The sequence below is a fragment of the Canis lupus genome, chromosome 26 (assembly GCF_011100685.1).
Source record: "Canis lupus familiaris isolate Mischka breed German Shepherd chromosome 26, alternate assembly UU_Cfam_GSD_1.0, whole genome shotgun sequence".
Lineage (NCBI taxonomy): Eukaryota > Metazoa > Chordata > Mammalia > Carnivora > Canidae > Canis > Canis lupus.
In genome coordinates this window covers 11783061-11924892 of record NC_049247.1, presented here as the reverse complement: position 1 = coordinate 11924892, position 141832 = coordinate 11783061, and the positions used below count along the sequence as shown (strand labels likewise).

The following is a 141832-nucleotide window of genomic DNA, read 5'->3' as shown; positions in this document are numbered from 1 at the left end:
CAAGGGTCAGACAGCCCCACCGTGCACACCAGGAAACCAAGGCACACACAGTTTATCAGAGAAGGAACACACCGTGTCAGCTGCTCCCTGAAACCACCTCTCACTTGAGATGGTCCATACCAGTTGGAGTCGAATCTGAGAAGCAGAACTGCTCTGAGGTGGGGGGTAAGGGGTTTGTTGATGAATAAGCATTAGAAAAGGCTGGGAAACAGAAGATCCAGGAAGAATTCAGAAGGTTCTAGAAGGAATACCAATCAGACAATCTGAGAAACCACACACATCAAGCTGCCACAATGGGGCTGTCCAAAGGAAGCTGGAGGGGTGGCGTGGGGTGGAGATTATGGAAGGGAGAGAGCTCAGTGGGAAGCTTTGCTTCTGTGGGGCTGTAGTTTCTGAGAGTCCAGCTCCAAAATCCGCAGGGGAGAGACTGGGAAGCAGAGCTAAAAGCATAACAGAAGGAAGTGCTGATACCTCTGTGCGTGTCACTGCGTCTAACCAAGATGACTCTCCAAGAAAACAGGCTATGCTTCATTCTGTTCTTCTGATATGACCCGAATCCTGCCTTTAACCAATTATAATCTGGACCCAAACACTAAGGGGACTCTTGGAAACATAGCTCCACCTTACCCAGGTTGGTCCTCTCTAACCAATGCATCATCCAAATGTGAATCTGTCGATTCTGTAGGGAAAATGCACCCGGGAACCCCCGTGTGATGCTAAGCTTATGAAGAAGACATAAAACACCATTGTGTCTCTGGTCTGCAACCTTGCAGGAAAGGCAAGACACAGACACAGGAACCATTAAGAGACCTCCCCTAGATGCAGCACAACTGAGTGCATGCAGCCCTGCATGCAATATGAAGTGGAGGGACTTCCGATCTCTCCTAACTTTTATGATCTTTGACAAAGACAGAATAAAGTGAAAGTTGGTAGTTGGCGGACACAGGCCTTCCTACATGGGATAGACTGGGTTGCTTGCTCATTGTACCTCCCTTGACCACATCCACACGTTTGCCAAGTGACTTTGCAAGACTCCCCACTGGGGAAGAGGGAGTAGATTTCTCTGACCGGCAGGTATTAGTCTTGTCACGTGACTTGCTTCGGACATTGAAACGCTGCTAGTGGATGTAATATGGGTAGAAGCATAAATGCTTAACTTAAAAAAAAAGATTTATTTGCTTATTTTAGAGAGAGTGAGAGAGTGCAAGCAGGAGGAGGGTAGAGGGAGGGAGAGAATCCCAAGCAGAATCCACGTTGAGCATGGAGCCTGACATGGGGCTCAGTCCCACAGTCCTGAGATCACAACCCCAGCAGAAATCAAGAGTTGGATACTCAACAACTGAGTCACCCAGGCCCCCCATAAATACTTAGCTTTATGGGTCTTCCACTCACCACGTTAGGGACATGTTTTGAGTAATCACTGGTCTCTGAAGGATGAGAGAGATAATAAATCAAGCCTGAGCCCAACTTACAGCTTTCAGTGGACCCTACCCAGTTGAAACCAATTTGGATCACCAGAACTGTAGTCAACTCACAGATCCTTGAGCAAGAAATAAATGCTTTGTTTAAGCCATTGAGTCTTGGGAGGATTTGTTATGCAGCATTCTTATAATAGTAGCTCACAGAAAGCCTGCCACATAACTCAGAGATTAACTTGGAAAAACTTGAGATCTACCACAATGTCATGATCTCCATGTAAGGGAATTCAGACACGGAATGTGATGGCTCAGTGTAGCACCTATAAATAGACGTGTGTGGATAACTACCATCCATTTGTTATGAGGGTGATTGTGTGAGTTATAGGTAGGGGACTGGATCTTTAAAACAAATCACCCTGGGAGTCCTGGGTGGCTCAGTTGGTCAAGTGTCTGACTCTTAGTTTCAACTCAGGTCCTGATCTCAGCGTCATGAGATCGAGCCCCATGTCATGCTCGGTGCTCAGCAGAGAGTTTACTTGAGATTCTCTCTCTCTCTGTATCCCTCTCTCTCTGCCCCTCCTGCTCATGCTCTCTGTCTCTCTAAAATAAATAAACAAAACAAGTCACCCTGCTGTATAGAAGCCCCTTCTATGCAGGATGTACATATAAATGCCCCCTTCCCTCAAGATGTGATAACTCCTGGCCCAAAGCTTCTTCATGACTTTTGTTGTTAATTGAGTTATGTTTATCATCAAAAACTTGCAAATAAAATGAAACAATGAAAACAATTTAAACAATTTGACTGTACCACCCAGAGACAGCCTCTGTAATATGTAATATGTAATATGTAAGCATATTAGCTTACAGCTAAGTTCATGTGGTACAGTATATCCTATTTTATAACCCACCCGTCATCTTCTTGCACACTGAATATGTATATTCACTCGCTGTGATGGTTTTCTAAAATATTAAATGTCGTGACATAATCTAGTGGATTTTTTGTTGCCGAATGCCTGGGTTATTCCCAATTCCTTCTATCACAAATAACACTGCAATGAACATCTTGTACCTAAGTGTCACTTAACAGAGTTCTGACTGTTTCTTTAGGATGTTTCTGAGCCATGTTTTAAATATTCCCTGCTGGAGTGCCTGGCTGGCTCAGTCCATAGAGCAAGCAATTCTTGATCTTGGGGTCATGAGTTCAAGCCTCACATTGGGTGTGGAGAGTACTTAAAAACAAAATCTTTATATAAGTAAACAAATTTCCCTCCAGAGAGGTGGAGCAATTTGTATTCCTGTCCTTAATCTTTAGGAATTACTACCCAGGTTTTACAAAATTGAAGAATCTCAGAGTTGGTCCATATTTTCAGTAGCAGTAAAATCCATCCAAACCTAAAATCCATGGTTTGTTGATTCAAGAGCTATTTATTGAGTGCACGCTATGTGTCAGGTACTGTGGACATGGGTGTGAACAGAGCATGTAGGAATCTTCCTTCGGGGTGTGTAGAACCCACGAGAAAGCCAGCATTGACAGAGTGCCTCCCCTCGAGGCTGACTTGGACTCCGCTCACCAAAATCACAGAGCAGCCACTCTGTTCTCCCAAGAAGACCCACTTTCCTGTACTCGCAAAACTCTTGTTCTCCTCCCAGAAACCCCAGAAGAAAGGGAGTCAAGGAGATAGGTAAACTCTCAAGTGAAAAGGAACAGTCACCCCAACTCCCCACCCCTAGAGTGAAAGGGAAAGCCCTCAATAAAGTAGGAAAACCCTCCATAAAGATAAACATGGAGGTTTGCACCCCGCCCGCCCCGCAGAAGTCTCCTGGTGATGGAACTTCATGAGCCACAATGCGCTGCGCAGAGTCGGGGATGATGTCACCTGAACACTGGGATGTATTTATGGCTTCGTGCCCGCAGCTACCTTTCACTTCTTCTCTTTGGCTGCATACATCAAGAGGCCATCACAGTGCAGCCGGCGAGTGCTGGCTGAGTGGTTTACGGTCGTGCCTGAGCTGGGAGGTGTGTTTGCAGGCCTGCTTGGCAGATCCCTAGGTGTGAGCTTCTAAGATGCTGGGCCCTGGATCCCCAAACCAGGATCTCAAGGAGCCTGCTTTTGTCTCTTTCAGGATGTTTGCTTTCCCTTTGCTTCCAGCCGCTGTCCTCCACGTCAGCACAGCAACCTCCCCTCCTCCTGACACATCTTTTCTTTCTTGAGTAGTAGCCAAAGAAAGAAGCAAACCTCTTCATTGCCCCCCCTCCCCGGACCAAATTCAAAAGCTCCTCAGCTCACACGTCAACTATACTGACCTTTTGACTTTTGATTTGGAGGGAACTGAAGGTAAAGGAGGCATGAGTCTCTGGCAACTGAATTTGACCTCTTAGACAGTTTGGGGGCAGAGGGGAGGGGTCCTTGGGAGATGGCAGGGAGATGGCCGGGAGGGGCACAGCAGGGGGAGATCTCAGGGAGGAGTATGTCCTTTGGGAAGACTTGGTGCCTCCCACCCCAAGCTGCGGGAGGTCCCTCCCCCTCTGTGCTTACCTCTCTGTCAGAGCATCTGTCACACCGCAAAATGTCACACCATGAGGTGCTTGATGATGGGGACCTATGGGCCTGGCACGTAACAGCTACTCAGTAAATGTTTTTCAAAGAAGTGAATGCATGAATAAATGAGCACAGAGTTCTCTCTCTTAGCGTTGGAGTTACTTGAGCTTCTATTTAGTTTGGCTGTTTTGCCCATTCATTCATTCAACTAGGTTACAGTGTGGAGCATTCATTCAGTTACTCATTCAATAAAAATTCATTGAGTACCCACCATGCACCAGCCACTGGCTTTTGCTCCAGTGCCAAAATAGGAACAGCAGTTCACAATTTCATGATGTGAAAGTCAGGGGAAAAATGAACAATTTCCATTTTGCCATGAATACGTATACCGTGGGCGGAGAGAACCACGCTCAGTAGGATCGTGGGGAGAGGGGCTCTTGCTTCAGATGTTGAGGGGTTGCAGAGGGTTCTCCAGAAGAGAAGAAAAGATTGGGGCTTCTTGTAGTCTTGCTTTTGAGGAAATACTTCGAATCACCTGCCCGGCTCAATTGTCAACACACAGAACTCCTTGGCCACCAAAGAGATCACGTGGGACTCCTCATGATCATGTTTCTCAACTGGAATTGGTGCCATATGACAACCCAAAGGTTGGCAAGGATATAGAGCACTGGGACCACCTGGCCACTGTTTATGGCAGGATAAGATGGTATAATTGTGTTGGACAGCAAGTGAGCCATAGTCGGCTCCAAGATGCACAGACCTTTCAACCCAGCACCCCAACACCTGCTATGGTCTCCAGAGAAACTCTTGCGCACATGCACAGAAAGCCACGCACAAGGATAGTCACCGTGGCATCGTTCATGATATGAAAAACCTATAAACTACCAAGGTGTCCACCCACGGGAAAAATGAATGAATAAACTTAGGTGGCTTCTGTCAATGGGACGGTAACCCGCTAGAAATACACAGGTCAATGTGCATCAATCTCAAAAACGCGATGTTGTGCAAAATTTGCACAATGGTATGAATGGCATGACACTATTCATATCAACTTTTAAAGTGTGTGAAGCAATACCAGATGCTACATGACGTCATATATTGTGTAAGGATATATACATACATTAATGGTAAAAGCATAAAGACCTGCCCGTGAGTGATCACCTTCAAAATCAGGAAGCTGGTTCCCAGTGAGGAGGGTGGGGGCAGGATGCAGTGCAGGAGGATTACTTAGGAGACACAGTAACCTGCAAGTTTTTATTTCCTAAGCGGGGTGTGGAGGATATAGGTGTTGATAATGTTATTCTCTAGTCTTTTGTGTGCCTGAGATATTTCCAGAGGCAAATAAAAAATGCTACAGTCCCTTCCCACAACACACACACACACACACACACACACACACACACACACACGATGCCCTTTGCTTCTCATGAAACCCTGTGGCAGGAAGCACTCTGTTCCTCTCTCAGCCTTTCCAATTCCCTCAGCAATTTTGGATCTGAGGCAAGAGGTTCCCCACATTTAGGCGAAATAACACGGCTGACGTTAAGTCCTCCTTATCTTTGTGTGGATCATCTCAGAATCATCACAGTGGCACTCTCAGGTGGCCGAGATTACAGTTCTCATTTTACAGATGCAGCAACTGAGGCTTTGAGGGCGGGCAGCCTGCAGAAGTCACTCAGTTGTGGAGCCGGGGGCGGAGGGGGGCTTGAAGTCATGACTCAGAGCTTCCCTGCCAGGGAGGCACAGAGTGTAGGGGCCAACAGGGTCGCCTCCGGAGCTGTACTCCAGGGTTGAACTCCCAGCTCTATGGGCGTATACGAGATCCCCTCTCTGTGCCTCAGTTTATTCATCTGTAAAATGGGGCTACTTAGAGTAACTTGCTCATGAGGTTGTCATGAGGATTCAGACTTTCTAAGGAACTCAGAATGGTGCCTGGCACACAGTAAGTGCTACAAATGTGCCCATGACTCCTGTCTCTAATTATGTCTGAACACGAGACTTCTCAGACCTCTGGAAGGCAGACCCAGGCGACCTGCACTCCGAGCTATGATCAGGGCTGGGTGGTGGTCGAGGGGCTGGCTGCCCCGCTTTAGGGGATGAGGAGACACATTTCAAAGGGGCACAAATTTGGCCAGCACATGAGAAAGGCTTGGTGATGGATTGGTGGACCTGCACTCCCCCACCTCCTTTTGCTTTTCTGGGTTTCCCTCACCATCACTCACTGGCTCTATAAACAGATTTCCTGGTAATCGGTTCCCTTCCCTTTGATGTCTCCCCATCCATTCTCCGCCTAACTCTCGTCTGCTCCCCTTCCTCTCTGAAGAGGACCCTGCGATGACAACAGTCTCCAACCGGACTGGGTGGAGACACAGTGCAGAACGTGCTCTAGAAGGACGGTTCCTTTCAACCTAACACGGCTTTCTTGAACACCTACTGGGTGCTTTTGAAGAACTTTGCTGGAGAGGGAAGGCCAGGAGGGATAGAAGGAAAAAGTCTGCCCAGCTGAACTGGAAATTAGGTTTCGTCAGCGTGTATGTGGGAAGCTCTGTCGTCTTTCGGAGCCTGCTGTCCTTACCCGCACAATGGGAGTGATAGTAACGCTGACCCCACAGGCCTGTGGGAGAGCAAGTGACACTCTATATGCAAAGTAAAAAGCAGGTGCTCAGCTAATGGCAGTTTCGTGCTTCTGTTTTTGTTACTGGTGTGATGGAGCAAAAGGGACTTGAATGAAGTCCAGCTTCTTGTCTGGAAGATTCGGGGGATGTAGCGGCCATCTGTAGAGATGAAGAGCCTGGGAGAAATCCAGATTTGAAGAGAAGAAAACCAGTTCCGGTTTGAGGGAGCTGAGTGTGGACCACATGGAGATAGCCAGGAAGCATCTGGCAAGACAGGTCTGGAGTCTTGGGGCTCAGATCGTGGTACGGTCATAATTCCTGGGACCTCAACTCCCACCTTTTACAGTGACATGCGAACCTACTCAGGAGCTTGCAACCCTTGGGATTCACGGGGGGTGGTGGGGCAGCCTTCTCCCTAGCCTCCTACAACTGCATACACACAAATACACACACATCTCTGAGCCGGGTTCCAGGGCTATGTCGCTCAAAGGAAAGAAACTGGTTCAGTCAAGGCATTTGGGTGGCTCAGTGGTTGAGCGTCTGCCTTTGGCTCAGGTTGTGATCCTGGGGTCCTGGATCGAGTCCCCCATCAGGCTCCCCACAGGGAGCCTGCTTCTCCCTCTGCTTGTGTCTCTGCCTCTCTCTGTGTCTCTCAGGAATAAATAAATGAAATTAAAAAAAAGAAAAGATGGGCAGCCCGGGTGGCTCAGGGGTTTAATGCCGTGTTCAGCCCAGGGCCTGATCCTGGGGACCTGGGATCGAGTCCCACATCAGGCTCCCTGCATGGAGCCTGCTTCTCCCTCTGCCTGTGTCTCTGCCTCTTTCTCTCTCTCCTCTCTGCTGAGTTGCTCATAAATAAATAAAATCTTTAAAAAAAAAAAAAAAAAGAAAAGAAACTGATTCAGAAAATGGTCCACTGTAATCCCCTCCTCACCGGGAAACAAAATCCAGTCCCATCCCCAGAGTAGAGAAGGAGCAGAGCTGGTGTTTCACAGAGAGTTTATTTTGAAGATCTTACTGAGCTGTGTATCTCACCCAGTGACACATGGCCAGCAGAGTAGGTGCATCTACACAGCGGTCAGGAAGTGTGAACTTCAGAAGAGGGGAGTGGTCTCTGCGTGAGGGCTAGTCCCTTAGCCCCCAGGGGTCGCCTCCACCCCTAAGAAGGGTGTGGCTGGAAGAGGGAGTGGACCAGGCCCCTCTCACCCAAGCCTACGGATGCAACCACACATCCGGATTTGTACATGCTGCCTCCACCGCCTCCACCGGCTAAAAGCCACCAGGAAGCTCAGAGCACAGAGTTTAGAGACACACCACCTAATGTCCATCTGCCTTCTGATTGCACGTGAAGCACCGTGCCTGCGTGGGGACCAGGGAGCAGAGCAACTGAAATAGTTGATCCGTCATCGTGGAGCATGGCTGGCCCGCTTTCTCTTTAATGCTCAACAGCACCCTCCAAAACATTTTTCTTCTCTTTCATTTCCTAGGACGACTTTATTAATTTCATAAAACTCTTGAGGGGTCATTAGAAAAATAATCTCTCTGGATGGAAAAAAATCAAAAGGAGACCCATTAGCAAAATGTTATCAGTCTAAGGATCTAAGAAACTACAAGTTGACACCCCCCCCCCCCGCCCTGCTTCTCCTTCCATTTGGGGACACAACTTTCTCACCCCTTCTCCGTGCACCGCACATAGGAAAGCTTAAGTGAATAAATACAGAAGGTCTATATATATATATATATTGCTGCGGGTTCCCCAGTTGTGAGCAGGGAGAGACCGTTACCCATAACATGTGTACTTGGAAAATTCGCAAATGAGCATTGGTACTTTGATGCACTGTTTCAGAATTTATGGAGCGTCTGCTCCACACCAGGCAACATGGGTATTCACTGGTGTGCAAAAGAGCAAGCAGGGCTGACGGGGACCGCATTCCCTGCCGGTGTCCACTCACTTACGAGCGCCCTGCCTGTGAAGTGTGCACGTCGGTTTTTTATCTCAATTGATTCCTTGCCCCGGGTCGGCTGGTAGCTGCGGAGCCGCTGCACGTGGTGCGCCGGTGTGCCCAAGCCCCCGGCCTTTGTGGGACTCCTTGCTCTTTTCTCCCCCTCCCCGCCCCACTCTTTGGAGATTTTATTTATTATCTGTGGGGAAGCGTATTGTTTGGAGATTCTGGTTTTTATTTCTCTGCTGGCTTTGACAGACACTCAGGGAAGGGGGTGGGCGGAGAAAGCATTTGGTTTTGTTTCATGATATGCCGGGGAGGCTCTGTGAAATTCTCCGGGGCCTTCGGGCCTGGACGTCGGGGCATGGGGAATGGCTGGGCCGAGTTGTGGTGGGAGCCGGGAGGACAAATCCCAGGAAGGGGGTTCGGGAGGGCAGTCCTCTGAGCGGAGCTGATGACTGGCAAGCAAGCGGGGTGAGCTCAGGCCGAGTCCCCGGGCGCCGCTCTGCAGCCCTGCCTCTGAGCCAGAGGCCGCCTGCCTGCCTTCGGTTCTGGCCGGACATGCCACCCATTTCCTCCGGACACTACTTCATCTTTCTGAGCCTCAGCTTCATCATCTGCAAAATGGGTGTGGCGCAACCAGCCGCGGTGGGGATTATCTCAAAGCCGCAACGTTGTGTCCCCATGGCAAGGACTGTCCTGGTTGCCTGTGGCTTGCCAGCCCCAGGGATCCCCTTGGTAACTCCCCTGTGAGGGAGGCACTTCATCTCTTCTCATGGATTAGCCGACTTTTATTAAACTACACTCTGACTCCTTGGCGGGAATCAAGTTCTTGTTATCATGAACCCAATATGTCCCAAATCGAAACCATTTCTCGGGACGCCTAGGTGGCTCGTGGTGGAGCGTCTGCCTTCAGCTCAGGTTGTGACCCCAGGGTCCAGAATCGAGTCCTGCATCAGGCTCCCTGCAGGGAGCCTGCTTCTCCCTCTGCCTGTGTCTCTGCCTCTCTCTCTCTGTGTCTCTCATGAATAAATAAATAACATCTTTAAAACAAACAAACAAACAAACAAACAAACAAACAAACAAACAAACACATTTCTCTTCTTCCTTGCTAGGCCCAAACCAGCGTCCTCAGAGTTTTCTAAAGGGTTTTGGAAATGCATCATGGATTCTAGCAGTCTCCAACCTCACTTGCACTTGAGAACCCACTGGGGAGTTTTTAAAAAACCCCAAAGACTCGCTGCCCAATCCAAAGGTATTGGCTGGGCTGACTTGCTATGGAGATCAAACAGTTCTATCTGGGAAAAGCTCCCCCCGGCCATGACTCATGGGCACAGCCAGGGTTGAGGACCAATGAGGTTCCCAGCTGCCCAGGGGAGGAACATACTCCTGACCTTGAGTTCCTCCCCGCCCTTGGGAGCCTCACTGAACTCACTCCCCAGACCTCTTCACTGTGGCCCCATCCTCCTCAACCTTGGCCCTAGAGTACGTGCTCACCACTTTTCACTTGGATTTCTGCATAAGCTTCTCTACTGCTTCAGGGCTTTCGGTGTATCCTTTCGTCAGCCTTCAATCCATCCACCACCCTAAACCCCCAAACATTCCTTCCAGAGCACAGGCCTGGTCACAGCACTTAATCCCCCCAGTGGTTTCCCATTAACCATGTGATCAAGCCAAACTGCCCAGCCTTCATTTAGAACCTCACCCTCAACCTCCTCTCCTGCCTGAACACCCACTGTTTGCACATGCTCTGCTTTCTAATGCTCTCTCTGTGCTCACCTAACTGGTAAACTCCTGCACATCCCCCAGAGCCCAAGCCCCCACCTGCCTCCCAGGCAATATGGATTGTTTCCTGGGCATTTGATGGCCTAAAGTGATACATGCTGTAAAGGTCTGTACAGTATGGTTTTTATTTATTTATCCATCCTCCCCATTTGCCTTGGGAATTCCTCAAATTCAAGGACTGGGTCTTATTCATTTGCATGCTTATCCATCACCCCTCAGAAGTATTTGTTGAGCAGTACAAGCTGTATCACTACCAGGTTTTACTCTGTGGCAGATTCTATTTTCCAAAGACTGCCACAACAATTTCTTCCTTCCTCTATCTTCTCTGGGGTGACCGTGCACTCACTGTCAGGAGACTGGTTTCCCTTCTCTTAAATTTAAGCAGGCTTGTGACTACTTCTGCCAATGAGACATGTGGGCAGAGATGATGCTCTGGGCCTTCCAAGGCTGGGATATAAAAGTTGATGCTGCCTCAACTCTGTGTCTGGGACACTTTTGCTTGGATCCCTGAGGCCACTATGTTGGGAGGAAGTCAGGCTACATGAGGAGGCCACGTGTAGGTGCTCTCTTGACAGCTACATCCAGCCTCCAAGTGGTCCCAATCCTGGCCCAGACATATGAGTAAAGAAGCTTCCAGAAGATCAAAACCTTAGCCATTGAGTCACCTCAAGCCATTTGAATCTTTCCAGCTCAGACTACAGTGTGGAGCAGCCATGAACCATCTTGATTCTATCCAATCTTAATGCTAGACTCTTGTAATCTGTGAACATAGTGAAAGAGTTGCTATTTAAAGCTATGAAATCTTGGGATGGTTTGTTTTGCACCAATAGTACCTGAAGGACTCTTTTTTTTTTTTTCCCTTTGTAAAATACACAGCCCTGCATCTAACCCCTATCATCCCCTTTCTTCCCATCCTCTCTCATTGTGATGTACCTGCACTGGCCTTAGTTTCATGTAATAATGGCCAACAATCTCCTAAAAAAGATGCTCAACATTGACAGTCATCGGGGAAATGCTATATGCACACTGAAACAGCTAAAAGTGAAGAGGATGATGATACCAAGTATTGACAAGGATGTGGAAAAACTGGAGTGCTCATATATTGCTGGTGGATATATGGAATGGTAGAGGCACCTTGCAAAGCAGCTTGGCAGCTTCTTATAAAGTTATACAGAGAGTTAGCATATGAGCCAGCAATTATACTCCTAAGTATTCAACCGAGAGAAATGAAAACATATGTCCACACAAAGACATGTGCAAAAATGTTTGTAGGAGTTGTATTCACAATAGCCAAAAACTGGAAACAGCTCATGTGTCCATCAACTGTGAGAGGGACACACACTGCAGTATATCTATGACATGGAATACTACTCAGCAATCAAAAGGAGCAGAGACCTATGGTACTTGCACAAAGCGGATGAATCTCAAGAGCACCACAAACTATCTCAAGACTGCATACTATACAATTCCACTCATATGACATTCTGGATAAAGCACAACCACAGGGCAGAAATGTCACCAGTGGTTGCCAGGCGGTGGGGTGGCGGGGGTGTTGGGGTGGCGGGCAGGGGGCGGAGGCCAGGACCAGAGAAGACTGCCTGTAATTAAGATCCAAAGGAACTCTTGGGTGTGAGGGAATGTTCCACACCTTGATTCTGGCAGTAGCTACACAGCTGTGCACATTTGTCAGAACTCATGGAGCTGGCGATTATCAAGGGTGAATCTCAATGCATGTAAATTATAACTCCATAAAACTGTCTTTTTTTTAAAAAAAATCGCTTCTCTGGAGAGGAGCTGTCTGGTCACGTTTTATGCAACAGACATCCTCATCCACTATAATTCTCTCTCACATGATTTTATTTTCTGCACAGTACTTAACAGTTTCTAAAATTATAGGTATATAAAACATAGGTATAGGTATATAGTGTTAGGCTATATTATATACTAATTATATATCTGTAAAAAGGGTACTCTACCAATTAAAGACACATAAAATAACATAGTACTATATAATATACTAACTATATATATAAAGCATACTCTACCAATAGGGAACTACACTAGATATATATAAGCAGCATGCAACTTAATGTTTCTAAAATTATATATAAATGCATATGTAAATATTATACATATATTCAATGTTTCTAAAATATGTATTTATATATTATTACATTAATAATAATTAATATTAATATTAAATATATTATATATATTTTGTATAAATTTTAAAATTTAGAAATATTAAGTACTGTGCAGAAAATCAAATTATGTGAGAGAATTGTATTGGTGGGGGAAGGATGTATATGTGTATATATTTTTTTGTGTAAAATATATAACTATACATAACTTTTTTTTAAGATTTATTTATTTATTCATAAGAGACACAGAGAGAGAGAGAGAGAGAGAGGCAGAGACACAGACAGCGAGAAGCAGGCCCCAGGGAGCCCAATGTGGGACTCGATCCAGGGACTCCAGGATCAGGCCCTGGGCCAAAGGCAGGGCTAAACCACTGAGCCACCCGGGGATCCCTATACATAACATTTTAGAAATCATTATATACTATGTATGGTACAGAAAACTATATATATTAATATATGTATTATCTATCTATATATATATAAAAAATGTATTATTTCTTTATTTGCTTTCTATCCATCCCTTCCTCTAGAATGGCTACCTTCCCAAGATGGAGAGATTATACCCATTACGTTCACTGTTTTCTCCCTAGCTCTAGCACACTGAGTGCACATGATAGTTGCTCAAAATAAATATTTCTTGAATTAATCAACAGAAAAACAAAGGAGCCCGGGGGAAGAGATGCTGTAAGAAAACCCACTTTTGAATCATGAACTGAATTACTTCTGGCCTCAGCCACTTCTCAGCCAGAGCTCCCACTCCTTCAGAACAACCCGCAGCCCTTGCAGAAAGACCACATCGGGCCAATGGGGATTCTGGAGCAGCCTGGGGTCAGGGGACAAGAAGAGAGCTTTCCTGGGATGGCTCTGGTGGGAGAAGAAAGATCCCCCCCACCCCAGTGTGGCCACCCCCCTACCCACCCCTCCCCTGTGTGGCTGCGACATGTGTTCTGATCAGGTAATAAAAACTTGGTCAGGCGGCCTGCACTCTTTGGGTTTCATTTCATTTTATTTTATTATTAAAAACTAAACATGTGGAACACAGATAATTTGGTTCTGCATGAGGCTTCCTTTGGCTCCTGCATCTGAGGAATTTAACGAGGGGAGAAAACAGAGGGAAATATATACATAGCTATTTGGTATATTTGGGAAGGTTGAAAGCAAAGTTTCACTTCAAAGGATTATTAGGGTAACCTCTCTGAGCAAGTTATAATCAGTAATGCTGCCCGGATCGTCATATTGTGGGCTTTTTAAAGGATTCGGAGGCGGGTAGGGGACTGTAAGATTTTTGTTTTTGTTTTTTTTAATTACTTTTAAAAGGAAGAGTAGAGTGACGGGTAGAGCCAAACTTTTAAATATCCTTCTTGGAATGGTCAGAATTGAGTTTCAAACCTTAATGTGCTCCAAGGGACCATAACACAGGCTGGAAAATAATTATTTTTCGAATTCCAGAGCTCCTCTGCCCCCTCCCGGCACGGTCCCGGACTCAGTGGGTCCCCACACGGGGCACACTGTCCCATTGCACTGTTCTCGGCCCCTGTCTCTGTCCCCATTATGAAGGGGGCAGGTCCCCCATGGTAAACTCCTGGGGATCCTTCCAGGACCACTGCTCGCTGGCTGGTTTAAAGAGTTCAGCCCTCAGGAGTCAGAAAGAGTGGGACAAACTGTGGTTCAAGTTCAGCCGGGGTCCTCGGGTGTAGATGAGGCAGCGGTAGGAGCCCGGGCTCCGGGGGTTCATTTGTGTCCGCGTCTTTCACATGGTGTGATCTTGAGAGAGTCCGCCAACTTTTTTTAAAAGATTTTATTTATTTATTTGAGAGAGAGTGAGAGATCACAGAGGCAGAGGAAGAGTGAGAGGGAGAAGCAAACTCGCCACTGAGCAGAGAGCCCGATGCGGGGCTCGATCCCAGGACCCCAGGATCATGCCCTGAGTCAAAGGCAGATGCTTCACCGATAGAGCTACCCAGGTGCCCCTCTGCCAACATTTTTTGGGGGAGGTCACAGTTTATTCATTTTCACTATAGAAGAATATCCCTTTTTTGGTGAATTTATCACAATGTAAAAAGCTGTTCCGCGCTTGATGGCTATTTGGATTTTCCAGCAGCAGGGCTGTTAGCGACTGTATCACAATGGAGGTTCTCATACATTTTGGGGTCGTGGACGTCTGGGGTGATCTGATGATGCTGAGCCCCTTACTCAGGTACACACACGCATACACAGAAGAAGAGACAGACACAGACACACACAGATACCGAGAGGCAGAAGTACACACCTACACAGCATCGCATTCGATGTGCAGACGAGTATTGCACCGACTGCGTATGATGTGCATGCTATTCGCCTGTGAGAGCGCGCAGGGACCACCTCAAGCACCCCACCTGCACCCCGATCTGGGTAGGCAGGCAGAGGCCTTCTCAGCAGGACTGCGCAAGCCCTCCAAAGGAGAAAACCAGAGAAGGGAAGGCAAGTTTCCCTCCAATTCTGCTCCTGAATGCTTTTGGTTTTTCCTCCTTGGTGCTGGGAAGGTTCCAGCCCCGGAGAGGCTGGAGGTCAGTTTCCCCGACATAGCCCCAAGTCCCACGGCGCTCCTGCAAAGTCGGCTCCGCTCTGTGTGGATGTCTGTGTTTGCTCCGAGGGCGAGAGCGAGGCCGGAGCCAAAAACAACCCATAATTCTGCACACAGCAGATTGAGTTTCTTGCAGAATTTGCTCCCAGAGGAAACACCAGTGATGGCAGGAGCTGAGTGTGGCTGGGGCTCAGAGATCGGATAAGCTGTGTGTGTCCGAAAGTACCCACGGCAGGGCTTGCAGACCGTGAGGGGTCTGGGGACACTCACAGTGGGGTCCAGCTATGCCAGGGCCACGCTATGCTTGGCCCTAAACAAAGTGTCTCTGTGCTTGAGCGGGCTGTGTTCTGCCTCTTTTCTGACTATGCGCCTCTCCTAGGGGCAGGGGGTTTGCAGGACAGAGGCCACATCCTTCCATCGCTGGCTCTTAGCTCTGCAGGGTACCCAGAAACTGAGGCTTCTGCCCAAATAGGCCTCAGCCTGCAGCCAGACCCTGCTTGCTTCTAGTCCCTGAACCCATCATCACTGGAGGGCAAATCTCCCCACCCTTGTGCTCACCCCTTGGCCTCAGGGATGGCCAGCAGGTGGTTGTTTGCCAGAGGGGATGTGGACAGGGCTTGGGCCTGCAGGCTGGGATGTCCTGTATCACCGGATTCTGGGACAGAACTCTAAGAAACTAAGAGTTCTCGAGTCCACTTTGGCCTTTTAGGTTATTAGAGAGGTATGCTCATCGACTTATTGGATGATAGGACACATTTCATTGAGCACTTTGCCAGTTTGATTTACAACTCTGAAGGTCTCAGATGTACTATGGGGACCTCAATTTGTACCCTTGTGCTGGGGTTCTACAATGTTAGGGGAGGGGCCGCCAAGTGGGTTCTTTTTTCTCTCACCTGGGAGTTTCAGCTCAGAAACAGAGCTGGATATTTGGGGTTAAGAGGTAGAAGGCAAACACACATCCTACAGAGCAGCCCCCAGGGAACAAGTGGCCTTCCTGTTCCCACCCTATGGAACTTGCTTCCTGTAACCCTCCTAGGGAGAACTAACCCTCCCATCTCCAAAGACCTGGAAGGGACAGGGAAGGTGTCTGCCCAAGAGGCCCAATTCTAGCTCCAGCTTGGCCATTCTCTTAGGTCCGGGGCCCGAGAAGCAGAGCCTGAGACAAGGATTCATGGACATGTGTTTACTGAGGTGTGCTCTCTGGAGAAACTTACACAGGAAGGAGTGAAGCAGGATAGAGAGAGGAGGGGCTGAGAAAAGCTGCAAAGGTGGGTCTCAGGCAAAGATTTGTTTTGGTCTCCTCTACTAGAAGGCTCTGATATGTATAACATATCACAGAGTTGTCCTGCTTGGGGCAAGGACCACCTTGTCTCTATATTAGTTATTTGGAGGGGCTGCAAGCAAGGAGGTGGCTAAACCTCCTGGGGAGATAGCTCTTGGCCAAAAATAACTCACTGGAGAGAGGGGTATCTGGGCAAGGTGAGGGATCAACTTGCTGCTGTATGGGGATTATGGGGGATGGGTGCACCAGTCCAGGGAAGGGGACCTGGTGGGGGGCACCAAAAGAGCATCCATCCCAATTGTGAACCCTCAGAGGGCCCTGGGGCAAGAAGTCTGTTAGAGTCCTCACCCCCTTGGCATCTCCCTAGATTAGGTCAGAACCTCTGTTAGAGCTTCTCATCAGTTTCCCCTATTTCATTTGCAACCTTTCCAGCTTATAACTGTGTGCTTTAGTGTGGTTCATTTAACTTCTGTACTCATCCTACCCCCTCCCTTGATAATAAGTCCGAAAGAGCAGGAACCACTGCTAGGAAGTGCCTAGTAATGAGCAAGGAGGAGTTCATAGATATTTGTTGAGTGAATGAGTTTTCTCTTGTGAAAAATGGAGGTGGCGCTCATAGGAGCACTTCTTCCCAAGGAGCACCTCTGAGAAGCTTTACCCTTTCTCCACTGGACCTCGGCATCTCATTCTGGAAGAGTATGAGTGTCTAGGGACACTTCTTCCGGAAGTTATTCTGCTTTTAGGGGCTACCAGTCTGGTTTGGAGGCTGTAGGGGTACTGGCAAAGCTCTGCAATCTAATAGACGGGTAAGCAGATCTCAGCTTTGTCTTTGAGCTGATAACCTTGTATAAGTTCCTGACTTCCTTCAACCTCAGTTTCTTCATCTAAGTGGAGATAATAATACCTTGCAGGGCAGGGAGCCTGGGTGGCTCAGTCAGTTGAGCACCAGACTCTTAGTTTTGGCTCACGTCATGATCTCAGGGTCCTGAGATGGAGCCCCATGTCAAGCTCCACAATCAGCAGGGAGTCTGCTTGAGGATTTCTCTCTCTTCATTTGCCTCTGGCTCTCTCTCTTGAGAATAAATAAATCTTTTTAAAAATATCTTGTAGGGCCAATGTGTGGATTGATATAATTTTAAACCTAGTAAGGGCTCATTAAATAGTACCTCTGATTAGTTTTGTGTTAAGAATCTGAGCTCAGAAAGGAATGGCGTGGGAAAACCAGGAAAGTTGAGAATGTACCAGAACCCAAGCCTGGACTCCTGCGGCCTGCCCAGAAAGCCAAAGTCAGGGTAGAGGAGTCTGTCGATGGCTCCAAGCCTGGCCTCCTCTCCACTGGGAATGTGCACAGAGAACAACATTTCCAACAGGAGTACAGAGTAACAATCCAGTGACTTCAGGCACAGACTTGCCCTCTGTGTGATGCACGTGGCAAGGGTGACCTTGGAGAGGGTGGCCAATCTCTTGGCATCAATCCATCATTCTTCCATAGCACTTTCTTGGCAGGTGTGCAGGTGTCCCACGTGTTTAGCAGTTTCTTTTCAGGTCGGAGCAGCCACACAGCTGCCAGAGAGCCACCAAGAGTGCCCAAAGCCCTCATGTACTCAGATCCCGGGAGCCCAGAAACCACTGAGTCTTGGTCAGCTCTCCCAGGTCCCAACTGGGCTCATTGGGGCGTCCTTGTATGAGGCAAGGACCCAGGAGCTGGATGGGCTGGCACCATATGGCAGCTCAGGGCCCCCCAGGATCACGCGGGGGCTGTGGGTGGTGCTGGGCTCACTAGCTATGCTTCTGCATTCCTCTGTGTGTCTCTCATTGTACCCCCCCCTTCATTAGCTTCTGGTTCACTATGGACTGTGTCTTTGTTTCCATGCACCTCTTTCTCTCTCTGGCTCTTTCCTTGCTGTTGGTCTCTCTTTGTTTATCCGTCCACATCTCTCCCTTGCACCCTCCAGCAGTCCTAAGCTGATAAACGTCTCAATGCCTGCCCGTGCAGCTGCCCCTCAGAGTCCTCTTCGCCTACCTTCCTTAGGAGCCCCCTGTCTCTGCACCCCGCTGGGGGACTGAAGGTTTTGGGGCCTAGAAGGAAAAGGCTAGGAGTCGCGGGAGCGCCAGGAGGTGGCCTCGCCCGGAAACAAGGGCTCGGGAAGACTTTCCAAGGCGCCTGGGAGTTCAGGCTCCGAGTGTGGGCTACACCCGAGCCCCCAGCTAGAAGCCGCGCTGGCCAGCTCCGGCTTTCTCCAGAACACCGCTGTGCGTTTTGTTCTGTTTTGTTTTTTAATTCCAAATAATACTTTTTAACAATTAGGTCGAGATCATTCCAGGCAAACAGAACCGGTCCAAAATTTCAGCTGGGGAGCTTGCAATTCCAATGCAAATGCCCCTGCAGAAAGGTTGCAAAAGCTTCCTCCCCGCCAATTGCGAATTGCGCAAAACCGGTTCCACCCGCCCTGCCCCCAAAGGAGAGCACACGTCGCACGCCCCTAGAAAGCACTGTCTGCAGGGAGAGGGTCCGCCGCGCTCATCAGATTTTCAAAGAGCTTCCAGGAGCCCACCGCCACCGCCGAAGGGTGAAAAGGTTAAGGAGCCTTCCAGAGGTGGCCCGCGCCGCGCGGGGGCTGCAGAGCAAACCTCCGCCTGCCCACCCCTCTTATTTCTAACTCTCCTCCCTCCGCTCCTCACCCCACCCCCTTTTTCCTTTTGCAACTTTTCTTTGACATTTCAAAGCCCCCTCTCCTGGTTTCGATTTGAAGCTCCCGGATAAAATCGATCAATTTCAAAAAAGAGAGAGAGAGAGAGAGAGAGAGAGAGAGAGATGGATTCCGGGTTAGGAATTCCAGGCTGTCCCCCTTGGGCGAGGGCGGAGCCGGAGCCAGAGACGGTGGAAGCATAAAAACTTTGCTTCGGCACCTCATTTCCCTGCGGCTCCCCATCCCCGAATGGTGTCCATCCCCCATGCACACCCCCCCCCCCAAATCAAAGCGATCAAAGAAGAAGGATGCAAGGGGTGGGCGAGCCGGCAGCGCGCACCCGGAGCGCGCGCCGAAGTGGGGGGTTGCGGGGGGACGAGCCCCGCCGGCCCGGCCGCAGGAAGCCCCCCAGATCTGTTTACTACCTGCCTCCGCGACCTCAAGTATTTGAGGAAGCCAGTCCGGCGACTTTGAAAGGCTGCGAGTGGCCAGAGTCGTAAACTGGAAGGCAGGAAGCGACTCTTGGAGCTGAGAGCTCAGGCCTGTTTTATTGATTAAGGAGAGGAGCCTACGCGGAGTCTGCAACCAAGATGGAAAGTTGGACTGTCCCACCCAGTCCTCCCCTCGCTCGCCTTCGGTCCAGGCAGCCTGGTGCCGTCACCCCGGCTCACCTCTGCGGGGAAGGGGGCACCGCGGGCAGGGAAGGTGGAAATTCGGGGCGGGGCAGGGTGGGGGTGACGCTCAGGGGCTGGGGGCCGGCGTTCATCTCACTCCCTTTGCTCTACTCTGCGGGCGGCAGGTGAGACAGGATCCCTGGCTGCAGATCCTTCCTCGGTTTTGAATGCTGACATTGGATTCGCAGTGGACTTCTTTTTGCTTTAATTTTGATCTTTTTAAAAAAAAATATATATATATATCTCATTAAAATAGTTTTTTGATGACTGTGGGTTTTTTTGTTTTTTTTTTTTTTTTTTTTGGCCCCACCTTTTCTGTGTTACCTGAAGCCTGCTTGGCTCTAGTCCTCCCCGCAACCTCCTCACCCCCGTCCCAAGCCCCCACCCCGCCTGGCTGGCAGGGCAGCTGGAAGGATCTGGAAGGCCAGCTGAGTCTTTGTTAGGGACACATGAGGGGTTAGGGCACTGCAGAGAGGCTGAGGCCCTTGGGGGTTGAAGGCCAGCGCCGGGAGGGGACATGAGAATTTCAGGGTGCAGAGCTTCTGTGGGGGGCCACTGTCCCCACCCAGTCACATGGAGGCAAGAGAGAAAGCTCATTTCCCTCCCTTTCAGATGTGGTAAGGTTCCCTGTGACATCTCTGGCTGTGAGTGAGAGCCAGGAGCCTCAACTACCCTACGACCACTAACGTTGACGACGACGACGACAAGGGGTCAGAGGCCTGGATTTTGTTGCTGGGAGCCCAGATCCAACTTCCTGTGTGGCCTGAGCTGGGTTGTGCTGTGCCCAGACTGTGGCCTCCTTGGGGGAATTTTTTTTTTTCTTTAATGGAAAAGACCAGCCAGATACATCCAGAACATGTTAAATAAAACAGTTTTCCAAAATGCTTCTTGGCACATGAGTACGTCTTTTTTTTTTTAAATCCCCAGAAAGCCTCTATTTTATTAAAAGGCTTATAATAATGGCTAGGATTTATGGAGTGCTCACCCCAGGTCAGACACTTTGCCAGCACTTTCAAAGCATTATCTCTTTTAATCCTCACAAGAGGATAGGGAGATAGGAACAATCTTTTTTTCTCCGTTTCATAAATGAAGAAATTGAGGATCAGAAAGGGGAAGTAATTTGTCTAGGGTCACACAGCAAGCCGAATAGTGGACTCCAGGGACCAGGTGAGTTTGCTTCCAAAGGCCTACTTCTGAAGCACTGCACGTTTGAGAAAATTTAGCTGCATCTGCATTTAAGGACATTTGAGGACAAAGGGAATCTGAATAGGTTCAGAGAGGTGCAGCCGTGGGCTCAAAGTCACACAGCCAAGGGAGGCTGCAGGAGCTGTCTCTGGATCTGCAGCTCTGGGCCATCTGTCTGCAGATTGGCCTTCAAAGCAGATTCTTCCCTGCCCTGCCCATGTCCCCCAGAATTAACTAAACCATGATCCAAAAACAGCTGCTTTTTAGCCAGTAACAACCCAGGCATGTACTCTGTGTACCAGAGCCGTTTCAATAAGCCACAGATCCTCAGGCTGACAGAGAAGGCTCTGGAAGTCCAGAGCCAGGGATGGGGGACAAAACAGACAAAAAAACATAAAAGGAGAAACTAGGAAAAATGTCCTGATTCTGCCTAAAATTCCAGGAAAAGAGGGACACAGTGATTAAAGGAATGGTTATAAGCAGAGTTCCACAGCAAGGAAACTCTGCCTGTTGGTGGCTCATTAGCAGCCATTCATATCTCTAGAGTATTTGTTGTTGAAGGGGAAGCAGCTGGCAAATTAAAAACACTTCCTGAGTGAAGCAACTCTGTGTCCCACAGAAGCTGGGACACATCTCATTTCGTGGGATGCCTCCAATGCAGAAGCCAGTGTGACTATAGACATTCAGCTTTTCCTAGAAACTGTGAAGGGAAGGCATTTTGGGGAAGGCCTGAGATCTGGGGGCTCTAATATTTGGTTCAAAGCACGAGATCATCTGAGATCAGATGGGCAGCTGGAAACGGATGCCCTATACAAATCTGAAACATTTTTCCCTGTTGCTAACGAGTGTAAAGACTTTGAGTCATAGCGTGTTCCCTCTTAAGCGCTTTAAACACATCTTCTTGTCTTCACTGGGTCCCTATCTGTGATAGATTGGTAGAGTCTTTCACCTGTGGAGGAACTGCAGCACAGCAGGATTAAGGTATTCCTTGGAGGTCACACAGCTAGTCAGTGGGAAAGCTCAGCTTCAAACCAAGTGTTTGTTGTACCCCAGACACCATGTTCTTAACCCAACCCAGGAACCTTTTGGCCGGGGACAAAGCTGACAGAGCACACCAAACACCTTGCCAGGCCATCCTGAGAGCCTTGGAGGTGAGAAACATCAAAGAAAGATGGACAGAGTTTTTGGAGCTGGCTCAGGTAGTTCTCTCCGCCCCCTTTTCTGGCCAGGAGGCAACAGAGGAGGCAGGTTCAGGAGCTGAACGTTGCTGTCCAGGACAATCTGGGTTGCTCTGAAGCCTGGCAGGTTAAGGGGATAAATGCTGACAGGTTGAGATCGACTCAGACACTGTCCCCCAAATCAGATGCCACATGAGATTTCTCAGTGACTAATAACATGGCCAGAAGAGGCATTATCATCCAGCAGGTTTGAGCCAGAACCTAACAGAGCAGCCACCATTTGCTGAGATCTGTGAGCCATGTCCCTCAAAGTGGGACACCTTGACAGGCTGAATCAAATTTTCTCTTCCCAGTTCACAGGGAAGAATTATCAGGCAACTCTGTACAGTTGTGCAGGTCCTGCACTGCACAAAGGGGATGCCATTCACAGCCCAGCCTTTCCGCATCTGTATTTATTACAGAAGGTTTCCAGCAGATGGCAGTGAAGTGTCTGGTTTTAATGAAATCAGTATATTACGACAAATTTCCAACAGGGAAGAAGTGAGGTGACTTGAGGAAGGTGTGCCTTTTTCTAATTTTGTAAAGGCACTGTATGAGCTAGAGTGGCGCTGGCTATGATTATCCCTCCCATTCACAGATGGGCACATCGAGGCTCAGAGAAGTGGGTGGAGTCCTTGGCTCAGGGCCACGAGCTGGCTGGAGGGAAAGTCGACTTTGAAACCCAGGGCCAAAAAGAAATAAATAAATAAAATAAAAATAATAAAAAAAAAAAAAAAAAAAAGAAAAGAAACCCAGGGCCAATTGTAGTCTGGGTTTCCACCTACTGCGTTAAGGAGGCTGGTAAATCAGTGACCCAACAAGATGGGGAATTAGTTCCTGCCATGGTCAATTGGTCATATTCTGGAAAGGAATAGAGGCCTGGTCAAAGGGTAAACTACTTTGTGTCTATATGCCTGATACCAGATGCAGCACTAACTTCCAGCATAAGAGACCTCCCAAATTTTCGTGTAGAAAACTCGCTTGGGTGCTAGTTTGGGCTAAATTTCATGCCAACCATATTCTGCTTGTGCTGGGATTTGCTCGCATCTTGCATCACTGTGTCAGACTTGCAGGCCTGCCTTTCAGATGGGAAAATCTTTTCATCCCGCAGGGACACAGCTCATCTTCGTCACATAGCATCGTGATTAAGAGAATGGGCTCTGGGCAGCCCGGTGGCTCAGTGGTTTAGCGCCACCTTTGGCCCAGGTTGTGATCCTGGAGACCTGCGATCGAGTCCCACGTCGTCGGGCTCCCTGCATGGAGCCTGCTTCTCTCTCTGCCTCTCTCTCTCTTTCTTTCTCTCTCTCTCTCTCTCTCTCTCTCTCTCTCGCTCTATGTCTCTCATGAATAAATACAATCTTAAAAAAAAAAAGAGAGAGAGAGAATGAGCTCTGCAGTCACCCAGATGGGGGTTGGGCCTAACTTCTCCTGCATAAAGCTGTTGTACCTTGAGTGAATGCTTTACACCCTTGGAGCCTCCGTTTCCGCATCCGTGAAATGGGAGTACTAACAGTCCTTCACAGGGAAAGCAGGATAACGCAAGTGAGGTGCTCAGCACAATGTCCCACATGTAAATGTTGGCTGGCATTACTCTGAATCATGCCCACATTCTTCACTATCATCTGTGTGTTGCACGGACCCATCTCAGACCAGTCCCTATAGCCCCGCATACAAGTTTGCACCTTTGGGGCATTTTAACACTCTTTCCAAGTCACTGGGGCTTCCTGGAAGGGCCTCTTGTTTGGGGATATGCTGTCATTCCTTTTTTGTTTTGTTTCGTTTTGTTTTTCAGCTCTATTTCTCTTCCATCTACAGCTGGAGGTGGAGGAATTATTGTGGGGGGGGGCACCAAGATGCTTTGTGCAGCTGTGGTTGCCTTGAATTCCTTATGGGGAAAGAAAATGAGGGGGCAGTGGAGGGAAGAAAGAGGGAAGGTGGAAGAGAGAGATGGTCAATCCAGAAACTTCCCTGAACGTCTAGATTTATTTTGCAAAAGAGGACTTTAATAATCCAAGCCCGGCAACCTCAGCTGAGAAAGTCGAGTGCCACCTCATTCAGCACCTCAGTGACATTTGGAATTTAGAAGCCTGTCCTTTCCAGCCTGATGATGTCACCAGATCCAGACGATGGAATTTCCACATACCCCCCACCCCCAGCCCCCCACCCAAATAACATTATGAAGGACGCTGGGGAACTCACAATTTTTAACATTTATTATATAATTGTTATGATTATTACCACTCTAATTTATTTCCCTACTTAAAAATGTTCTGGCAACTGTAATTCATTTTAGGCCAATCCTCACAAACCAGGAGACCCTGGGTTATTTACAGAGAGAGAGAGAGAGCATTTGGCCAGGTGCGCGAGTCTCAGATTTCCTCGAAATTGCTGCACAGCCTCACTCAATAGAGAAATAAGCAAAGAACAGTGTGTGTATTATATCAATATTATGATAATGTGCACGGAACGCAGATCATAAGTGATTAATTCATTCGTTTTCCAAGTTTATCCCCGGGGCTTTCCATCCCAGCTACCCCGTGAATGAACGCACGCACACGCATAATCCCATCTTCCTAGGGCTCCGTGGAAAAACACTTCGATGCAAACAAGGGTCGAGAAATTGGGTAGAGACAGCGGAAAAAGCAGCTTGTGCACTGTAGACTCAGTCTTGTCTCTCACCTGCATGGGGGGCAGGGTGAGAAAGAGGAGAGATGCAGGAGGCATGGAGCCAATAAAAATGGCCAAATCCATTATGTAGTATTTCACTGGTATTTTACTATGACGCACATGAAAAGCTCTTATGGGGGGGGGGTTGCATCTGAAGTTAAATGGAGTATTTGGTCTGAAAAGCCTCTGAATAGACAAAGAAGTCGGACTCCGTCATGGACAGTTAAAATACCAGTAGGTGTGTATTTTTGTATGAATCGAGCGATTGAATGCTTCATGTTCAGTAAATGTGCTGCCCTGTTATAATGATGATAATGTTAAGGCGAGTGCACTGAGCATCCTCTGGGGGAGGATGTGGTTGGGTCTGGAGACTTCTGGTTGTCCTAGCTGGTTGGGGTGGAGGGACGCTACTGGTGTCTAGGGGGTGGGGAAGACCAGGGAGGCTGCTAAGCATCCTACAAGGCACCGGACAGCTCCCCACAGCAAGGAATTATCCAGCCAGGATGTCACTAGTGCCAAGGTGGGGAAACAGTTTCTTACGGGCTTTGCAGGCCTCAACTCATGTAATATTGGCAACAATTCTTCAGGCTAATGTATTATTGTGTACTCTGTTTAGGGATGGGGAAATGAGGTTTTTGGAGATTCAAAGGACTGTGCAAGGTCACCCAAGGACTTGGTAGAGCTGGGATGCGAACTCAGATCTCTGGGATGTGGAGCGTCCTTACCTCCGGCCATGGGACAGACCACCTCTCTGCAGACGGCCCTCACCACACCGAAGCACAGTGTGTTTACACATGTAGTATCTGCACCGAGCAAATTCTGGAAGGCTGTACACCAATCTATCAGTGCTTATCTCCAGGGTCAGACGAGAGGACGGGAGACCTGATTTTTTGCTTTATTCAGCCATGGTGTGTCTGTATCAATCCTATGATCAGAACAAAACCATGACTTTTAAAGATAATATGCATGAAGTCTGTGTAGCAATGTGGGAAAGAATTTAGGGTTTGGTAAATAAAAGAAACAGAATAACAAAGTGCATCTCCTGTGGCCTCTCTTGGCTTGGCGGGAACGCGAGCTGCCGGTGTAAGGCTGTCCACCTGGTGGAGGAGATGCTGGAGCTGGCACTGCCTCTCTGATGTGAGCAGGGAAGGAGTGCTTTTCCTCTCGGGTCCACACTATCTGTTAAATTGTTTTACTGTATTCTCATATGGAGTTTTTATTTTTTTTTTACACAAAATATGCTTACAATAATATTATAAAATGCCCGTGTCTTCATTTTAACACATTTAATTTCTTTTAATATAAAAGAATGTATACATTTCTGATGGGTCTTTGTAGCTTTTTATAGATTCTCAAAGAGCTGCAATGACCTCCCAAATAATTGTTGCAACCAGCATATATTCAGCACTTACTTTGTTCCATGAATTACGCTGAACGTTCATAGACATTATCTCACCTACCGTCTCAACAACAGGATGAGGGCCATACCATTTCTATCCTGTTTGACAGATAAGAGACAGAGCCTCAGAGAGGTTAAGTTATTTCTCGAAAGACCCATAGCAACAGTTAGAATTCGAACCCAGATCCTTCTGATTCTTAGAGCTTTAATCATGCACCTCATAAAAAGAGTTATAAGAAGCATGGGATTCAGTTATTCTTTAGAGCTCTTCCAATTGTGATATTATTCTTTTCAATAGGGTTTTAGGAACACATGGAATCGAACATGCTGTACCACACAAGTACTCTCGCACTGATGAGGTAGGGACCATCAGTGTGTGCTCATCAGAAAAAGATGCAAATCTTATCTCTTTCCTGCTGGAAACTGGCCAGGGAAACAATCTCAGGGAATCTCTAAGGTGCTCGCCTGGGAGTGGCGGGGGTAAGAGAGGAAGGCAGCTTCCATCAGGTTAGAATAAGGTGAAGAAAGAACTCAAAGAGTCAACAGCAGAGACAAGCAGTTGGAATGGTTATGGATATTTTAAAGCTGCTCTAAAAACACTAACGAAACACAAGGCAGGCTCAAAGTGTGGACCTGTCAATCAAGGTCAGGATGGTAAATAGTGTGTTCTCCATTGGCGAGACTCCTAATTAACCACAAGCCACCATCTCCTAAATTTGGACTGTGTCTTCCATGGTGGCTCCTTGAAGGGTGAAGGAGGGTGTTAAATATGTCGGTGCGGTGAGAGTGGATAGTGGTGAAACCTTCAGTGGGTTATTACCTGGAAAACCATGACCAGCTCTGGTTATCCCAAGGCAAGGCAACCCTAAGGCAAGCAATAAGGCGACTGGATTTAGACATAGTGCCGGGATTAATACTTCACTCCCACATATTTGGCAGGCAGGGGGGGCACCAAAACAACTCAGTAATCAAGATAAATTAGTAGTTTAACGTCGTATTTTTAAAAACTCAAAATTAATGGAAAATAATCTATGACTTTCTATTTTATTTAAATTGCAAATAAAAGCAAGACCTGACAGGTCCAGGATTAAGGAGAGGAGAACTAAGGACAGGCCCAGACCCTGTTTTTATTTAAAATCATTGCTGAAGAATTTCAAAAGAAATCCCAGCAATTGTGCTATTTCATCCTCACATACTTCCGTGGGCAACTCCAAATAACATGGACATTTTTCTCAGATAACTTTGATGCTATTATCACATTAACAAATTTTGTTAAGATTTTATTTTTTTAAGTAATCACTACACCCACCGTGGGGCTCGTACTCACAACCCCGAGACCAAGATTCATGTGCTCTGCTGATTGTGCCAGCCAGGTGCTTCACGTTAATAAATTGAACAAAAATTCTTTGCTATCACCTAATACAAAGTTTAGAATCACATTTTCCTGATTATCTTAAAACAAAGTCTTTTGTAGTTGTTTTGTTCTGATGAGGGTCCAAACAAAGTGCACATTTTACACTTGGTTGATATAGTCCTTAGATATCTTTTCATCTACAGGACCCTCCACTCTTTTCATGGCATTGACTTGCTGCAGTAATAGTCATAGGCAAGGTCCCACATTCTGGATTTGTCTGTTTTTTTCTTTTTTTTCCTGTGTGTCATTTAGCTTCATTTATTTTTTCTATTGATTTCCTGCTTTACATTTCATTGATTATTTTTTTTTAATTTTATTTATTTATTTATGATAGTCACAGAGAGAGAGAGAGAGAGGCAGAGACATAGGCAGGGGGAGAAGCTGGCTCCATGCACTGGGAGCCCGATGTGGGATTCGATCCCGGGTCTCCAGGATTGCGCCCTGGGCCAAAGGCAGGCGCCAAACCGCTGCGCCACCCAGGGATCCCCATTTCATTGATTATTGCTTTAAGTTCTATTGTTTCTTTTGTTCTAATGATTTGGGATTTATTTTCCTCTTCTTTTTCTAGTTTCCTAAGGTGGAAGCTTGGATTATGGATATCGTCTTTCTTCTGTTTAAGGCACGCATTCAACGCTACAAATTTCCCTCTGAGCCCTGCTTTTGCTGCATCATGCGCATTTTGATAAGTTGTGTGTCAATTTTCATTTAGTTGAAATATTTCTTAATTCCTCTGGAGACTTCTTTGACTCATGTATTATTTAGAAATGTTGTTTAATAGATTCTCAGATTAATCTATTAATGTGCTATCTAGAATGTTTTATTTAATCTCCAAGTGTTCGGGGATTTTTCCAGCTATCTTTCTATTATTAATTCCATTGTGGTGTAAGAGCATAGGTTGTATGGCTTCTATTCTTTCACATATGTGATAGTGTGTTTTATGGCCCAGAATGTAGTCTGTCCTGGTGAAGGCTCCATGTGAGCTTGAGAAGAACGTGTATTTCACTGTTATTGGATAAAGTAGTCTACGGATGTCAATTATATCCAGTTGGTTGGTGTTCCTGAGTTCAGGTATGTCCTTAAAGATTTTCTGCCTGCTGGATCTGATCAAGGGGTACTGAATTCTCCAACTATAGTAGTGGATTTGCAGTGCTATCATTATCTATCATTATTTGCTCTACATATTTTGAGTCTCTGTTGTTAGATGCATATGCATTGAGGATTGTTATGTCTTTTTGGAGAATTGACCCCTTTATCATTATGTAATGCCCCTGCGGTGTTATTTAATTTGTTCTCCAATCCCTTACATTTCTAGTGAATACCAGTGAGCTCTAGAGACTTGTACCGGACATTGCCTGGGCCCCATGCCTGTTCTCTTGCCCGTATCACATTAGTATGAGCTGGCAGTGCTGGCATTTCTGTGCTTGGAGGCTCTCTTTGCTACCAGAGTCCACTGACCAGAAGTGCTGGAGGTTCAAGGCCCCCACCTTCAAGAATAGCCTATAACCAATGACTTACAGGAACTGCTACGTAAACACTCCAGCTGCGCCATCCCTTTGGTGGGATGACTCTGAGGGGGCATAGCTTACACTGGCTTCCAGAGTTCCAGAGCTGAGGCAAGCTCTAACTGTCCACTGTGGTAACTTGCTTGGTAGCTCAGCCTTACTGGCTGCCTCGTCTTCCCTGCTTCACTTTTGTACTCCACTACCAGCACTTCCTGGGGATGCCTCCAAAATACGTTACATGCATTTGAATTCTCATCTTAGGGCAGCGTTAGGGGGAACCCAAACTAAAATGAGGCTTTCGTAGACTTAGATTCAACCTCTTCATTAGAATCCTTCACAGGCGCCTTATAATGTCTGGTTGTCCAACTTCTAGTTGAATGCTAAGATGGATCAGGGAATTCACATGATGATAGCCTGGTCCCTCCATTTCAAGTTTCCTTGTCAGCCTTTCATCTGATGATTTTATCCACAAGACAACATTGCCTGAACCCACATCACTTATTTTTAATGTTTTAGAGACAAGGAAAATGAGAAACTGACAATACCATTGGAGCCCCTGGGTCAAGCCATGCCCGGAACCATTGCTATTTCTGGACTTGCCAGTTTCATGAAATAATAAATTCCTTTTGGCTAAGTCAATTGGAGCTCAATTTCTGTCACTTGAAACTGCATACATCCTTGACCAATACAAAAATCACCAAATATTCCTGAGGGTACTACATTTCAAATGTGCTCATAAACCAATGTATCTACTATAGACACCAAACTTGCACAACCATCTTCCCTTGTTACTGTCTTCTGCCCTGAGATGTCTCCACCATTGCCACTGTGAAAGGGACTCCTGGAAAGGTGGCCACTGCCAACATAATCTTCTCTCCTCTTTCCCAAAGCCACACGGTGAAGGAGCAAAGGTGGAGAGGGTGGTCCCCACCATGCCATATTTGGTTACCTAGGCCCACAAGCAATGCTGCTTGATCCCAGAATAACTCACTTTCCTATGGTAACTCCTTCCATCATTCTACCCTCCCATCCCATTCCTTGCAAGCAACTTTCTTTTTTTTTTAAGATTTTATTTATTTATTCATGAGAGACACAGAGAGAGCAGCAGAGACATAGGCAGAGAGAGCAGCAGGCTCCCTGCAGGGAACCCAATGTGAGACTCGATCCCAGGATCTTGGGATCACACCCTGAGCCAAAGGCAGACACTCAACCACTGAGCCACTCAGGTGTCCCTACAAGCAACTTCCAAACACATATGTCTCTTCTCAAAATCATGCTGTCCTACAGGACAATGTGACAGCTCAGGACAGACCCATCTCCTTCATAAAATGATTACATCTCTATTAGCACAGAGATCAGCAACCTCAAAAGTACAGCTCCAACCCAATCACATTTGACAATATGTATTTTCTCACCCATTTTGGTGATTTCCCTCAAAAGCCAAAGCTGAAGCACAATTTCCATTTCTAAAAATTGAAAACTTCTTATGACTTTTAAAATAATTTTCCCCATGGGCAATTTTCAAACTATTTAACAACAGATACAGCACGGACATCAATGAACCCAGATTCTGGTCACACAAAGATACAATAGAATTGGCATGTGCCAAGTGTGATATTCAGTTCTGGTTCTTCTGTCTTCCACCTCTGATTTTTTTTAATTCTAGGGTCCAGTTGCATGTAAGGTACCTGCTGTCATATGTGAAACACCCAAGACACTCTCAAATGATGACCCATTTTCCATTCCCCTAATAAGGCAGCCAGAGATTGGTGTCTCTGCCCCAGTACTTTCTACCTCTGTATGGTTGCCACTTCCACTTCATGAAAGCAACCGAGGACATTGCACACACAGGAAAGCTGTCACCAGTTCAGACTTAATGAGAGGTAAACACCTCCTAGCCTCGCTTCTCTGCTCCTCTGGCAGCTGAATGTATGTGAGCTTCTGTTTATTGAGAGAAGTTAAATGGAACATAGAGAAGAAGAGGAAACTTTGGTTTGGGTTTAAACTTCAATTTTCAAACTAGTTGGGAGCAGGTGTTGTGGCAGACCAACTTCAAAGGGAATGTTGCCCCTGAGGCAATGAAGAGCCAGGTATGTGGAGGGGAGGCATCTGGGGTCCTGATGTGCCATGGTGGACCCTAGAATCCTGGAAGCCCTGGGACAATGACAGAAATACATCATGCTCTGGCAAACCTTCTCATCAAGTGATCTCTGGGCTACTCCCTTCCTGAAGAGGTGCTGGACAGAGGTCCAGAGGACTCAAAAACCTGTCTGAACGGTGCCTTAGTGACAGTCACAGCTTTCGGAACCCAAGTGTCTACTCTGGAGCAGGCATCTGGCATAATTCATTCACATAGACTCATTCATTGACCCCCTCATGGCAATCCTACAAGGTAGACAAAACTATTCTCTTCACTTTCTAGGTGAATAAGCTGATGCTCAGCAAGAAGTGAAGTACCTGCCAAGGCCATGTAGCTGGGAAGAAGTAGAGCTCATGTCAAACTCCCTGTTGAGTTTGCCCAATCCCTGTATTCTCCTGCCTGCCAGCCTAAATCAGCTTCCCTACTCTAGGGATAAATTAGGAAGACTTCAGCACAAGTAACAAAGCCCAAACTGGTGCCAATAGTGAAGGCATTATTTTACCCAATGAGGAGTTCAAGGTAGAATGGGTTTCAGGGCTGGTTGATTCAGCAGTGCTCCAAAGCCTTTGGGGACTCAGATTCTTTCTTTTCTTGGTCACCCTCAGCGTGTAGACCTTGCCCCCCAACAACTGACTCTTTTGTGTTCCCAAGTTCTTTAGTTATTTAGATATGATGTGTCCAGAGGAAAAAATGGTGTTGGGGGTGGGGCATCTTTCTCTATAATCATTTCTTAGAAGCAAGGAAACTTCTCAAGAAGTTTCTCTTTTGTGGTTCCTTGACTGGGTTCAATGGGGTAATTCTCACTTGGGGCCTCTCATGACATTGCAGTCAGATGACCATTGGGGCTGCAGTCCTTTGAATGTCACCTGCCTTTAGTGCCCAAGATGGCTTCTCATCTAGAGCTTCAGCTGGGATTGGGGAAATGATGGAGGACAGCCAGGCAGCTCTCTCTCTCTCCACACAGCTTCTCCATGTGGTTCATTTGGGCTTCCCCACAGCATGGTGGTCTCCAGGCAATCAGAATTCATGCAGCAGCTGGCTTCCCCCAAAACAAGAGACGTAGTTGGAAGCTACAAGGCTGCTTATGACCTAGCCCCTGAAGTCACACAACAGCACTGTCACTGTATCCTCTGAGTCAAAATTAAGTCCCAGAGCCAGCCCAGATTCAACGGGAGGAGACAACACAAGGGCAAGAAATCAGACTGGGAGGTCTGGTTTATTGGTGGAGAGGCCATTTTGGAAACTAGCCGCCTTCCTCCCAGAAAACTTCTGTTTAATATGTCAATGACCAGAATTGTATCACAGATACCCTCTTTAACCAATCACTGGCAAGGACAATGGATTTAGTAGGATTGATCGTCACATTCAGGGATGTACCATGATAAGCAGTCAACATGATTGTATTTAGAAAAGTCAACAGGGCAGACTGACCCTTGCTTACCCCACATTTTTGTGAATTCATTGTGGTTGGTTCTCAAAACGATCCCTTCCCCCAAAGTCCAAATCCCTCCTTATATCCCCCAAAACAAACCAGAAAATCAAGAGCTGAAGGTTTATTCCACTTCTAGACCTTGCCAATCCCCCACCATAAAGCACATGAAAGTTTGGGCAAAGTTCCTGCAGATGTTTTGTTAAAATGTAACTTGTCCACTAAGTGGCATGGGCCAGTTTACTGTCAAGAACGATTTAATAATCTATTCAGCTTCTGGATGCCTCTGAAGCTCTCCTGTGTCTACAGTCACCTCTGTGTGAACCATACAACAGGTAAGTGAGAGGAGCAGAGAGGTAGCCTGGGGTACAGAATCAGAAGACCTATTATTAACCAGGTGACTAAGTGGCTCTATCAGCCTCAGATTCTTCACCTATAAATGATAATGATAATGGCAATAAAATGGAGTCATTGGAAACTTTGAATGAGATACTACCCAGAAAAAAATACACAATGATATGTAAGTGGACGCTACTCTTACGAGAGAAGACAGATAGTCTAATGGTCCGGGCGGGGGGTGGGGTGGGGGGAGTAGAATCAGAAGCCCAGATCCTCACTGTGTGTGTTCTTGGGGAAATGACACCATCTCGCTCATTCTCAATTTCCTTATCTGTAAAAGGAGGGGGTGGTGGTAATGCCTGCCTATCTGTCTCACAGAATGGGGAGGGGGGAGTTCAATTGAGATAAGAGATGTGAAAGAGATTTGCTCAAATGCTCCATTGATGGAAGTTGTTGCGGAAGAGGAAGTATAAGAGAGAAGCAGATTTGTTTTTAAAAGTGCACAGGATGGGGTCACCGTAGATGTCTTAGGCTGAGTCCCCAGGCACAGAGCCTGAGACAAGACTTTGAGGGCAGGGGTGCCTGAGTAGCTTAGTGGTTAAGCGTCTGCCTTTGGCTCAAGTCATGATCCTGGGGTCCCGGGATTGAGTCCCATGTCAGGCTCCGCACGGGGAGCCTGCTTCTCCCTCCCTATGTCTCTGTCTCTCTCTCCATGTCTCTCATGAATAAATAAATAAAATCTTTATAAAAAATAAAAAGACTTTGAGGGCAAGTAGTTGACTTGGGAGGTGATCCCAGGGAAAACTGCAAGGAGGTGAACAGAGAGTGGTGTGGAGGGGAGGAAGTCAGCACAGGTTATGGAATCAAGTGGGTTACTCCTATGGCCCCCGGGGATTTGTGGGATTCAGTGTAGACAATACTCTGCAGAGTAACCTACCCTGGAGGCAATTCCAGTTTGCCTCTGAGCAAGCAGAGTAGGCTCTAGTGCAAAAGAAGTTCTTCAGCCATGAATTTCAGGTGCTGGCACTTACAAGCTCAACCATCATGCTGAAAATGAACATGGGAACACATATGAGCAGTGCCTCAGTAACTAGATGACCACAGTAACCTCTTAGACCTAACCTACTGACAAGACAGGATAGAGAATGTAGCCATGGTCAGTTCCAAGGGTTGTCTACTGCCCAAGGGGTGTTATCCTATTTGATCCTCATAATAAACTGTGAAGTTACACAAGACAATGTGCAGAGACTGTTTTGCCCATGGTCTGCCATGGGGTAAGCATTTGAATGTAATTAGACGTTCTTCTTGGCATCATTATCACTCGAAAGGAAGGAGCTCTCACCACAAAAGGAACCCCAGAATCTCTACTTCTTGGTTGTGGAGGACCTTTGAGAGGCCTCATTCAACATCTGAGCTTCTTCATCCTTAAAAGGGGATCCCAGTTCCATCCACATTGAAGCGAATGGTGGGTATTCATCATTTCTAATGGCTGAGTAATATTCCTTTGTATATATACATGTACACACCACATCTTGATCCATTCATCTTTGAGTGAAGTAAGTAGTTGGAGAAGGACAATCATTACATGGTTCACTCATAAGGGGAATATAAAAAATAGTGAAAGGATTAGGGGATGATAGAAAAATAGTGAAAGGATTAGGGGATGAGTGGGAAAAATCAGAGAGGGTGACAAAACATGAGAGACTCCTAACTCTGGGAAATGAACAAGGGGTAGTAGAAGGGGAGGCGGGCAGGGGGGTGGGGTGACTGGGTGACAGGCACTGAGGGGGGCACTTGACAGGATGAGCACTGGGTGATATACTATATGTTGGAAAATTGAACTCCAATAAAAAATATACATAAAAAAAGAAAGGGGATCCCAACTGCTTCTCCCCTCTCTCCCTTTTCTCACTGAGCAATCATCCTGAGTGCTGGGCATTTGGGGTTCCCAGGCAACCATAAGGACCCAGGGCAACCATAAACTTCAGAAGTGCATCTCCAACCTGGTACAGGGCCCCCCCTCTCTCTTCTCAAATCTTGGCTTTCGTGCATCTGGAAGTCCTTCTCATCCCACCCAAATACCCATAAACCTTTTTTTATTAGTCTTTTCCCCTGTCTCTCCCCCGCCCCCAGTCATTTTACAGTGACGACTTCAGAGGTATTTAATACACATATAAAGGAATCTATTCCATTGAGAGTGAGGAAGGGAAAATCATTTTCTTCCTTCCTTTCTTTCCTTTTTTTTGTATCTACAAAAGAACTCTCTCTATGTGCATTTCAGAAGCATCAGAAAATATGAACAAACAAAAGTGAAAAAAATGTAAAAGCATCAGCAGACCAAGGTACCCAGAGAAAGCCAACTCTACATGTCTTTTTAAACATAGTTTTATGCAAATTCACAGGTATTCTTTGACTATATATACTTTCCATTCTTTTTTGAGAGAGAGAACAAGCATGTGTGCTTGAGGGTGGGTAGGGGGATGGGGTGGGAGCAGAGGGGGAGAGAATCTTAAGCAGGCTTCACTTCTTAAGGGGCTCAATCTCACTACCCTGAGATCATGACCTGAGCTGAAATCAAGAGTCTGACAACCGACTGAACCGCCCAGAAGCCCTATATTTTCAATGGGAAAACATTCACATAGTTCCCATTTCCATGGCTACAAAAGAATAGAGAGTGAAAATTCGGCCTCTGACACCTGCAGCTCCATTCCCCAGCCCAGAGCAATTTTTCTTCACTTCCTTAAACTTCATTTTCCTATTTTACACACATTCACACATACTAGACCCACCGTTATGAGTCTTTGCTTTTTCTTTAGCAACATATGTCACACAGTTCCCTTTTTTGTCCTTTTAATGGCTGTATAGTATTCCACCATAGGGGTTAAGCCACGATGTAACCAGATCCCTACAGTTGGCTATTTAAAATGCTTCCAAGTTTATGTTATCCTAAACAATGCTGCAGTGACTGCCTTGTCGATACATCCTTGCATAAATTTTTAAGTATATCTGGATGTGAAATTGCTGGGTCAGAGTTCACATGCATTTGTTACTTTGCTAGAACATTTAAATATTTTGAAGAAAAGACAAACTATTTTGTAACCTGTTTGTCTTCCATTCACAATACTTATGTGTGTGCGTGAGAGAGAGAGAGAGAGAGCGAGGGAGAGGGAGAGGGAAAGTGAGTGAATCAATGATTATCATTGTTCATTTAACCCATCTAACCCATTGTTCATTTAACCCATTTAACCCAGTTTGGGAATGGTTACCCTGCTTCCACCTTTACAGAATTAAAAGTCATCACAGAATTAAAACTGCTCTGTGGCAAGCGAGAAAGCCATTTTCATTCATGAGCCTCAATTTGAAATAATAGAACCATGACTCAGAATGCCACTGCAGCAGATATCGAGGAGACCAAAAAGGAGGAGAAAATTTCAGGTAGAAAACCTTCAGTTTCTGTTTTTGTTTATTTTGTTTTTGTTTTTGTTTTTGTTTATTTTTAAGTTAAGAAAGTATAATAGTTGCTTTCTGGTTAATTTTTTTCTCCCATAAGGACTCCATGTTTTAACTCCTACCTTAATAATAAACTATTTATAAATTACATTCCTTGCTTTAAAAATAAACACCACTTCTCCAGAAATTGAGATAAATAAAACGTCATCTATTTATCAAATTGAACTCTTCATGCCTAATAACCCATGGCCTAGCTAAAGGAATTGTTATCTAACAGCCGGGTCAAAAGTGCAAGAGTCCAGACTTATTAATTCTAAGCCAAGCCAGGCCATTGATTAGGTCTGTTGAAGGAAGAGTGGGAGGGAGTGGCCTGCGGACACTTCAGTTTTCTGGGTCTTCTCCCCTCAAAGATGATACCATTGTCTCTAGCCTCGGCCTGTGTGTTTAACAATGTTTGTGTAGTGCTCAGATAAAAGGCGCAGGGTGAGACTTAAGTGGTTGTTAAAATTGTCAGCCCCAAAGTCATCAGAATTCCGATTGATAACCCACACTTACAGTGAGAGGAGACTTTGTTTTTTTTTTTTTTTTTTTTTAGGGAGGCTGATTTTCCCTTTTTAATGACTGGGAAAACACTCCAAGTCCACTTGCACTTTGGGACATTTTAATCGCCAGCATCCTAGATTTTATTAATTTATTGTTCTTGATTTATTATTATTATTATTATTATTATTATTATTATTATTATTATTACTTTTGCTCTAAGAACTGAGCCTCTGAGCTAGCAGAAGGGGCTCAGAGACAGCCTGAACTGGAAGGTCAAGATAGGTAGCATTCAGGAACATGGGGTCTCAGAGTGATGGATAATCATGGAAACTGAGGCCCTAGGAGGGGACTGCCTTGCCGGGGCTCAAGAGTTGGGGTCAGCTCTGGAATCAAGACCTGACTTCTTCACTCTTGGCCCATTTTTCTTTCCCTAAATGGTTCCTTGACTGCTCTGTGGAACTCTTGCTGGACCACTCTTGGGGGCCCCTTTAGCAGATGGACTAACCGAGGAAGAGATGACCCCACAAAAATTCAAGGCAAGCGTCCAGAATGCCCACTCTCTGTTCTACATCATCTCTGCTCCTCAGGAACCTTGGCATCTATTTCCATATTCTACTAGACCAAAAGCCGATCTAAGGTTTATAGCTGTCTAGCTACATAGGAGAATAGTTTGGGGCTATGGCTGGGAGGTGGCCTGAGTCCCACAACACATGCTGCAGGTTGTGAGAGTGATGAGGCGGGATGCGGTCCTGTCATCACTGCTTCTCTGCTCTGTGGCCACGGGACACGAATCACCCCAGGCCTCATCTATAAAATGGCGATAATGATGATGCTTCCCTTACCCAGCTGTGAGAACAAAATTAAACAATCCATGTCCAGTTAACTTATATGGGTTAAATAAAAAATGTTAAAAATCTATGCTTAGCACAGTGCTTGGCTCCCGAGAGGCCCTCACTAAATGATGCCCAGTTTTGCTATTGTTGCTATGGTTGTCATTGTGGATGAAAGGTGCATGCCTTTGGGAAAGTCACTTCACCTCCCCATTCCCCTCCTGCAACAGACCCCCCCCCCCAAAATGGGTCTACTACCTCCTTGAAGGGATTATTTCAGGAAGAAATGAGATAATACACCCACACTTCTCCACAGGGTGCCTGACACATAATAAATCTGAAATAAATGGTAAGTGTAATATTTACATAGGATATTTACCTGTAATAAACACAAAATAAGTGGTGGGAATAATATTGACTTTGTGTAACTTGTTTCTTTGCCTTATGCTTCACAATCTTCTAGAAGTGAGCCGCAGTGACACCTGCAGCAGCATTCTAATTGTGGGGAGCATAGGAGTGACCCGGGATGAGCGTTAAAATCACAGATGCTACAGATCAGAGATTTGGATCCATAAGTTTGGGATGGGACCCGGGAAATCACTGGTTGTGACCCATCCATCAAGTGATAGGGAAGCAGGTGATCCCAGACACGCCCTTGGAGCGATGTCGCAAGAAAGGTGTGACCAGCGGCACAAAGGCAAAGGATAGTAAGGAACTAAAGGATCAGGATGCGCCCACATCGAGTGGTGATGGGTCGGTGGCCGCCACCTTCCAGGAGCCGCGGGGGCCACACAGAACCCACGAGGCTGCCAGGCTGCCATTCTGGTTGCTGGGCCAATGGGCTCGGTTTCCAGCTGCGAAAATGTCCCCTTCGCCCTTCTCCCAGATGCAAGCATGCAAGTTTCTGCAGCCGGTGGTACCAACATCTTCTTCTGGGGGTTTCCTTTGAGGACTTCGGCCAGAGAGGGCAATAATTAACTTCCTTTAAAATGGTTCAGTGCCTAGAACCTCTGTCCCCTTTGTAATGGGACCTCTGCCCCCCCCCCACCCCATTGCCTGTAGGTTTCAGTGGCCCCACTGTCAAAGGTTTCAAAGACCATTTGGAATTACTTAGCCTTGGGGTCACTGGGCCTCTCTCCAGCCTCCTGAGATGTCCGACTTTGCTATTTTCCTGTTTCAGCTTCACTGGGTTTGTTCATTCATAATAGCAACCAAATGTCCCCCAGGCCTCCTTGCTACGAGCCTCTCGAGGTTAACTTGGGCCCCTCAGAATAACTTCTTCCTGCAAGCCCACCTAATAGACTTTGCCAGACTTTGCCCCTTTGCCAGTCCTTGCTGGGTCCTCTCAGCCAGCTCATCATCCAAGTACAACTCCCAGCAGAGCGCACCCTCCTCCTCTTCCTGCTGTGGCCCCACTCATGTGAGTGGGGTATAATTGGTTTAGGAACCCCCAGAATCCAGAACCTAGGCTGCTAGGGTGAAGAAAGCTCCAGGGAAGCCCTCACTTGCCCATCAGGTGCCCCTTAATTTTTTTTTTTATAAGTGGAAGTTTGCACCTCTTGATTCCATCACCGGTTTTGCCCACCCTGCACTCCCCACCCCTCTGAGAGCCACTGATCTGTTCTCTGTATTTATGAGCTTTGTTTTGTTTTGTTCATTCATTTTGGTTTCAGATTCCACATGCAAGTAAAACCATATACACATCATCTTCTTAATGTGTATGTAATTTGCACCTGCAGATGCCCACACATACAGAAGGTGAAATCATAAAGATATGTACTACCTTAAATCTGTTTTTCTCAGGGATTCTGGGTGGCTCAGTGGTTGAGCATCTGCCTTCAGCTCAGGTCCTGATCCAGGTCCAATCCCAGGGTCCTGGGATTGAGTCCCACATCACGCTCCCCACAGGGAGCCTACTTCTTCCCTGCCTGTTTCTCTGCCTCTCTGTGTGTCTCTCATGAATAAATAAATAGAATATTTTTAAAAATCTATTTTTCTCACTTAAAATTGGATCTTTAGTGACTACATAGTATTCTATCTACAGAGAAAACATGATTTTTACCAATCTCCTATTTTGGCATATCTAAATTCTGAACTATTTTGGTTGTGACCCAGTTCACTGCTATGCACATGTTTACAGATAGTTGTCCACACTTCTGGTTATTTCTTTAGAAAACTTTGTAGAAGTGTAGCAGCCATGCATGCAATTTTCACATAAACTGCAAGCTGCCCAAGCGCCTCCATTTAGGCTGTTTCAATTTACAGTCCCTCTAGTATTGTAAAAGAGACCCACTGTTTTAGTTGAGATCAGCTCCCCAAAGCCCCTGAATTGGAAGGCTCCCCAGAAACTTGGCGTGCATTTCTCATTATGATTCTCCCTCCCAGAAAAAGGGAGGTCAGAGGAGAGAGGGAAAGAAGGAGTGAGAAAGGAGATGGCTGTAGGGGGAGGAGAGGATGACAGGTAGGTGAGGGCAGAAAGACAGGAAAGGAAGAGGAAGGATGGAAGGAAGGAGGGAGAGAAAGTCACACAGGAGGAGAGAGAGAGAGAGAGAGAAAGAGAGAGAGAGGCAGTGGGAAACACAAGAGGACCAAGAGGAAGGGGACATCACAATTTTGCTAGAGAGCTAGAAACCATGGGACAGGGGCACCTGGGTGGCTCAGTGGTTGAGCGTCTGCCTTTGGCTCAGGCCGTGATCCCAGGGTCCCAGGATCGAGTCCCACATCGGGCTCCCCACAGGGAGCCTGCTTCTCCCTCTGCCTGTGTCTCTGCCTCTCTGTGTCTCTCATGAATAAATAAAATCTTAAAAAAAAAAAAAAAGGAAAAGGAAAGCCTTGGGGCAGGTAGGCAAAAGCGGGGCTCATCACTACTCTAAACCAGGGACAAGATAGTGTGAGCCTAGCAATTCTACAGCAGGTGTTACCCTTCGCCCTGTGTTCTGGCCTCTCCAGCTTCTCGGAACAGATTCCCCAGCACTGGCCCTTCCGCCTGCCTGTCCCCCCAGTGGGACTGCCCGGAGGAGGGCACCTGGAGCTTCCAGGGTTTGTCAAGAAGACGCTCCGTGTTTACAGACCAAGTGAATGAGGACGTAAACACCATTTGGGAAGATAACTGCATGAGTGATTTGAGCCAAACCGGCAGACAAGGGGAATTTAGAAAAAGTAGGTGGTGACCACAGTGCGGCTGGTGGGGAGGAATGGAAGGAGCCCGCTGATGGCTTCAAGTTGCCTGCAGCCGGCAGGGGGGGGGTGGGGGTGTCACAGGGAAGGCCAGCCCCGAAATAGGAAATAGGCAAGCCTGTCCCCAGCTCCAGCCACCCGGAGCTCTGAGGGCGCTCAGCCCCCCGCCCTGAAAGCCTGCCCTCCACCCAAAGCAGAGAGCGGATGTGGCTCTGCCCTGTCTCCCAGAGACCATTTAAGGCCTTGAAAATCTCCTGCTCTGAAATGCAAGTCCAGTGACACCCCCGTGCCAAGAGCGGATGAGCATGTTTTGTTCCTGGGACATCTGCTATCTGCCACTGGAATGTCAGAGATGTCTGAGCCTTCCAGATCCTCACTCCTGCCTCTGCGCTTCCCCCTCCCGCCCTCCTTCTCCCTCCTGCCCTCCCTCCTGCCCTTTCTGTCCCCTGCAGCCTTAGTGACCCTGAGCGGAACTTGACCCCGCACTTTTCCCCAGGAAACCAGCCCCACCAGTGTCCTTTTCCGTTTGATTGTTTGTTTGTTTGTTTGGCACATTCTCCTTTTCTGCAAGGTGATTAGTGATTGAAAGCCGGGTACTTGAGGAACGCCTTGGCAAGTTAGCCAAATACTAAAAATGCCGAGTGAAGAGCAGTTTCTCCAGTGAGGTCCATTTGCAATTTAAAAGGATATAGAATATAAAAAGATATCCAAAACACAAACTTGGGGCCCGCAGAAGGGAACTGGGGGGTGGGGAGGTGGGGACCAGAGGCGTGTGGGTCAGGAGTCCTTGCACCTTGTACTCAGTTTTTTTGATCATGTGCATTTATTTTTTTAAAAATCTTTGATTAAATAATTAACTTGCTACTACTACTACTACTCTTATTATTATTAATATAAATGGCTGGTGGATCCAGTTCAAATCCTGCTGTATCTACTAGCTGTGAGGGTCTGGGTTCCTGACCTCAGTAGTTCTTGGCTGTGAAATGGGGCGATTGTATGGCCGGCCTGGTAAGAGTTGTGGCAAAGAACAGATGAACCAGCAGGGCGCTTGGGTGGCTCAGTGGGTTAAGCATCCACCTCAGCTTGTGTCCTGATTCTGGGGTCCTGGGGTGGAGCCTAAGCAAGGCTCAGCAGAGGAGTCAGCTTCTCCCTCTCCCGCTGCCCTTCCCCCACCCGCTCGTGTGTGTGTGTGTGTGTGTGTGTGTGTGTGTGTGTGTGTGTGTGTGTGTTCTCTCTCTCTCTCTCAAATAAATAATAAAAAAAAATCTTAAAAAAAAAAAAAAGAGGAGTTCGTGTGTAGAACCCTTAGCATCGAGCCCGGTACTTGTAGTCAATAAATGTCCACCATCACCATCACCATCATCATTATCCTCAGTGTTAGTGTCTGCGGCTGCTAATTCTGCCCCCAAAGAACCTGGTTGATTGTTTGTTTGTTTCCTGAAAGCCAGGAAGCCTCTGTGATATCACCCACTGGCTGCTCTTTGAAGTAGGGCTGCGTGCTCCACCCGGGAGGGAGAGAGCCATGTGTTAGGGTCCTGAAGCATATAGATCTTCCCCCGCAGATCATTAGGCTCACGTTTGTCACATTTATTTTAAGGAAACTGGTAGGCAGAGGGTGGGTGAGGTTAATTGCTCTGTGGATCCTGGGCGGCCCTGCTCTCCAGATGGGGGGAGGCTCAACAAAGCTTGGAGTGACCCCAGAGGCCTGGCCAGGGCCCCAGCCCCTAGGCCCAACCGAGCAGAAATAAGACCCAGCCTGGAAAGGGGTGGCCGGGATCTAAGCTTTCACCCCTGGGACACCGGGCGGGCAGGAAACCTGAATGGTTTGGTCGCACGCAGTTCTTACCAAGGCCTGGGAAAGCGCTAGGAGTCGGCTGGACTCCGGAGGAGCCGCGCTCCCAGGGCCAGGCAAGGGCCATTCGGTTTGGAATTCTTTTCCGGCCTGAATCATTTCAGAGGGTCGGGAGGAAAGGGCATGGAGCCTTTTGGGGTCTGACCGCTCGCCATTTAGAGGGCAGACGGCTCCCCAAGACAGACCAGTGATGGCATCTTTTCCCTTCCATTGCCAAGGTTCAGACTTCCCACTTTATAACACACCTACTGTGTGCCTGGCCATTGGGGGCTGCCCTTCCCATAGCCGTGGGGCCCTGGGACATCGCCTCTCCAAGCCTCCGTCTGCAAAACGAGGAAAATAACAGTTCGCACCTCACAGACCTTTTTTGAAGAATTAAAGCGCATAAGCACTCGATCCATGCTAGCCGCTCTATGATGAGGATGAGGATGAATTTTTCAGACTAAGTGAGGACCAAGATTAGTTTTCTCCCGAGAATCTCTTCGTATCTCTTAAGCCCTCCATTTTCCGAAAAAGAAAACAAAACGACCCATTAAGCAGTATGCCTCAGCCCTTCCAGAAAATAATCAGGAACACACAGCAGCCCCAGATAAATTGGTAGAAAACTCGTGGTGGATAGAGACGGGCAGCGTGTCTACTCAATGCTGATTTTCTGACCACCAAAATATTCCTTTTTCACGGACCTGCTGGAGTTCTGTGGATCAACAACTCTGGCCCGGGCACTCAGGCACTCATCGCCCCCACCCCGGCAAAGCTCCCCAGGCCCAGAGAAGGTGTGACTTCAGACATAATGGTAAGGATGGGGGGGCGGGGGCGGAATGCAGGCCTGTGTGTGAGGTGATTGTAACCAGAAACACCTCGGCAGGCATCTCGCTGCTGTCCTGAGCGCTGCTGGCAGGCAGCCGGGCCCAGAGCCGGGAGCCGGCCGGAGGTGCCCTGGCTCGCCGCTGACCGCCCTCCTGGGCCCGGCCGCCCGATAGCTTATCGGGCCCGCTCGGGGGGCGCCCAGTGCTACAACCGGAAACGCGGCTGGAGGCCAGTGGATGCTTGATGGAGCGCTTCACGCCAGGGTGCACGCAAGTGCGCGCTTAGGCTGCCAGGGCAGGCCTGCGTCCATCCCCGCGACCAGGTAAGGCATCATCAGGTGGGTGGGGAGCAACTGACGGTGCCTCCACCCTCAGGGCAGTGTTCCCTCCGGGCCTGGAAAAGGCTGGTATTTTATGAGAACCAGAGCGGGGGAGGGGCATGGAGGTGGAGGCAAAAGGCAGGAATGGCAGGGGTCAGTGCAACCTGGCAGCCAGAGGGCCTCAGGGTAGGGATGTCGTGGGGTGCAGGGGGAGGAGAGGAGGTACTAGGACAGAGGCCGTGCCCCCCAAGTTGTCAGTAAGGGTGCGCCCGGGAGCCGCGCCTGACTTCCTGGGCGCGCTGTCACTTTCCCACGGCTGGGCTTGACAGGCTCCAACCAGGAGCGGTGTGCGCTCTGTTCCACTGCGACGTTACCACGCATATGGGGGTACCTGCGTGTTGGGGTGCGAGGGCCCGTGGTAAGAGGCTGATTGCGTTGCATGAGGTGCATGAGAAGGTGACAGGGATTTGGAGTCTGAAGCCCTGATGCTCTCAGGTTTTTACTGTGCACTCTCTGGCTAGTAGCTTAACTTCTCTGGGCCTGTCCTTCTCATCTTGCAGGGACAGATTCTAATAGCTACTAAGTGGGTTGTTGGGGTTTAGTAAGGTGATAATTTGAAAGATCGTTTGAAAATAGAAAGAGGCTTATTTTGGGTGGTCTATGCTTAGAAAATTCTGGCACCGTCTAGAGTCAACTGAGCAGCACAGCTGCCTGGGATGTGCGTTCCCCTGGATGGGGACCCAGGTGGGATCAAACAGGTTGAACTATGGCCTGCTTCTGCCCTGAACAGGTGTCCCCAGTCCCGGGGAAAGATGTCTGGGGAGAATAGCACCCGAGTCAGTGAACTGCAGAGAGGCTTGCAGACGCCAGCCAAGTATGCCTTCAAGGCCTGTAACTCCAGCACCCACCCTAAACGAGCAGCGAGCTGCTGCTCAGGACTGGGTCCTGGGAGATTGCTGCCGATCCCGGCCCCCAGGAAGGCCTCTCCAGGGCCCGCCCTCACACTGATCCAGTGCGCTCCCAATGCCCTTCCAGTTCACTCGGGACAGCCGGGACCCGCAGGCAGACGCGCAGACAGACAGACGCCGCGGTGCCGGGCGGTCTCCGGCTGTGCCCGGGTCTGCGAATCAAAGGAGGGGAGTACTCCTGTCACCCTCTCCCCCTGCTCTGCTCGCCCTGGCAACACTGAACGGGGCTCTGACTGGTCAGCTTTCGGGGATGAGCCCCCTCCTCAGGCACTGCTCAGCGTTTGTGCTGCATCTCTTCGCTTTAAGCAGGGGACCTTCACCTGTCCAGGGACCCCAGAAAATTATATGCAAAATCGACTACTGAAGTGCTTTTTTTCTTCTTTGGTGCAGAGAAAGGCCATCTTTTTATGAGCTTCTCCAAAGGTCTACATTCTACGGAAGGTTAAGAACCTCTCTTCCGCACCAGGACTTCAGGGTTTTTTTACCCTTCGTGCCAGGTGGAGCGTTCCAGATTGGGTGTTCTTCTCCTGCATTCACTCTCAGGGCAGTTGGCTGTGAGAGACAGCACAACATCAGTGCGTAGACATCTCAAAAATGTTCCTTCCAAAAGTTTAAAGGGAAACTGACTGTAGGAAAGGGCTGCCACTGCCATCAAGGTCAAGGCAGCTGGTTAGAGGCTAAAAGCCAAGCTCAGGCCCCCTGGCCCTTAATCTAACACGGGGTAAGAATCCCCAAGTATCATGAGTGCAAAATGGGGCCCAAATCGACCTCCAAAATGCCCTAGGTTACCAGGGTGGCCAATGGTCATTGTTACTCTTTAATGACACGTACTAAGCTGGTTTGAAATACAAAAACTTGCATAGAGCGAGTGGGAAGGTAAAAGGCCCTGCTTAGCTCTTTCCTTAATTAGTGGGCCGTTAACCTTTCGGATGACAAGGTATCCACAGAGAAGCTGATGAAAACTATGGATTTTCTCCAGAAAAATACACCAAACGTTCACAATTTCACAAAGAGCATCCAGTGCTCTGCAGACCTTTGACGGCCATCCGTGTCACTTAACTTCAACGGAAGGGAAGATCGCAGCTCCGGGCAGAGGCTAGTTTGGGGAACATCCTTGGGGACCGTGTCTCTCTCGAAGAGACTTGTCCCCAGGAGTGTGTGGGATGCCCATCCACACACAGGTGCGCACACACACACACACACAGTCGGTCAGCAGACCCACCCGGGCACACCTTGCACAGCCGGCCCCGCATCCACAGCCGAGCTGCGGGTAGCCAGGAGAAAAGTTCAAGTCGCCAGCCCAGGCTTAGCTGAAAAGGTCTTTAACACCCCAGCCCCTCCAGCCTCATTGTTTATCCATCTGAGCGACTCCCCTTCCCTGGCCCGCTCCCACCCCCACTTTTCTGAGGTCGACTATAAAAATAAACTATTTTTCCTTGTTAATAAATCTCCGCCCGGCGCCCTCTTTTAAAGAACTCCAAAAAAAAGAAAAAAAAAATAACTGCGCCCCGCGCGAGCGAGCAGAGAGATTAATCTCGAAGCAGGATTTATGTGGCGCGGGCATCCTCAAACAATTGGAGTCATAAAGTGAAATGAGATTCGGAGGCGGGTGGGGGAGGGGGAGGACCTCGAGAACCACAAACACATTTGTGTAGCTAAACAATGTGGAAACTCTTAAAGACCCTTTTTTTGCAGACATCTTGCAGCCACGGCGCTTCCCTGTCAGCCCGCGGGAAAGGGAGAGAGATATATTAACTGAAGACACAATCTAAAATTACTTAGGGGTTTTAAACATGCGGGCAATGGGGGCGGGGGCGCTGATAAACTGTTGTCCATATTTCCTTCTCTCGGTGTATTATTTCCAAGATATTTCACCCCGTCACAATGCCCCCTCCCTCCCCACCCCTTCTTTTCTCTCTCCATTCATTATGCTGACGAGCGCGCAGTGGCCGAAGCCAGGCGGGACTGGAGACCCGCGGGCGGGATCTCTGCTTGAGCCAAACGCGCCGGGCGCAATTGTGCCAGTGCGTAAAGATGCGGGTGGGGCGCACAGAGCCAAGGCACAGGGTCTTGGGTGGGTCACATCTGTCTATGGGTGACCTTTCTCGGGACCCTTTTCGTTGTAACCTGTGCCCACTCTAGATTCTTCCGGGCTTGAGGAATTCCAAGCAGTATTTTAATATGCAGCGTTGGGCAGGAAAGCAGAAAACCCCTTTCTTTTGCCTCCTGAGTTAGGGCATGCGGACACGGCGGCCCAAGACGTTAGGGGTCCGAGCCCTGATCCAGAAGTTTAGAGCCGCTTACAGCCTCCTTCGAGCGTCTGGGCTTAGTCTGGCTGGACTGCGCGGCTCCAGATACGCAGCTAGGGGAGAAGCAGATCCCCTGTGCGGTTGGGAGGACTTGTGTAGGGTTGTCTTAAAAGTCTGGAGAAATAGGGTGCGATGGGCTTGGTGCTCATCGTGCCCTAGATCCGGCCTCTAGAGCACAGGACTCACACACTCATGAAACCCCCGCATGAACCAGGTGGTCTGAGTTAGTGTATTTGAGCTCCTGGTTGCTCATCTGTAAAATGGGGATATAACAGCCTCTACCCCTAATAATTGTCAGGCGAGTAAGTGATCATAAAGCTCGATGAAAAGCATAGGTGGCCCATGAGTGTCAGATATTTTTGTGGTTTTCACTTATTATGACTGAGTCGTGAGAGCCTGGCAGGGGCCACAAGGCTGCTCTGTTACTCTGCAGAGGGGACGCAGGCCAGAGAGAGACATTCGGTGTCCCAGAGGGGATGATGATACAGTTAAGATCGGAAGCCTGATTTTTGGATTCATTCATTGATTCAAGAAATATTGCATTGTTTTCAGGCTCTGCTCTGGGCCCTGGGGACCCAGCCGTGGCCAGGAGGGTCCTCTCCCCCTCGCGCAGCCCGCCCATCGCTGGGGGAAACCCATGTTGAAAATAACCCTGCCTCCTTCCGTGCCAAAGTCTTGCCTCCGCAATTCGCAATTCGGTAACGCCTTTCTGGTCACAGCTGGGGTGCTGCAGGCAGAGCCCTGCCCCCAGGGGGCACACAAATGTGGAGGGCACTAAAAAAAAAAAAAAAAAAAAAGGCAACCTCAGAGGAGGACACAGCGGCCGCCGCTCAGCGCCAGCCTGTGACCAGCGGCGCAGCTTTGCCTGGGCCGCCGGCTGTGGCTGTCGCCCTTGCGGGGCGGGCGGCCAGCAAAACATTTCCAAACGTGTCTGGGCCTGATTCCGGAGTGTGAGGCAATCCCTCTGGCCCACGCTGCCGGCGGACCCTTTATTTAGGCGCGTTTCAGCCGGGCAGTGCTCGTCAGCGCCACTTATGTCATCTTTCTTGGGTCCGCGCGGGGAAATCTGCTGTGAGCGCACCCAGCGACCCTCCCCTCTGAGTGGCCCCCACTCTGGCTCCTCCGAGCTGAGCCGGGGATTTGCTCCAGGGGGCCTTAGCCGCCACCGTGAGGCGATCTCGGTGCCCGGCGGCGAGTGTGGCCCAGGGGGAAATTCCAGCCCGGACTGTGCATTTTGAAATAAAACGAAATACTCCACTAAACTTTTTACGGAGATCGCCACCTTGTTGCAGAGTCCCCCATCCGATGCCCCTGGCATTATACAGGCAGATTGCCAGTTAGGTTACATCGAATTGTCCAGAATTTCTTGGCTTTGCCAACCTGTCAGAGTTTGCTCTTCTGGGGACAACTGTCCAGATTACGTTAGCAAGACTGAAATGTCCCATCCTCTCAGCCTTGACTCTGAAGGATATACCGGCACTCAAAATTTCCAGATACTTCTGGTGGTTTGTTTTTTTTTTTTTTCCTTTGCCAAATTTCCCCCGGCTGGAGTCTGGGGTGGAGGAAGGAGAGAAGGGTCTGGTGATGAGGGTGGTGAGGAGGAAGGTCACCTTGGCTTCCTCTCAAAGGAGGCATCATCGAGCCACCTTCATGGCCTAGGGAAGAGCCTCAAATTTGGCACCAGGTTTCCCATGGAGCAGCACGCATCGCCCCCAACTCCCTGAGACTCACTCAGAAATAGAAAATTAAAGCGTTCCTTCTAATCTTGCAGACACTAGCCCTCTAAACTTTGCTCCAAATAGCCAGATAATTAAGTATCTATGGGAGAGAGGAAGCTAAACCCCCCACTTCTGGATCATTGTCTAATTTCTTCAGCCCTGTTTTTCCCAAGGAAGGTGTAGATCCACGTTTTATCTTGAAAGGCGAGCACAACACAACAAAACAAAAAGTCCAGTATTCGTGCCTTCAGTTTAAACAACTCCCTGCCCGCACTTAGCAGCGGTGCGCCACCTCCAACCCCAGCGGAGGCGGGTTGGGGACAATTCGGTCTACTTTTTCAGCTTCGGAAACGTCTATCAGATCTCAGCCTCCAGCGGATACCGTTTTGCTGCCGAGGCGCCAATTTCTGACCCTTTCGTTTCCTGGAGGGCCCCTTCAGGGGAGAGGGTGTCTCTGGCATCTCGCACCTCTGGCAGAACCCAAGGATAGCAGCCCTTTCTACACTTACAGAGCCCAGTGAATTCGTCCGTGAAGTTCCCCAACAATTTGGGTATTTGGAAAGGAAACCCGGCTCAGGGCCAGGGGTCGAATCATCTAGGCGGGCTGGGGCTGGATTCCTTTCCTGGGTTTTTATTTCTCGGGTGTGGAGCTCTGCCTGGCAGCAGGAGGGTCTGAGAGGCAAGATGGAAAAGGTCCTCTCCCCTGGGAACTCCCAGAAGACCTTGATGGGTTATTATCCTCTGGTCCCGGGGACATTTTTGAGGACACAGTGACCCCTGGGCTTTCAGAACTGGAGGGAAGGGATGAAGCGGTGTCCTGTGGTTGTGTTCCAGGGGGTGACCCTCCAGGGGGTGACCCTCCAGCCGCCCATAAAGATGAGGGAAGGTTAGGGTATGTGCAGGATCCATTCTCTGCTCTGTGGTCCCCAAGGAAGACTGTGGAACTGTAACCGAGTCACAGGCAAGGTCCATGACCACAATCATGGTTCCAGTGACTGGACTTAGGACTCCTGGACCTCCTTCCCCTTGGAGAGGAGATCCAGAGTTTTTATTGCCTTTAACCAATCCTCTCACTAAAGCCTGTTCTCCACCAGCAGTCTTCCACCTACCTTTGGACTCTGATTAAACTGGGATGCCACAGGGTGGGCTTGGGAATGCAGTTATCAAAATCAAAATCGTTTTGGAGTCCAAATGCCGGACCTGAAACTCTCCCCCCCTCATTTGCTGAGAGGCACGGGGCAAACTCTCCAACCTCTCTGAACCTCCTCCTCATCCATGAACCTTGATAACACTCCTTCCCTCGCAGGGTTGTTGGGAGAAGCAAGCCACGTGTGCCCCGAGTTCCCAGCCAGAGGGTTGCAGAGTGCAGGATGGCAGCCGCTCGGCTCAGCCACGCTGTGCCCCTACAATAAAATGCATCTATATTGCTGGTCTAGTCCAGAAACGGCAGCGTGCGGTGTGGGATATCTTCCTACCGAGCTGTGAGGGTGGACGTTTGCTTCTCACCCCCCTACTGCTAGTCTTCAGGCTCTGGGTTCCAATCCAAGCCCTGCCCCTTTCTCGCTGGGCAGCGCTGGGCAAAGGCTTTTCCTCTCTGTACCTGCAGTGCGCAGTGGGAGAAACGAGTCCTGCCTCCAGGCTCTTTGTGGGAATCAAATAAGCCAGTAGGTGCGCGGGGCACATGGTAGTGAGATTGAGAGATACAATATCACAGCACGTCGTAACAAACACATAAGCACAGCCTAACACAATATACACATCCTAATGGAAGGTAAACGCAGTATAATATCGGATATTACGATGTGTTATATTGTATTATAATTCTGGGCACACGTGTGCGCCCTGGGAGGGACCGCCTTCGCCAGGACATGCTTCGCCACTGCAGTGCCCGTGGGGGACACATGGGCTTGCTCTCCCACTTCTCCCCAGTGGTTGCCGACTGGGGTTTGCAGCGCGCGCGCCAGCCTTCCGTGCAGCGCGAGGACTTTCGCTTTCTCGCGGGGGCGCTGCCCTGGGCCGGCTGCACCCCGCCCGGGGAAAGGTTCCGGAGGCTCTCGGACGCTGGGGAAACCTCAGGCGGGTCTGGGCGCTCTGCGGCGGCAGCCGGTTATTGGAGACCCGGGGGACCGTGCGTCCGCGGGAATTCGAAACCGCGCGGCGCGCTGCGGCGCAAACGCTGCTGGAGCGCACCGACGCCGCGGAGCAGCATTTGGGGGGAGGCCAAGAGAGGACCCGAAAACACCCACCCTCTCTGCTTCCCCGTGGGTGCCGGGACAGAGCCCGCGTGGGAAGCAAGGCGGCTTTTCTTTTACGCGCTGCTTCTCGGGACTTAGGCGGTCCCGGAGATGTGCAGCCTGGCCAACCACCGAGAAAGGATTTTTTTGGGGGAGCCCTTTCTTTGGCTCTGTTAAGGCATCACACTTCAGCACAGTTGTTTGCAGCGGTAGAATCATTGGCGCGAACACTAAATCACTTGCACACGGAACAATTTGCCCAAAGAATTATATGCGCGTAGAGGTACTAGCGCAACCCCATATCGTTGGCACGTCGGAATTACTTGCACATCAATAATCGTTTGCCCAGGCTTTTCGCACGTTCCGAGCCATGGATAATTTGCGTATAATTATCTGTGGACAGAATCTTCTTTGCGCACACAGTTATTTGCACGCGCCTCGGCGGGTATACACTTCATTACATACACGCGAATGAGGGCACGCGCGCGCCCTTGCACTTCTGCACAGCTTTGGCACGCACCCACACGCTCAGACCTGGGGTGGGCGTTAAGCGTAGCATGCGATTGAGATCTGTCGAATCGGGGAAGTCCCGGAGTTTAGAGGGGGGAAAACTCTCTCCGGTCCACGCTGGGTCTTTTTCATCGTTGTTCTTTTTTCCGGATAGAGGTCAGAAGCCAGATAATTTTCCCGCTAGGAGAGACAGAGGGACAAAGGCCAGCCCGCGGGTCACCAGTTTTGAATAGAGGTCCAGGAAGGGTTTTAGGGTTCCGGGCAGCGCTCTGAGCGCAGAGCTCTGGCGTGGCCTCCCCTCCTCCCCTGGGCCCCAGAGCCAGGTGGGGCCGGGAGGGACCCACGGCCTGCGCTCGGAGCCCGGGAGTTGTGTTTATTTTCGAGTTATTCTTGGCCGCCGTCCACGCGATTATTTGGAGCAGCGCAGGGACGTTCGGGGAAAGCTGGGGCCTTGGGGGGTGGGGTGGGGCGGGTGGGGTGGGGTGGGGGTCCCTTCGCCAGGCCCCACGAGTTTTATGGCGTCGGAGCTCCGAGGGCGAAATTACAGGCGGAATCAAAATGTGTAAATTATAGGTTTGTGTTGTAAAGAGGCCTCGGCGCGCCCGCCGGAGAAAGGCGGTTGTGGGTTCCTAGCGGACCTGAGCCAGCGCCGCGCGCCCCTGCGCCCCGGGCGTCTGCGCGCTCCGTCCCCAGGTTCGGGCCCCGGGCGCCCGGGACGCAGGCCTGGGACTCCATCCCACACCGTGGGGCCTCGCCAGCCCGGACGAAGAGGACCCGCAACCGGGGCCGCTGGCGCCCCTGCCGCGATGGCCTTTGAGCTGCAGCTCCACGATGGGGTTTTGGCAAAAACGCCTTTCTGCGGCCAGCCGAGCGCGGAGCGGAAGCTCCTTTGAGAGTTCAGATGTCTGCGCCGCCACAAAAGCGGGTGGCAGCAGCCCGTTGGAAAGAACTGCACAAACAGCGCCGTTCAAAGCTCTCCTGGCTTCATTTTCCATCATTTGGCTCCTCGGGGTCTCTTACGCTTTCGCCCGTCTTATCTCTTCTTTCCCCCCCTTTCATCCCGTTTTCCCTTACCTTCGCTTCCTCTCCCCTCTCCCCTTCCCGCCAGCCTGCCTCCCGACCTTCCTTCCTTCCCTCCTGGATCCCCTCTTTCCCATTATATGCTCACTTTTCTTTCTTTTTTCCATCAGTTTTCCCTAGTTGCAGGCTTTCAGACCCACCCTCTCCCCGGACTTTCTGATGTCTTTTCCCTTTTCATACCATTTGGCATCTCTCCCCCTCCACCCTGTTTTCCTCACTCTCCTCTTCTGTCTCCCTCCTTGCTTCTTTCTATTCTAACTCTCAGCTTCTTCGCTTAGCATGTGCTGCTGTTGAACTTAAACATTCTTGATCATGGAAAAACCCAACTGCAGCAGGTCGCAGTGGCCTGGAGAAAATCAAAAAGGGGAGGAGGACATTTTAAGAACCATCCAGAAGTCTTGCATTTGGTTAGCACCAGCCCTTCCAGATCTGCTTGGGCTGGAGAGGAGAGGCTGAAAGATTATTAAGTTCCACAGTCATCGGGACTGACCATTGGGACGAGTGGCATATCCAGTTACCAGCCCGTGCACCCTGTGTTATTGCCCACATGGGCATACCAGGCTCTGTGCAGGTCTGCTGCCCATTTGATTCCCACCTTTGTTCTGAGAGCCCAGGGAGAAAGCCTCGCCAACTGTTAGCAAGAACTGTTAGCGAGAATTTCAAGAAGACAAACAAACCATCCACCATTAAAATCCTTCGAAGACCACCTAGCTCCCTTCCCAGAGGACAGATTTCTATTGCCCCCAACCCCCCCCCCCCCAGCCTACACCTTCCCCTTCACAACAGCTGTTCATCCATTGTTATATTTATTAGGTAAATATAAATCCCATAAATACACCGGAATGAAAAGCGTCATGTTCCATAATTTGCTGTTCAGAGCCACCAACATTCATCTTCCAACCGTTTCACTTCTTTGGCTTGACAAAGAGGGTAGGAATTCCACACTCTTGCCCCCTTTCGTAAGTGATGAGAATATTAACATCTGACCATGCTGCCCCCATAAGTAGCCTCCACCCCATCTACCTTTCCAAAGCTTCCTTATTAATAAGAGGTCATTTCCTCCCCAGGCCTTAAACTCCGCCTGCAGGGCAGACCAGACAGGGAGAAAATGCTGACATCTCTGAGTAACACTGGGGTGATCATAGCCTCCTGCAGGGAGAGGCTGGCTGGGGAACCATGTTGGGCACTCGGTGCTTCTAGAGGCAGAAAAACAGGTGCTCCTGTGTGCAGATTTGGGGGGGCTGGCTTTAGGAAAGAAATACTGGTAGCACACAGTTCATTTCCCAGAGCATATGCTCTCTGTGTCTGGCTTTCTGGAATGACCCAAGCAGCTGGCTGATGAGCCCTATTTCTTTAAGTCATTATTGCCTAGCTTTCTTAAAGGTTAGAAACCAGTCAGATTGGTAAAGATGAACATCTTTGATTAATACACCACGCTGAGGGGTGTGGGGAATAGGCACTCTCAGAAGTCATGAGTAGGGAGAAGGTGGATGGTACAGCCAACATGGGGAAAGGAGATTTGGGATATCCATGAAAAATAGGAGAGCAGGACCCTTTGACTCAGAAATTCCACCTGCCCCCCCAGATATCAACCCTACAGACGTCATCCTTCATATGCAAAATAGCGGATGTATAAAGATATTCAATGCGGCACTGATTTGACAGCAAAAAAAAGTGATAGATTGGTTTTCATGAGGTTCTGATTAGATGAACTATGGTAAAAGGAATAGTAAAATATTATGCATGTGTAGAGAAGGCTGGGGGGTTTCTGTCAATACAGGTGAGAAGAGATCTCTGAGAAAGAAGTAAAAAAAATAATAAAAGTGAGGGGCAGAGCGGTTTGTTGCCATTTGTGAGAGGAAAGGCAATCCTTTGGGCTAACACATAGACGGGTACACAAGACACTGTCACCCTGCCTCCTTTCTTACTTCCAGAGTCTAACTGGATGGACGAGGGGAGAGAGAGAGTTCCTTTCACTGTACACTCTTTTTGTACTTTTGCAGTGGTTTTGCCTTTTGCATAGATCTTGCCTATGCCAGTAGTTTCTTTTTAAGATTTTTAAAAAGATTTTATTTATTTATTCTTGAGAAACAGAGAGAGAGAGATAGAGACACAAGCAGAGGGAGAAGCAGGCTCCATGCAGGGAGCCCAACGTGGGACTCGATCCCAGGTCTCCAGGATCATGCCTTGGGCCAAAGGCGATGCTAAACCACTGAGCCACCTAGGCTGCCCAAGATCTTATTTTTAAGTAATCTCTACACCCCATGTAGGGCTCAAACTCACAACCCTGAGATCAAAAGTTGCAGCCAGGCACCCCAGAAGTAATTTTTAAATGAACTGATAAAATACTAGAAAATGGTTGTTGTCCTTGTGATTCTTTTTGTTTGTTTGAGATTTATTTAGTTAGAAAGGGAGAGAGAGAGAGAGAGAGCAAGCAGCAATTGAGAGGCAAAGGGAGAGAGAGAGAGAGAGAGAGAGAGAAAACAAGCTGACTTTGAGCTAAGTGCAAGACCAGATATGGGGCGTGATCTCAGGACTCTGAGATTATGACCTGAGCCGAAACCAAGAGTCAGATGCTTAACCAACTGAGCCACCCAGCCACCTTTTTCTTTCTTTCTTTCTTTCTTTCTTTCTTTCTTTCTTTCTTTCTTTCTTTCTTTCTTTCTTTCTTTCTTTCTTTCTTTCTTTCTTTCTTTCTTTCTTCTTTCTTTCTTTCTTTCTTTCTTTCTTTCTTTCTTTCTTTCTTTTTTTCTTAAGATTTTATTATTTATTTATGAGAATACACAGAGAGGAGACAGAGAGAGAGGCAGAGACACAGGCAGAGGGAGAAGCAGGCTCCATGCAGGGAGCCCAACGTGGGACTCGATCCGGGGTCTCCAGGGTCACGCCCTGGGATGAAGGCAGGCGCTAAACGGCTGAGCCACCCGGGCTGCCCCCTTTTTTTTTCTTTAAAGATTTATTTATCTCGTGGTTCTGTTCTTAACAGCATTCCACCCCTGTCCCCCCCTTCTCTGCTCCCCGGCTTCAGCATAGTAGTCACCATCTGATGAACACTCACTATGAGCAAAGGTTGGGGCAGGCCCTTTAAACACATCTCATTTCAGGGGTGTCTAGGTGGCTTAGTCGGTTAAGCTTCTGCCTTTGCCTCAGGTTCATGATCCTGGGGCCTGGGATCCAGCCCTATCTCAGGGATCCCTGCTCCTCTGCCCCTCCCCTTTGCTCATGCTCTCTCATTCTCTTTCTTAAATAAATAAGTAATTAAAAAAAAAAAACCCCACCTCAGAACACCTGGGTGGCTCAGCCAGTTAAGCATCTGCCTTCAGCTCAGGTCATGATCCCAGGGTCCTGGGATCAAGCCCCACATTAGACTCCTTAATCAGTGGGGAGTCTGCTTCTCCCTCTCCCTCTGCCTGCTGCTCCCCAGATGCTTGTGCGTGCTCTCTCTCTCTAATAAATAAATAATCTTTAAAAACAAACAAATAAAAAACAGCCATCTCACTTCATCCCCATATCAGTTGTGCCAAAGAAGCATCCTTAGCCTCATTTTACAGGTGGTTAACCTGAGGCTCCAAAGGCCAACCTCCTGCCCAGAGTCACACACTTAGCAGGATGCTCTCAAATCCAGATCATGTGTTTCTGAAGCCTGATAACTGCAGCTGAACTGATCCCTGTTTCAGCTTCCCCTTCATTTCCATGCCCCCCCACCATTCACAATCAATAAATGAAAATAAGATGCTTGCAGGAGGACAGCTAAGTCCAGACCAAAGCAAATCAACAGGTTCTACTGCAAATCCAGACAGTTGGCCAGAGCGCACACGGTGGCAGATGGCGCTGAGGTGACTCGACAGACACAGGAGTAAGTCAGGCACGCCCCTGAGCTGTTCACAGGAAACCCACCCGTGGACTGGGTGCTTCCAAAGGATTTGGTCCTGAGCCTGCCCTTCTCCCCTGCAGTTCCCATAAATCCTAGCAGGCCTCTGTTCCCGGAGCCAGCACTAAGCCCTGAAAGGTAATGGGGTGTGAGCATATGGCTTCGAAAATTGGTCGGTTAAGATCCGGATGTGGGGCTAGATTCCTGTGGGGCTCCCTTAAACATAGGAGCTGGGGGCCGTTACCGAAATTCCTCTTATCTGAGGATTGGGCTTCTGCGTGTGATGCCTTCAGACTTCAAATGCATTCCTTCCCCACCAGAGCAACGCCCCAGGAAGATACCAGGAATCTGATTTTTTTGGCAGATGGGACTAACTCACAGCCAGGTCAGCGAAGAGCTCTTGCGAGCCTAAGATGTCCAATTCGCTGCACACCCAAGATGCTGGAATGTGTGTTAGTTTCACATCTGCTTGTATATTGTAACAACTAAATTTCAACTCTTTAAAAAGTTATATAAGGAGAGGCGCCTGGGTGGCTTGGTGGGTTGAGTACCCGACTCGGTTTTGGCTCAGGTCATGATCTCAGGGTCCTAAAATCGAGCCCTGTGTGGCGCTCAGTGCAGAGTCTGCTTGTCCCTCTTCCTCTGCTCCACCCCTTATTCTCCCTTTCTCTCTAATAAATAAATAAATTTTTTAAAAGTTATATAATGAAACTATGTCTCTTGTCACCCCTCCCCACACAGTCCAGTTTCCTTCTTCCCAGGCAGTTCCAGCCTGTGACCACTCTCTTGCCTATTTTCTGGATAGAATCTATGCACAATTAATTTCTTCTGATTCGAATGGTAACCTTTCATACTCAACCTGTAACCTAGGTGGCTAGGGGGTGAGATCCCAGATGTCTGGCTCCATATCTTGAGCTATGACTTTTTCTGCTCTGTGTCCTTGGGCAAGTTCCTGAACTTCTGGACTGTCTGGGTTTTCCCATCTTTAAAATAAGATTGATACTGGTACTTGACTTAAAGGTTTCCTTTGAGGATCAAATGTGACAAAACATGCCAGGCACCCAGGATTTTGCCTGGCACCAAGAAAACATGCAATTAATATTAGCTTTTAATGTTAGCTATCAATATAAAAGCAAATAATAAATAACCATGCTCTATTCACTCTGTGTTGCTGTCCCATTCTCCTTCACAGGGTTCCTTCCTGATGTAGGTCATGGGGTCTTAGCCTGTTGCTAGAAAAGTAACTGAGGAATGAAGTTTTTAAGGAAGAACCTTACAACCTACAACATTTGAAAAAGGAGAAAGATGCTAAAATTCTCTAATCCTGGCTTCCTCCCAATGGGGAGAAGTGGTGTACAAAGTAGAACTGGTATTTCTGTTATTACAGGGGTGCGTGTGTGTGTGTGATAACAGCCGTTGAAGCAAATGCCTGAACCCAGAATCTGGCCACTCTGAATGTGGGCAGACCTCAATAAGGAAGGAAGTTTGCATTAAACTTGAAAATGTTTGTGGTCATATTAAAAAGTAGGGTGGCATTTACAAATTTAAGGCTGCTGCACAAACTATAAAAGGTCTATTGACTTTTGAAATGAATTTTTCTGGCTAAAAATCTGTTCCCTTTTATAAGTGTGTTGGAGTATTGTTTATTTAAATTAATCCTATCTTTGCGTAAAGTATTGGTGTGGCCTCTGCATTCCTTCAAGAGAGCAGCTTGAAGGTTGGCAAAGGGGGGTGTGTTAGCGGTCCAGGGAATGGTTGAAGGTCTCTATACTTTATGGAGACAATCACGATCTCTGGCTTCTTCTCCGGAGATGTATTTTGAAAATGACTTCCTAGTTCTTTACAAAGATCATCGTACATTTAGACGGTAAATGATGTTTTTCTTTTTTGGTCATTAGCAAATATAATCCATCCTTCCTCCCTACCAGGAAAGAAGCCAAAAAAATAGGAGGATAGTGAGTGAAATCACAAATATGCTGAATGTGAGCTTCTCATAGTAACATAAACAGACTTTGTGGGCCTCTTCTTTATACTTGGAAAAAATTCTTTAAATACAGAAAAGTGCACTGATTATTATATCTAATGTCCATGTACTTAACACCCAGAAAGAAAACACAAATTAACCTGTGGTCATATCTGCCTCAAATCCTTTTTTAAATAACGGAAGTAAAATATTATAAAGCCAAAGTGGTTTTCCCTTTTCTTTTTTATTCATGAGAGACACACAGAGAGAGGCAGAGACATAGGCAGAGGGAGAAGCAGGCTCCTCTCAGGGAGCCTAATGGGGGACTCCCAGACCCAGGATCACATCCTGAGCCAAATGCAAATGCCTAACTGCTGAGCCACCCAGGTGCCCTGGTTTTCCCTTTTCTGATACCATTTTCCTCCTCGTATCTCCTCCCCTCCTTAAATCTAACCACTCTCGTAATTTTGGCAAAAATCTGCAGTTACATTTTTATACTTTTATAAGATATGCATTTCTCCCAAAGTGATATAAAAATTGAGTTTGTGTTTTTTTTTTAATTTGCATGAACCCCATACTGTGTATACAGTTCTACAATTTGCTTCCCTCCTCCACATCATATTCCTGACAATTGTATTTCATTAGTATTGATAAATAGATATAATATATAGTTGCAAATATCATAAATATATTTCACTCATCCTCATTGCTACACAGCAATTTATTATATAATGATAATTGTAGCTAAGGCATGCATAGCATTTTCCAGGTGCCATGTAGTTTATTTAAAGTATTTATTAAATGAATTTATTTAATGAGTTCTCAACCTATGAGAGAGCTGGTATTGCTACTTCATTATTTAGGTAAATAAACTGAGGCATACAGGAGTGCCTTGGCTAGCTCAGTGAGAAGAGCATGAGACTCTTGACCTCAGGGTTGTGAGTTGGAGCCCTACGTTGGATATAGAGATTACTTAAAAGATATTAAAACAGCAACAACAACAGCAAAAAAATAAAACAGCAACAACAACAACCTGGGGCATCTACGTGGTGCAGTTGGTTAAGTGATTCTTGGTTTTGGCTCAGGTCCTGATCTCAGTAGTGAGATCCAGCCAAGCATTTCAGACTCCCTGCTGAGCGCAGTCTGCTTAAGTTTCTCTCTCCCTCTCCCTCTGCCCCTCCTTGTCTCATGCTCTCTCTCTCTCTCTAAAATGTATAAATAAATCTTAAAAAAGAAACCAACCCTGATGCATACAGAGTTAAGTAACCAGCCCAAGGTCATTTTCTCTGTTGGTGGATATCTTGAATGTTTCCTCCCCACCCCTCCATCATTATAGACAGTAATTTGCTTTATACCTGCATCTTAATATATGCCAGTTACTATTCTCTGTGCAAGAGTTTTTATCAAGTAGAAGTCCGAGAGAAGTAAATGCTGATACTTAGAGTGCATACACTGTAGGTTCTACTAAACATTTCCTTTTTAAAAAAAAAAGATTTTATTTACTTATTTATTCATGAAAGACACAGGCAGAGGGAGAAGCAGGCTCCTCACAGGGAGCCCAATGTGGAACTTGATCCTCGCACCCCGGGATCATGCCCTGAGCTGAAGACAGGCGCTCAACCGCTGAGCCACCCAGGCGTTTCATTTACTAAACATTTTCAATGTCATATTTGTATGTGTGATCTTGGGCAGCCTCCACCTTGCCGATCCTCAGTTTCTTCCTTTGTAAAATGGGGACATACAAGTTGGCTTGTAAGGGTTGAGGCGAAAAAAAAAAGGGTTGAGGCAGACATTGAGAGGGATGTACATGGTTGTGGAGTGGTACTAGCAGTACTTGTAGCTGTTATAGTCACTAATAGGAATATTACTGTTGCATTATATTGTGGCCCTGTTGGCCAGACTCTAGTCAAGGATACATAGTCCAGAGATGCCTGGGTGGCTCAGCAGCTCAGCATCTTCCTTTGGCTCAGGTTGTGATCCCGGGGTCCTAGGATCAAGTCTCACATCAGGTTCCCCACAGGGAGCCTGCTTCTCCCTCTGCCTATGTCTCTGCCTCTCTCTCTCTGTTTCTCATGAATAAACAAATAAAATCTTAGTGAAAAAAAGAAGGATACGTAGTCCGAGGTTGAAAAGTAATTGTTAGGACACAACAGAAAAACTCTTAGTTGTTGTCTCATTTTATAAGATTGAAAATAAGTCACAGGAACTTCTATTAAATGCTTCTATCAAACTACACCAAACAACCTTGAGGGCAAAAGATGAAGCAGATACCTGAAATACAGAATTGGGCCATTCTGGGCCAGCTGGTGGTTGCTGTGGGACCTTAGGGAGACCACTCAAACTTTCTGGGTGTCTAGTTCTCCAGATCTGAAGGAAAAATAATTATACTTTCTCACCTGGCAAAGTAAGGCTGTTGTGAACAAATATAAACGGGCAAGTGTGTGTGTGTGTGTTGGGGGGGGCGGCGAATGAATCCTTTTTGAATTATTCAAAAGATATGATGTATATTTAAAGATATTATTTTCTGAACCCTAGGTTTGGCTGGGCATCCAGAAGCCATTTTCCTGTTGCATATACATCTGAAACATTTCAGAAAATTGTATCTTAACTTTTGGAATTGGGTTTCCTTCGGAGATAAAGAAAACACGTTATATTAGCGCGTTACGGGATTTTTCTTGTTACTACGCCAACTTCCTATTCGTGAAAATATTAGGGCTTTGTTTTCCTACAGAAACAGGCAGTAGAAAGATGGGAGTGAGGGGCAAATACACAAATGTGACTCCATTAAACAGTTGTTTTGCAAACTATTGGTTGCTTGATGGAATTCAATGAGTTGTTTCCAAGACCTGTGGCTGACCGAATTCAGTATCTTTGTCTATCTGCCACCACTGCCAAGATGTTAACCACCCCCCCAACTCGTTGTGTTTAAGATTTCTTCAATCAGTTATCAGCTAAATTCAGCTTCTTTTTATGTCAAAAATAGCTCACTGGTAGCTTGAGTAAAGCCAACTGGCATCTCTTCAAACTGGTTTGTCTGAGTCTTGGAGCCACAGGAAATGCTCCGTCCTGCTCCTAGCTGAGACCTCATTGATGTCAGTTGGAATGGGGCCATTTTCACTGGCTAATAAAGCCCCAGAATCCATGGTGAAGAACCGATGAAAGAAACTGGCTGCTGTGGGTTGCAGGGAAACAATACAACGTACCGTTTGGGGAAAGAGAGAAGGTCAGAAGGACACTGAACCAGGGATCCCAACCTGCTCTTCCAGCCAAGTCCTACTGGTATACTGGCTACCTTGCTCTTCCACAGGATGATGGTGTGGGGGAAATGGGGCTGGAAAGAGACAGAGGGTGAGTAAGGGAGAGAGAGAGAGATTGAAAGCAAGGAGGATGAGGGAATGGATGTGTCTTATTTGTGTAAATCAGCCAGGAGAAGAACGTAGAATGGGTGTCCCTCAAACACAAAAAAGAGCGTTGGTGCTCTCTGGCAGGGAAAGTTCTAGCACATCAATCGGTTATATGTGTGGTGATTGTGCTGCGTCGGGGAGCAAGTAGGACCTTGTCATTACTGGGTGTTGGGTATTAAATATGTTTTCAGGAGATGCGTTTTAGGAGGGTGTCAGGCTGACAAGGAGTGGCTGCGGCGGCTTTTGATGTGTTTGTACAAATGTGTATGTTACGGAAGTCACTCCTTCCCAGATTCAGTCGTGGTCAAACTCACTCCAGGATTTTTGCCATGCGCAAGCCCTGCCCATCCAATTTTCTTTTTTCCACCCACTGTTCTAAACCTGAGTATCCACTTAAACCTGAGTATCCACTTTGGGCTCGTCCTGAGCAATCGTGAGTTTGGTGGGTGAGTTGACTTTAGTTTATTTATGTATTTTTATTTAAATTCAATTGACCAATATATAGTACATCATTTGTTTCAGATGGAGCATTCAGTAATTCATCAGTTGTGTATAACCCCCAGTGCTCATCACATCACATGCCCTCCTTACTACCCATCACTCAATTTTCTCATCCTCCTACCCACATCCCCCTAGCAACCCTTAGTTTGTTTCTCAGGATTGAGTCTCTCATGGTTTGTCTTCCTTTCTGATTTCTTACATGAGTTTACTTTTTTAAAAAAAAGATTTTGTTTATTTACCCATGAGAGACGCAGAGAGAGAGAGAGAGAGGCAGAGACATAGGCAGAGGGAGAAGTAGGCTCCACACAGGGAGCCCCATGTGGGACTCAATCCCAGGCCTCCAGGACCATACCCTGGGCAGAAGGCAGGCGCCAAACCTCTGAGCCACCCAGGGATCCCCGAGTTTACTTTTTAATAACATTCAAATGAATGTATAAATATTAACCTTGTTTTCTAAAGTTCATCTTGTGGGATGCCTGGGTGGTTCAGTGGTTGAGTATCTGCTTTTGGCTCAGGGCATGATCCTGGGGTTCTGGGGTCGAGTCCCATGTCAGGCTCCCTGCAGGGAGCCTGCTTCTCCCTCTACCTGTGTCTCTGCTTCTCCCTCTGTGTCTCTTATGAATATATAAATAAAATCTTAAAAAAAAATAAAGTTCATCTTGTTACACCTGAGATCATTCCAAGAATGCCACAATTGGGTAGATATTTTAGGGTGATGCTGAAAAATCACAGGGTTTGACGTCAGCCAGATCAGATCACAACCCTGTCTCTCACACTGAACGGTTGTGTAACTTTGTTCGAGTTATTCAACCACTTTGAGCCTCAGTCTTCCCATCAGCAGAATAGAACTAATAGTGCCATCTTTGATGGGGCTTTTGGGAGAATGAAATGAGATGGGGACACGTTACGTGTTTGCACAGCGCCTGGTACATAATAAGCTCCTTAACAAGTCAGTAAAAGCCTGTCACCGGCTGAAATGTGTCCTTCAAAAATTCATATGCTGAATTTCTAACCCATGGTAGCTCAGGAGGTGACTGTATTTGGAGATCAGTCTTTTAAAGAGGTACTTAAGGTAAAATAAGGTTATTTCAGGTGGGCCCTAGTGTGTGATGCCTGGTGTCCTCATGGAAAAGGAGATTAGGACACAGATAGAAACACACACAGAGGGAAGACTACATGAAGAGAGGCCATCTGGAAGCCAAGGAGAGAGGACTCGGAAGAAACCAGCCCTGTCAACACCTTTACCTTGGACTTCCTGCCTCCGGAGAGGTGATAAAATAAATTTCTGTTGGTTAAGCCTACAGCTTGTGTGAGGTACATGGGCTCTGGCAGACAAGTTTCAAGCAGATAGAATATATATGCACAGGAGGCTCCAGTTTATAGTCCTGGTGATGAGCCATCTGCAGAAATGGATTTAGGCTCTCTTTAGATTCAAGACGATGACACAAACCACAAGAAATAGTAGTGGAAATTGCATTGAAGAAGTACTTTCTTGCTGCCTTCTTGGCAAGTTCTTAGAAATGTTGTCATCCAGGAATATGGCTATCACACTGGGAGGGCGACTAAGCGCCAGCGATTCTAAACCATTGTGATTTTTTACGTATAGATCCTTGGTGAAATGCAGTCATTTTTAATCAGGCTGAAATGTTCTAAAGAGCTTCTGGCCTGGATTCATGGTTCAAGATGCAGTTTGCGTTGTCAGATGTTTCTAATGGTCTCCTGGGCCTGAGAAATTAATGTTCATCTAAGAAAGTGTTTTCAGCTACTCTCTCTTGGCACATGCCACTAACCACCCCCACCTCACCACCACATGCCCTTCCAATCACCAGCTAGACTATTTATATGATTTAATGAATTCCAAAAACATTGACTAATTATTATCACATACCACTGTTAACACACTTCACTCTCCACAAGCTGTGAAGCGGTTGGCAAGGTAGGGCATGCAGTGTCATATACCATTCCTCCCCTAAGTGGATGTGTGATGGTTTGATCCCCATGGAAACAGTAGTCAATGAAGGAGGGTGAACTTGGCCCCTTCAGGCCAGAGTGAGATGGGAATTTGGATCGGTGGAAAAAAGAGGAGAGGCTATTTCAAGGAAGGAGGAGAGGTTGAAAAAAATCAGATGGCATCATAACAGTTCATGTGTCCATCCTTTTATTAGACCATGGTGAGATCAATAAGAGTAGGGACTGGGTCTCCCTTCTCATTACACATCTGTTGTGGAGCATGGTACCTGCAGCATAAGGGTCATATGATATAGGTAGTGATAATTGTCAGGATCCATGAAATTCTCTGCATACCTCAATTGACAGAAACACAACTCAAACTGGCTTAAGCAAAAACATTCAAAAGGAGAATGTTTTACTGGTTCATTAAATTGAGAAGTCTATCGGAGTGTTGGCTTCAGGCATATTTGGATCAAGGACTTCAATACTGTGTCAGTGCTCGAATAGTTTTCAGTATTTTTAACTACTTATTTGGACATGTGTATAGATCTCTATTTACCTCTCCCAATGGGTAGAATCTATCATTTACTTTGAAAATAAAGACTCGCATGGTCTTTTCCAGAATAGCATTTGAGAGAAAGCTAGGGATGATATAGTTGATGTTGAACCATGCAGGCCTCTTATTCATTTGTGGTTGAGCAGCATGACACTAGAATATGAGCTTCTTGAGGGCAGAGATGCTTATTGATTTGGGTCACTGCTGTAACCTCAGTTCCAAGAATAGTGCTAGGCAAACAGTAGACTGTTGGCCAATATTTAAATTACAGGCCCCTGCATGGTGGCCTTGGGGATTGTTTTAGAACAATGTGAGGTTAGGGGAACCTGGGTGGCACAGTCGGTTGAATGTCCAACTCTTGGTTTCGACTCAGGTCATGATCTCTGGGTCCCCCCATGTTGGGCTCTGTGCTCAGCACCAAGTCTGTCTGAGATTTTCTTTTCTTTATTTTTTAATTGAAGTTTGATTTGCCAACATATAGTATAACACCCAATGCTCATCCTGTCAAGTGCCCACCTCAGTGCCCGTCACCCAGTTGCCCCATTCCTCTGCTTGCCTCCCCTTCCACTCACTACCCTTTGTTCATTTCCCAGAGTTAGGAGTCTCTCATGTCCTGTCACCCTAAGTTTTCCCACTCATTTTCCCTCTGCCTGAGATTTTTCTCTCCTTCTTGCTCTGTCCTTCCTGTCCCCTCCCCTCACTCTCTCTCTTTCTAAAGTAAATAAATAAATCTAAAAAAATTTTTAGGGGCACCTGGGTGGCTCAGTGGTTGAACATCTGCCTCTGGCTCAGGTAATAATCCTGGGGTCCTGGGATTGAGTCCCACATCAGGCTTTCCAAGAGGAGCCTGCTTCTCCCTCTGCCTATGTCTCTACCTCTCTCCATGTCTCTTATGAATAAATAAATAAAATCTTAAAAAAAAGATTAAGTTTTTTTTTTTAAAAAAAAAGAATATTGTGGGGCTAGATCATCCAATGAATTCCAGGTATAGCTCAGATCTACATCTATTGAATGTCTATTGGTTGGTCCAGAGAAATGGATAGAAAAAATGTTCTCAGTCTTAGACACATAAGGCCATAACCAAATGCCAACATTTGAGCCAAAGTGGGGGCAGGGGGTTTTAAAGGAGAATAACAATGAACTAAGGTTTAGTAAATTCAGTCCCATGAACTCCTTGGTCTGATTCGCCACATAGGATTGCAATCATATCGCATTTCTAGCACTTGTGCCAGGCACTCCACAGCCTTACCTGTAACCCTTGCATTAGCCCTACAAATTGGGTGCTCACTGTTTCATCTTTTCAGATAAAGTCACCAAGGCTAGAAACAACCTCTTCAGTATTGGTCTTTTCCTATTAAAGGCCAGAACACATTGTTGTGGGTTAAGGGAAGCACGTTTTCACAGTTCTACACATGGACCGCAGAAAGGAAGAACGGTAATTTCACTACATCTGGTAGCCCTCTGTCAGTGGTGTGTTAAGTGTTATACATGAATATTTTATTTAATCCTCTTGGCAATCCCAGAAGGGTGGTATTAGTATGTCCATTTTGCAGAAGAGGAAACTGAGGCACAGGGAAGTTTGGTAACTTACCCACAGTCACCCAAGTCTATGTGTCTGTGCTCTGAACCATCCCACACAAATGCCCTTCCCAGGGGATCTGAGTACTGGGCTCTCTTGAAAACATGCTTTGGCACTGAGAATCCTTCTCCTACCCTTGCCATTCCCCAACAAGCGCTTGGCCCAAGCCCTTTTCACATCACACTAGAGCCTGCTAAATGCTTTGCCATCCTTCTTCCTCCAGGTCAATGAAATGAGACATTAGATAGTGCATGGAAGTGTTGCCATAATGGAGTCCAAACAAATGTCCACTGAATCCATGAGTGGCCACGTGAATGCACCCTCCCGGGCAATTGTCCAGGGTCCTAAGATGTGGAAATCTCGGATTGTGGCCGGTGTGAGTGACTACTGGCTCAACCCTCTGGCCCTCCAAGCAGATAGGAAGGACTCTCAGCCAGAATGTGGACAAAGAGCTGAAAGGCCCAATTTCAGGTTTCCCAACCCTTAAGCAAGCCACTTTGACTTTTGGGCCACTGTGAACTATCTTCATAATCCAGCAGGAGAACTGTAAATTAGTCCTGAGCAAGAGTGCCCCCTTACTGCTTACTAACATCTGGGGCAGGCAGGCAGCTGGGCATATTGCAACCTCTACTGTGCTTTCCTTTTAGGGGTATGGAAGGGGATATAAGGCTTTGATCTAAATAAACAGAGACTAATATTCTGGAGCAAAGAGGATATTGTCCTTGTGATCCATGCAGGCTGTACAAACATCTTCCTTCATTAAAATCTAAGTGCCTCCAAGTAAATTACTGATGCCTCATGGGAGATGAGTCAACATACAGTGACTCACTGTCTATTTATATAAATCGAGGCATGGCTACCTGTTGAGTGATGAGGATGAGGGTGGGTGGGTGATAGACTCAACCTGACAGCGTACCACTGCACTGTCATAAAACAGTGCCTAGATCTTCCCAGGTGTTTGAACCTACATCCTTGCTTTTGGGTTTTGAGCTGCTGAGGACATTTTACCATCTTAGGTTCTTTCACTGCCACTCTATAGACACTTCCTTTGGGGATGTAGCACAAACTGATGTCTCATCTGGAAGTTTCCTCTTTCTAAAGATATGTGTCCAATATTTCCCTGGAGACTTGAGTTGAGTGGTCTGAAGCAGAAGTTTTGGGGTTATCTGTCTTGCTCAGCAGGGATCAGCTCGAAGTACGTGTGCCATAGTGCATCTCTACTTAAGGCATTCTTCAAAATCCGTATTTAAGCAAGCAGCCAGGGAAAAATGGGGTCAGGGGAATCATTAAGAGTTACTGAGCACTCGGCAGGTTGCAAGTGGTGATACCTACCATTTAAGTGTATGTGGGTGACACATATTACAGAGAGTCATTTAACTATCTCCCTACTATGATAAAGCGAGTCCTGAAATTATTTTGATTTTAGACATGAAGAAGCCGAGGCTCAGAATCTGTTAATCTATCAGACCATGTGATCTGTAATTGTCAGTGTTCTGAACTTGAACTCAGGTCTATGGACTGTAAACCACACCAAATTGTCATCAGCGACATGCCAGGCACCTTCGTTTCTCCGAAGCCACTTCCCTAATTCTTTAAGCATCTTCCCTGCATCAAGCTCGTGTTACAGATGACAAAGGTGAAGCTCAGAAGGAGTAAGAAATTCATCCAGGGGCTCATGGTAAAAAGACGTGGATCCAGATCTAGAGCAGCAGCTCCCCTGTTGGTTTTCCAAAATGCCCGCCTCGTAGGCACTGCCCTCATGATGTCCCTCTGACTCACCATGGCTGTGGATTTTAGTTATCTGGACACTGGAAATGTTCCCGTGGGTCTGGGTGTGCACAGATGGTACCGGACCCCTTGTTACACATGGAGTTGAGTCCCCTCCCAAATTCCTACATTCAACTCCTAACTCAGAATATAACCTTATTTGCAGAGAGGTCTTTATGGTGGTAATTAGGCTAAAAGAGGTCATTAGGGTGGGGCTTAATCCAGTACAACTGGTATCCATATAAAAAGGGGAAATTTGGACACAGAGATGCCATGAAGGGAGAACACCATTGCTGACACCTTGATTTCAAACAAGCTTCCAGAACTATGAAATGATAAATGTCTGTTGTTTGAGCCACTCAGTCTGCGGTACTTTGTTACAGGAGCCCCAGGAAACTAATCTAATCCTAAGGGAGACAGGGAGGATGACTCTGAGGATAAACTGAATCCAAACTCAACTGATGCTCATGGCTGGCAGGAACTCCTGCAGGGGCCACTGGGTGCCTTTGGTGACCAGGGGGAGTTCAGGGTGGCTCATTTCAAACTATTCTCCCTAGAGCAAGCCTTCAGACATGCCTGATTAGGGTCAGGATTCCATTTACTTGGAAAGACGGGCTTGCCTTGGTACTGGCACATCTGGGAGCATATGCCCTGGGATATGTTGACCGGCGTCTACGTGCACATGGAAAGCATCATAGAGACACTTGTAGATATCTGCTCATTTTTAGTTACTGGCTAAATGTCAGATACTGATCTAGCCTGATGATTGCACCAAATGAATCACCGTAGTTCACATTTATGGATTGCTTGCCTGGTACTTTTCATTGATTATCTCATTAAACTCTCGCCACAGTTCCATAAGGGAATACAATTATTATCCTCTTTTCACACATGAGAAAACAGAGTCCTAGAGAGACGCCAGAGCGCTGGTGCATTTGCGGGACAGGCTCTTCCCCCAGCAGATGATCAGCGACAGGGTTCCATCCTCCTAGATTTCTGGGGAATGTCCCCCAAGAACCTCTGATTGGATAGAATTTGGGCACGTGCTTATGGTTGAACCAATGGTGTGGTTGGGGGATGGAAAATGCTAATTGACCATCTGCAGGTAAGAAGAACGAAGAAGGGGCTAGTTCCAAGAGAAAACCTGGGCTCTGCGGCCAAGGGAGGAAGCAGGTGCTGTCCTCTGTGGCTTGACAACCTGTGTAGGGACAACCTGCGGCTGTTCTTCTCAGATGGAGTTCATGCAGCCTGCCTCACTAAACCCAGGTCTATGTGTTTTCCATGAACCAGGAAATTGGTGCTGTGTAGACCAGGCCTTACAGGAATGCTCCCTCACTCCTTATCCACACTAGTTTCCACGGTTTGAAGCTGGAAGCCCCAATCTATTTCTGATGCCTTAAATAACCAACCCTGGAAATCGAACCCAAGGCCTGAAATTGTGCAGCTGGGACCTTAAGACTCCTTTCCTTGGCAAAAAACGGGAAGGTAGGGATAGTCAGGGCTGGATTCAGATGGGGGCTGTGTATCAGTTGTCTACTGCCAAGGTGATGCCACATAGCAGGTAACCACCACAACGGCGGCTTCACCAGTCATGGTTTATTTTTGCTTATGTGACCGGGTTAGCTAGCGGGGTCAGCCAGGTGGGGCTTGCTCAGGTATTTGTGGTTGTGAACAGCAGACATGTAGGTGGCTTTCCCGGGCTGGGCTGGGTTGTCTTATTTCTCTGGGGCCTTGGCTGGGACAACTGGCTGATTCAGCTCAGTGTCTCATCCTCCAACAGGCTAGCCTGGCCTCTGGATGGAGATGGCAGATGGACAAGAGAGTAGAAACCCATGTGGTGTTGGGTGTATCTCTGTGCCATTGGCCACAGCAAGTTGCAGAGGCCGAGTCCAGAGTCAGGGTGGGTGGTGGCCATGCAAAGGTGTGAGTACAGGGTGGTGTGCTAAATTGGGGCATTCAATGCAATCAATCTGTTCCTCTAGTTTCCTGATAAGGGGACTCCCAGGAACTGAGACATTGTACCCCAGCTAGCAGAGAAATGGGATCATCTCACTCTCAGCCCCAGACCCTGGCCTCATGGACAGCCAGATGAGGACCATGAAGCCAGAGAGAGGGCTTGGCTCCATTCAGTCTTTCAGCCATCCCAGTGAATGTTTCTTCAGGTTCTGGATGCTGGGGGATGACCCTTCTGGTCATCTTCTGGGGGACCCGGGCCTGGAAGTCAATGGCTAGACAGCTTGGGTTCTTAGCAGAGATACAGGAGGTGCTGTAGTAGCAGTGGGAGGGGCCCCTACCCCGCAATACTGAAGTCACAGAAGGTCCGCTGCTCTCCCTCCCCACCCCTTCCCCTGGAACTGAGGCCAGGGCTCTCCAGGTCCTTCCTGCTTCATTCTCCTGCCCTTGCCCTGCTTCCTGTGCCCCAGAAACCTTGGTCAGAGGAGACCTGGCTCCTCCTTCCAGACGTTGGAAGCTGGCACTCCTGTCCTCCCTAGGGTCCAGGTGTACATGAGGCTACTGAGCCTGGTGCCTGACCTCCTCTTCCTCCCCTTCCAGTGCTGGGCTGCACCCCCAAGCGGCCTCCACTCCCTGTCTAGGGAGGTTCAGCATTCTTTAGGATTGTGCTTGTCTCAGCTTATGTGTTGTCGTGCCCCAAACATGTCTTTGTTATTCTAAGCCTGTGCCTGACGTTTAAATATATTGTTTCTTTGTCCCATATAATAACTACTGAGGCTGGTATTCTTATGAGACTCATTGTACAGATGGAGACACTGAGGCTGGGGGAGGCCAAGAGGCTTGCTCAGGTCACACTACTCAGGAGTGACAGGGAGGGACTCCAGCTTGTGACGATGCCCAGGAGCGGAAGGACCAATCATGAGGACTTTTTTTTTTTTAAGATTTTATTTATTTATTCATGAGAAACAGAGAGAGAGGCAGAGACATAGGCAGAGGGAGAAGCAGGCTCCTGCAGGAAGCCCAGTGTGGGACTCAATCCCAGGACCCCAGGATCACATCCTGAGCCAAAGGCAGATGCTCAAATGCTGAGCCACCCAGGTGTCCCTCATAGGGGCTTCTTCTGGAGGCCTTTCCCCCCAGAGATCTCTGCTCTCTCCTCAATTCCTGGTCTCTGTTCCTCTTTGTACTATAACAGAAGACAGCCCTTCTCCAGGAGCCTAAGAGAGAAATGGAGGGATGGGTCTGGAAACATGAGTTTGAGAAAGCCCAGCAAATGCTCCTTTTAAGTGGACATCTTCTGCAGCTTCCTAACTCTGTCCCAGGAGGAACTTGGTCCTCTCCCTTCCTGACCCCGGGACCCCCACCCCCACCCCCAGGGAAACAGGAGGTCAGGAGGTGGGCGACAGGCCAGTGAGATCAGCTAGAAACAATTCTTTCTTTTCTCCCAGTGACGAGTCCACACCCTGGCTACATAAATCCTTTCTTTTATTTTTATTATTATTATAGCCCAGGGTCTAGCATGGGCCATAAACGGATTTAAGAGGCTGCTAGAGTATAGAATTTAATATATTTGGCATCATTAAAGAGTGGCGCAGCAAACCCACTCGGAGAAGTCCGCACCCCTCCCCCAACACCACCCCTCCCCCTCCATCCCACAAATCCTCCCAGCAAAGGTTTCCTGTGGGGCAGCCCTTGCTGGAGGGAAGGGCGGTGGGGAAAAGAGCAGAGGCAAGGAGGCCGGGAGGGTGGAGAGGACACTGGGCAAATGACCAATTAGGGAGACTGGGGGGAGATGGGACAAAGCTTTCTAGATAAGCACAGTTTTTATCAGCCTATAAAAATACCACTTTCACTAATCTCCTGGCTCCTTCTCCAGGCTCCTGGGACCAGATAGAGGGGTGGACAAAAGGAAGGTCCACAGGACAAGAGAGGGGAGGTCCAGGGCTGGGGGGCACTTGGGGCAGGGAGAGAGGAACTGTTTCAGGGCTTCAAGGCTCAGAAAGCCAAAACTGTGCTACAGGTTTTATTTCTCCGTCCAAACGTATCACTGTTTAGACTTCTATCCTGTTTTATTGTCTGGAGCAGGTAGTCCTGTGCCCTTTATTGATTCCTGATATGTCCTCTGTCTTCACATCTTTGACTCTGAGTCCAGCTGTTTAAGAGCTTCATATACTTTGTTCAATAAGTATCTCTCTAGCATCGACTGTGTAAATGGGATGGGCGCCACGCTCTCTGTCCTCAGCAGCTTAGAGTCTGAGGTGAAGACAGATAATAAACAAGCACATAACAAAAATGATTAGGAGGCATGTCCATGAGGAGAGCTGGGTGGGGAATGGGTGGGGGGAATGGAAAGTGCAAAGGCCCTGGGGTGGGAACAAAGGTGGGTGCAAATGAGAAACAGAGACCAAGATGGGTGGAATGTGGAGGCGGAAAGGAGGCCAGGAAATGAGGTGAGAAGGATGGGCAGGGGCCAGCTCACACAAGGCCTTAAATATGTGAGAAGGAGCTGGGATTTTATCCTAAGACTTTTGAGGTGCCATTTTGGAGGGCTGTAAGCAGGGATGGGATGGGATCTAATACCTCATTTTTGCTTAGGGGCAGGTAGCTCATGCTTAGGCTTGCACTAAGCCAGTGGGTGGAAGGGTGGTGGTGGCAGTGTGTGTGTGGAGGATGTCCTATAATCTCTCAGTGTGGGTTGCACTGGGGGCAGAAGATGGGGATCCCAGTCATAGCTCTGCTCCAAAATCCTGAGGAGCTTTGGCAATTCCTTTTTTTGATCTCAGTTTGCCCACATGTAAAATTAGAGCTGGATTAGTTAGCACTCAGAGCCCACTCTAGGGTCCCTCCCTCAGGTATCGGTCTGTGTCAAAGCCTCGGGCCCTCTGCTGGGGTTGGCAGGTGGCTGAGAAAGACATGGGCTGCAAGGTGAGGATTTACCTGGAGATGGGCTTCTCTCTTGGCTGCTGCAAAACCCGCACGTCCTTCTTCCCCTGAACTGGTCTTGTCCAACCTAGTGGATGGGGGTGGCTGTTGAATCAAGGAGTCTATCCAGAGGACCGTCCCCAGGCCTTGGAGAATGATCCCCGGTGGGGCCCACCCAAGTACTTCTCCTGGGCTGGAGGCAGCCCCTGAGTGCTCCTGTGTGCATGATCACAGCAGAGGAGATGTGAGTCTCCAGGCCGAGGGGGGAGGTGGGGTGGACTGTGGACATGGGGACTGAGTGTGAATCGTGAATGAGCTGGTGTAAATGCAGCTGTGCGCAAAAGTGTGTGCATCCCGGCACCCAGGCTGGTGTGCATGAGACTTGGGGGGGGGGGGAGGAAAGATTATAGTTGTGTGTGTGTGTGTGTGTGTGTGTGCGTGGTTTTCTGTGTGTGACTGTGGGCTGGTGTGACAGTTTGTCATCATATTCGTGGCTGAGTTAATGTCTCCATATGTGAGTGACCATGATTGTGTGTCTATACGTGTCTGACTCGCTGTCTCTGGGGTGTGGCCATGTCTTTGTGTGGCAACGAGTAGGAGACTGTGTGTGTGTGTGTGTGTGTGTGTGTGTGTGATTGAAACAGGAGTGTATTTGTGGATATTTGCCTGCATGAGGTTGCATGAAACTGAGGACAGGTGTGTCTGTGTGTGTGTGAGACAGACAGACAGACAGACAGAACTGCGTACCTAGACATGCAGTGGCTGGCTGTGCATGGCTGTGTGAGCTTTAACTGACTCCCAAATGGCTGGGTCTGGGGCATCTGATCGCTTGACCTCTTGAAGACAGAGTGTCCTGCCAGCAGCATCGGGAGGGGCGGGCTCAGGGAAGCCAGCTTCCTCCCAGCACCAGGGGACAGAAGTGGCTGAGGCCAAAGGCTGTGTTCAGGGTGTTCAGGGCCGTGAGGGGCTGGTAGCAGGACTGGCTCAGCAGCCCAGGTAAGCGCTGTGCCCCCTCCCCAGCTCCAGAAGGACTGCTGCAAGCTACCCTGCCACCCCTTCAGTGGCATCAGTCTGCAGGGCTGCAAGGAGCAGACCTATCAGAGGGGGAGCCCACCAGGCCACCTGGACTTGGGGGACAGTGTCATAGGCTGCCTGAATCGAGGGAACCAACTTCCAAAAAGCAAATAGGGTTGGGATTCAGAGTCAACTCTGTCCCTCCGAGATTGGGGGAGGGCCGGGATTGGGTGCGCAGGGAGTGTGTGCACCAGTCGGGGTGGCACAGTGGCCCCGGGAGTGGGGTGTGCTTGCGCGTTACCACCTGGCCTCCTTGGCTCTGCCCGCGGGGGAGGTAAACGCGCCCCGCCGACTGGCTGGCTGTGCATCGGGCACCTGACTTTTCCAACCTGCCCAGGGTGTGGGGCTTCCCCTGAGCACAGTGGGGACGGCTCCCTCCACTCCCAGGCACCTCTCACCCAGTTCCCAGGAAGTGACTGTGGAATCTGGTTCCAAAAATAGACTCTGGTGGCGCAGCCGCCTGTGGACAGCCCCCCTGGCCCCCTGGGGCAGGGGTGGGGGGTAGTTGGCAGAACTTCGACTGCCTTCCAGGGGGCCCAGGCCTGGGGGCTGCCACTCGGAGCTGTTGGTAAAAATAATAATCATAAAAGTGGTCAATAAAAACGGAGGGGAGCCGAGCGCTAGGTTATGAGCCCAGGACACCACTTGACCTGTGGCGATGTTTGGCTAGTGGCTGCCCTGCAGGCTCAGCGCACACGGAGCCTTTACAGAAAGACACCCAAACCCACACAGGCTTGTGCCACACACTTGGGATGGGTGCGTCGCAAATTCACAGGTGTTTTCGGGTAAGGAGGCACACAGAAAAAATATACATATAAGAGGAAGACATGACAACACATACACACACACACACACATAAACACACATGCATACACACAATGGCAGAGAGACACAGTTTCTCCACAAGTGACTTCACGTCATACAGAGAGACCCAGGGATAATGTCATATTCAGCCAAACAGAAGGGGACCCATGGCCCAGGCCTCCAGGTGGAAAGTGGAACCTTCAGCTTTGTTACAAGAGGTGGAGCTGCGAAGGAGGCTGGGAGTGCAGGAGGGTCCAACCTTCTCTACACCCAGATTCAGGTGTCCTGGGGGCAGGTGCTCACTCCTGGGTCCTGGGTCCCCACCAAGACACACCAGGAGCCGGTATGTGGGGCCTCTGGGGAAGCTGTTGGGGGTGAGGAACTGGCGTTTGAGAGGTCTGCGAGGAACCCCAGAACAATCGAGCTTGGTGGTGTCTGCCAGCAACCTGAGGGAGAGGGGTGTGGGAGATATGGGAGATCTGGAACCGTGGCCACCTCACAGAGGACGCATCTGGCATTTCCCTGGAAGGCCAAGGGGTTGGCGGACCCCAGGCCGAGGGAACCACGGCGTGGTGGCTTCAGAGTGGGGACCCCTTGCACCTTCCTTTGGGTTGCTCCTCCCAAGCTCTGGATCTCAGAGTCCTCTTCTAAAGAAGTCCTTCCCTTCCTAACTAGTGGCAGGCAGCGCTGCGCCAGGGGCTGGCCTGGGAGGAGTACGCATAGGGCAAACAGGTGGCAAGAAAAGGGGTCCAGAAGCAGGAAAGCCAAAGGCCAGGCCTGGGGAGGCCTCAGGACCAACATAGGCCTCTAGATCCATGATCTGGAGCTCCTAGAAGGCTTGGGACCTTCCTGAGACCTGCCATTGGGACCTGGGGGCTACGGGATCCATGTACACCCTGAAGCTAATGGGTCTGGGGTGGCACAAAGATGGTAGGGCCACCCTGAGGGCTGAGCTGAGCGTCTGGGAGAGGGACACAGGGGACCTGCAGGCCAGGCAGCCACAGAGATTGCTGCCTCTGTGCCTCTGAGGGGGGCACCCTCTCAGCACACTGAGCCCACAGCCACCTGGGCACTCTTGCTCTCCAGCCACTCGGGATGTGGCCGGGGTTCCCTTCCACACCCTCCCTGAAGCTGCAGAGCCTGAGGAATGGCAAGGAGCTGGGTGCATGTCAGCAGAGGCTGTGTGACCCAGGCAAGTCTTCACCTTCTCTGAGCTACTTATTTGTTTTTAAAAAAACAGTCAGGCGCATCTCATCCTTGCCTTCCCCCACATCCCACCCACCCCCATTTCCCTCCTGCCAGGTGGCAGCTTTCACTGGGGCTTGAGGCCCTGATGAATATGGGCCAAGGTCTGGGGACAGAACACTGAGGTTTCTAGAATACCAGCACCTCTGCGTCCCCTCTCCCATCCTGCTAAAGTTCTCTTGAACCTGAGTCTGCAGGCTCACCCACACAGGCCTTCTTCTCCTTCCTGGGTGGGAGCGAGGAGAGGGGATGGAGACAGGACAGAGAGATCTGAGCCCTTGCTCCAATTGCTAAGCTTCCAGCAACTGCCTTAGTTTTACTGAATGTGCCTTTAGATGTTTAAAATGGGTCCGTTGTGCTTGCCTCAATTTAACAGACTCCTCCCGTCCCCTTTCCCTTCCCTGGCTTGATAGAGAAGCCCTGTCCTTGCAAAAAAGTCACTCTGGTTGAGCGTCTGCCTTTGGCTTAGGTTGTGATCTGGGGGTCCTGGGATGGAGTCCTGCATCGGGCTCCCTGCATGGAGCCTGCTTCTCCCTCTGCCTGTGTCTCTGCCTCTCTCTCTCTCTTATAAATAAATAAATAAATAAATAAATAAATAAATAAATAAATAAATAAATAAAATCAATCTAAAAAAAAAGAGCCACTTCTGGCTTCTGGAATCAGATGGCCTGGGTTCAAATCCCACCAGAGGGTGCCTGTAGCCTCAGGAGCCACCTACCTCATGGAGCTATCAAGAGCTAAATGAGTGTCCGTAACTGTGTCACAACAGCTCCTGGCCTGCGGTAAATGTTAGCTATTATCACACCTCAAATGCTGGCAGATTTTTGAGCCTCGAATATCCACATTTCTCTCTTTGGGTTGTGGAGACTCAAGCAGGACTCTTCTGAAAATGTTAATGGAAAACGCTTAGGGGGGAAGATGATGGGGGCTGCTTCTGCTGGCTGCATGGGGCTCAAGCTGGAAAGAGGTGAACGGGACTACTACTGGCCACGTGGGAGTTTTGGGGGAATTAGACGCTGAGTTTTGTCTTCCCTGACCAGCCTGGAGATGGACGGTGTCCCCTGCAGAGAGTGAAACAGAGGGGAGGACCCTAGAGGAGGAGCCATCCCAAACCCAAACCTGCAGCCAGAGAAGTCTCAGCCTGCACACAGGCCTGGATCCCTTCTCTCTGAGGCCCGTTTTCTCTCTGGCTCCCTCGATGGCTCCTAAGTTGGTCAGTGCCCTGGCTCTTTACCGGAGCTTGCTGCCTCCAAAATGGAAACAGAAAAGTCAGCCTGTATGGTGCACTGCCCACCTCCAGAAAAAAGAGGGGCAGTTCGCCCTACAGGTTCAAGAAGAAAGTAAGAGAACCCCAACATACTATTTTAATGCCGTTTATATTATATCCACAATGGAAAATGTTTTCTGTAAAAGGAGTATAATGTATTCTTTCTTTCAGTAAGGACTTGTAGACGTGAAAGCCACAATTTCTCCTTCCTGACTGTTCCATTTAGAAGTTAATCCAGGCAGGCAAAAGGGTTGTTTGAACCAATGCAGGGAGCCTTGAAAGCCAAGCCTATTGGGGTGAATAGTATGTGTGAAGAGACCCGGCTGGGATTTTGGAGTTCGGGCTTGGGTGAAAGCATCCCTCCCACTGCCTGAGCCTGGGCCTCTGAGGTCACCACTGGCGGGCAAATCCAAGTGGGGGCTTTTGCTCCAGATCTGAACCCATCCAGCAGAGACTAAATCTCGATTTTCTCCTCTGTTTCAAAGATGGGGCGTTTGTCAGTCCCTGGTGCGTTGAACCCACACGGGAGGCTCTGGAAAGCCCAGAGCCACAGGAGGAAGAGCCTTGCAGGCCTCAGAAGGCCCTACTCACTATTCCAGGAAAGCTCAGTGGTCCTGGGGTGCCCCCTTGTTGAGAGCATTCAAGGGACTCCTGGGTTGCCATGGTGACCAGGAGCCTCCCCAACCCCCCACCGCGCAGAAATGGTCACCAGGAACTTTTCTTTGCCACTAGCCTGTCAGTTGCACCCCAAGACAAACCTCAGTTTCACCCCAGGGTTTTCCGGGTGTGTGTGTGCATGGCAGCTGGGCGTCTGGGGTCTCCGCTTCTGGACCCTTCTGTCGGGATCGCCTCCAAAGGCCAGAAACCCAGCTCTAGGAGGCCCAGAATGGGGGTGTGGTGTGGGGGTACTGGCTGCGGTGCTCAAGGCCCCGGGCTGAAAGGGAAGAAAAATTAGAGGTCTTGACCAAGCAATCGTTCTGGTGATGGATCCTTCTAGTTTGGGGTCTGGCCGCCCTCGTCATCTGCACCCCCACACGTGTCCCTTCACCTCCTCAAAGTCATTACTAGAGTTTTCACTCACAGCTGGGGGTGGGGAGGCCACTCTGTCCTCCACCCCTACCTCCCAGCACCCCTGCAGAGCTCCTCCGCAGCTGGGGCCTGTAGCCATGGTCCTGGCCAGTTTCTCCTCGGAAGACAGAAGCGAGGGATACGAGGCGTAGCCACCCAGATTAAACTGACAATTCCAGCGTCCGTAGAAGTGCTTTTTAGGTTCTCTTTGACCCAGGCATGTCCAAGTCCGAAAGCTTGGTCAGACCTTACAAATTTCCAAAATCACTGGCCGGGCTTATTTTGCCTATAAAGTTGTTACCTGAATCATCGACTTGACTAGGAGATGTCAAGCTGGACTTTCCTAAAGGGGGGTGGGGTGGGGAGTGCTCTCCCCTTTGTTTGCTTCGCTGCAAATAGACCGAGTTCTGACTCCCTGCAGCGCAGACAGGAACCATGTCCCTTCCCCCCTTAAAGAAAGCGCTTTATGAAACATTAGATGGAGTTCTCGCCGGTGTGGACGTCTTGCTCTGTGAGGCCCAGGCTGGCTGGAAGGAGGCCCACGGGCAGCCAGAACTGGAGTCGCGGTTTCGTCTCTGGTTTTGAATCCGGCCCTTTGAGCAAGCTTAACACGTGTGGATTTAATTTCCCTTTCTTTCTCGCTTTCTTTTCTCTCCCCCCACCCTCGTGAGGGAACAAGAAAAATAGTCTGCTGTGTCGACAGCGCGACACCGTTCCCTTTGCCAAAGAAAATTTGTCTTTCCAGAGCTCCCGAGAGCAGTGGGTTCCCAAATTTCCACTGCACCCTCCAGTTGAGGGAGGGAGTATCCAGACAGCCAGACCTGGAGGTATTAGCCTGAGTCTCTATCAAACTGGGCCAGAGCCCTGGGATTCAGTATTCTTTCCCCCACATCTTTTGGGGGCTGTGTGGACAGGCTGACTACACCGGAGCCCAGGTTCTGGGCTGCAGATATGGTTGGAGCTCTCAGGCTCATTGTGGACCACGGGGTAGGAGGTGGCTCCAGGTTCTCTCTCAGTTCAAGATCCTTATCCTCCTCCTCCTTGGAGGACTCTCTAAATTGGAGGGGCAAGAGCAGAGATGCTCCTTTGTATTCCTTACCACCTTCTCGGCTCTTTGGGAGCTTGCAAATCTCCAGCATTGAGATCTCAGCTGGGCCCCTAGAATGATGCTCCCACTTCCATTTCTCATTTTATTATCCTGATGGGGGGGAGGAAGGGATCTCACTCTCGCCAAATTTGGGGGAGCGGGGAGGAATATTTCCAAAGCACAGAACATCAGTGTGAACAAGCATAGCAGCAGTAGTAATTCTCAGTGAAAATACTAGAGGAGAATATTGGATATTAAAATAATGGAAATAGCTAGTATTCTTCCCACATGCTTCTTGTCCAAAGGGAAGCAACTAGGAATGGAATAAAACATTGGGAAGGGAGATACCATGGTCCTAGAAAAAAAAAAAAGAACAGAGCCAGATTTAACTAGGCAGGAGGGGAAGTGACCCCTGAGAAACTAGCGAATTTCTCTCCCTTGGTCTGGCTCCCTTTTGCAGAATGAGTTGGTCCAAGTTTCGTTGGTCATATCTATTGTTAAAATTCTTATTTCATTTTTCCAGGCCTCTCTGCCCTTCTCCCTACTGTGGCCTCCAGTAGACACCCGAGTCAGGCAGGGATGCGTTGGAAAAGACGCAGAAAAACGAGGGTGTCTTCTTCAGCCAGTTTTTTTTTTCGGGGGGGAGGAAAGAAATAAGGTGGTGTGCGACTCCACTTTCTTAAAAACAGAGGCAAGAATGAAGATCCACAGCGGTCTCCACTTAACTTTCGTCTAGTTTTGTTTCGGACTTTTAAGTGGAAACCTCTACCCTTCTACCCATGGTGAAATTAAAATCGGGGCCAGGTTTTTGCAAAACGAGGAAAATGCATTTCCGGGGCAAACCCAGCTGCCAGCAGGTCGAGGCAAGCGGGCGATGCCCCCGTAGCAGAAGGGGAAGCTGCCTGCCGCCGCCCCTCTCTTCGGAACTCGCTCCCCAATGACTGGGCGAGAGAATGAAGATGCTCGCCCCGGCTGAGGTCTTTAATTTACTCGGTCGGCGGTCGGGGCTCCGGAGCGGAGCGTCCGGGACGGCGGGTCGGCGGGTCGGCGGGTCGGCGGGTCGGGGCCGCGGCGGCTGCGGAATCCTCCGCGAGCCGAGCCGGTCGGGGGTGGGATGCGAGAGAAGGGAGCCCGGCGGAAAGGAGCTGAGCGGGCCCGGCCCGGCCCGGCCCGGCCCGGAGCCGCCTTCCCCGTCCCGCCGCGGGGCCCAGGCCTCGGTTTCCGGCCCACCTCGGCCCAGGGGCGCAGCGGGAACCCGTCTCGAGGCCTGGGGGCGAAGGATTTCGGCTTCCCTGGGCGCCTGGGAGCAAGCGCTGCACCGTACGGGCCTCGGAAGGGGAGAGCAGAATCGTGGATAACTTGGGAAACGAGGGAATTTGGGGGGCAGTCACTGCGGCCTGGCCGGGCCGGGGACGCGGGGCCCGCCCGCTGGGAGCAGCGGGGTGTGCGGCGGGGCGTGCAGCAGGGTGTGCGGCGGGGTGTGCAGCAGGGTGTGCAGCAGGGTGTGCGGCGGGGTGTGCAGCAGGGTGTGCAGCGGGGTGTGCGGCAGGGTGTGCAGCGGGGTGTGCGGCGGGGTGTGCAGCAGGGTGTGCGGCGGGGTGTGCGGCAGGGTGTGCAGCGGGGTGTGCGGCGGGGTGTGCAGCGGGGCGTGCAGCGGGGCCTGCGGCCGGGCTGGCCGGGGACGCCCGCGTCCTCTCCCCGCGGGCCTGACCTTCGCTCCCGGAGCTGCTCGGTCGCGGCGGCCCTGACTGCGCGCTGCCGCTCCAGTCCCAGAGGGCCGGGGCCCGCGGCCAGGCCGTGCTCCGAGAGCCCCGGGGGCGAGGGCCGGGCGGAACCCAGGCTGGAACCCCGCAGCGGCGGGCAAGGCCGAGGCCGAGGCCGAGGCCGAGGTCCACCGCCCTCCTCCCCCGGGCGGGGAGCTTACCCTCGCGCGGGCCGGCGCTCGCTCGCTCGCTCGCTCCCGGGCAGGCCCGGCTCTTCCCTCCGCCGCGCCGCCGGGGGCGTCTACGCAGTACGTTTCGCAACTGCACCCAGCGCGTTTCCAGCTGCGCGCAAAAGCCCGAGAGCGCATCCGCCGCGGGGCGCTTTGAAGTCCGTGCCCACCGGGGAGACCAAAAATAATGCGAATCGTTATTGCCAAACAAAAAACAAAATTGAGCGTCTGCCCCGGTGCAGGCCCGGCCGCTGTGATTGCTCTCTGCAGAAACCCCCCTTCTATCCCCACCCCGCCACCCGCGGCACCCCGCCCCCGCCGGCACAGGCTGGGGACGAGTTGCATCCCCGGACCCGGCTAGAGCCGCTCTCGCAGGGTGGGCTTTCTCTCGGCGAGAACACTGCGGACGACTCTCTCCCTCTTGGCCTCCACGCCTCGGCCTCGTTTCCCCTGCGCGGTAACCTGGCCACCCCGTCCACGCAGGTCTGCGAGCCGGCGCTGAGTTACCGCGGCCCGAACGGGGCCGGCCCAGGGCGCCCCAGAGTCGTCGTTCTGAGAGCTCCTCTTTGGAAGACAAGGACCACAAAACAAAACAAAACAAAAAACAAAAAACAAAAAAAACAAAAAAAAAAACCCTTTTTAAATAATAAAGGGACTCTCGTGCCTCCTCCGAGGGACCTCGTTCCGCCCCCCCCCCCCCATCTGATTTCTTCCCGGGGCCTTGGGCCGAGGTGCGCTCCCACCTCCCTTGCCCACCCTCCCCTCCCCCTCCCCCTCCAAGAAAATCGATCTTGGCTCTATTTGTGCCTGATGTTCGCCACCCCCATTTCCCCGAAGAGCGCTGGGTTTGTTTATTTCTTTATTTATTCCCGCGGCCGAGGCGTCTGGAACTTGTGGCTGCGCAGCCCGGGACTGATGGGCGAAGACGGGGAGAAATGAACCTCCGCGCTGCCCCCCAGTCGAGCGTGACAGCGCGCGGGCCGGTTGCGTGACTCGTGACGTCTCCAAGTCCTATAGGTGCAGCGGCTGGTGAGATAGTCGGTATCGCCTGGTTGCCTCTTTATTTTATTGGGGTATGCCTGGTAATAAATAGTAATATTTAATTTGTCGAAGACCACAAACCAGCTTCGAGCTGGGAGGTACATACCACTCTTGACAGACGCTGGAAGAAGGCTCGGCCTAACGGGGGTCTTTTTTGGGGGGCCCTTTGCAAACTCTCCACTTGAACCCCCACTCCCCAGCAAGGCGCCACTGCCGGCTTCTGCGCTGGAAAGAAGAGGTGGGATTTTTGGAGGTGAGTGTCCCCCTGGACAGCTATGGTGGGGTGGTGGTGGTGGTGGATGGGTTTCGCTCAGCACTTCACCTGGCCTGGGCCCCCTGGCTTCCCGCCCCAACTGGGTCCGGCTGAACACCCCCTCCCAGAGATGCTGTTTTTCACAGTGGAAGTAAGAATGGACTCTCTTGCATTTCGCCTTGGACTGTCACCTGGCAAGAATAGATTCCCGTCCGAGGTTTCAAAATCCCAGTTTCGAGTGGTGGCCAGAACCAAGTGAATCTGGCCAGGCAGTTACTTGGGGGGAGTTCAGATTTGCCCTCCCGGGAGGGGCCTACAATTTATTTATGGGAATTTATTTTATCCGCAAATCTCTGAGAATTTAAAGGGATTGGAGAAGTCTTTCTGGATTTCCCCTTCCTTTTGCCAGAGGCGCAGAGATTCAAGCTCATCCTGAAGCGATGTTTGTTTCCAGTCTTTGGCCCGGGGTCGCCTCCTTAGCGAGCCCAAAGTCCTGTGAGCTGACAGTCTGAAACGGTTGAGGGTGTTTTCACACAAATAAATAAACTGCTTCAGCGGCAAAAGGTTGTTTGCAAAGAACCTGGAGGGAGGAGTGAGAACTGGAGCAAATGCTGGGCTGGCTTTCTCCCCCTGGTCGCCCCACTTTTAGGGACGGACAGTCCACTTTGTAATTTTGCAGCGGATATGTTACATCCAGCTGGCCTCTGATCTCCAGCGTGTTTCTCCTCTCTGCATCCCTCTTCCCAGGCCTGCAGGCCCACGTCTCTAGTCAGAGCCCCAGAAAGGAATAAGGTGAGGGGGTACGGGAGACAAGGGTGGGAAACCATAGGAAACCCTGACATTTAGTCCCAGCTCGGATACTTGGTGCTCCAAACTGGGTCTGCTCAGGCTAAGACCTACTCACTGTGTTTACGCTTCTATTGACCTCTTCAACCCGCAAAATAATACATTTCAGAGAGGGGGAGGGCAGGGAGAGGGGCCGAGCCAGTCTCCCATGACTGTTTGATTATTTTAATAAAACTGGGTACTGCCTGGCGTACACCTCCCGCCAGGGAGGTCTGCTGGCCCTGGGGGTGGGAGCCCCCCAGCAGTTTCTTTCTTGGCATCTTTGATCTGAGCCCCCATCCCAATGCACCTTCACCCTGCCTTCACCCTGGAGTCGCTGGGAGTTGGGGTGGTGAGTGGGGAGGGGGAGAGATGTCAGGGCGGCCGTCGGCGGCCAGCCGGGCCAGGCGGGGTCACGCAGCACTGTCTTGAGGTCAGCGTCGGAGGGAGAACGTAGGCCAGGCTTCAGAGGAGGCGCGAGGCGTGTGTGTGTGTGTGTGTGTGTGTGTGTGTGTGCAGCGTAGTGTGTGCAGACTCCGTTCTCTGCACAGCCGTGTCACTGAGATTACTTCCCGGGCAGAAGCCGACCGGGTTTGCGATGATTTGTGCAGGATTTTTTGCAGCCTCTGAGCCGAGCTCAGAGAAGCAGAGATGGATGGAGGTTGGGAAGGGGGTGGAGAGGAGGGGTGAGCTCGAGGTCTGGGTTTGAGAGTAGTGCTGTGATTTGAGTGTTCGGGAAATCTAATGGAAAAGGTGGTTGGGGGAGGGAGCGAGAAGAGAAAGGGAGGGAGAGAGGGAGAAAGGGAGGGAGGGGGGCGGGTAAGAGGCAGAGGCAGGCTGTGTGCAGTGGGAGCTAGTTGGATAGGCAATTTCAGTACTTTGTAAGCATCAAGGCAGCCCAACGTCACTGAGCTCAGCTGAGTCGGCTTGTATTTCTGAGAGAGAGAGAGAGAGAGAGACTGACTCTCTTCCTCGGATTCCAGAACTTTAACCCTGAAAGCGGCGCCCAGAAAGGACCTTGACCATTCCCACAGCTCTCTCCTATCTCCCAACTTCCCCTCCTGAGGGGTGCAAGCAAGGAGCGGGCCCCGAGGTTATAACGTTCAGGGTGCTCGCTGCGGCGGCTGCTGCGTGCGTTCCTTGGAGCCCTTCTGGCGCCTGACAACTTGGAAGTCTTTAGGGAGAGCGGGAGAGCGAGCGAGCGAGCGCAGAGCGGAGGAGGTGTGTGTCGGAGGTGGGCAGTCGCCGCCGAGGCTCCAGCGGTGGGTGATCCTTTGTAGGCAGCGGTAGCGGCTAGTCTGGGCGAGGAGTCCCCGGCATAAACCCCGGAGCCACCATGCCCGCGCCCCCGCCTCGCCGCCGGCTTCCCTGCTAGGAGCCAGAAGGGATGTGGTGAATGCACCGGCTTCGCCCAGCGAGGTAACCGTCCCTGCAGATGGCCCGGGAGGCTCGGGAGGGAGCCCTCCGGCCCAGCCAGCTCCGGGAGGCGCGAACGGCGGGACTCCAGCCCGACCCCGGGCTGGCGGGGAGCTCCGGGCGCGTGGAGCCGGTCGGCCGGCCAGCCGGGGAGGCGCGCGGCCCCGGAGCGGCGTGGAGGGTTGCAGGACGCGCGGCCTGGTTCTGTCAAACCGCATCTAGCTCGCCCCCGCCAGCCCTGAGCTGCCGCCGACCCAACCCGGGCGCAGGATGGGCTTGTCCCCGTGGCCGGCGGCAGACTTGAGTGCACGTGGGGGCCGCCAGCCCCAGGTTCTTTTGTTGCAAGAAGGCTGCGAGGGCTCCCATCCCCGTGCCTCCCGAACCCCAAGGGTGTGGCGAGGGAGGCTGCTCCGGAGACGGGCCTCCGAAGCCGTCCTCCACCGCCCCACTCCGGGTCTCCAGCCACCGCAGACCTGGGGTTGGCGGAGTGGGGGATTCAGCCTTTTGCTTTAGCGGCTGCTAAGCTTTGGGGAGGCCCTCCTCGGCACCCTCCTTCCCAGTCTAACCCGGTTTCGAGGGAGCAAATCCTTACTTGGAAACGTGGAGGAGATTGGAAGGCGATCAGAGCAAGAGGCAGGCTCCTCCGGGCTTGAACAGTTCTGCAGCTGTTATTTTAAGTGTTCCAACCTCCTAAGCCCGCCACCCGGGCCATTCTACCCCTTGCGTCGGGCCCAGGAGGCCGATCCAACCATTGCAGCCCAGAATTTATCTGGAACCCTTGATATCCTCACGGACTGGAGCTTGGGCCTGCACTTCCAGCGAGCCAGGCCCGGCTACAGCTCCGAGAAACTTCCCTCGGCCTGGCTGGCTCGTCAAAATGTGCGTCCCGGGCTGGAGAGCCCAGAGAACGCCGGCCGGGCGGGCAGGGGCAGGGACAGAGCGCGGGCCGTGGGCGCCCAGGAGCGTGCCTCCCTCCGCACCGCCGCTTTCTTTCCTCGGCTGTTGGGCTACTTTTCGTTTTTTTTACCGTTGCAAAAAGTTGAGGGAAAGCGGGAGGACTTTTACTGTTGAAGGACTTTTAATTTTAAGGCCTGCAACTGATAAAGGATGAACGTGAATTCTCCTCGGGACCTGGTCTCTCTCCATCTGTAACATCTTTCCCCTCCTATGTTTTTGGTTTTGCAAGAGGCGGGTTACTGCAGGCATTTTGCCCGCTGTGGAAAATATTCCTCTTGCGAGTTTTCGTACACAAAGCTGTGATGTCCTTCTGTGAATTTGACAGAGAAAAACAATTCTCGAAAGGACACTAGGTTTTTGTTTTGTTTTTGGTTCGTACCCAATGGCTTCCAAAAATACCCAGGCCTTATCTTTATTGGCTCTTCCAGAAGTCCAGACAAATTTGACGGGCAGCTGGCTTATCGTGGGGAGCCTGCGCAGGGGAGATGCGGGCCTCGCCTCCTCCTGGTCTGACCCGGGTCTTTCGCAAGAGGTTGTGCGTGGTCATAAAGTAGTAATGATGATAATAATAAGGGAACCTTCTGCAGCCTCCTTCAGCTGGGAACGGAGGTGCTGGGAGCTGGACACTGGGGACCCAGCTGCTCCCTCCTGTCACTAGAACCTTGTTTCCAACCTTCTTTTTCTCTCTCTCTGCTTCCTGTCCTCAGAGTAGGACCCTGCGCGGGCACAGGGCGCCGGGCACACCATGGCCGACGCAGACGAGGGCTTTGGCCTGGCCCACACACCCCTGGAACCTGACTCAAAGGATCTACCCTGCGACTCCAAGGCCGAGAGCTCGCTAGGAGCCCCCAGCAAGTCCCCGGCGTCTCCGCAGGCTGCCTTCACCCAGCAGGTAAGGAGAACTCTAGCCGGAGGCTCTTTGCAGGAACCAGAGGCCCTCCCGCAGGGGAGGGATGGGGGTGGGGTGGGTTGCCCCTTTCCCATAATTGTCTTCTTTCCTTTTAAATCCCACTAATTCCACCTTTCTCTGCCCCGTGTCCCCCAAATATCAGAATACTCCAATCCACTTCATTGTGATGATAATCTTTACGGCCAGAGGATTTTGGAAATACATTTAGGTTGTGAGAGAAGTCTTAATTATCTGGCTATTTGGGGCCAGCTAACAATAGCCCAGATCATTCCTTTGCTGCTGGCATAGGTGTAGACTCAGCCCCCAGCACCTCATTAAGGGCTGGGTCAGCGGCTGCTTCAGGCCAGCGTGAGCGATGGCTTGACCCCTCTTCAGATCTTCCGTAGCCTTCGCCTCCGCCCGCCTCCTCCGCGCCGCCGCCCAGACCAGGGAGTTGCACTATTTGTCTTGGGCCGGGCTCTGGAGGGCTGGCTCACCCTGGCCGGGTGGCGGGAGCAGCATGGCTTTGCTGAGAGGTTGCAGTAGGCTCCCCTGGGTGGAAGCTGGGCCCCGAGGAGAGAGTGAGGCCTCGGGTGTGCTCTCTCTACCCTATTCCCTGGGCGTTCTGGGTGCTCAAGGCGGCCCGTGTAGCCCTTGATGATTTAAATAGGGTGTCAGATGGTGCGGAGCAGGGTGACATGACTAGAAGAGATATTTGGATATAGCCAAAACCTTTCTTTGGGATTTCGATCAATGTCCTTCCTGAGAACTTCATCACCTGTCTCTTTGCCCTTCCCGTCTCAGGAAAACACATGTACGGTTGTAGAGAAGCAGAGGGCAGTGGGCACAGAGCTTGGGAAACGTAGATTTTTTTCCTACGGAAAAGCAAATCTGCTTATTAGTTGTGGATTATTGCAAAACGAAGATTTCTGTATGTATATTTTTTGCATCGGTTTTGTAAAATAATATTTAGTTGAAAGCGGAAACGTTGAAGTTTCGGCTGTGCCCTGAATCGAAACAGCTCGAAGTGAACGAAGTTGGATGTGAGGAGAACCTAGAAAATGTGTTAACATACGCATTTGAGAATTAATATTTTGGGCTGTGGGAACCTATTCTCATATAGAAACATTTTTAAATTGAGATTTTGTTCACGGATGTTTGTGTTTGCACCGCCATGGTGAAATGAAACACGCGTAGATATGGGATTTGCATGTCTGTGTGCTTGTGTGTGCCTATCTGGGCGTCTACAGAAGAATGTTCTGAGCAGGCTTTTTGAGATCTAGTGTTTTTGTGTTTGCTTTTTGCTTTTGTTTTTGGCTGCATCTTGGCTGAAAGGGATTGAGATTGGTCCCATTTTGGGGGTCTCAGCCTGTCCTCCCGTGGACATGCTAGAGCACTGAGATGTTTGGGGATTTTTCTCTGGCTTTGTGTTGGTGGCATTAGAAGACAGCAGTGCACCATGGGGGTTACACGGGGCAAGCACAGGGGTTCCTAGGCAGGGCTGCCCGTGTTCCAGAGTCCACACAGCTCTGCAGTGGGCTTGATACTATTCTCAGCTTTAGAGCACAGAGGCTCCGAAGGGAAGGAACCAGCTGTGTTTGGGGGGGAGTTTGGGGAGAGTTTGGGGAGAGTTTGGAGAGGGAAGTCCTATTGCTCCTGGGGTTCGTCTGTGTGACTTTTCTCTCCTTCCTCTAGGGAATGGAAGGGATCAAGGTGTTTCTCCACGAAAGAGAACTGTGGCTGAAGTTTCACGAAGTAGGCACGGAAATGATCATAACCAAGGCTGGGAGGTGAGCTGGCCACCTCTGCGGAGGGAGGGCCTGGGGAAATCATGGGGGAGAAGGAAAGGTGTCTCCGAGAGACAGAGAGGTGGAGAAGGCAGAGGGGCAGAGAGAGGCGAGAACAGTGTAGAGCAGAGAAAGGGAGCGAGCGCGCCAGAGAGGATGAATGTATTTTGTTTCACCCGATTTGGGTTAAAGGTGCCTGGAGAACTCCTCCAGTGACCTCCATTCCTGCTGGGAGAAACGCCTGCAAGATTCACCTCCGAAACGGGGCATTTCTCCCACTCTTACAGAAGGAAGAGTCGAGGGCTTGGGGGGCTGTGCTCAGCGGGTGGATTGGTAATGGGACAAAGTGGGACGAGGCGGAGAGAGAAGGGAACCAGAGAAGCTCGGAGTGGGCACAGGGATGAGACCCGCTTGCAGCCTTGACTCCTGGCCCCCACCCTCCTTCCGGCCCTGCCTGACCTTGGAGCGGGTCCTGTGTCCCACCCGATTGCCAAACTTTGAATCGTCGAATGTATTCGCTACCTCTTTCATTGTTTATAGAAAGCAGGCAAAGCCTTTGAAACTGAACCGGGGCTCGGCCGGGCTCTATATACAGACACCGATAAACACGGCAGTTTCGCCAAGACACTCACCCCAGAGTCCCTCCTAAAAGCTCGCAGTTGTGTGTGTGTGTGTGTGTGTGTGTGTGTGTGTGTGTTTTGCTGGAACCGCTAGCTAGCCGGCTGGGGGAGGCTGCGGGAGGGTCTTGCCGCTCTGTAGCTCAGCGTGCCAGCGCGTGTGCGTGCGTGCCCCGGCCTGGGCACATCCTCAGCACAGGCCTCCGGGTGCTGGGCTGGCCCTCCGTGGCCTCAAGGGCAGAAAGCCTGGAGTCAGCCCGGAGCAGGCGTGTGAAGCTGGCGAGGCCAGTAGGCCCAAGCCACCGAGTGTGTGAAGGGGGAGGGTGGAGCCACCTCCCCAGACGCCCCCCGGTTCTGCAGCCGAAGCCTCCCGCAATAAACTGACAACAGTGACATTTATTATTATTTGAAATTAAACAATGTCTGCTCCCCCGCTCGGCCTGAGTGAACTAGGAGGCGCGTTCTGTTTACACTGAAGGAACTAAGCTCTTCTTCCCATTCTGCCGAGGAAGGAAAGACCTGGCCCGGGCCCCCTCTCCCCCGAGCCTGAGCTGAGGGGATTTAACTATAAAAGGCCTGGGAAGCCTACCTCGCGCCTGCCTGCAGGCACACGCGCTGCGGCAGATAAACACCACAGGGCTTGGGCTCCGAGGCCTCCCTTCACTCACCCCTTCCCACCATCCCCCGGTGAGCCTGGGTCCCGCACGCAGCTCGTCCTTCCACCCCGGCCAGCCTCCCACTCGCTGGCTTTCCGGGGCGCACCCCACCCCGCCTCGGAAAGAGGGCTGGGAATTTGGAGCGCACCCCGTAAGCCCAGAGGGAGAGGTACAGGGCCCGCAGGTCTGCAGCACCCATCTGCCCATGACTATCCTGGTTCCAAAACCAAACCCGGATGGGTTTTGGGTTTCTTTGCTGAGGGCCAAAGTGTTTAGACTCTCCAAGGAAGAGTGCCAGGCACGTTGGAGAAGTTGGGGGGGGGGTACGGCATTTAGGAATAAATTTTGGCTCAAGGCTCGCAGCAGAGGTTACCAGCTGTGTTTTTTTCTGGGGACCCCAGCCAGGACAAGAGGTATATGGGCACCCACAGATGTGCAGTCCCCGGGGCGCACCCAGCCCGCCGTCATCATGAGGCGGCAGCAATGCGTGCACTGAGCGAGTGGCTAGAGCACCTGCCTGGGCGCTGGAGGCCAGCTTCTCACCGAGTTGGGCTCCTTCTGCCCCTAAATAAAAAAGTAGGTCTCTGGCTCTGAAAAGAGCATTTACAAAGAGCAGAAATGGAGGTTCCGTTAGGGCCTTCTTCACCACTGTTTCTTTATGGAAGCTGCGACCTCCAGGTTTCTGTTTTCCTCCAGGTTACAAATAGTCACCAGCCTCCAGCTCACCTCTGGGCCTCTCCCCTCCCCAAAACTTCAAGGGAAACCTGGAATGGATCCTGGCAAAAGCGGAGCGGGGGCCACTTTTCTCTTGTACACTCCTCACTCGTGGAGGAGTTGCGTGTTCCATTAAGATGCGTGGATGCGCTCTTTATGACATTGGCATTAATTTTTTTCTCTCTTCCTCACCCCCTCACCCGTCCCTTTCTTGGTCTCCCTCCCCTTCTCTACCCAGACGGATGTTTCCCAGTTACAAAGTGAAGGTGACGGGCCTCAATCCCAAAACGAAATACATTCTCCTCATGGACATCGTCCCAGCCGATGACCACAGATACAAGTTCGCAGATAATAAATGGTAGGTAGGCACCAGTGTGGGCCGGTGGGGAGGGCAAGGGGGGAAGTGGAAGGCCAGACTCTCCTCCCCCCAGACAGAACCAAGAAACATTCTTTGAACTCCCCACCCTGCGGAGTGTTTTGCTGCTATCCTGGACCACCCCAGAGGAGGCAAGAGCAGCTGTTAGTTCCCATTTTATAGACAAGAAAACTGAGGCTCAGAGGATGTGAAGGGCCTGTAGCTGTTCCTGCACCCACGGGTTGTGGATATTTTAAAAAGGGTATTGTTTCCAAGCGCTGGAGGTATTTCTGGGGGCATAAAACCATTTACAGTTATTTTTTATGAGTTACCTGCTTTGAACGTGCCTTTTTATGAAATTGCAAAGTCAGGCCGTGGTATTTGAGTTAAACAGGCAAGCGAGGAGAGGTCCATTCCTTGGGTGGACTGCTCCTGTGGCTGCCAAGCGTGCAGAGAGGCTCGAAGAAGAAAGCACATTTGAAAGCCCTTAAGGACTTTTCTTAGACTTTTTGGTCCAGGCTTTCAGAACCCAAGAATTATTCCATGGGCAGCAAGAGGCTTCGAGGCCCTGCGGCTCCCCTGGTGCAGGGGGAGGGGTGGGGTGGAAGAAGAAAAAGCCGCTTAGTGGGGGACTTGTCTGGACACTGGCCGCAGGCCTTCTGAGCACCTGGGTTTGCAGATGCCCAGGCAAGGCCCCAGGATTCGGCCATTTCCAGATCATTCTTCTATTCAGCAGCCCTTGTCTGGCCCGGCACAGGACCCTGCCAGCACGACAGGGCGCTAAGTCTGGGCGGGTTTTGTCCCCCCTTGGTCAGGTCTGTGACGGGCAAAGCAGAGCCCGCTATGCCGGGCCGTCTCTATGTGCATCCGGACTCGCCGGCCACCGGGGCGCACTGGATGAGGCAGCTGGTTTCCTTCCAGAAACTCAAGCTCACCAACAACCATCTGGACCCTTTTGGGCATGTAAGTACCTGATACAGCCCACAAGGCCTCCTCCGGTACTCTCCATCTCTGACTGTCCTGAGTCCGTGGGTCTGGGTTGCTCTTGCCCTCTCTCTTCCCCCTTTGTCTGTTTCCCTGAGTTTCTCTCTCTTCTTGGCTCCTCTCACTCACGCTTGCTTCTCCTTTCCTTGCCTCATTCCACTGGCCTGGGTCTTTTCCTCTCTTGGCCTCCCTAATCCGCCGCTGTCCTGTGCAGTCTTCTCTGTGGTCCACCGTCCCATGCTCTGGGGCTGCCTTTCCTTCTGGGGGCAGCTGGAGAACCGGGGCCTGGGGAGACTGAAGCCTGGACCTCTGTCCCATCTGTGATTAGGTGTGGGGGGTTGTGTGTTTCAGATCTTCAGAAAATGTGGTCCTTCTAGCCCAGAGGCTGCCCAGAGGCTAGACCTCCATGGGAACCCTAGATAGCCTTCCCTGCTCACTTCCAAACCCTGCCTTGTTATTGAGATGTTCCAGCTGAGAGGGAGCCCCTAGGCCACCTGTTCCCTCTTTTACAGATGGGGAAGCCAACCTGCCAGAGGCCAACCCGGGCACCCCTTTTGAGCTGATCCTCTTGGGTTTATCTTTTTCCCCCCAACTTCCAGCTTCTCCCCCACCCTCACCATGCCCGGAACAGGCAAACCTGGACCAGAGTCCTAACCCTGGAGTCTGCATCGGCCCCCAGAGCAGCCTGGTGAACCACCGGAGTCTGCATGCAGGACACTGAGTGTGCTGCCCCTCGCCTTCCAAGCTCTTAGCAGGTTCTCCAGCTTTAAACAGTGTTTTCCTCAACAACAACAACAACAAAAAACAACAAATGAACAAAACACTGATTTGGAGGGAACTGTCTCCATATCTTTTCTCCGGCAATAACTAATCACCAGAAAAGAACACAGTCTCGAATTCAGTGTGTTCAGAATCCCTAGCTTGATGATTCCACCGGAAAGTGGGCTCTTTCGTCTTGGGGACCCTGGGCCCTCACAGCAGCCTAGAAAGGAGGACGCACAAATATGCAGCCTTTATAAATGGGAGTGCAGGGGAGGGGCGGGTCCTGCCCAAGGTCATGCAGCTTGAACCCGCAGGGTCTGCGCCGGGAGGGGACAGGGATGCGGGCAGTGGTGCGAGCTCGAACCGCTGGCCGAAGGGGAGGAGAGAAGGAAGGCCCAATTCCCTTCCCGCGCGCGGTGGCGGGGACGGAGCAGAGGGTGCAGTGGGGGCATTTCAGGGCAAAACGCCCGGCCCCCTCCCTCCGCGTTTGCCCGCAGCGCCGGCCGGGCCCTGCGTGGGCATCGGCTGGCCGGGGTGGCGCGCGGCCTGCGGGACCGGCTGAGCGCCGGGGACGCCGCGGACCGACGGGTTTCCCGCGGGGCTGGCCACTCCGGGAGGCGGGGGGACTCCGTGCAACCTCGCTTTCCCTGGGCGGTCCAGGCGGTGCCTTCCGGGGTCGCGCTGGGGCGGGAGCTCGGCCCCCGCAACCAGGCTCCGGCACCCTCGCGCGTGTCCAGGCTCCCGGGCCCCGCGGAAGAGAGAGGGGGTCCTGGGGGCGGCCCCGGGCCCCGCTCCTGGAGCCCAGAGCCGCCCTAATGAAATTAGGAGCCATTAGATCGCCCTCGCGCTGCTGTCTCCACACTGTCCCCGGCCGTCAAAGCAATTTGGCTAAGCCGGGACGATGGCCGCGCCGGCCGGGGGCTGCGGCGGCCCACGGGGCCCCGCTGCGTCTCTCTGTCGCCACGCCGCCCCCGCCGGCGTCGCTATCGGCCGGGGAGGAGGCCGGGCCAGCGGCGGCCGCAGATTAGGGCCGCGCGCGGCCGGGGTCGGGAGCCGCGGGGCCCGGGGTCGCCCCGCCCGCCGCCCCTCCCCCTCCCCTCCCCTCCCCTCCCCCCTCCGCGCGGGCCTCGGGCCTCGGGCCTCGGGCTGGGCCCGGGGACCCTGCCCCGGGGCGGCGACGCAAGTCATCAGAGACCCCGGGACGCCTGGCCGCGCGCTCCAGGTGGCGGGTCCCAGGGAAGGGCAGGCCAGGGTGCGCCGTTGCGCGCGGCGATCGGCCCGTTCAGGGCAGGTATCGGGCGTCCTCATGGACGCTCGCGTTCGCAGCTCCCCAAACCGTCAAAAGCCAGGCATCCTCCAAACGGCAAAGCTGGCTTTTTTCTTTTCTTTTCTTTTTTTCTTTTTTAAAGCGGAGATGCTCGTCTCCTAGGACTAGTCCTGCTCCAGCAGTCTGGAGCCTCCTTCTGTAGTGGCCTACTAGTGGCGTTATAGGTGCGGCTACAGGAGGGGGACCCCATTTGTCCCCGGGAGCACCCCAAACATGGAGACAGCAGAAAGGAAGGAGAAAGAATGCATTCCCCCACCCCCCCCCCGCAAAAAAGAAAAAAAAAAACAGTTTGTCTGGGGCCAAGGCTGGAGATAATTCTGATGGTGGATCCAGAAATGTTGATAACGTTGTAGAAAGGGAACCTGGTGAGAAGTAGGTGGTGGGTGGGGGTCTCGCCATCCCTGGAGGCCCACTCCCTAGCCCATTACCTTCTTTATTTCAGGGACTCCACTTTGCACATTCTCCACACAAATGGCCGAGCCTGGGATTTTTTTATTCTGGTTCTGCAAACACTAGTCTTTTACTTTTCAGTCTCTTAAAGGGTTTCGTTTTGTTTTGTTTTGTTTTGTTTTGTTTTTTTGGGGGGAGGGGGATGTTTGTTTATTTATTTGATTGTTCTCCCCTTTCATTCCAAAACTGAAGCTTACACTTCTCCCCAGGCACCAGTTCTTTGCTGCATATTTGCATACCTTCCTTTGGGGGGGGGGTGGAGGTGGGTGGGGAGTACACTATACAGGAGTTAATTTATTAAGCAAACTTTATTAAGAATTCTGATTTACTGCCGTGTGTGCTTTGGGTAGATTCCTGGAATATTAGCCTGGCTTTTTTGGTTGGAAATTGCCATTTTTGAAATGTTTCTTTTTAATGAAATCACTGGCCCCTTTTCAAAACAGGAGAGAAAAAAAATCAGACACCCCCACCCCCACCCCCACCCCCACCCAAGAGTCTGTAGCAGGAGGTGAATTTTAGCGGTGGAGAGAGGAGAAATTTATCTGGAAACAAAGGGGTTTTGATTTTTCTTACAATCTCATTTTCTTTATTATTTTTAGATTATTCTAAATTCCATGCACAAATACCAGCCCAGATTACACATTGTGAAGGCGGATGAAAATAATGGATTTGGCTCAAAAAATACTGCGTTCTGCACCCACGTCTTTCCTGAGACAGCCTTTATCGCGGTGACTTCCTACCAGAACCACAAGGTAAGCCCCAGGCCCCGGGAACCAGCGTGCTGCGGCTGCCTGTTCGTGTGTTCGTTAGCAGGAGGGTGCAGGGGTCTTCTACTGAAACTTTTAATCTTTAAGGGCTTCTTCTTTCCCTCACAGCAGGTACCAGCTTCTACCCCAGGGGGCCAGGGCAGGGGCAAAGCCAGGGCCTGATGATTGCAGCTGTTTGTACTGTATTCACGGGTTTTGCAGGTCTCTCTGTCTCTCTCCTTGTCTCTCTGTCTCTGTCTCTCTCTCTCTGTCTCACACACACCAGTTAGAAACAAACTTGTCAAATTGTAGGTGACCACACATTCAAATATAACAAGAACACATCAACTCTCTCCACTCCTAAAGTGATCGCCAAGAAGAAAGGTCATTTTAATGCAGGGCTCCATGCTCTTAGGTGGGGACCTGGTGCCACCCTTCATGGAGCCCCTTTTTCGGGTGAGGGTGTCTCCTCCAGTCTGCCTTTTGGATGCATTTCAACGTGAACTGGGGCAGGTGGCAAAGTTGCCAGAAGCCTGGGGCTTGGATCTGCAAGATGCTTCTCTGATTGTCTCTGTGGTTGCCCATCCCGGACAACAGTGAAGCAGGGTGGGCATTGTTGAAAGACAAGAACAAAAACTGAACAACCTGTGCCACCTTGCCCAGGGGCTCCTGGGAATTAGACAATACCACAGCAAAACCACAGCTTTCGGAGGGGAGGGATGCTTTATTTTCCAGAAGGAGGTTGCAGTGTGGTGTAGACACAGGAGGGTATAGATTGAGTCTGTCAACATCAGACCCAACACTGTTCAAAATCCAGACCCCGATCTGGGCATTTCCAAGCTGGATGATGATCCTAGAACAGGGCACCCCGTAACTTTTATTTTTTCCTAGGAGAAAGGGCTCCTCTTCTCTTGACTTATCATGGTTCACTTCTGTTCTTTAGACACTCGAGTGCCCCTGTATTTGTTTTATCGGTGGAAGGGCAGGATTGAATGATTCCTAAAACAATATTTTACTTATCTATTCATAAGAGATTCAGAGAGAGAGGCAGAGACATCAGGCAGAGGGAGAAGTAGGCTCCCTGCAGGGAGCCCAATGCAGGACTCGATCCCAGGACCCCGGGATCATGACCTGGGCCAAAGGCAGATGCTCAACCACTGAGCCACCTAGGAGTCCCAAGATTGAGTGATTCTTAAGCCTACATGAAAAGATCTAGAGTCTGGAAAAACAAGATGCAGGGCAGGGGGCACTGTGGGGATGCAGGCTGCTAGCATTAAGGAGTGATACGGGTTGTTGAAGGCGAAAGTAGGGGGTTCCATATGGAGTCAATGAGGGCCGGTCACTGGGGCAGCATAAGGAGATGGGCATGGGGATGGTGACTCCCTTCCTCCTCCATAGCTTCCTATCCCCACCTGCAATATAAGGGTAGGCTGGCTGAAATTTACAGGGGCTGTGAAGCCAGGTGGGAGAGGCCAGGGCAGAGTGAGGGGTGTGTTTAGCACCCTAAAGCCTCCAGCCTATACTCTGGGTGTCAGATAACAGCCCCCCCCCCCTCCAGTGAAGCCAGGTCAGTTACGAGATGGTAATCTCCAAATTCAGATTGTCAGCCATCTGGCCAAGCGGTGATGGAGGGTCGCTGCTAGGCCACAAGTCCTGTCTGGGGACCCAGGTCTGGAGAGAGCTTCCCTCCAGAAGAAAACTTGCTCTCCCCAAAATACAATTACTTTTTAAAGGGGAAGGAAGAATTTTCTGAGTTCCACTCCTGACTTGTCAAACCAACGAGAACAAAAACATGAAGGTCAAATACTCTGAAAATCGCAGAACTATTTCAGGCTAATTTGAGCCTGGCTGCTAGCAACCTGTTTCCTCTATGGCTATTATAAATCTATGTTTAACTTTGTGGTGACGGTCACAGGGGAAAAAAATTGGAAAAAATAGCAACAAGGACACTCAATCTCACCCCTCCCTCCCTCCTCTCTCCCTCTCGTGTATGTATACACACACACACACACACACACACACACACTCCTCTATATATCTATATACACACATACACACTTAGACCTGACAGAGGGTCCAAAGATATACCAGATTTTCTTTTCTTTCTCTCTTTTCCACTAAGCAAGCCCAGGTTCACACAGAAAGGACAGGAAGTGGTAGACTCCTGATGTGAATGCTTGGGTCCTTAGGAGGAAATCCCTAAGGTCTGTGTAGTTATGATCTTAGGGTCCATCAGGCATGGCTAGATCGGGGTGGGGGGCATGTGTGCACCTCTCTCTCTTTCTCTCTTTGCTTTTGGAGGCATAACTGTCCTGCAATAAACTGCAATATTTGCAGTATACAATTTGATGAGTTTGACATATATACAGCTATGAAGCTGTCATTGCCACCGCTTGTGAGTATATCCTAAATTTATAATTTTATTTTTATTTATTTATTTATTTATTTATTTATTTATTCATTCATTCATTCATTCATTCATGAGAGACACAGAGGCAGAGACATAGGCAGAGGGAGAAGCAGGCTCCCTGGGAGAAGCCCAATGCAGGGCTAGATCCCAAGACCCTGGGATCATGATCCCAGCCAAAGGCAGATGTTCAACCACTGAACCACCCAGATGACTCTCCAATTTTCTTTAAAAGATGTCCTCCTCAATGAATATATTTTAATGATCCATGCACTTGAAGGAGCGTATGCTCAATGGGGTGTGCATGTGTGAGATTTGAGCACAGCCTAGGGGATTGTGTGTCTGAATGCTCATAGATCTAACAATGTATGTCTTCAAGTATGCATCTGGATAGATGTGTGTCTGATGACCACACAAAGGGTTCACAGATGGGAATTTGGGTTTAGTTTTTAGTGGATTGGCCATAAAGTGTTTTTTAGCCAGCCTGACCTCCAGAGGAGGGATTTCATAGGAGACAGCTTTCAGCCACTGTCACCCCATGTGATAAGTTTTGCCCACGTTTTAGTTGTAAAGTATCAAAGGCACCTATATTCTTGGTCAGGAGGTAGTGTAGAGCAGTACATTTCTTCCAGTCCAGTCTGAGGCCCCTGCAGGCATTCCCTGTATGGATATATAACGTGTGATTTCAATACTCAGGCCAAGTTGAGTGTGGTTTTTGGACTCTGTCTTCTTACATTATAGTCCCACCTGGGTGAGGTGTCGAGACTCTTGACTTCATGGCAGGAGCCACCTGTGCTTTCACTTGCCATTGCCTGAGGGTTCAGGTGGGACTCTGGAGGCAGGCTGCCTGGGTTCAGATTCGTTTGACTTGGGCAAGTTACCTGACTCGTTTTTCCTCATCTGTAAAATGGGGGTCATACAGGAATTGTTTGTGGTCCTCATCGTGAGGACCAAACGAGATAATCCTTGGAAAATGCGTAGTGCAGAGGGTGGGAAAAAGCACAGAGTATCAGCAATGATACCATTGACTGACTACTCAACTGATCGGTTTGTAACAACTCCATCCAAAACACAGGCCCTGGGAAGCTCTTTGCCTTCCCTATTTGAGAAATCAGAAGAACTGAGATTCTAGATAAGTTCTTAACCATGTTTGAAAAACAACTACAAATGTTAGTTTTTGTGGTTGAGTTAGTTCATTTCCCTGAACGTGCCATCAATTCAAGGACTGTTTGCCCTGAATTATTATGCTTTGGATAAATGAGCAAGGACAGAAAAGCAATCCATGTGATTAAATCACCAGGACAGTGTAGGACAATATGAGGCAGTTGTTTTCTGGCCCCATCCTCCAGAATGAACTTTCTTTGCTTGGATGCAGGTATACCAGGGGGAGGCAGGTGGGTGGCAGGGTTCACTTGCTAGGCTGGGGTCACACACCCGCACGCCCCTGGGCGCCTAATGACACTACGTATTTCCTCAGCCCAGCTGTGATCCCAAGCTGGATTTGGGATTTATTTCCCCAGATGGTTGACAGCTTGAAAAAGATATTTAAAAACTCGACTCTTCCGCAGCAGCGACGTTTGCTCTGTGAAACACGTTTTTGTAAGGCTTTCACTGAGGTTGTCAGCAGCGCCCAGAGCAATCCCTAGAAATATTTAGGTGTTAAAAAAAGGTCACGTGGGCATTTCATTTCTCTGCTCTTGCAACAATGGCTGTGTATGCGAGCATGTCTATCCCCTGATATTAACTTACTTTGCCATTAAAAGGCATTTCTTCTCCTGCTTAAATCATTGTGTAAGGAGTCTGTATTTATGAGGTATGAGCTTTCTGGTTGGGACCAGGAAATGAACCCCTAATAGAGAGACATAATTAAGATTTTTGGCCCTCATGAGGGTTTTTTTTTTTTTCAAAAGCAAGAATTCACAACAATTATTCTCATTAATTTTTACAACCTCTGTCTCACTGGTTGGAGCTGGCATTTATATTTGTTTTAGTCCCCCCTCCCCCCTCCCCCGGATATCCGGTTTTATGCTGATTTTGGAGCGAGTGCATTTTCGTGAAGAGTGAAAGTGAGCTTCAGTGGAGCCTGTTAGTAGAACTCAGACATCCAACGTATCGGCCTGTGTGCCCGAGTGAGCTCACCAACATGCAGCATGTTAGGAAGGGAATTTCAGACACAAGGTTCTGGAGAGTAAGGCAGACATTTTCACCCGCAGCTGAGCTTGTTCTATGAATATTTCTCCAGTGTAATAATTCTTACATCCTCTAGACATCTATACTCCATGAAAAAGACATATGTAAGAGCAACGTACCTAAGTTGCCTATGCAGCAAACTGTGCTTGTCCTATGCAATCATATTTTTGGAAGCGCAAAAATGAGGGAATAGTGGACCTCTTTGCGGTGCAAGGGATGGTTTTGAGCGAAAGATTTTTTGCTAATAAAATACTCAAACCCACCCCCTGCCTTTTTTTTCCCCTCTCGTGATAATTGTCTGCCTTAAGCTCTTGGTGGAATGGTGACATCATGGACTAGGCATTAATGCAGCCCCCATACCGCACCCATGTTGCCTACAATACTCCTAGGGACTGGCTTCAGTGACTCTTGGGGCGGGGCACAGGGAGTGCAGCAAGGATTCCTCCACCCTTTTTTGAATGATCTGATTTTTACTTAACCTTTTGAGGATCCCTCCCCACCTCCCTTTAAAAAATCCCATGCTATATGGTCACTTGGGTTGCATTTTATTATGATGAAGCTCAAGTGGGAAAGAATGCTCCACTAGGTGATGGGCTATTGGACACAAAACAGAAGTGGATTCGGAGTGCGTATTTTATTTAATTTTTTAAAGATTTTTTTCGTTTATTTATTTGACAGAAAGAGAGAGTGTGTGCACAAGTAGGCAGAGTGGCAAGTAGAGGGAGATGAAGAGGGAGAAGCAGGATCTCCGTTGAGCAGGGAGCCCAATGACCTGAGCCAAAGGCAGATGCTTAACCAGCTAAGCCACCCAGGCGCCTTGGGAGTGCACATTTTAAAGACTGATTCCCTAAGAGATTTTTTACAGACTTTTCTACTCATTCTGAAGGGTCAATCAAAATCAGAAAGTTGTAGGAATGGGTAGAGTTTTAAAAAAAGGAAGGAGGGAATGTGTATACACATAAATACCCCATCTATTTAAAAAGTTTTAAAATAGGTCTTTTTTTTTTTTTATAGCTGTTCTAGGTTCACAGCAAAGTTAAGCGGCAAGTATAGAGAGTTCCCATTGACCCCCCCTACCCCCTCCGCCTGCCTCAAAAGCTCCCCCACCATCAACATCCTCCACCGGAGTGGGACATTTATTACGATCGATGAACCTACACGGACACGTCGTTATCACCCAGAATCTACATTAGGGATCTGGACAAATGTATGAGGGTTTGGACAAATATATGAGGACTTCTATCTACCATTAAGTTATCATACAGAGTAGTTTTATTTTAAGTGCTCTGTGCTCTGCCCATTCATCCCTCCCTCCCCACACCACCTCTGGCAACCACTGATCCTTTTTTATGGTCTCTATAGTTTTGCCTTTTCCAAAATGTCATGCAGTTGGAATTCTATAACATATTTTTTAAATGTTAATTTTATGTATATTTTTTACTGCAAGTGCACACACACATATACACGTATATAATATAGCAATTTCACGTTCGTTATAGAGTTTTGGAGTTAGAAGGAAACCTTACGAGGCCATCTCTTCTGGAAAACAGAACACACCAGAATGCCTGCCTCCAAAGGGATGGATTATGGGTGCATTTACTAGTTACTACTCCTGGTTTCTCAAAGAAACGTACTCAGTTTCTCAAAGTCTGTAACTCTACTACGGTGGATAGCTGAGGTGGTTGTGTGGGTACTTGCATATGATGGGATCACAGAGAGAAAATTGTTCTTGTTTTGATTATCTTTCTATTCATTTATCAGGGAGAGGGTTCAGTACCAGTTTGTGTTAAATCCATCTTTAAAAGTGTCTCCTTTCCTCTTGCAACAAAGTGAGGGCAGGCCTCAGGTTTAGAACTTTCTGCGGGTGCCAGTAGGGGGAATTTGATACAATGGTTTTTCTTTTATTGAATAGTTCATGATTTTTTTTAAAGATTTTTTTATTTATTCATGAAAGACACACAGAGAGAGGCAGAGACACAGGCAGAGGGAGAAGCAGGCTCCTCGCAGGGAGCCCAATGTGGTAGCTCATGATTCTAGTTTGAGGTAGAGAGAAGTGATATTATATATTTTTTGTAAACAAAAAGTGGTTAGGTTTAAATCAAAATACTGAGGCAGACCAGTGTACAGGGGCTATGTAGACATATAGATATGATACAATAACAATGGTGAAGGTGAAACCTGTGTGACTGAGCCTCACGAATGCTGCCTTGGTGGCTCTAAAGTGTCTGATATATAAAAATTCAATTCACACTCAGCTTTTAGGAAATACTTTTAGCAGACTCCATGTGGTTGTACTCTTTCACCTGGACCTGTACGCTCACACTTACAGAATACGTGTTGATGGTTTCCATGAAAGTTATGACCACAGGACCCAAGAACCTGTCCTATTGCTAAGTTTTGTACATTGCAACAAAAAATTTCCAAGAAGAGGGAAGTCTCTTCTATCTAGAAAATTGAAGGGCCTTGGGGCTGACGCACAGGTTATCATGTGTGCTACAATTCTCTGGGTGTTTATTTAGTCAAACACCATCTTCCACCTGTGTTAGCTAACTCTGTGATGCTGAAATGAATGAGGCATGGGGCATAGCAGAATTTTTTTATTTTTTAAAAATATTTTGTTTATTTATTCATGAGAGACACACAGAGAGAGGCAGAGACATAGACAGAGGGAGAAGCAGGCTCCATGCAGGGAGCCTGATGTGGGACTCGATCCCAGGACCCCAGGATCATGACCTGAGCCAAAGGCAGATGCTCAACGACTGAGCCACCTAGGCATCCCCATAGCAGAATTTTGAAAGCAATCAAATTTCTCCAAATGGCGGTTACCATGCTGCAGGATGAGTGGCACCATGTCAACATGCCCAACTTTCTGAGGGGGCGGGGGGGCACTGAGTGTAGGGGCCTAGAATGTGTTTGACATACAACATGCTAGGATTAAAAAACAAACAAGCCCAGCTGGAGTGATGCAGAGTATGACTCCAATTAACGGGCAAACCGAAACCAGGTTTTTTTCCCTTTTAAAAGTGGTCTGATCTAGGGCAGTTTTCAAAGCCTCCTCTCAAATGAAGTGGTGGGTCCCACTGCCGTGACTGGCTTAATTTGCTGCTTTTGGTTGCCAGAGGCTGCGTTTCCAGCCATCAAGTGAACACGGAGTCTCTCTTTCTCTCTTTCCTTCCTTCAGATCACCCAATTAAAGATTGAGAATAATCCCTTCGCCAAAGGATTCCGGGGCAGTGATGACATGGAGCTCCACAGAATGTCACGAATGCAAAGGTAAGAAGGTGGAGTGCTGGGCTCCCTTCTCTCCATGTACCCCCCACCTTCCACCTCACTTCCCCACCCCCCAGTAACCCAGAAGAGCCAGCAGCAGCCCAGTACCTCTGTCCTCTGGCCTACCTGCTCACAGAGGCCCAGACATGTTAGGCATCGAGAAAAAGGAGAGATAGCCACCTTTGGTCCCACCATCTGACAATCTCTACATGCTCACATATGGTTTACTCTTTGGGACAGCCCGGGGGTGGGGGGGATTGGGTCCTCCCAGGACCGGGAGGGAGGAGACGGCATGAGGGACCTTGGGAACTTGGCGTCCTCCATCTGCCCGGAGCAACAAAAGCTACAACTTTCTCTCCCCTTTCTTTGCCTTCTCTCTCCTTCTCATGAAATCAATCCTTTCTCTCTTTCTTCCCATAAGTCACAGCCGATGAATGATTTTCTTTTTGGCAACAGCTCTTGGTAAATGAAAGGGAAGTTAATGACTCGATTTCCTGGGGGTGAAATGCAGACAAATTTGACACCACGTGGTGGTCCGAGGCACTGGGGGATTGGAAGCTGGTGATAAAAATTGCTCGGTATTTTTACATATCCTGTGGTCGCAGTCGCTGATATGATGAATAGAAGGGGCTGTAGAAAATGTACATAGTGGGAATTTGGTCTGATTTGAAAGGATTGTACGAGCATTGCCAATTTTGTCAAACATTCTCTCTACCTCTTGATATGCTTCCAAAATAACTTACCATATGGCAAGAGAATTAGAAATACATCTTGATTCCTTTGACCAAGAAAGGGTCCCCCCCACCCCCGCTTCAGTGGGTTTAGTGTTTCAAAATAAAGTGAGGTCACGTAGGAAGCTTTTCCTTATCCTTTCTGGAAGACATAAGAAGAGTGAGTCAGGCCGATGGACAGACATACCATACCCGTTCAAAGAAAGATCAGGGATCTAAGGGAGGAACAGAGAAAGGCCACAGTGTCGTGGTTTTCACACTGGTTTGGAAATTCATGCCACGGAAATTGTTTTTATTTTATTTTATTTTATTTTATTTTATTTTATTTTATTTTATTTATTTTATTTTTTAAGATTTTATTTATTTATTCATGAAAGACACACACACACACACACACGCACAGAGGCAGAGACATAGGCAGAGGGAGAAGCAGGCTCCCCATGGGAGTCCGATGTGGGACTTGATCCCAGGACCCCGAGATCACGACCTGAGCCAAAGGCAGATGCTCAACCACTGAGCCACCCAGGTGCCCCTGGAGAGTGTTTTTAGAAAGAGGGTTTCCCAGTCTAACTTTGCATGCGTTAGGAAAGAAATATACCGTTACCGTCAGGTGTGCACCCTCTACCCCACTCATATGCATTTCTGCATTTATAATCAGTTTACTTCATGACCACAGATGAGCAAGATGCTTTTTGTGGCTAAAAGAACCAAGTTCTTAAATTATTTTTGTTAAAAAATAACAATTGGCTTTACGTGGCAGCATTTTTTAAATCGGAGCTGGATTGAGTCCACCATCAAGTGGAAAAGTTGACAACAGGTATCCTATAAAGCTTGTGTGTGGGGTGGGAGGTTGTCAACCTGTTTGTGGCCCTGGGTTCAGAATGCCAAGCTTGAATTGCCATGGTGATCGGGCTCTTGGGCTGCTCTGACTGCTGGTCATCACTGAGGGATTTTAGCCTCTGACAGAGTCTCACTTCCATCCTCCTGCTGGTGAGGGGTGGGCCACCCCATTGCAGCTTGCAAACCAAGGGTTTCCCCATCCCTTACGTCATCCCTCCTTCCCACAAGGTCAAGAGCAGATGGGATACAGGATTTAAGGTGTTGTAAATCGCCTCCTCTTGTGTAACTGGTCACCAGGTCCTGTTGTTTCTGCCTTCCTAAAATATGTCTGAATTCACCTCCTTTCTCCTACCAGGCTGTCTATTCCAGCTGCCACCATTGCTACCGGCCATGGCCTTCTAAATTATTTAGACCTTTCCAGGACATTCTCTAGGCAGCTGCCAAAGACATCTTTGTAAAACACAAATCAGATGAGGTTACTCACAGTGTAAGACGCACCCTCAGTATAAGGTCCAGACTCCCCCGGTGGGCCATGCCCTTCCCATCTGATCCAGCTACTCCCCCTGGCTTTGGAAGTGGATGGGATAAATGATAGACGTGGAGGAGAGACAGGTGGGGGAGTGCAGGTGTCTGAGATCTTAAATATCAGTGACCCCGGGGACTCTCCCTTGAAGTTATAAACATAGCCGGTTAGATATTTAGAAGGATGACTTTACTTTGGTCTGAACTGACTGTCCAGATCATCTCCCCTGTTCATGCAGATTGGTTGGGGTTGTCTAGGTGTCCTCTTTGAGTAGGCACTTGCAGTAAAAGGCAGGAGAGGGTGGCAGGGGGCCAGTAGGCTCTCAGTAATTGACCTATTGTGTCAAAACTCACAACCTAAGAACCACATGTCTTTGTGGCCACATTAGGAGTTGTGCTGGGGACTCAGAAGGCAGAACTAACCACTGGCCAGCCTGGGAGGGTGGACAGGGTCATCTGCCCAGTTTTGTGTACACGGCCCCTGAGGAGGAGACAGAGTGAGGCCTGTACAGTGGCTCCAACAGGAGGCTTGGGGACTCAGACAAACCCGGGCTCAATCCTTGCTCTGCATGTATCAGCGTGTCACCTCACGGAACCTCAGTCTTTTCATCTGTAAAATGGGCATAAATTATAGCCTCCACTTTCCAGGGTTCTTGTAAGAATTACATGAGAAAATATCTATGAGGTGCCTGGTTCCTAGTCCATGCTTGATGCAACATATCAGATTTGGGGGAAGACTCCCCATTACTCCCAGTCTTGCCCTTGTTCAGCATTTATTCTGGGCTGTGGTCCCAGCTCCCAGTGACAAGTGGGGAAGATGGCTGTCCGGAGTCGGCCGTGATAACAGCCAGGCCGGAACGGCAGGCTCCCTGTTCATCTTGTAATCCTGTTTCCTGTCCCCCACACACCCGGTGACAGCTGGCCCGCGGGGGGGCGGGGGGAGGGAAGCCGGAGGAATGACATTTCCTTTAATTGCAACAGTTGGAAGAAGGGGAGAGGGCTGGACACTGACTCGAGGTTAGCCCATATAAATAACGTCTGGATGAGCTGGGCAAATGTCTGGGCACTCACCCTTCTATCTCTCCGTGCCTTGCTCTCTGTGTTCGGAAAATGCTGACAGTGTCTTAGTTATTTTCCAACATTCATTTATGGTCTCCAGTTACAGAAGCAAGAACCGCTTATTATAAAAATGAGCGAGCTGTGGAAAAAGCATAAAGAAGATACAAGTATTTTTAAAATCCTGTCTCTAGCTGACTGATTTAGAATATGTGCCAAGGTTATTCTGAAAGGTTAATCTGCGGTTTAAAAAAAAAAAACATGTTGCCCTAAACAACCAGTATTTCCCAAATGGCAGGACCTCTACTCTGGTGACAGATGGGATGATTTTAGAAGGTGTACAGACATGGGCACATCAGGCTGATTTTATAGATATTATTGCTTGGAATGAGGCTAAGTTCTAAAGAAGGAAGGAGGGAGGGGGTAGGGGAAGAGGGGAGAACGAGAACTAAGGCTGATTATTTAAGGGAAAATATTAATTTTTAAGAAGTTTTTATTTATTCATGAGAGACACACACAGAGAGGCAGAGACACAGGCAGAGGGAGAAGCAGGCTCCCTGTGAGCCCGATGCGGGACTTGATCCCTGGACTGGGATCACACCCTGAGCCGAAGGCAGACGCTCAACCGTTGAGCCATCCAGGTGTCCTGGGAAAATATTAAATAAGAGTAGAAGTGGTGTAAAGGTTTGGTGAGCTTGTCAAGGCGATCTACAGATGACAGAGATTTGGGAAATAACTCTGGGTGCTCATCCTAACAAGAAAGGTGTGGGAGCTTTCCTCTTCTTTGAAATAACCTATGTCTTGGTTTTCCATAGAGCATCGCTTTCTTTGAATTTATTTCAGCCTTTTTAAGATGTGTCCAGGAAAGTTGTGACCTTCCAAAGAGCCAAGGGTGCTGGGGCCCAAGGCCAGGGTCGTTGGGGGCGGGGAGTGGGGATGATGGGGGAGGTCAGATGGGGGAGGGAGGGCAGGAGAAGGTGGGAGGTGGACCTTGTGGGAAGAGTGGGATTTGCATGTGCTGGGGAAGAAAGGTTTTCTGGGTTGGATCAGGGTAGACATGGGCAGGGATTGACAAGTCTTGGGGTATGGAGTAGGGGTCTGAAGCTCTCTGAAAGCCCACTGGGGTGGCACAGGGACGTGGTGGTACCCGGGGGACAGCTGCTCCGAGAAGCATGGCATTCTAGAGACAGAAGGGAACTACAGGAGGCAGCGTCTCTTCCAGTTTTGTGGGAGGAGAAACTGAGGACTGTAGATTCATTTATTTCTCCAGTGTTTGACCTGTCAATTCGTTATTCACGTAACATGTATTAAGTGCTTGTGCTATGGCAGGTCTTGAGGATGCAGAGGTGAATCAGCACCCCGAGGAGCAGGGTCCACTGGTGGAAAGCTCCGGGGCTGGGCTCCCCAACACCACTGAGCCTCTACTTCCTCATCTATAAAATGGGGGATAATTCGAGACCCCGCCTCCAGGGTTGTTGTGTGGGAATGAGGTAATATGTGTGTCCCGATTACCATTGCTACAGAACAGGATTATTCCCAGGCTTCACTGGGCCTGGCTGTGCCTGGGCTGCAAGCTCTGCCATCCGCTCTGTGTCTGTGACTGTAAATCCAGGACAGCCAGAGTCCTAGAGACCGCTTATCCTGTGCCTCTATGGCCCGCTAAAGGGACCAGGGAGTGCAGGCAACCCAGTCCTTCAGAAGGTGCTCAGAGACCGTCAGGGCACCCTGAATCTCATCCAGGTGCAATCTACTCGCCCTTGCTCAGGGATGCTTATTCGGGTCCTACTGATGGTAAAAAGACCAGGCATTGCTTGTCACCACTGTCTGCAGGGTTAAGCAAGAGGTAACAGGGAAGCACTTTCATTTTGTCCATGATCTGTGGGTCAGGAATTTGGAAAGGGCTCCTCTGGGTCATTCTTGCCTGCAGCCAGGCGCTGGCTGGGGTGGCAGGTAGCTGATGGCACCAGGCTGGACTTCCCGGATGGCACACTGTCATAATCCTGCAGTCGATGCTGGCTTTTGGCTGGGACCTCAGCTAGGCTGTCCCCCTGGAGCATGTGCATGCGGCCTACCCAGCGTGGTGGGCTCAGGGGAGTCAGACTCCTTCCGTGGCTGCTGGCTGCCCCTGAGGAGAAATAGGAGGAAGACTGAGACTCTGTCCTGTCCCTTCTGCTGCGTTCTCTTGGTTGATTGGAACTCACTAAGGTGGGCCCTGATCCAAGACTCAAGGATCCCTCCTCTAGATGGAAGGAGAGTCAGAGAATGTGTTTCCATGTTTTGTTTTGTTTTTTTAAAGATTCTATTTATTTATTCGTGAGACACAGAGAGAGAGGAGGAGACACAGGCAGAGGGAGAAAGAAACAGGCTGATTATTTAAGGGAAAATAATCCCGGGATTGTGCCCTTAGCTGAAGGTAGATGCTCGGCCGCTGAGCCACTCAGGTGCCCCAAGTCCCAATGTTTTAATGCCACCCCAAGAGGCATGGCAGTGCTTGGCACAGCATCTGGCCCAGACTGATGCTGGCTTAACGTTAGGTGTTGAGACAGGGTCCGAGCCCTTGGGAAGCCAGCAGCCAGGTTGACATGCCCAAGGCCGCACAACTAGTCAGGGTGCAGAGGCCTGGCTGTGAGCTTGGTTTCTCCAGGTTGGAGAAAATCCCCCTTCCGCCCCACCAGGCTGTCACTTGTCCTCCTGCAACAATATGCAAACCCCAGAATAGGGGCAGGCAGGCAGCGGAAGAGGGGCAGAAGGCATGCTTTAGCTTGCACAGAGTGGCCATGAGCGAGGCCCGGTCGTCCTGGCATACACAGCATTTATGCAGCAGCACTGGGGCCTTGTCAACTCAGCCAGCCAGGACTGTGCTGGCTTCAGAGCCTGTCCTACCTCAGCCTTTTCCTGGGCTGCCCACACATTGTGGCGGGGAGTGGTCTCCAGAGCCAGGATACCTTAAACTTCTGCTTTGAGTGGCCTGGATTTTGAGCCCCCAACCAGACAGCAGGTAGGAAGGCCCAGGATGTTCCAGATTGACCGGCAAGGTGGTTTTTGTCTGTCCCAGGCCTCAGCCGTTTCCACCTGCTCACGTTGGAAACTGACCGTTCTCACCTGCCTCTGAGTTATTTTTACTCACCTCCATCTTCTTCCTCAAGGGCCAGGCTTCTTATTCAGGATCCCTTTGGAAAATCCAATGAAAGCCAGGGACCTCTGAAAGACTCATGATACAGAATTAGAAAAAAATTTCCAACAATTTTAAGGGATTCAGGAGTCTGGGGCCCCTAAAAGGTTAAAAGCCTTTCACTGGTACCTTCCTTCCTCCAGCCTTGGCTTCCTGATTTTAAATTAATGTTCAGCTCCTTAACCTCAAATGGTCACTTTCAAACGGTTTACCACTCTTGTATTCCCATACTTGTGGTTAAAGGTAATCGGAATGCCCGGTTAATGAGGAGTGATTTCCAAGACAACATTCTGGAGATGGCATTAACTTCCTGCTTCTTGCTGTACTTTTGGCTAGCCACACGGCTTCCCCTGGAGAAGTGTGAATTTATCGAAAACAAGAGGGAGTTGTGTTTGGGAAGCCAAGCCAGCCTAAGTTGTGAAATTGAGGTTTGTCCCAAGGGGTCCCATGTAGGCTCATGGTTGTCCATTGAGGATGCTCAGAACAGCCCCTTCCGACCTTTCCCCGTTCATCTGCAGCACTGTCCTCACCCTCTCCTCCTCCACCCCCTGCCCCAGCATACCTGCTCTTTAGGGTCAGGGTCTGTGGACAAATTACTCATTCACATTTAAGCCGTGTTTCTCAGACTTTTGGCAGGCATCAAAATTACTTGATGGAGCTTGTTAAGAAAAGCAGATTTCTGGGTTTTATCCTCAGAGGTTCTGAATCGGTGCTCTGGGGAGGGTTCAGAAACTGCCCTTTGACAGGTTTTCTGATGGAGAGGTCCCCTGCTTGCACCTGGGTAATCCCTTGGCTCTGCAGAACGAGGAAGGGCATTCAGGTAAATGTGTGAAACAGATCTGGAAATAGATCCCATGTGCCGGACTATTTTATAAAAAATAACTCTTTGCTCTAAGTGCTCAACTTTGGCTGAACATGAGAAGTACCTGCAGTGCTCCCCCAATGTTTTATTATGAAAAATGCAAGAAAACATAAAAAATATGGGAGAATTGTACAGTAAGTACCCCATACCCACTTACTTCTTATGTTCTGCAGTTAATATTTTGCTATATATTTGTGCTATCATCCATCCATCCACCCACCAATCCAGCCATCCACCAGTCTATCCTTCCATCTGCTGACCCATTCATCCATTTGTCTGTCCATCCGCTGAGACATTCACCAATCTATCCATCCATCCATCTTATTTTTGTTTATGCATTTCATACTGAGTAGCAGACATAAGTACATTCTAGTCCTCTGTACTTCTGCATGCATGTCATTAAGATTCAATTTTTGCTCACTAATCTCTGTTTTGGATAAAATTACATAGAGTAAAATGCACAAATCTTAAGTGTACCATTCACTTTTTGACAAATGCACATTCCTATGAAACCCAAGCCCTGGTCATAATATAGAACACTCACTCCAGACATTTTCTTCATGCTCCACCCCAGTGAATTCCTGCCTCTACCTCCCCACCAGAAGCAATCAGTGTTTCAACTTTTTTCTTTTCTTTTTTTTTTTTCACTGTAAGTTAGTTTCATCTGTTACAGAATTTTGTGTAAATGGATTTTTACAGTGAGGACTCTTTTGTATAAAGCTTCTTTCTCCTGGGGAGTTTTTTTTTTTTTTAATTTTTTTTTTTTTATTTATTTATGATAGTCACAGAGAGAGAGAGAGAGGCAGAGACACAGGCAGAGGGAGAAGCAGGCTCCATGCACCGGGAGCCTGATGTGGGATTCGATCCCGGGTCTCCAGGATCGCGCCCTGGGCCAAAGGCAGGCACCAAACCGCTGCGCCACCCAGGGATCCCACTCTCTCCTGGGGAGTTTTAAAAACTCCTCAAGTCCAGGCTGAGCATCAGACTTTGGAGATGAGAGTGGGCTTAGGAGTCAGTATTTTTTTCTTTTCAAAGATTTTATTTTTTTATTTATTTGAGGGGTGGGGAGGAGCAGAGAAAGAGGGACAAACAGGCTTCCTGCTGAGCACAGAGTCTGACATGGGGCTTGATCCCATGGCCCTGAGATCATGACCTGAGCTCAAATCAAGAGTCGGGTGCTCAACTCACTGAGCTATTTGGGCTCCTCAGTATTTTTTTCCTTTGCTGAAATTTTTTTCTCTATTTAGTTGAAGTATAATTAACAGACAACGTTATATTAGTTTCAGGGGTACAGTATAATGATTCAACAATTCTATATGTTGCTCAGTGCCCATCAAAAATACTTGTACTCTTAATCCCTTAAACAGAAGTTTGGATGTTTTCTTTAATTCCCCAGATGAACGCACTATGCAGCCAAGCTTGAAACCCCTGTCTCTACTGGTCCCCACTCTAAGCCGCCCTATATCTCAACTACCTCATCTCAGTAATGTTCTCACATTAGAAGCTTGTTTCCCTGGGGACCCATTCCCTCAGAGGTATTTGTGTTTAGGGGGAGAGACAGGTTTTTATATTAGTAGCACACATGTCGTTGAGCATTCCTGCAGAAGTGGTGACTTTCTTATGACTTTGCCAACGTCATCATTTGAACCTAAGGTCATCAGGAGCTCCTTGACTTCCTTTTGCACGACCAAGGAGCCCCCAGGTGGTTCCCCCCAGAACCAAGCCTCAAGACAATCTCCTTCAGGATAGGAAGCCACTTGAGAAAAGTCTGGGCCCTTCCAGTCTTCTGGCTTCCAGAAAGACCCAGGCCCAACCTCAGAAAGTCCTCTCCACCTTTCCATCCTTCCTCCAAAATCATTAAACCAATCAAACAAATAAACTACTACAACAAAGACAGGGTTAAACTTGTTAAAATTGCTAGTTTGAGAAGCCAGAACCAAAATGTCAAGCTCTTGAGTTGAGCACAAGCTACCCGGCAGCACTCGTTGACGTCCTGTTGGCCTGAGTCACTCCGGAGTTTCGTTTGCACTGACCATTCCTGTCTGTAGCTTCACATTCTAGTCCCCTCTTTGGGGGCTCACAGCTAGGACATGTCACATGGGCCTCGTGATTACCATTCCGTGAGTGAAGAGGCTGAGAAAGAGGCTGACCTTGTCAGTGGTCCATGCAACCAGCCAGGACTTCCTCTGTGATTCTAGAGCTGCTCTGTGGTGTTGCTCAAAAGCTGTTTGGGAACCACAGGCCTCCTTTGAGTAGATGAAACGAGGATGGACCTCTCCCTAGAAAAATTGACAAGTTCTAAATATCTGATATTTGGGCGGGGTTCATAGGCCGTTCAGAGCCCTTGCAAGGTTAGAATTTCTTTTGCAGAATGTAATCACGTGTGACTCATAAGTTGGTATATATCGCACTGTGTGACCCAAATATATGCTAAACCTTTCCACACATCGTGTTATTTTACAATCCCAAGAGGCAGCAGGTCTTCTTAGTTCCATTTTATAGACAGAAGACTGAGGCTCAGAGAAAGAGGTAACCTAGCTGGCTCCACAGGGGCCAGGTTTGGGGCCAGGTACGGGAGCGAGGCACATCCATGCATCCTGACTGCAGAGCCCCTGCTCCACATGACCACCTTGATATTAAATTACCTAGAGTCTTAACAAGGGAGCCCCCAGTTCTCCAACCAGAGCTGCCATAAGCGGTGAGTGCTCGAGGCCGGAGAGGGAGGCACCTTTGAATTTCATGGGGCCTCTCAAGTCCTACCACCCTGGTGGGATCCGTGGTGGGGAAGGTGTGCGGCTTGTCTGTGGGTCCTATTCTCACCCCGCCCTTCTCCAGCTTCCTGGCTGGTGTGAACTGAGTCCTGACAGTGCGATCGGAAAGCACTCAGCGGAAGTGAGAGACAGCCTTTGGGATCTGCCCTGAGCTCAGCCCTGCCTGGCTGAGCTGTCCCTGGGCCCCTGCGTGTCCCCTGCAGGCTGGATCACAATAGTGTCCCCCGGAGCGGGGGTGGGGGGGGTAGGAGGGGGGAACGAGAAACCTGGTAAGTTGTGAGACCTCTGGCTGGATTGGGGTGCGTGGGGGGTGCTTTTTCTGAACTGTAATCGCAGATGAGCCTGCGAGCCTGAGGAAGGACTCACTCCAGGAGAACAGGGATCCTGGCATTGCCCCAGCGCCCGGCTCCCGGGGGGGGGGGGGGGGGGTGTTGGGGAGAAGGGCCGCCAGCGCTTGAGTGAGCAGCGCCGCGGTGGCGGGGTGGGTGGGGGGACACACAACCGCCGCCCCCCGCCCCCCGCAGCACCCCAGCGCCCCTGCCACCTGCTCCCGTGAAAAGACCAATTCAGTGGGCCGCAGTGGAAAACGTTCTCGGGGGCGTTCGTTAGCTGGCGGCGGGCTACGGATGCAGTTTGGCCGCGGGTTTCAGTGTTCCCTTGTAATGTTTTACAACCCAGACCCGGCGACAATGGCGTCATTCACTGCACTCGCTCACGTGGAACAGAACGTGAGGGGGCCCGAGCCGGGGAGGAGCTGGTGCGCGGGCTCCGACACCCGGGGCCAGCCGAGGTGCTGCGGCGGCGGGGGGGCGGGTGGCAGTTAGCATGGGCGAGGATGCGGCCACAGCTCGGTGACACCCGAGAGCGGCGGGGTCCGACTGTTTGGTATACTAAGGGTTGCCCGAGCAGGACTGACAGATTGACCGGTAGGACTCACGTGGCCCCGAGCAGGCCCTGCCCGACCGTTAGCAGCAGGATGCCTTGTGGAACAGGGCGCTGAGTTGCCCTGTTGCCCCGTGCACCCCGTGCACCCCGTAGTTCTCTATGATCAAGTAGAAGTTCGTTGGCAAGAGCTTGGGAATAGCGCCGACCCGGCGCCCAGCTCAGCTTTGTCCTCTTCTTCACTGTGTGATCTGGGAGGAGTTGCTTAACCTCTCTGAGCCTCAGTTCCTTTACCTCTAATGCATATCTCATCACACCGACGGAGTGGGGTTGTCGCCTGGATCAAAGGAGGGAAGGTGACCAGTACACGGTGGCTGGAGCATTAAGAGGCCCCCCAGGAACAATGCTGATGAGGAGCTGGAGGTGTGAGACGAGGACGAGGCTGGAAAAAAAAACAGTATTTTGTTGCCGCCCTGCTTCCGGGACACACAGACTTTTCGACCTTTCCTTGTCTTCCCTTGTGCCCTGGGTTCTTCACCAATGTGCTCAGGCTGCTGGGGAAGAGAGCGGGGTCGTATTGCCACTGATTGCATTCCCCAGGCTGGTGCAGCCAGGAGCTGGGTGCAGACCCCCTCTTCCCTCTGCCTCTGCAGTCCCCTGCCCTCACCCGCTCCGATTTTGACACCTGTCAGCTGGACGTGGGGACATTGTATGGCAGGCCCCAAATTGAGGTGTTCCTGATGGACGGAGGGGAGGATGTTTGTACCGCCTTGGAGAAAAACAAGCTGCGAGGGACGAGTGGTTATTGGGATGATATGGCTTTCCCACTTCTGTGAGTGTTAGTAATCAAAAGCAGGATTTGGCCTTTCCAGAGAGTAATTTTGCAATTTGGCAGCGCTAGAAGGGAGAGTTCCACGGAGTCCATTGATACATTCTCTTGTAAAATCCCTCAGCCAACATTTTTTGGGAGTTGTTTTCTTTAATTAAAAAAAAAAATAACCATCCCCATTAAGAATATAAAACTAAAAGAGATTTCCCCCTTCCTGTTGGAGCTCTGGCAGCTTGGTTCTTGAACTAGGCAGACCTAAATAGAATTGCCAGCGAGATTTGACGACTTTTATAATGTTTTATTATTATTATAATTTTCCTCCTCCACCTCCTTCTCCAAGTCCTCCTCCTCCTCCTCCTCCTCCTCCTTCTTCTTCTTCTTTTTTTTTTTTTTCCATTACGTAGCTGGAGCCGCAAAGAGAGGACCGTAAAGCTAACTTCATTCCTTTCAGACTTCTGGCCCCAGGGGGAGATTCCAAGTGGTGTGGCTGCTCAGGATGGCTCCAGCTTTGGCTCAGAGGTGGCACATGCCACAGGAGGGCTCGGCCAGGGGACCCCTGGGTGTCGTGAGGGCTCCGTAGCCTCATGGAAACTTGGCAGATGCTCCGTGTCCCCTGCCTGGCTATGCTGACGTGCTTTCACATGACAAACAAAGTCAGGGGCCAGGGTGGAGATGGGGAGGAGGAGGGGTGGGAGAAGTAGGAGAGGAGGCTTCAGCCCTAAACCCCCTGCTCTCCTAAAAGTCTATTGTGTTCTAAAAATTGAAAGAGATCACCAGGAGCCTGTCTGGTAGTAGTTAAGAGACAGTGGGGTTAGAATTCTAGTTGTGTCTCTTTCTAGCTATGTGGCCATAGGCAAGTGGCTTAACCTCCCAGGACCTTGTTCTCCTCATCTGTAAAGTGGGGACAAAACCAGTACCTACTTCATAGGGTCACAGAAAGGATGGAAAGGGCCAATGCAGCATCCTTCACACAGTGGTTGATGTACTGCTCTTTGTATGTGACCCGATTTCAGGTGTACTCACAATACATAGAATAGTTGGTTTATGACAAAAATCACAACCAAGTTGAAGGTTTACTGATAGTGTTTCTTCTAGGCAAGAATTCTTAGCCTGTTCAGTACCATGGGCCTCTCTGGTGGCCTGGTGACACTTAAGTGTCACACTTCTCAGGCTAACGTGAGTAAACACGTAATATCAGCTGCGTAGATGGCAAAAAGTAAACCAGTTCTACGGAAACGTAGTTATCAAAATATTTTTAAATGGCCGTGTGGCCTTACGTGCACTTTATAATGCCTCAAGTAACGGGATGTAGTAGCAGGTCTGACTGTAATTCTGAAGTTGCGATAAGCATAAATGGTATCTTGAGGCATGTACAGCAGCTGCAATGGAAATGAGATGATTTGATTTCTGCTGATGACAGTCGCTAGGGCTGCTAATACAACCATGGCTTGTTGCCTACATTTGTAACAGAAAGGAATGCTAAGTTTCAATTCAAGATTAGTGAAAATAAAGACGTCATTTTAAAAATCCAAATTTAGATCTTAAGTCCACCCCACCCCCCACCCCCAGGCCCCTGAGTGAAGGCCTCCCAATTTAAGGAGACAGGCTTTACGGAACTATTTCCTCCTGAGAAATTCTGTGGGCTGGAAGCATGAGTCATTTTGTAAAGGCATAACAGTACTTTCTCCCAAGTGCCAGGTATTTTCTAGGGCATATTGTGGGATCTTTTCAACAGTCTCGTGAGGCTCAGAGAGATTAAGTGCCTCATCCAAGGCCACACAGCATTAGATGGCAGATCTTTTAGAGAACACGTATCTTCCTGAATCTGACACCTTCATTCTTTCCACTACACCCAGATTCTTAAATATCAAAGTAGTAATTAAGAGTCCAGTGGGTTATTCAGGTTTAGGAAGATATCAGGGGGCTTGGGGCAGAATGCTATGGTCTCACCATTCCATCTCTGTGCTTTGCTCATTTCATAGATGGGGAAACGAAGGCTCAGCTAGGCTACGTGCCTTATCTAAGCTCACAGAGTTAGCAAGGACATTGGGCTGGGTGTGCTACAGGCCTGGGGGAGGTGGTGGAGGACTCATTCTGGGGGTTTTACGAAGACTGCACATTTCCTGAGAAGTAGCAGCTTTCCTACATTTTACAGATAACAGGATCAGATCCAAATCCTGTTCTACCCCTCCTGACCCCCACCCCCCCACCTGCAAGTAGTCTTCTTGGGAGAGGTACAGGGCAGCTTTGAATGTCTTCATCTTCGTCTCTGTTTTGCTTTTCATCCAAGCAGGGCTTCTGCTTTGGCTTTCCGACGTGCACAAAATAGCAAGTGTCCTAAAAGGTTTTCCATATCCCCACCTCCTGAGGGAAGTAAGTTAGATGATGTTCAGTGTGTCCTAGTACCTCTAGTCACCTTGCATGGCTTTTTGCATCCATGTGCGTTCAGTCTCCTCATTCTTTTTGAAGCCTGTGTAGTATTTCCTTCTGAGCTCTGTCAGAATTTACTGAGCCATTATCGAGGGCATTTACACTGTTCCTTGTTTTTTTCCCAGGCACAGACAGTGCTGCAGAGAAATGCCTCCTGCTTAGGTCTTTGCACGCTGATCTGAAAAACTTCTCAGGAAAGTTATTAGTAATCAGATTGCCAGATCTACATGATTGTACATTTTTAAGAAAACAGATGCTATCTGGTTGCCTTCCAGAATGGAGGTGCTGGATCACCCCTCCACCAGCCTGCACACTGTGACTCTCCTGTCCACAATGTCCTCTCCTCACCCCAAATGTTGGCAGTTTCCCCTGCATGGATGCACACATGTTCTGGGTCGGACCATTCTCTTCTCACACGTGTGTGCAGAAACTTCTCTCAATTCTCCCTTTTATCTTAGTGCCACCCCTCCTCCCTGCTCCTCTGCAGACTCTCACTCTGACCTTCCTCATCCATCTGGCTTCCTGTGGAGCTTCTGGTGCTGCTGAGCACACCTCCTTCCTCCTTCCTTCCCAGGAGAGGTTTCCACACTCTTGGGAGGAAGAGCATAGGAATACCTGGTAGGGGAGCTGAAGGGGCGCATCCCAAGAGTGTGAGAAACCAGATTTGGGGCACTTGGGGATGATGCTATTCATAGGATGTCAGTGGATTTTATTCTTCTTGGTTCACTGTGTGACAGTGGAGGCTCCAAAGAGCACACAGTCTGTAAGTGTTGGAGATGGGACCCGAATCTGTGTCTGCCTAATCTTAGATCCCATGCTCCATTCTCTGTTTCCATTGTCCTGACTCTTCTTTCTCCCTTCCTTTTTCTCTTTCCCTCTCTTTCTGTCTCCTACTCCCTCAAAACAATGACAGTAATGATGATGGTTGACATTTGTTGAGCACTCGCTATGTTCAGGCTTTCACACATATTAATTTCGTTTCTTCTCTCAGCAACCGTTTGAACTGGGGATTTTTACTAGCCCTGTTTCACAGATGGGAAAACCAAGGCACAGAGGAGAAGTTAAATATTATGTCAGCGATGACAAGTACAGCAGCTCAAAAGGAAATTCGAAGGCACAGGAAGCACACTACCCAGATTAGGGTAACCAAGAATCATACCTGACAATCCTAGGTGGTCAGCCATTTCTTTACTAATAAAGTCAATAGTCAGCCCTGTTTTAAATATGGAAACCCAGAAGTTAAGTCTAAGTAATCATGTAGCTCTTCTAGCTTTTAAATTAGGGGATTCAAAGACATATACATTAGGTTGAAATATTTCAAAATGCCATGTGAAGAGGGGTTCCTCACTGGGGATGCTCATTTAACTTTCCACATACATATAGAACTATTCATAAACCTACTTGCCTAAAGTATAAGGCATGAAAAGTTAGTGCCTGAATATATATGTCTGTGGCATTTGATGCACTTGGGTATAATTGAATCACTGTGCTCATCAAAGATTCCTTTGTTTCTTATTCTGTGACATGTCTCTGGTGGATTTTCTGACCCTGTGGTTCAGCCAGTGGGGGAATCTATATCAGGGCACTGATCAATGTTATTTCCCATCTTCTCTCTTTCAGTAAAGAATATCCCGTGGTTCCCAGGAGCACAGTAAGACAAAAAGTAGCCTCCAATCACAGTCCTTTCAGCAGTGAGCCTCGAGCTCTCTCTGCCTCATCCAACTTGGGGTCCCAGTACCAGTGTGAGAATGGTGTGTCTGGCCCCTCCCAGGACCTTCTGCCCCCGCCCAACCCGTACCCACTGCCCCAGGAGCACGGTCAGATTTACCATTGCACCAAGAGGAAAGGTGAGTGTGATTACCCCTACCCAACTTGCCTTTCTGTTTTTCCTTCCTTTCCTTAGGGGAAAAATGTACACATAACTATATTTATTTATTTAAAAAATGTAAGCAATATAAAAATACACAGAGATTGTAAGAAATTCAAACCATATAAGTAAAACTGAAGGATCTCTCTTGACATGTCTCCTCCAGTTCTGGCTCCTTCCTTGGGGAAAACTTATTTGAATCATCCAGTCATATTTAATTCATTTGCACACATGCACATGTGCACATGCATGTGTACAGACACACCTAAAATGGTTTTGTTTTTGTTTTAAACAGTTGATATTATACTGTCTGTATCTTGCAACTTGCATTTCTTAAGCTCAAGAATACATTGTAGATGATCATTTCATGATGCTAGAGGTACTTCTTGCTTTTTAGCTAAGAGAAAATATGGCCTCAAAAGGATGGAATGGGGTTTATTCTTCCACTCCCACAAGTGGACATGGTGGCTGCTTCTAGCATTTCTGGTTGTATCACAAGTCATGCTGCCGGGAGCCTTCTTGTAGTTGGATGTGCTTTGATTTATGTGCTAGGGTTTCTCTTGGGTGGGTGGATTCTGACCTCTTCTTTCCTGTGCATTTTGTCTTTAAATTTAGCTTAAATCCTGGACACATCATTGGTTTTTTTTGTTTTGTCTTTTTTTTTTGCCAAATGAGAAATGGGTGACTTTTCCTAAGTCATCTGAATCTAGGACTGTAATACAAAGGAAGTTTCTGGTGGCACATTTTTTTAGCTAGAATCAAAGTGGGTGTGGTTGAGTTCAGCTTAATAGAGCAGTCGCTTGTGTGAGTGGCAGACAGGCATGGTGGGGACAGCGTGGGCGATAGGGCCAGAGTACACAGTCTCAACTCTGCCACCAGCTTCTTTGTGTGACCTCATCCAGGTGTCCTGGCCTCTCTGTGCCTTAGTTTCTCACTTTGTAAATGATGCTTGAGTTCCTGAGAGTACCTGATGCTCGGTTAGTGCCCAGCAAGTGTTAGCTTTGATTGTGTGAATGGCAGGTATAGCTCCAGGAAGGGTATCCATAGAGGAAGAGGAGGGAAAGGCTGCTTATCTGGGTGAAGTTTCAAGAAAGCAGATGTGGGGGGCAGGAACCATGTACAATGGAGATGAGTCCTACCTTTGCCATTTGAAAATTTTTATGATTAGGGGGAAGATACTTAACTGCTCTAAGCCTTATTTTTTTTCTAATCTGTAGATTTGGTCTCATGATGGGACCTGTCCATAGGGTTGGTGTGGAGATGTCAGGAAATTGTGCTTGTCAGGAAATATTGAGCACAGGGTTGACCCAATAAGTAGTCACTGGTTTGCTCCAGTAAGCCCAAATCTTAATCTTAAGAGTGGCCTGTCATACCTCATACTCAGTGGCCACCTCGATGCCTTTGGAAGTCCAAAAGCCAGTGTCTGGAACTTCATCATTGTCGTCATCGTCTTCTCCTTCTTTTTCTTCTTTTTAAAATTAACTCATTGACAAAAACTGGATGCTTTGGCAGCTTTCTCTGAGCTGAGGTTACTTGAGGAAAGGAGCACAGTTTGACTATTTGACATTTACCGATCTCGCGTTTCGAAGGAGAGAGTGTCGTTGGTTCAAGCCTGGGGCTGGGTAGCTGACCTGGGTGAGGCTGAGTTTCCAGACTTAACCTGAAGTCCATCCAAGCTCCTTGGATTTCGAAGGCCTGAACAATAATATTGCCCCAATAGGCCCCCTGGCCAGGCTCCCAGCATGTCCTCTGCCACCTGGGGTGGAGACCAGATGCCTGCAAATGTGTCTGCTTCTTTAGGCACAAGCATGGATTAAGGATGTCCCCTGGGGCACAGGTCCCTGCACAGGAATTCTGTTCCTATTGAAGGGAGCCCTTTCTAGGTTCTGGGCCACAGCCTTTTGATAACACTGTTAAGTAGGTGCTGTTATTTGCCCATTTTACAAACAGGGAAACTGAGGCTCAGACAGCATATGTGTGCTGGTGGTTCCCGGAGGCGGAATTTGAACCCATGCCTGGCCTGCAGGCTCTACTGAGCTCCAAGTCACACAGTGGACAGTCCCCGTTACTTTTGCTTATCAGCTGCAATCTCAAAATGCCATCTTTCACTAGAAATTGGTCTTCAGTCTGAGTCAAACCTACTGATGGAGAGCTCATCAGGTTTGAATTAGGGAGTTCTGTCGAATAAATTAATGCCAGGCCAAAAGAAGGGGAGGAAGAAGTTTAAAAGAATCAAGGTACTTTTAAGACTCAATATTTACTGCAGCATCCTTGTAAAGGCTTTTCTCCTGGAGGGTGGCATGGGAAGGCTTTAAACGCAAAGGGATGAACTCTTCTGATGACGTGAGCAGATGACCTGCGTGGGGCATTTGGCGGGATCCTCAGGTGAGCTCAGGGTCAATTTGAGGTGGCCACGGGGGAAGCTGAAGTTGGTGGGCTGTCTGCTGCAGGACATCACAGCAGTTGACGCTTTCTAGCACTGTGGCCACGGGCAAGCTGCCTGCTTCTCAGCCTCAACTCCCTAGTCTGCAAAGCGAGGATTACAGTACTACCTTCCCTGTAGGGTCGTAATGAGATGGAACGAGAGAGTCCATGCAACGCACCCAGAACAGGACCCAACACATCTAAGTGCTCAGTGCACCTTAGCTGGCTACTGCTGTGCACTTTGGAAGCTCACAGTCACCAGCAGGTCAGATGTTATTATATAGGATGATACAGCTGCTTTATTTAAATAGTGATCTGATGCTATGAAGGAGGTGGGCAATGTGCTGACGCATATGATGTGGGGGTATCTGGCAGGAATGGGGTTCAGGGGGATTTAAGCCCAGGTCTGAAGAGTAGGAGCTGGGTAGGAAAAGAGAGATGGGTGGGTATCCAGGCAGAGAAGAGGGTACGGGTGCAGCCACTCAGAAGGTGGAGAGCCAGCCCCCACTGGGGAGCAAACGCAGGGCCAGTATGGCTGGAGCACATTGAGGGGAAGTAGAGGCAGACGAGCTACAGAGAGAGGGAGGAGCCAGCACACTGCCAGCCCTTGGAAGCTATTTCCAGGACTTCAGTTTTTTTTTTTTTTAAGATATTTATTTATGAGGAGGGGGGAGAGAGAAAGAGAGAGAGAGAGAGAGAGAGAGAGAAAGACAGCATATGTGTGCAAGCAGGAGGAGGAGCAGAGAGAGAGGGACAAGCAGACTCCCCATTGAGCGCACAGCCTGATGTAGGGCTTGATCCCAGGACCCTGAGACCGTGACCTGAGCCAAAGACCAAGAGTCAGACACTCAACTGACTGAGCCCCACCCAGGTACCCCAGGACTTTAGATTTTATCCTAATACCCCTGGGCAGCCATCGGAAGGGTTTCAACCTATGAGGGGTGTGACGAAGTTTCTGTTTGGAAGCAGACGCTCTGCTGTGATGGGGGAGTGGGAGAATGAGGACTGGCTCCAGAGCTCTGCTGAGAGGCTGTTGTAGGCTCTGAGGCCTGAGATGACAGTGCTTAGCCCAGGGGTGCGACCACAAGAGCTGCAGGTGTGGGTGCGATCAGGCCCCAGGGACCCACTGCAGATAACAAGGTGAAGAGTGACCCCCTCCACAGATTCAGAAATTGAGGCTTAAGGAATTTGAGTGACTTACCCGTGTCACCCGGCTAGTGAGTGGTCCTGCCTCAGGTTCACAGCATGGTCCCTGCAGCTCGGGGTGCACACTCCCTTCCCCTTTCCACAGACCTCTGCCCTCCTCACCTCCCTCCACCCCAAAAGGAGCTCCCGGGGGACAGGGAGCATTCCAGCCAGGCTCTGTCTGTCCTGCGTGCCTCCTAGACAAAAAAGCAATTCATCATCAGCCTCCATTGTAAGGTGATAAGGAATCAGCGAGGTTTCCTTCCAGTTTGGGATTCCCGTGAAGTGATAACTCCATGGGTGGCTTTCCCCCCTCCCCACCCCGCCCTGCTTTCCCCACTATCTGACTTCCCCTCATTGTCTGTCTCCTTTCCAACAAGCCCAGGAGGCAGGCCCAATGAAATGTCAAAGGGCCTGGCAGGCCAGAGGGCTCCTTGTGTTAGGACCCAGCTGTCTCCAAACTATCTCTCCCGATGGATAGAGCCAAAAGAGCCGGGAAGGTCTTTTATCAATGCCACTCAATCAAATCCAGGACCCCGGGGCCTGGGAGAGCCCTTGTCTGTCTTTCTTTCCTCCTCCCACCCTGATAACCAGCACCCCCCACCTTAAAAATGAGAGGCAACCCAAATAAAGATTTTAGCAAAGCCATACACTGCCTTGGCTGTTCGAAGGGAAGTCAGAGGTAGGAGGGGAGAAGGAAGGAGATACAGAAAAGGGGTTTGTGGGGTGTCCTTTTGTCAGTGCAGTGCGTTTTTAGAGCAATTTCACATCGTTTCCTTCACAAGATCCTCATCCCAGCCCCCTGAGCAGAGGAGGGAGGGTGCCCTCCATCTCCATTTTGCAGGGTGTAAGGGGGACTGGGAGGTTGGATTACCTTCCCAAGGTCATGTGGCTGATCTGGGATGCATTCGTGAGATAAATATTGCTTGAGCATTCACTTTGTACCTGACACTTTCCCAAGGATATGGGGTAAGGGGACAGCAAGGTGGCAAAGGTCCCTGCTCTCCTGAAACTTGTATTCTTCTCTAAGAGGCAGCTAATAAGCAAGTAGATAAATGCAATGATTTTTAGATGGTGGTTCAGTGAGGGTTGGACTGGGGTTTTTTGGTTACCCATTGAGAATCTTCCCACAATACCGATCCAGTCCTTCTCACTTTGAGCTAAGAGCTAACATTATGCAGGGAGACACACACACCATCTGTCTGCCAATCCGTCCATCCATGCATCCATCAGGTCAAGGTGATTTTCTGAACACAGTGGATTTTGCAAAAGCTGAAAGGCTAGGCTGTCAGAGCACCGTTTTGTGACTCAGAAAGCCTGAATTATAGTTCCACTTCTGACTTGCTGAAAGTCACTCAGCCAAGGAGTGGAGGTTCACCAGGATCTTTCATCCGAATGAACCCAATCAGCAAGAGAAACAACCTATTTGGGAAGACTGACGATACTTGCTTAATGGGATTAGCAATTTAAAAGCAGCCTTGTGAGTTTTTCTGCTCTGGAATCCACTTGGATACCTTCAAGCATTGGACAACATCCACAGAGCCATCTGTCCGATCTTCTGAGAGGGAAAACAGAGGAGACCTCTGTTACTTGGACAGATAAGATTTGGACACTTTATTACCCATCTCGGTTCCTGCAAGAACCTTTAAGTATTATCTCCATACATAGGCAAGAACTGAGATTGGAATATGGTGCCATGGTTTGCCCAAGGTCATGTAGCCAAGGAAAGTCAGAGATGTGACTGTGCTCTAAAACTTATGCTCTGGATTTATCATTAAAGCCACTTTATCAAGAATCAAAAGCCACTAAAAAAATGCAAGGGGCCGGAATATTTCACAGTGCTATGGGGTGATTGGTGCTGAGAATCAGGAAGAGCTTTCCTGTTGTTCAAGAGGCTTTAGTTGGGTTCAGGACAGGTGGGAGACAACTGGCCACTCTTACTACACAACTTTCTGAAACTGAGAACAGACCCATCTCATGGAAGACTTGATGTTTGACTACAGCCCATTCCCCAACTGTGGAAGGTAGACGTGACTTGGCTAGGAAAGAGGTCTTTGCTGTTGACCAGTTATCAGGCTCCCAATAGAGAAAGAAACCAAACCATTACCAAAACAAATACAGGGATTACATCCCACCCATTTATCACCACCAACCTGAAATTTGGATCCATGCTTTGGAATTTCTTTACAATGTGATGAGGTCCAAGAGGAATTTGAGAATGCTCGGGACCCGCTTTCATGAATAAGCCAGCTTTTTGCTTTTCTTAGGACTCTGCATCAGATCTTTGGGTTATTAAAGACTGGAATGTGTAATTTTACGATTTTCCAAAATGTGCTCCGGCCTTTTTCATATTATTCTTCCTTTTTTTTTTTTTTTTTTCTGCTTGTAACAAATCTGGAAGGGGATCAGAAACTCGGGAATGGTTAGTTTGCCTTGTTTTTTTTCTCTTGCCAAGGGTACCCTGCAGCTGTACTTTTGATTATTGAAAAGGGGAACGCCCTGGTTAAATGGAAAACCCAAAGGTTATGATTCTAGCAACAATGGAAACATTCAGATTTATGGATCCGGGGGAGGAGGGTTGGAAGGAAGCATGGAGGCACGAGGGGACTGAGGGAGGAGGTGGGGAGGACAGGAAAAGTCCAGTGGAGCAATGTTTTCAAGACGCCAAAAACAAATGCCCAGTTGAAAGGTGAAAAAAAGTGGCCCCCAGCTCATCTGGATGTCTTCAAACATCTGGATGGTTGGCATGATGTAGACAAAGCACCTGGAAGAGAGACCACATTTTTTGCTTTTATTTTGGACAAATGGCTGGGCGTCCTATGGGGCCCAGATGTGTCCCAGAAAGAGTCTAGCTAAAAAAGACAGTGTGCTCAGTATGAGGTGGGTGCAGTCCCAAGCAGAGATGTGTTTTGGCGCGGCCAATTTTGTACCTACCCGTGGGGGTCACTCAGAATGTGATACCTCTGGAAGCGTCTGGTGGAACCCAAACCCAAGCTATCCTACTTGAGTTGGGGAGCTGCTTTAGAATCTTGTGCAAAACTGAAGACTCACCCTGTAGTGAATGAGTAACTTGGAGCCTTATATGCAAGGGTCACCTCCCATTCACCGAGTGTCAGCCTCCTGCCATCACTGCTGGGTGGGGGATGGGGAGGGCCCCCCACTTACTTGCACTGAGCAGGGCCATGGCTATTTATTGACCTCTCTATCCCCAGCACCTGACGCCTGTTAGGGGCTCCGGACACCTCTGTTGGATGGCTCGGTGAGTGACATTCGGTATGAGAAATCAAGAGAGCTGGAAGCAAGGTGTGGTTGGCAAAGTAAGACCTGGCTCTGATTCCCGCCTCTCTCCTTCCTAGTTCCGTGCCCTTGGGAAGGTGACTACCTCTGAGACAGGCGTGAGAGCAGGCACCTTGAGGACTTACGGTGAGACCAGGGAAAGGTCACTTAGTAGGTGCTCAATAAATAAGAACTTTGGTCTCCTCCCATGGTTTGGTTCTGTGTCCGGCCCCCAGGCCACTGACGAGGTGAAGTGCAGGAAGGCTCCAGTGTTTCCTTTTTCTTCACACTCCCCCCACCCCGATGACAGGCGTTCTTTTTTTTTTATGTATATTTTTTTTATTGGAGTTCGATTTGCCAACATATAGTATAACGCCCGGTGCTTATCCCGTCAAGTGCCCCACATGTTGATTCAGAAGAGATTGGAAGACAAGGATGGCAAATTTCTGGGTTGGAAGATGAAATTGCAGCTAAGGGGGGAATCTGTGTGCAGGTTTACGTGCTGGTCAGAATTCTCAAGCATTGCTTCCCCAAAGGAAACACCTGGAGGTGTGTTAATCTAGACTAGGTCTGCCGAGAGACTAACTGGTGGTGTTACCCTTGCAGCAAGAGCTGCTCTTGATGACAGATAGCAGGAGATTTACGTGCTTGATTTATTGAATTCTTAGCTGCCAGGTGAGGTAAGTATTACTAACTCTGATTCAGACATGCTGAGAACGGGTCTCGGAGAGGGCAGATGCCCCGCTGCTGGCACACGCATGTGAAGTAGGAGAACCAGATTTTTTTAAAAAAAGATTTTATTTATTTATTCATGAGAGACACACAGAGAGAGGGGCAGAGACACAGGCAGAGGGAGAAGCAAGCTTCCTGCATGGAGCCCGATGTGGGGCTCGATCCCAGGACCCCAGGATCACAACCTGAGTTGAAGGCAGATGATCAACCACTGAGCCACCCAGGTGCCCCGAGAACCAGATTTAAACTCAGATACGTCTGCCCTTCTTAACCTGGGGTCTGGATTTTAGGGGCTCTTTGAGCTTCTCCAAAATGTGTGCAAACCTGTGTTAGGCACATGAAGTTTTCAAAACTTTGTGTTTTTGTGTGTTTTTCTAGGAGAGAGCCTAGCACTTTGGTTTGCTCACAAAGGAGGCAGTGACCCCAAAGTAGATATGGAAGACCCTCTTTCAGGGACAGAATTCTCTCCACTGCCCTAAGCTGGGGACCAACTGGTGTCTGGGGGAAGAGAAGGGACTTTTTTCAGTAAGGAAACAGCGACCCATTAAGTGGTACCGACTCTACCAGATATTAACTGGGACTTGCTGACAGAGATTCAGGAAAGGATCCGGGGATTCGTCCGAGCTCCCATCCATCTGTGCACTTGTCCATCTGGCCTTCTGTCTATTGCACAGATATTTAGTGCATGATTTCTTGTGCCGTGGTCCTAAAGAGCAGAGACTTGTAATTAGATTACTTGAATTCTAATCTCCCTCCCCCCTGCTCCACTGTTATCAGCCATGTATGTAGGACCTCGAGTGAGTTTCTCAACCTCTTTGTGCTTCTGTTTTGTGATCTGCAAATGAGGATCATCGGAGCCCACCCCATAGGGCTGCTGTGCAGGCTGCATAGGGTACCTTCCGGAGAGTGCTTAGAACAGTACCGGACGGAGTAAATGCCATTTGTGTTTGTTCGTACTGTTATTGTGAGTGGTATTATTATTATTATTTTGGTTCCTAGGTATGTTCGGGATTCTGGAGAATATCGAGATGGGTAACACAGTGTTCCGTCTTCATGGAATGTACATGCCAGGGTGGAGGGAAGATAATAGTAATTGTTTTCTTTCTTTCTTGTTTTTTGAAGATTTTATTTATTTATTCATGAGAGACACAGAGAGAGGCAGAGAGGCAGAGACACAGGCAGAGGGAGAAGCAGGCTCCCTGCGGGGAACCCGATGTGGGACTCGATCCCAGGACTCCGGGATCACGCCCTGGGTGGAAGGCAGACGCTCAACCACTGAGCCACCCAGGTGCCCCTAGTAATTGTTTTCTGCTTATTGGGTGTGTTCCACTACCAAGGCCTGGACGAAGTGCTGAGTCTATAGGCTCCCATCTCTTTGTCCACACTTCCCTCTGTAGAACAGCATCCTATTACCCTTTCAGTGTTATAGATGAAACTGAGCCCAGAAAGGTCCAGGTCTTTGCTCTGAGTCTCCACCATTACCTCCCCGCCATTACATCTTCTGATCATAACGGAGGCCGGAGCTCAGAGTCTCCAGGACCTGGTTCTTCAGTCCTTGGGCAGTGTGTCCGCCCTTAGCGGAAGGGTGGCTGGTCCCGGCCTCACCGGTATCTCTCCTCCTGTCTTAGCAGATGAAGAGTGTTCCACTGCAGAGCATCCCTATAAGAAGCCCTACATGGAGACGTCGCCCAGCGAGGAGGACCCCTTCTACCGGGCCGGCTACCCCCAGCAGCAGGGCCTGGGCGCCTCCTACAGGACAGAGTCAGCCCAGCGGCAGGCCTGCATGTACGCCAGCTCAGCGCCGCCCAGCGAGCCGGTGCCCAGCCTGGAGGACATTAGCTGCAACACGTGGCCCAGCATGCCCTCCTACAGCAGCTGCACGGTCACCACGGTGCAGCCCATGGACAGGCTCCCCTACCAGCACTTCTCGGCTCACTTCACCTCGGGGCCCCTGGTGCCCCGGCTGGCCGGCATGGCCAACCACGGCTCCCCGCAGCTTGGAGAGGGAATGTTCCAGCACCAGAGCTCCGTGGCCCACCAGCCTGTGGTCAGGCAGTGTGGGCCTCAGACTGGCCTGCAGTCCCCCGGCAGCCTGCAGCCCTCGGAGTTCCTCTATTCTCACGGCGTGCCAAGGACCCTGTCCCCGCACCAGTACCACTCTGTGCACGGAGTGGCCATGGTGCCAGAGTGGAGCGAGAACAGCTAAAGCGAGGCCTGCTTCGTCACAGACGTGTGCCAGAGAGAGAGGAGAGAGAGAGAGTACGTGGGAGAAAGTGAAAGACAGTAGCAGAGAGAGCCCCATGGATGAGATACGGATGACATTTTTCATTACAGCCTGTTTTCACGTCTGCACTCGCGAGCCCCGGACGCTGATCTAATCAGTCGTTTGAAACCACGATTCAAAAAATGTGACTTTGTTGTGCCGTCTCAAAACTTAAAAAAACCAACCAAAAGAGATGAGCCCCCCCCCCACAACCCCTCCCTCCACAATGACCACTCTCATTGGCCAGCCATGTTCACTCACACCACCTCCAGATGTCCTCCGTGATTCCTCCTTTTGGTCTCCGGAAAACCTTGCCTTTATCGAGTGTTTTATCCTAATGGCGGAGTTGGAGCCTTCCCTGTCTTGGTGTTAATGTTGACATTGTTATATAATAAATAATAATATATTTTTTTCTTTCAATTTTCTTCATGGGACCCAGTCCCTTATTTTGGGGAGGTCTGAGGCAAGTGTGTTTAAAAATATGTACTTGTGAGTTTCCCCTCAAATATACCACCCCTGAAACCTAAATTTTGCCGCCCTGCCCTTGACTAAGAAATTACCTACCTCTGCCATGTGATGTTCCTGAAAAGGTTCCCTATGTCCCAGCTTTTGTCTGATTTTTTTCCTCCCTTGCCCATCATCACAGAGCCCAGTTCGGCCCTCTCCTTCCCAGTGGAGGCTAACTTTGCCCTGCATCTGGCCTCCTCTATCTTGGCCCTCCCATCTTCCCAGCTCTAGGTCTTTCCAGCCGTCTGTTGCTAAAACGTGGCCTATAGCTTCCCGACCGGAAAGCTTGCTTTGAAAAACTTAAAAAGCCCTGGTTTACATGCGGGCAGAACTGTGATAAGCAAGGAGCAAGCTCTGTGCTGACAAGCGTTGCAAAAAGGCCAAAATAAATATTCCTCCTGATAAAACACAAAGCCAGCCCCAAGCTTCCAAACCTCCACCACCGAGGACCCGACCCAGATGCAAAGCAAAGCCCACCGTTCCTAAAGAAGAGGCAAGACGTGCTCGCCGATTGGTTCTCTCCAAAGAAATCACACCGACACCAGATGCTGACACAAAACTGTGGTTATTGAAAGCAGAAAACAGTATAAAAAAAATAAGCATGTAAGTAAAACATTATTGCAGGGTTCTTCAGATGTAATATTTTACTGGTACTATTTATTTATAAATAGGAGTTCTAATTAAGTAATAACATGAAATGAATCCAGCATGGGAGCTGGCCAAGAGCTTTTAATTTTATTAATACTCAAAACCAAGTTTGCGGTTTTTTTTTTTCCTTTCGAATGTGCTTTGCTTTCTTGATTAAAAAAAATTTTTTTAAACTGACCCTAATAAAGAGAACAGGGTAATATGTGAGGCTAAGTATGTCCAAGTACGTGCGAGTGTGTGAGTATGTTTGTATGTGAGTGTCTTCATGCGATTATGTCTTTTTATGTTGCTAGGGGGTGGGGTGAGAAGTAAGTACTCGTTTCGTATATTTGTGTGCCAATTAATGCCTAATAAATACCATGTGCTTAAAAAGTATAAGGGACTTGAATACCAATTTTTTTTTTCCCTGTTCTTTCTGACAACTGAAGAGAGGGGAAATTAGGTGGAGGGCATAAGAAGCAGTTGTCTTGCAGGTACAATTTTAACCCCATCTTTCTTCTGCTCACCTCAGGGAGTATTTGGAATCCATACTTGAGTGTATATATTAAAGATTTTGTTTATTTTTTCATGAGAGACACACAGAGAGAGGCAGAGGGAAAAGCAGGCTCCATGCAAGGAGCCTGATGTGGGACTTGATCCTGGATCCCCAGGATGATACCCTGAGCCAAAGGCAGATCTGCTCAACCACTGAGCCCCCCACGTGCCCCTGGAACTGAGTATATTTATCCCCTGGCTTGAATCCCTGAAATGGAGTTATTTGCTTTAGTTGAATTGTGTCAGTGTTGAAAAAGAAAAATCATCCCACATCTCAATTGACCAAAAAATATCAGTCATACTCTCTATAACACCTAGTACTTGATTTTCTGAAGGATTTCTTCCTTTGAATTAATTCTAGAATCAGGTGTTTGGGAGGTCCCAGTGCAAGCAAACTTAGGGCCTTTTCGATGGATATTAATTTAAAACCCACAAATTTAAGATTTGTGAATTTGTCCTGTATCATACATATAGGGCAGAGCAGAGCACAGCAGCAGATTTGTGAGTAAATTCATGCTGCAATTTTTAAAAATTTATTCACGAGAGACACACAGAGAGGTAGAGACACAGGCAGAGAGAGAGAAGCAGGCTCCCTGTGGGGAGATCCCAGAACCCTGGGATCCCATCCTGAGCTGAAGGCAGATGCTCAACCACTGAGCCACCCAGGTGTCCCCATGCTGCAATTTAAAAAAAATTTTTTAATCTCAGTGCCTACACCTTTCAGGTGATCAAGAACCATCAGCTATATCACATCCCCTTGAAACAGAAACAACTGATTACAAATTACTCATTTAATCAGATCCCCCTGGAAGCTTTCCTAGGCAAACAACTCCCAAGAAGTGTGAACTAATTATAAGGAAATGACGGTTCAGCTTCTTGTAGGTACAGTGGAGAAAATAGGTCAATGTCATTTTTATTCCCACAGAGATGAATTAGTAAAATTTCACTGAATAAATTCCGACCGTACTCTGAATAGATATTTATTCTGATGGGTTAAAAAAATTGCATTTGAAAAAATTACCTTCCAAAACTAATTTACGAACTATACAAGGTACTCAGTCTTATTTTTTTTATGAGAACATCACAAGAATACTGAATTAGCACCCCTCAGGCGCGGCACTCAAACTGTTGCTGCTGCTGAAAATCACTAAAAACATGTTCATGGCAAGTTTCTTTTTCTTTTCTTTTCTTTTCTTTTCTTTTCTTTTCTTTTCTTTTCTTTTCTTTTCTTTTTTTTTCTTTTCTTTTCTTTCTTTTTTTCTTTCTTTCTTTCTTTTTCTTTTTTCTTTTTCTTCCTATCTTCCTTTCTTTTTTCTTAAAGATCTTATTCATTCATTCATTCATTCATTCATTCATTCATTCATGAGAGACACACAGAAGTAGAGACACAGAGGGAGAAGCTTTCTCCCTGTGGGGAGCCTGATGAGGACCAATTCCAGGACCCCAGGATCACGCCCTGAGCCAAAGGCAGATGCTCAACCACTGAGCCACCCAGGTGGCCCTTGGCAAGTTTCACAGATGCAAGAAGACCCATGAGGGCAGCATGCATGATATCATAAAGGGGTAAGACAAGGAGTCCTAACTTGATCTGGAAGAGGTGTCTTCTGAACTGAGCCCTGAATGCTGAGTAGGAATTAACCAGATGAAAAGTTGGGAGAGAAAGCACCTCGAGCAGAGGGAACAAACAGCTTGCACAAAGGTCCTGAGGCAGAAATGGTGCTGAAAGAATGAGCTATGGGTTCATGAATGGGTAGTAATATCCTACTCTGCGTTCATTCATTTCTTTCAAGAAGCATATGTTAAGGTCCCACCCTATGTGATAGACACCCTGACTTGTTGAGCACCTTCTAGTTGTTGTTCAGGCTCTTTTCGGGGTTAGTTCCCAAGACTGCAGAGGACTGTGCGGATCTGTGAGCTGGTAGGTTTCTTTGTACTTGAGAGAGGAATGTTACAGCCTCTCCTGGCTTCCAGGTGCAACACTGAGCACTCAAGTATGGGATTCAAAGTTATGAGAACACCAGAAGGATCACCAGAACTTTCAGAGACTGAGATCAGTAGTATCCTTGAGCTCAGAGAAGTTGGGAGCACCCCCAGCATCACACAGCTGATGTGTGGCAGGGCTCAGCCTGGAACCTCAGTTTGCCAAGCCTTAGCTTCCTTGCTCATTAAAAGGAGATAGTGTACTTGCTTCAGAAGACTGTTGTCCTTTGAAGTTTAAGTGAATGATATCTGTAGAAATGTTCCATAAAGTACCTACCACAGTACATGCTCCATAAATGCCTGAAGAGACACTTATCAATGAAACACAAGTTAAACCTAACTTTCCCGCATTGATTTAGCAACTGAATAGTCAAATAATCATGATACCAATAGCTAGTGAGAAAATAAATCTGCCGGCTGGAATCAAAGTAGATAAAACCTTCCAAGAGGAGAATCTGGCCAAGTACATCACAAGCCTTAAAATTGTGGTAATCCGTTAATCTGGTCATTCCACTTGGAGCAATTGATCCCAAGGAAATAATCAGGGATGTGCATCAGACTTATTTTCTGGAAAGTTCATCATGATTTTTAAAAACTGTACAAAACTGGAGACAGCCTTATAATCTAGTAATACGGTGCTGGTTAAATCAAGTGTACACCCATTAAATGGAATACCACATGGCTTATTAAAAAATACGCTTGTGAAGACAGTTTGAAAAGGATATTTCAGATACATTGTAACTAAAAGAAGCTGATTGCAAGTAGCCTGCACGGGCAGCTTCTTAATTTTATTAAATGCAACTGCATTCATCCCAGCTTACGGGGGAAAACCCCACTGTCAGTTGTAGAATAACAAATAACAGTATTGGGGCTGTGAGTGCTTACATTTTCTTTGTTTTTTGGGTATTTCTCAATTTTTTGCATGATGAAGATGAATTCTGTTTATAATTAGGAGTAGAATTAGTAAAATAAACTCTAGTTTGTGCTTTGGTCATTGTCAAATGGAGATTGGGAGGAAGGGGTGGCCCACGGGGTCTAGTTTGAGAACAAAGGGATGCAGCTCCAGGAAGCAGTAAGGAGTGCGGTTGGCCAGGCCGTGACAGAGCTGGGTACCAGTACCACTCAGCCGACCGCTAATCACCCAACATTCCACCTCAGCAACAAGGAGACACCCGGAGGCTTCTCTGTCCCCACTTTTTAGGATTGCCCCTTGCTGGTTAGGTTCTTGTCCTGGGCGGGGGCTCTGATTCTCTCGTTAACAAATGTAACACACACACATGTACATACAGTTGCACACATGCATACAGCACACACAGGCACACACACATACATACGTGCACCTACATACAACACACATATGCAAACACACAGACACACACAACGTATGCATATATGAATGCACAGAGACACACTCGTGCACACACACACACACACGACACACACACATACTTGTTGGCTCAGGTGGTTTTAAGAATCTCACCTTGGTTCTTTACCTGACCTGGCTTATAACATTCACTTTGCCAGTTACTGCTTCCATGACCTTGGGCAAGTCACTTAACCTCTTTGACCCTCCGCATAATCACCTATGGAATGAGGATAATAAGAGTACTTCCGGGGTGGGGGGTGTTCTTCTCATGGACATGCAGTGAGACGGTGAGTGTAAAGTTCTGACCACAGTGCCTGGTCTAGAGCAATAATTATTGGCTGGTAAGAAGATTAATGAGTATTAATTATTATTGCTATTAATCCCTCCCTCTGCTTCTCCTTCTCCTTCCCCTCCCTCTCCGTCCCCCTCCTTTGCTGGTTGGGAAATTCGCCCCTGTGATCTTCTATTATTTTTATAATGGACCTCAGCTCAGCGAGGGTTAGGAAAACATCACCAGAATCGTCATCACCATCATCATCACTTTGAACAATAATTAAAACACAGCTTTTCCACATAGACACCATCTTAAGGATGATTTAAGTAAATAGCTGGCTTTGTAAGTGACTATCAACCCTGGATCCTCTGTGGCAACGAAGAGGGACCAGAAATTTCTATATCCCTAAAGACTGACAACCCAGCACCATCTCTTTTCTGACTTCAGAATGCATTCTTCTACCTCTTAAAAAAAGCAGTCGTGCGTGTTAATCCTGCCAGATATATGAATTTAAGAATATGTGGTTCCCCCCGCCCCAAAAAAAAGAATATGTGGTCCCTGTTCCTAGAGCCGCAGGTGCTGGGGGCTGGGAGCGGCCCAGATAGGAGGTGGAGACTCTTCCTGGGAGAGCTTTCGTGTTTAGCTGACATCCCCTACTTTTGATATTAAAAGTAGAAAAAGTAATAAATAGCAGCTTTTATTTACTGACCATGCACTGTTTGCCGGTCCCCACCCCAAGCAGCATACCCATACCGTCCCTTTATTGGGAGGTAGGAACCAGTCTTATTCTCGCATTAGAGAGGAGGAAGCACCCAAGCAGAGAGTCTCTGTGGCATGTCCACAGTCACTCTGCTTATGAGTGGCTTGGCCACCGTTGCATGCTGATCACATCTGAGTGTGAGGGACAGATGCATCCCTGCCGTTTCCTGCAGGCCCAGAGAAGGGAGCGAGGGACAGCGTGGCTGGAGGTGCCAGGGCGACGTTCTGAGCCTTCGAACGTAGACAAACTGCGCCCACAGGGTGAGGCCTGGTAGCTTCTTGGTCTCGGACGCCCGGCTAACCCTTCGTGTGAGAGCTACTGACTCACTTCCCTGAGCCTCTATCTCCACGTCTGTGAAATGGGGGTGATAAGACCTGCCTCGCAGACCAGGACCAGGATTACATGGGAGCCCTTATGGAATGTGCTCTGCAGGGGCAGCTGGCTCCTCTGCACACTTAATAAACAGAGGCGGCAAGACAGATCTCAGCTCAGCCGTGACCTCCTTCAAGAGGCTTTGCTGTACCCTAGATGAGTCAGGAGAGCCTTCCTCTTTCCGGAACATTCACTGCCATTCACCCTTCCTATTGGGGAAACTGCCTGTCTTCTCTCCTGGAGTTGGGAGGGCTTCATGAGGGTAGTTTTGCCTGCTTGTATTTTCATGTAGAAGGTGTTTCCCAATTATGTCCTGAATGAATGAGTGGCTCAAGAGATGTGCTCATCGGGGAGCAGGGCTTGGGAGAAGTCAAGGACTCCGGCAGGTGATTTTGTTTGTATCCTCTTTGTCCGCCACAGATTTTAGGCATAAAGGAAGACAGCTCAGTGCATGCCAACAACACACGACCACAGGCATCCAGCCATGGTCTGGAGCCACAGTGAGGTCCATCCACCGCAAAGCCTCGGAGGCACAGGTCAGGCCCCAGTTAGTGTTGCACAAAATGAGTAGCTGGGTGGTTTTGCTGGTGAACTGACCGAGTGGTTCTGCAGACCCAGCCCGAGCTCGCATGGGCCCTGTTGGGCTCCGGTGCCGACGATGGGCTGATGCTGGGCTGGGGGCAGGTGGGTCCAGGAGGCCTTTAGATGGGGTGACTTCATTCTGCACCCCCATGACTTCCCATCCTCCACGGGGTCCTGTATCAATCACACTGATGTTTAGACCAGGCTGTGTATGGTATGTACCTATGTTCTGGATGAGTTCTTTTCTTTTCTTTTCTTTTCTTTTCTTTTCTTTTCTTTTCTTTTCTTTTCTTTCTTTTTTCTTTTCTTCTTTTTTTCTTCTTTTCTTTTCTTTTCCTTTTCTTTTTTTCTTTTCTTTTCTTTCTTTTCTTTTCTTTCTTTCCTTCCTTCCTTCCTTCCTTTCTCTCTTTCTTTCTTTCTTTTCTTTCTTTCTTTCTTTCTTTCTTTCTTTCTTTCTTTCTTTCTTCTTTCTTCTTTCCTTCTTTCAAAGATTTTATTTACTTATTCATGACAAAGAGAGAGGCAGAGACATAGGCAGAGGGAGAAGCAGGCTCCCTGTGGGGAGCCCAATGTGGGACTCAATCCAGGACTCTGTGATCACGCCCTGAGCTGAAAGCAGATGCTCAACCACTGAGCCACCCAGGTGTCCCGATGAGCCTTTTCTTAAGGAGTTTTCTCAGCGGGGCTTCCAGCAGAGCAACAGAGCCGGTGAGAGGTATGGAGATATATAGTAACAGATTTACCACAGGGGATGGGCTCACGCGCTTGTGGGGGCTGCAGGGTGAGTCTGAGATCCTAGGCCAGGCCATTAGGAAGGGTAGGGCCTGGGTCTGCTGGGCCTCCATGGCAAAACACCATAGACAGGACAGCTAACCAACAGAGATTCATTGTGTCACAGTGCCAGCACCTGGGAAGTCCAAGATCAGGGTGCCCTCAGGATTGGTTTCTGAGGAGAGCTCTCTTTCTGGCTGGTAGATGGCCACCTTCCTGCCGTGTGCCCCCCTGGCCTTTCTTCTGTGCGCAGGAAGGGAAAGAGAGGGAGAGTAAGCTCAGGTGTCTCTCTTTCTTGTAACGACACCAGTCCTCCAGAAGTCAGGGCTGGGCACTCACAGAATCTGCTTGTACCCCTCCAACACCACACACGGTGAGGGAGAGATAAACCCCTTTACAATTGGGGTGCCTTCTCTAAAAAAAGATGAAATGGATGCAAGGAGGTTGAAAAATATTGAATACCCATCATATTAGGAATCCAGAGCAAATACAATTTTATGCACAGGTGTTCACCCCACCTCTGCCACTAGCCCTTGTGGGTTTGAGCAAGTCACTGACCCCTTTCCTTCCTGTGTCACTGCTTGCTTTCTCTCTCTCTCTCTCACCCAAACAGACCATGGCTCAGAAATTCTTGTTTCAGAGTCTGCTTTGAGGAAATGCTAAAGTAAGAGAGTAGAGCTGCTAGTCCAGCAGGTCCCCACCTCCCTTAGACAAGAGAATAGGAGTTCCTGACCCAAGAAAGGCTCTTTGTCTCTGTCTCTGTCTTTCCCAGAGAGAGAATAATTTTATTTTATTTATTTTATTTTATTTTATTTTATTTTATTTTATTTTATTTTATTTTATTTTATTTATATTTTAAACACAGGACTTGAACTCACCACCCTGAGATCAAGACCTGAACTGAGATCAAGGGTCGGACACTTCACTGACTGAGGCACTCAGGTGCCCCACCAGAGAGAGAACATTGAATGGAGAAATAAAAAGATTAACACTGCTAGTGCTCTCACTCTGGACCCTAACTAAACTCTCTTTCAGTTCCTCCCACCTAGATCCTCAAGATTGTCCCTTTTTTATAATTGTGGTTCTCCAATCTTCCCTTCACCTTCATGAGTCCCCTTGCAAAGCTGTCTCTCACAGTTGTATAGGTTGAGCATGGCACAACCCTCAAGAGCATAGCCTTCACAATGACAGTCTGTCTGAATGGTGCCTCTTGGAATTGTGGCAGTGCACAGCCTGCCCAACTGTTCATGGCAGCTCTGTACCACTCATATTCTCAATACATTCTTTTCCTTAAAGTTGTACCTGATAAAAATCTTGATATTGAAATCACTTACAAGTCTTCTGTTCCAGCTCTCTCCCTTCAGATAAATCAACATCTAAATCATGGGCATGAGATCGTTACAATATAGATGAATCCTACTGAACCACAATTTGGGTATTCTTCAGGTTGAACTTTGTCCCTAAAACAAAAATCCAGATGGCAAAAAAACATCAGCTGTCACAAGGGAAGCTTGAGGGCAGAAGAGCTGACTTGGTTTTCTCAATACCAATTACATACAGGAGGTGAATCTTATTTTCCTGTTAGGTTTCTATGCTTGAAGTAACTTAACCCACTAGAAGCCCAGCCATTGGCAGTGGACTTGTCCAATTCTCTCGGCTACCTGCCTCTTTTCCCTAGAGAAGGATGCAGTGGAAGGGAAAGGGGAAAGGAGAGAAAGAGAGAGACAGAGAGAGAGAGAGAGAGAAACCCTATGAAAGCTTTTACATTGCTCTAATTTCTGAAACATAAAAGCTATTCTTCTCGGGTAAATCCATTTTTTTCCCTGTGGTATTAAGGACAGAGAAATTCCTATGAAAATAATTTGTCAAGTCTGGACTGATCAAAGATACGTATGAAAGGACCCCACTTTTTCTTCCCAGAGCAAAAACCAGCCCCCATCGCAGCTCAGAATGAATTGGCAATTCATTTACCGACTGTCAGATAAAGTAGCACGATCCCCATCACATCTTTAACTGGGACGGGACCAGAAGGAAGCAATTCCATGCCCACCGAGTGTACAAGCTGGGGGTATGTTAGTGATTAAGGGATCCTGGCCTGGGGGAGGCAGAGAGATATGACTCAGATTCACAAATGCACCATAAATCTCCCTCTTTTATTCAAAATGTGTGTTTTATAGTCGTTTCCTGGCCAATTGCTGCCTTGAATAAATATATAACATATCTGGACTTAGCGTTTAGGCCTAGAGCTGGGGTTTGTCTTGAGGGCCAAGTATTCTTGATATTTCCAAGAGCTAGCAAAAAGCGAATAATGAAGCTCTCCTTTCTTCCTGACTCACCAGCCACATTCTACATGGAAAATAAAAGGAGACGTTGGTGCTAATCGGGCCAACAGAGAGCAAGCAAAGTCTGCTCTGTTGAGCTAATGTCTTGGATCCTTCAAATAGGCTGCTGTTCCACCTTCTTACCTGGCTCCCCTCAATCAGGCACCCACCAATGAAGCTGCATGAATAAATAAATAAAATCTTTAAAAAAAAATGTGGCAGATTTCTTTTGTTCATAGAGTCCTGGGTTGCCTGACTTGCATCTCATTGCACTGAGGATGCTACCTGCAGAGGTGGGAAAGCCAGAAGACCAATGACCTTATCCATTCTTTTCCTCCCTCTTGCCGTCAACCTCAGTTGAGTTTAGATCCAGCCCCAGAGAGCTTCCAGAGCCCTGTGTATTGAGAACTGATTGTGTAGCTGGGCATTCTATGTGATGATCATGCACAGGCCCCAAACTTGGCTTCCAGCTTTTTAGAAGTGATGAGATTTTCTATCCAGCCCTGTGAGGTATGCTGGGACTATTCTCAGCCCCATTTTACAGGTGAGCAAATGGACGCTCAGAGAGATGGTCTCTCATCCATGGCCTCATTGCTGGATAGACAGACACTTCCACCTTCTCCTTTCATGATGCTAGGTCCCCGCCGTGTGCCCAAATGACAAAGCCAAAATGGCACAGTCCCTACCTCCAAATGCATCTCGGTCCAGTGTGACTTAAATGTCTTATGTCTGGATTCCTGAAAGTTAGCTCAGGGCCTGACAGGAAGTGGGTGCTCAGAGACTCTCTGCCAAATTCCCCAACTCCCCACAGGCTGACTGATCTAAGTTGGAGAGAATGTTAATCTTGATATATATGCAGAGGTCAATGAATACTCTCTTATTTCTCAGAGAAAGTTGTGCATAAGAACACCCCGAGGTTGGAGGAGATATTTGGGGAAGGAAGGCCTAACTCTTGCACGGCCTTCGTGTTATAATATCAAGTTGAGGAGCCTGGTGCTGAGTGAAGCTCCAGGACAAGGTTGAAGGTGCAAGGGGGACTCTAGCTGGGGCAGGGCTGACTTGGCCACGGGGTCGGAGCTCGGCGTCCTCCACTTGTCCGTCAAGCCAGATCTGGGGAACTCCGTCCACCACTCAGAAAACAGCGCTGATTAAGCTCCTGTCTTCCTACTGGTTCCATAAAGAACCTCCGGCTGCAAAATACACTCAATTCACAGATGTCAATTACTATGGTGATAAAGCTGAGCCTCGTGAGCACAAATCAACGGACTCTATTTGGTCCCATGTGACTGACTATATTTTTCCCCAAGTGGCCACAGTAATCATTTTATCCTTTGTTGTCTTCTAGAACCATGACGACCTCTCCCATCAAGAGATGCAGTCTCATTTTTCCCCTTGATTATGAACCGGACCTGGTGGCTTATTCCTGGCAAATTCCCCCGACTGTGGCGGGGTGATGCTCCCTAGCATGAAGGGATGAGTTAAAATCAGGCCAGGTCAAGAGCGGGGCACAGAGAGTGACCTTCCAGGTCGGAAAGCCTCCCAAGGTGAGGTCATCAACAGGGATACATCACTTCTGCCTCACTGGTCCCCACATTGGGACGCTCACCCTTGGGACCCAGCTGTGCCATGGTGTGAGGACGCTCGAACTAGCGCTCGGGGAGGCCACAAGGAGAGGCCCACGTGGAGGGAAGCTGAGGCCCCAGCCTGCCAGCACTACCCCCAGGCACGTGAACGAAGAGCCTGCAGGCCATTGTGCGCCCTCCCGGCTCTTGACATAGAAGTTCAGGTCGGTGGCCCTGCTGTGCGCGGTCTGGATCACTGACCCACAGCCTCCAGGAGCATAAGAAAGCCTTGTCTCAACACCACTACAGTGTAGGGTATTTTGCTTCTCATCTTTCAGAACTGGAATATCCCGTGTAGTTAATAGAAATGTATTTGGCTCTGAACTTCCTGGCTGCCAAAACAAGGAGAGAATTATAGTTAGTTACCATAGTCCGAGACTTTGTAAAAGACAAACAAATCAGAATGTTTGCTAAAAACCAGGAGAGAGTTTCCCTTCGGGTTCTTGTAAAGATGATGTAGCGCTCTGTGGCTTTTGGTGATGTTCTTGAGGATACCGGCATGTTAAGCGAGTGGCGGTTATTAGAGGAGTGTTCCTCCTGGATTCGCTCGACCTGCTACAAAAACACAATGTGGCAAGATCAAGTGGTCCAGAGGCCAAAATGATAAAATCTGGTTACCAAGGTCTCTGCAGGTCTGGCTTAATCTAAGGGGATATTTTCTAGATATCAAGTAGGCGATTGAGGCCATGCCTTTATCCCAGATCCTGGCACAGAGATGGTGCTTCAAAAATATTTGTTAAATGAATAAAGAATAAATGGCTGTATATGAATTCAGACAGTCGTTTATCGACATGACTTCTCATAACAGAGGAGTGCAAGAAATACCCTGGTTAGAGGGCAAAGAAGTCAGCTTTGGAATTGAGAGAAATCTAGGTTCAAATCCCACGGATGTCTCTGATTGGCTGTGTGACCAGACGTGAGTT

General features: G+C 49.0%; 2 protein-coding genes and 1 long non-coding RNA gene across 19 annotated transcripts; 1 reads left to right on the top strand and 2 right to left on the bottom strand.

Annotated features, from left to right (window-relative positions):
• The first annotated feature begins 43808 nt into the window (after positions 1-43808).
• Positions 43809-130702, top strand: TBX5 (T-box transcription factor 5). 8 transcript variants are annotated; one of them, XM_038575193.1, is made up of 10 exons: positions 84319-84464; positions 85084-85222; positions 86884-87068; positions 88761-88855; positions 91078-91197; positions 92010-92157; positions 95317-95469; positions 103242-103333; positions 119046-119272; positions 128538-130702. In XM_038575193.1, exons 3-10 carry the CDS (start codon positions 86922-86924, stop codon positions 129113-129115), a joined length of 1560 nt encoding a protein of 519 aa, XP_038431121.1. In that variant the 5' UTR covers positions 84319-84464; positions 85084-85222; positions 86884-86921; the 3' UTR covers positions 129116-130702. The 8 variants fall into 8 exon arrangements, with proteins under 8 accessions (XP_038431125.1, XP_038431124.1, XP_038431126.1 ...); XM_038575197.1 differs by lacking the exons at positions 84319-84464; positions 85084-85222 and adding an exon at positions 43809-43924; XM_038575196.1 differs by lacking the exons at positions 84319-84464; positions 85084-85222 and adding an exon at positions 74081-74202.
• Positions 71268-82334, bottom strand: LOC119866157. Of its 9 annotated transcripts, none has more exons than XM_038575201.1 (4): positions 81676-82334; positions 78355-78530; positions 73222-73294; positions 71268-71501 (listed from the first exon to the last, which is right to left on the bottom strand). In XM_038575201.1, the coding sequence occupies exons 1-4, from the start codon at positions 82027-82029 to the stop codon at positions 71442-71444; spliced, it is 663 nt and encodes a 220-aa protein (XP_038431129.1). In that variant the 5' UTR covers positions 82030-82334; the 3' UTR covers positions 71268-71441. The 9 variants fall into 9 exon arrangements, 2 of the variants coding, with proteins under 2 accessions (XP_038431129.1, XP_038431130.1); XR_005379185.1 differs by lacking the exons at positions 71268-71501; positions 81676-82334 and adding exons at positions 71520-72537; positions 77449-77884 and having other exon boundaries at positions 78355-80747; XM_038575202.1 differs by lacking the exon at positions 71268-71501 and adding an exon at positions 71523-72537.
• On the bottom strand, positions 108396-113981 carry LOC111092531. 2 transcript variants are annotated; one of them, XR_005379190.1, is made up of 5 exons: positions 113829-113981; positions 112664-112792; positions 110214-110446; positions 109607-109688; positions 108396-108604 (listed from the first exon to the last, which is right to left on the bottom strand). It is a non-coding gene; the product is annotated as an uncharacterized LOC111092531 (long non-coding RNA). The 2 variants fall into 2 exon arrangements; XR_005379189.1 differs by having other exon boundaries at positions 109607-109680.
• Positions 130703-141832: the final 11130 nt, after the last annotated feature.

Excerpts from the sequence above, each read along its gene's own strand:
- LOC119866157 (XM_038575201.1), bottom strand. The coding sequence starts at position 82,029 with ATGCAACTCGTCCCCAGCCTGTGCCGGCGGGGGCGGGGTGCCGCGGGT. Across the intron at positions 78,531-81,675 it reads GAGCGCCGGCCCGCGCGAGG|CCCGGGGCCTTGAGCACCGC; the intron begins GTAAGCTCCCCG and ends CTTCCCTTTCAG. Across the intron at positions 73,295-78,354 it reads AACCCTGGGGTGAAACTGAG|GTTGGACAAGACCAGTTCAG; the intron begins GTTTGTCTTGGG and ends CCCATCCACTAG.
- TBX5 (XM_038575197.1), top strand. The coding sequence starts at position 86,922 with ATGGCCGACGCAGACGAGGGCTTTGGCCTGGCCCACACACCCCTGGAA. Across the intron at positions 91,198-92,009 it reads AAGTTCGCAGATAATAAATG|GTCTGTGACGGGCAAAGCAG; the intron begins GTAGGTAGGCAC and ends CCCCTTGGTCAG. Across the intron at positions 95,470-103,241 it reads CTTCCTACCAGAACCACAAG|ATCACCCAATTAAAGATTGA; the intron begins GTAAGCCCCAGG and ends TCCTTCCTTCAG.